The sequence below is a fragment of the Epinephelus fuscoguttatus genome, linkage group LG23 (genome assembly GCF_011397635.1).
Source record: "Epinephelus fuscoguttatus linkage group LG23, E.fuscoguttatus.final_Chr_v1".
NCBI lineage: Eukaryota > Metazoa > Chordata > Actinopteri > Perciformes > Serranidae > Epinephelus > Epinephelus fuscoguttatus.
Window position 1 is genome coordinate 19,893,905 of NC_064774.1, and position 142,655 is coordinate 20,036,559.

General features: G+C 41.0%; 9 protein-coding genes and 1 long non-coding RNA gene across 14 annotated transcripts; 5 read left to right on the forward strand and 5 right to left on the reverse strand.

The window, feature by feature from the left end:
• Window positions 1-3,023: 3,023 nt before the first annotated feature.
• Window positions 3,024-10,578, forward strand: LOC125883596 (uncharacterized). The gene is made up of 2 exons (XR_007448576.1): window positions 3,024-3,058; window positions 9,314-10,578. It is a non-coding gene; the product is annotated as an uncharacterized LOC125883596 (long non-coding RNA).
• LOC125883595 (eukaryotic translation initiation factor 5A-1) lies at window positions 3,601-11,527 on the forward strand. Of its 3 annotated transcripts, none has more exons than XM_049568012.1 (6): window positions 3,601-3,970; window positions 6,775-6,944; window positions 7,354-7,458; window positions 8,106-8,237; window positions 8,349-8,421; window positions 10,678-11,527. In XM_049568012.1, exons 2-5 carry the CDS (start codon window positions 6,777-6,779, stop codon window positions 8,409-8,411), a joined length of 468 nt encoding a protein of 155 aa, XP_049423969.1. In that variant the 5' UTR covers window positions 3,601-3,970; window positions 6,775-6,776; the 3' UTR covers window positions 8,412-8,421; window positions 10,678-11,527. The 3 variants fall into 3 exon arrangements, with proteins under 3 accessions (XP_049423969.1, XP_049423968.1, XP_049423967.1); XM_049568010.1 differs by having other exon boundaries at window positions 3,604-3,970; window positions 6,772-6,944; XM_049568011.1 differs by lacking the exon at window positions 10,678-11,527 and having other exon boundaries at window positions 3,603-3,970; window positions 6,772-6,944; window positions 8,349-10,578.
• On the reverse strand, window positions 11,526-15,615 carry gps2 (G protein pathway suppressor 2). Its single transcript, XM_049568009.1, has 11 exons — window positions 15,458-15,615; window positions 14,934-15,051; window positions 14,233-14,342; window positions 13,990-14,102; window positions 13,820-13,899; window positions 13,631-13,710; window positions 13,368-13,539; window positions 13,143-13,226; window positions 12,919-12,995; window positions 12,635-12,730; window positions 11,526-12,279 (listed from the first exon to the last, which is right to left on the reverse strand). Exons 2-11 carry the CDS (start codon window positions 15,025-15,027, stop codon window positions 12,187-12,189), a joined length of 999 nt encoding a protein of 332 aa, XP_049423966.1. The 5' UTR covers window positions 15,028-15,051; window positions 15,458-15,615; the 3' UTR covers window positions 11,526-12,186.
• A 2,670-nt stretch (window positions 15,616-18,285) lies between these two features.
• Window positions 18,286-21,422, reverse strand: gabarapa (GABA(A) receptor-associated protein a). The gene is made up of 4 exons (XM_049568517.1): window positions 21,179-21,422; window positions 19,658-19,736; window positions 19,437-19,555; window positions 18,286-19,295 (listed from the first exon to the last, which is right to left on the reverse strand). The coding sequence occupies exons 1-4, from the start codon at window positions 21,266-21,268 to the stop codon at window positions 19,215-19,217; spliced, it is 369 nt and encodes a 122-aa protein (XP_049424474.1). The 5' UTR covers window positions 21,269-21,422; the 3' UTR covers window positions 18,286-19,214.
• A 3,150-nt stretch (window positions 21,423-24,572) lies between these two features.
• On the reverse strand, window positions 24,573-38,439 carry ctdnep1a (CTD nuclear envelope phosphatase 1a). The gene is made up of 8 exons (XM_049569041.1): window positions 37,709-38,439; window positions 34,668-34,734; window positions 29,930-30,048; window positions 29,773-29,844; window positions 29,507-29,623; window positions 29,281-29,392; window positions 28,907-28,991; window positions 24,573-25,858 (listed from the first exon to the last, which is right to left on the reverse strand). Exons 1-8 carry the CDS (start codon window positions 37,811-37,813, stop codon window positions 25,798-25,800), a joined length of 738 nt encoding a protein of 245 aa, XP_049424998.1. The 5' UTR covers window positions 37,814-38,439; the 3' UTR covers window positions 24,573-25,797.
• A 1,520-nt stretch (window positions 38,440-39,959) lies between these two features.
• elp5 (elongator acetyltransferase complex subunit 5) lies at window positions 39,960-42,422 on the reverse strand. The gene is made up of 9 exons (XM_049568516.1): window positions 42,301-42,422; window positions 42,021-42,149; window positions 41,846-41,906; window positions 41,658-41,738; window positions 41,274-41,485; window positions 40,836-41,011; window positions 40,620-40,715; window positions 40,421-40,521; window positions 39,960-40,310 (listed from the first exon to the last, which is right to left on the reverse strand). Exons 2-9 carry the CDS (start codon window positions 42,073-42,075, stop codon window positions 40,202-40,204), a joined length of 891 nt encoding a protein of 296 aa, XP_049424473.1. The 5' UTR covers window positions 42,076-42,149; window positions 42,301-42,422; the 3' UTR covers window positions 39,960-40,201.
• Window positions 42,423-42,526: 104 nt separating this feature from the next.
• On the forward strand, window positions 42,527-47,058 carry phf23b (PHD finger protein 23b). Its single transcript, XM_049568515.1, has 5 exons — window positions 42,527-43,081; window positions 44,361-44,392; window positions 44,499-44,591; window positions 44,697-45,312; window positions 45,415-47,058. Exons 1-5 carry the CDS (start codon window positions 43,054-43,056, stop codon window positions 45,606-45,608), a joined length of 963 nt encoding a protein of 320 aa, XP_049424472.1. The 5' UTR covers window positions 42,527-43,053; the 3' UTR covers window positions 45,609-47,058.
• Window positions 47,059-57,105: 10,047 nt separating this feature from the next.
• On the forward strand, window positions 57,106-67,834 carry LOC125884054 (phospholipid scramblase 1-like). Of its 2 annotated transcripts, XM_049568795.1 has the most exons (8): window positions 57,106-57,461; window positions 58,022-58,119; window positions 60,749-61,044; window positions 62,097-62,139; window positions 62,346-62,566; window positions 64,271-64,432; window positions 65,465-65,626; window positions 65,725-67,834. In XM_049568795.1, exons 2-8 carry the CDS (start codon window positions 58,107-58,109, stop codon window positions 65,782-65,784), a joined length of 957 nt encoding a protein of 318 aa, XP_049424752.1. In that variant the 5' UTR covers window positions 57,106-57,461; window positions 58,022-58,106; the 3' UTR covers window positions 65,785-67,834. The 2 variants fall into 2 exon arrangements, with proteins under 2 accessions (XP_049424752.1, XP_049424753.1); XM_049568796.1 differs by lacking the exons at window positions 57,106-57,461; window positions 58,022-58,119 and adding an exon at window positions 60,334-60,484.
• A 1,790-nt stretch (window positions 67,835-69,624) lies between these two features.
• tnk1 (tyrosine kinase, non-receptor, 1) lies at window positions 69,625-83,436 on the reverse strand. Of its 2 annotated transcripts, none has more exons than XM_049568785.1 (14): window positions 83,128-83,436; window positions 79,845-80,019; window positions 78,244-78,314; window positions 77,943-78,134; window positions 76,720-76,872; window positions 76,355-76,632; window positions 76,135-76,261; window positions 75,808-75,954; window positions 75,572-75,666; window positions 72,785-73,003; window positions 72,286-72,350; window positions 70,815-71,308; window positions 70,638-70,733; window positions 69,625-70,291 (listed from the first exon to the last, which is right to left on the reverse strand). In XM_049568785.1, the coding sequence occupies exons 2-14, from the start codon at window positions 80,005-80,007 to the stop codon at window positions 70,118-70,120; spliced, it is 2,274 nt and encodes a 757-aa protein (XP_049424742.1). In that variant the 5' UTR covers window positions 80,008-80,019; window positions 83,128-83,436; the 3' UTR covers window positions 69,625-70,117. The 2 variants fall into 2 exon arrangements, with proteins under 2 accessions (XP_049424742.1, XP_049424741.1); XM_049568784.1 differs by having other exon boundaries at window positions 79,845-80,023; window positions 83,128-83,435.
• Window positions 83,437-90,625: 7,189 nt separating this feature from the next.
• Window positions 90,626-111,027, forward strand: trmt44 (tRNA methyltransferase 44 homolog). The gene is made up of 11 exons (XM_049568788.1): window positions 90,626-91,219; window positions 91,301-91,418; window positions 92,506-92,725; window positions 92,819-92,887; window positions 93,273-93,380; window positions 95,408-95,479; window positions 98,107-98,213; window positions 98,566-98,749; window positions 100,682-101,024; window positions 107,355-107,471; window positions 109,432-111,027. Exons 1-11 carry the CDS (start codon window positions 90,880-90,882, stop codon window positions 109,662-109,664), a joined length of 1,911 nt encoding a protein of 636 aa, XP_049424745.1. The 5' UTR covers window positions 90,626-90,879; the 3' UTR covers window positions 109,665-111,027.
• Window positions 111,028-142,655: the final 31,628 nt, after the last annotated feature.

Genomic DNA, 142,655 nt, shown 5'->3' on the forward strand with positions numbered 1-142,655 from the left:
AAGGAAAAGTCCACTAGCTGCCAGGCTAAGTTTTACAATGTAAAATACCATAGGCTTGTGCTAAAAACATTAGCATGTTGTATTTGTGGGGAAAATGTGTCCGGATAAAGACAAGTGTTTGTCTGTGAATGCTGCGAGTTAGAGTGACGCTGATTTGTGTACTTGTGTTTGAAATTGTCTCTATTAAGATATGTTTATTATGTGTTTTGGGTGTGTTTTGAATCAACCCAACTTTACAGCACTTCACAGAAACACCATCGCTGATTAGTGTTTTGGAGGTGTAACTGCAGAGTGACACAGATAGATGACTAGTATCTTTCAAGATATTACAAAGAATTAATCCAGTAAAGCTTCTGCTGGAAAGGATCAGGCTGAATATTGATCATAACTGTGATTTCTGTGGACTGGAGAAAGGACTGGATTTCTCCTTTATTTATTTTTTTTATTTTAATCTGTGTGCAAGAATGTTTTGGATTGATGTAGAAAATTTTCTAAAAAAAAAAGAAAAAAAGAAAGAAACTTAAGGTAAATGTTGAAATAATATGTTTGATGTAAAGCTATATTTTAGTCAAGATAAGATTGAAACCATGTTGTATATCATACAACTTTTTGTTATTTTTGGAAAATTCGATATTCATAAGAAATGAATTTCAACAATATAGCAGCATCTTATCTAATGTTAAGAACAAAAGACCCAAATATGATCTTTAGTTATTCAACAGTTATATTATTGTGCATAAAACATAAACTCTGGCATTATAATGTAAGATGAGATTTAATTTCGTGAGGGCGTATCCAGTAGATTGTCTTGTTTTTCTCTGTTCATTATTTTGCATCATTCAAGGGGATAAATGACAGGTGGACAGGTAGGACTGTGGAGCCTGATTTTATAACAGTGAGTGTTTTCTTTATAAAGATCCCTGCAGGTTGTGATGCTACTTAATAGGCTTATCATGCAGGAGCGTTTAAAGAGCATCTGAAACATTTTTTGTGGGTATTTGGCAGACATTTTATTGACCTTTTTATGAGTTTTTGCCAAAGAGATACCATAACCAATTGACCACGAACTTGTTGAATGGGTTCTTCTGACAAGTGTTTTTCTTGGCCAGTAGGGGGAGAGAAAGACTTGCTGCAACATGATGCATTGAGTGTGTCAGTGATGATGATGATGATGCATGGAGATAGATTTCATTTCAGTATTAGGTATGATGAGCTAACCTATTATTAGTGAGACAAACATGTACTTGTTATGTACAAAGTAATCCTAATATTGTCATAATGCTGTGTTACACTGCAGAGTAACGAGAGACCATACTCATCAGCTTGCCCCATTTCAGCTTGCAAATGCTGTTATGCTCTAAGGGCTACATCAACCTTTGTGAAGTTTCATTTGACACTGGATTAAGATAGCAATAACTGAATTTTCATTTTAGGTTTATATGCCTTTAACTGCAGCCCTGAGCACACATAGGTCATAGGACTCCAGTTTCACAGCACTAAATTTAACCCAGCAGCCCTGAGAACTGCCAAGTTCAACGAAACCATTCGCTGTGCACAGAAGCCATGCGCCTGTGGATAGAAAAAGACTGAGGGAATTACAGCCAGTGAGAGGAGCTGACGGGATGGCAGCACTGCCACTGTGGATTCAGAAAGTGCAGGGTATATTGTAAGGAAAAATACTTAGATCCTGCTTACTGACAGTCTGTTTAACAGAGGAAACTCTGTTAAACACACCCTGATGTAGCGTTGTACTTTCAGTCACTGCATCTGGGTGAGATATGTTTTACTTTACATGCAAGTAAAGGCACTAGAGTCACTATGCACCAGACATATAGCAGCAAAACTCAGCTTGCCACTTTTATTTTGGAAAGCAAACTAATATAAATAACTTTTTTAATCATTAGACTATATAAACCTTTAAGATATGTACGTAAAATACGTGGCTATTAACGCATACATTTGCCGTGGCGCCTACAGTGAGAGCTCCATGCGAGGTAAGTAACTCAGGAGAAGCCCAGTGGTCCATGCTGCACTAGAATGAAATGCCGCGCATGCGCAGAACATGCCAAATTGCCGAGGTTTATTTCATGTGCATTTTGGATGAGCAGCATCAAGCTGCTCTCAGTCAGCCAGGAGAGGACCGGAAAAGTTTTAAATGCACCTTCAATGTAAGAGTGTGTGAGCATGTCAGTAATGGGACGGAATAAATACTGGAAAGTTTATTTCACATTTTAGTTATTGGCATGATAAGCCTATAAATTGGCTGACAACACAGTATCAGTCAGGCTCTACTCTACATTCTGAATACACTGCACACATTTCATTGAAATACAGTGTCTAATGCAATTTATCTTCTCTATTCTTAAAATAGGTGTAGATTTCAGGGGGACACAGGGGACATGTCTCCGTCAGTATTTACAGTAGAACATGTGTATTTTCTCCAGGTGCTCCGGCTTCCTCCCACAGTCCAAAGACATTCAGGTTAATTGGTGACTCTAAATTACCCGTAGGTGTGAATGTGAGTGTGAATGGTTGTCTGTCTCCATGTGTGAGTACGGCACCATACTGCTTGGTGGAAACAGAGGTATAGCGAAAGACAATCATTCACACCCATGGGAAATTTAGAGTCACCAGTTGACCTAGCCTGCATGTGTTTGGACTGTGGCAGGAAGCTGGAGTACCCAGAGACAACCCACACTGAGACGGGGAGAAAATGCAGGCTCCGCACAGAGGGGCTGTGTTTGAACTGTTGTGAGGTGACAATGCTAACCATTGCACCACCATGCTGCCTGTATGTAATCGTTGTCCCACTTTAGCACAACAGATATTTAAGAGGACTAATTTTCAATCCTGCCACCTAAAAAGAGGCAATCAATGTCCGATGCTCGTCTTTTTAAGTTACATAACAAAGGTAGGAATTTTCTGTAGTGATTATCATTGTCACTAATCTTGAAACCTATTCTGGAGCCCTTCTGTGCGGAGTTTGCATGTCCTCCCCGTGTCAGAGTGGGTTTTCTCCGGGTACTCCGGCTTCCTCCCACAGTCCAAAGACATGCAGGTTAATTGGTGACTCTAAATTGTCCGTAGGTGTGAATGTGAGCGTGATTGTCTGTCTCTATGTGTCAGCCCTGTGATAGTCTGGTGACCTGTCCAGGGTGTACCCTGCCTCTCACCCAATGACAGCTGGGATAGGCTCCAGCACCTTGCGACCTCCAACAGGTCTTCAGAGATATGGTTCATGAAAAAGTCCCTCCAGAATTTCTTTAGTGTGAGAACAATGCCCGAGTGCAGTGTAACAAACCACTGACTTTGCAAGCTTACATTATGTGATGACAACCTGGTCTCCATGACAACGGCGCAAACTCCATCCTGGGATGAAAACCATGAGATGCAGCTGAAAGTGCAGGAAAAAGCTGGTAAGTTGACCTTGAGGTTTCTTCTCCTTCTCGTTCTTCTTCCTCTTATTATTATCATGTTTTTTTTATAATGACTCTACAGTAACACTGTCGTAAGGACTGTTGCTGATGGAGGGATTTTATTGTGACAGTATCAAGGGGAAGTGGTGTGTGTGTATTACAGTGAGGCTGTGACAGTGCTGAGGAGCTGGATGAGGGAGAGACAGAGAAGGTGGAGTGCAGGCTACAGACAGCTCTGACACAGCGGGGTCCAGGGCTCTGCTACTTCTCGGCCCGGCGGCTGACTCTAACGGTCCGTGTGCCTCCTCACGAGGTGACCCGCAACCTGGACTACAGAGCAGGGGGAGCAGAGAGGACACAGGAATGAAAGAGGAATAAAAGGAGACAGCCAAAGGGTACGAAAAAAAAAGGGAGCGACGTCGCAAACGAGCCACCAAGGAGGAGACAGACCCCGGCCAGACGAGCACGGATACAGGGAGGCAAAGAGGAGGAGGAGGACTCACAAGGGAAGAACGGCTGATACAGAAGAGGAGAGAAGAGCTATTATCACCAGGGTAAGTTCCTTATCAACACATCCAGTGGACGGGGCGTGTTTGCGCCTGAGCAGACGAGTTATCCTATGCACATGTGTGTGTGTGAAGCCGACATATTCCCTTTAAACGCCCCCATCAAGTCACACCAACGGCTGTTTCTGCTAAAGCACGACTTGCTAGCTAACTTCTCGCATCCTAACGGCTGCCTCTGTGACATGTTAGCTAAAGCGGGAAAATACTTTAATTGTTTAAACTTTAAAAATGTGGCAAGAGTTGGCTTAAATTGACATTTAAAGCGACTTGTGTTGCTTTCACACGCATGCCACTGGCTCCAACTCAACACACACTGTGGTTAAACTGGCCGTAGCCATCATGAGTATTAGCTTAGTCATTACTGTACACCAGCGGGCCAGGAGTCAATCAGTGTCCGTGTCTGTGGGCGTGTTACCGGACAGGCTGGGCTTCTAAAAATCACGGGGGCTCCTCGTTAATGTCACGACAGGCTTGAGTAGCTGTAAGGTGGACATTTTGCCTCTTTATGAGAAGGGCCGCGGCCCGAGTGCAGTCTGTCAGTGCGCACGGATGCTGCGGGGACACCGACCGTTGCACGTTACCGACGGCGGGCAGCGGCATGCTCTGCGCGCACTAGGCCGCAGCCACCCTCCGCTATCCTCCCCAACACTGCGGACAACTAACATGCCTCCATAAGGGGACACACCGCCACATTATTTAACACTATATGTTGAGTTTACAGCAGGAGAGGTGGTTAAAGGAGTCCGGGGATCCCTGGTTGAAATTTGATTTATGGGTCATGAGGGCGGATTAGCGGCTCCGGTTTAACGTTTCACCCGGTCAGAAGCCACTTTGACGTTAATTAAGCAGTGCAGCTCTTATCTTCTGTAGCATATATTTTTATTGAATTATTTTTTAAGTTAGTCGACAAACCTTTTGTCACCAACTGTCATGTATTGTACTCGTGACAGGCAGCTCATGGTGCCACATCCCAAAAAGTTTGGTGAATGACTCACAGTTTGCCACGTACATTGATGTCTGAAAAATTGCAGCTCCTCTTCTAACCTTTCATTTGTTTTAATTTATTTTATTTTTTTGTACAGTAGGGCTGTGCATGGTGCTGCTAACAGGTGCCATGTTTCTGTTGCTTAATTTAGCTCTGCCCGGTGCTGAGCGTTGAATGAAAGTGTCACTTCCTCTGCACCCACATGTTTTAACTGGTGCCACCAGCCAACTCCCCATTCACTGTACATGTTGTTCTGCTGAGAGACTGACACATATTCACCATATGGAACTGAGTGACAGTGGTCCTCAACCAGAGGTCACACCCCTCCACACTGGGGTCACTGAGGGAGTCACAGGGTCCCTAGAAAAATGGGGAGTAGTTTATTTTAATTATTAAATTCACTAGAAGTTATCCCAATGCCAGTAGGAGTCATAATAATGAGTACTCTGATCACAGGTTTCTCTTCCTCCACACTTGTCTCCATAACTGTGGCTGACTGTCACTATAGAAGTCTGGTCTTAATCATTTATAATGACAAAAATCTCTCCAAATGGAGGTCCCTGAAACACATGTGTATCAATTTAGTGGTCTTTGACATGAAGAGGGTTGAGAGTCAGTCATCTAATTTGTATAATACTTATGCTTGGATATATAAATATAGATCCAGTGTGTGCACCACGATTAGTTGAGTCTGACCTGAAAGTAAATAGTTATATCAGCCTGAATAAATAGTGTAAGAAGATAAAATCAAATATTACAATATGTTTGACAGTATTTTCAGTGTGGCTTTGCAATCAGATTTAATACACACAGCACAGTGTATATAAAACTGTCAAGTACTGAAAGCTGGTTTTGAACATCTGTGTCATATTTTTATCCTTTAATCAATTATATTTATTGTTTGAAATTATAATTTTGCAACATTTAATGTTTGAGAACTTTGGCCCCTTTTGTTTCGTGAAAAAACATGTTCATAGTTATCAAAAAACGGAATGGAAAACTGTTGTTTTGGTATCAAATCCACATTAGCATCAACAAATTCCAACCATTAATCCAGTCTTAGTAAAGGCATGAAGCACTCTTTTCACTCATAACATTGCATCACATGTGCACCTGGCCCTCACCCGCAAAATATCACTCATATGAAGATGTACAGACAAGGGAGAGACTCATAATGGTCAGAAAGGGACACAAAAGACCACAAAGAGAAGCAAAACGACTGATAAAAGACACAAAATCACTTCAAATAGACACAAAATTACCACAGAAAGACACAAAACGATTGATAAAAGACACAAAATTACTTTTAAGAGTCACAAAAGTTTAACAAAAAGACAAAGCAACAGGAAAAAGACACAAAATTATACTTGAGACACAAAATTACCACAAAGGGGCACAAAACGAGTGAAAAAAGAGACAAAATCACTTGAAATAGTCACAAAATTAGCACAAAGAGACACAAAATTACACCAAAGAGACACAAAACAACTGAACAAAGACAAAAAAGTTACATCAGAGAGATCCAAAATTATCACGTAGAGACAAAAAACCAAAAAGAGATGTTTAACGACTACAAAGAGATGCAAAACAACATCAAAAAAAGACAAACCACCTTAAAGTCTGTGTGTAGTGTGTAGGAGAGGTGAAGGGACCCTTTGCATATCTGTGTCCAGGGGTCTAATGTGTCATAATCCAAAATCAATACACCTCCTAGTCTTGATGGTAAATGTGCCTGCTATCATTTTGCTGAATCAGTTATGAACAGGTATTTTAACGCCTAGATCCTGTGTGTTGGCCTCCACAGCAGGCATGGCAGATGCAGAGCTGGACTTCCAGACAGGTGATGCCGGGGCATCCGCCACCTACCCCATGCAGTGCTCTGCTCTGCGTAAAAATGGCTTTGTTGTGCTGAAAGGCCGACCCTGCAAGATCGTTGAGATGTCCACCTCCAAGACTGGCAAGCACGGCCACGCTAAGGTCAGTAAATCTTTCTCTCTTTGATAAACATATAGTGCGTGTTTGAAACAAGTCTTACGTAAGGGTGACTGGAGGGAAAGTGTCAGTGAATGATCACTCTGCTACCCATTTATCTGTGGAATAAACACAAGTTCACAGTCATTAATATTAATGCACATTAATGGACACTTCCACTCTGTGCAACAACAATAATTTGTCCCTGCTGGGTTACAGTTATAAATTATGTTTAAATGTGATACACTTACTTATTCATAGCCAAATTCCATTTTAAAAGGTAACTCAAGTACCTGCTTCACACATTGGGCATTGAATATGTTACACCTTTTTCTCTAAAGTGGACATTTTGTGTAGGGATACACCTCATTTAGAAAGCTGGTTCATCCTCTCTGTGTGTTTTCTGCTTGTGCAGGTTCACCTGGTCGGGATCGACATCTTCTCTGGAAAGAAATATGAAGACATCTGTCCCTCCACCCACAACATGGACGTCCCCAACATCAAGAGAATGGATTACCAGGTGAGAGTATACTGTTAAAATACAGTGCTACCTGAGTCTGTCTCTCACTAGCACTCAGAACAAATGCTGTACTTGCTATGCAAAAGTCCACTTGGCAGATAACTAGGGCTGCCTCCTCTTAGTCAGTAAGATATTACGAGCTGATGAGTGAGTTTTGTAATGTTCCGCCTGAGGGGAGTGAATAGTCACGTATCAGATATCACAGTAATAAACACAAATATGCTTTAATAAGCATGAGACTTGCCGAGATAGTTCTACATGGCTGCTAGGGGACAGTTAACAGTTGTATGATTATTTGAGAAAGCCTCGTGATTATTAGTCATCTAAGGATTTCATTGAAAGAGAAACAAGTGGTGTAAATGTTAGAGGAACATGCTGGTAATTGTTTGAAATCACAGGGTATAAATTCTTAAACGACTGCTCGAAACACACGCGCATGAAGAGAGCATCATATGTGGGTTTAGCTTTGCCAAAATTGATCAGATCTCCACTGGCTGAACTTAGCTACTGTTTGTGCATGAATTAACCTTTATGTGCTACATTAAAAACGTATGAATCACAAGCATACCTCCACCTGTTAGTTCAGTAGTTCAGAGACGCCTGCCTGTATCTAATTGCTCTTTTCTGTTTGTCCTGTTTCTCCCCAGCTGATTGGGATCCAAGATGGCTACCTGTCCCTGCTCCAGGACAGCGGGGAGGTGAGAGAGGACCTGAAGATTCCCGAGGGAGACCTGGGCAAAGAGATAGAGAGCAAGCACGAAGCCGGAGAGGAGATCCTGGTCAGTGCTCTCATTTCTCCTCACACTCTTTCCTACTGTTCTGAAACACAGTAAAGTGAAGTAAGTAGGAAGACACATTTAACATAGAATCTAATCTGTGTGCTCTTTCAGATCACTGTTCTAAATGCAATGGATGAAGAAGCTGCAATTGGCATCAAAGCCTTGGGTAAATAAGCCACTGCAGGTAAATACAGAGCCACAGCTGTATCGACACGCAGCTGTCCTCTCACCCCCCCCCAACTACCGCCTGACCCCAGCCTGCCTGAAGAGGAGTGCGTGCTCGCGTGTGTGCGTGTGTGTGTGTGTGTGTGTGCTATGTAAAATTATGTATGCGTGCGTATGTTTGGGTGTTACACCACAAGCCACAAGCATGTGCCATGCCAGTGCAAGTGCGTGTGATGTCATGTACATGTACAGTTTCCTGTTCATCATTGGACCAAGGGGAAGGCAACTCCAGTCGACGAGATCTGACGCCGAGATTTGATGCTTAGATTTTTACCTCTGGTCAGTAGGCGGTTTGTTGATTATTAGCAAGGGGACGGGCTCCAGCTGCTCCACCCCTTCACCCCACCCTCAGCGCCATTTCACTGGAGTTGTATGATTGCATGTGAGCTACAAATTGATTGACTGATAGAAAAGATTTAATTTCTGTGCCTTCAGTTCCATTTTTGCTGACCTCTCCGGTTTAATTGGAACCTGCCATGTGAAATGACTTTTCTCTGATGCCCCCAATTCTCCAACTTGTCTCTCTTCTCCGACAGATTTAATTGGCTAAGTAGTATCACGCGAGATCATTTAACGCAAGCAACACAACACAAGGTCTGTGAGTTTCCTGGTCGCTAAACAAGTGCTACAAATGCATCACGTGTCGAAATAGAAATTTAATTATCTCTAATAAATCATCAGTTAGGGGGCGGCACGGTGGTGTGGTGCTTAGCACTCTCGCCTCACAGCAAGAGGGTTGCCGGTTCGATCCCGGGCGTGGGAGCCCTTCTGTGCGGAGTTTGCATGTTCTCCCCGTGTCAGGGGTTCTCTCCGGGCACTCCGGCTTCCTCCCACAGTCCAAAGACGTGCAGATTGGGGACTAGGTTAGTTGATAACTCTGAATTGTCCATAGGTGTGAATGTGAGCGTGAATGGTTGTTTGTCTCTGGCGACCTGTCAAGGGTGTACCCTGCCTCTCGCCCGATGTAGCTGGGATAGGCTCCAGCCCCCCCGCGACCCTCAAGAGGATGAAGCAGTTAGAAGATGAATGAATGAATGAAATCATCAGTTATAGGTCTGGGTCCGAACCAGACCCCTAGGAAAGCCAATCAGCCTTGCAGCAATGTTTCTCTAGTGGTCACTCGTGGTATTGCAGCCCAAAAACTATTTTCCCCATAGACCACCATTACAAAAGACACATCTTTAAAACTATTAATAGGACACCTCGAACTACACACAAGGGCAATTACGAATCTTTCTATTCTGAATTTTTGAGCCATGGTGGTTTCATATTTGTAAAACTACCCTGGAGACGAGAAAAACGATTTAAAAATCTGTGATGTCATCATAATGTAAAATCCATGAGCCAAGAAATACCACTGCACATATTCAGTGGGCCACATATTCCAGAAGTAAACCCGGAAGCTAGAAAACTTTTTTGGCGTACGTGCCAGGTGAGCAACTCCATTGGAATGAATAGGCGCCATCTTGGCATCCGATATCTAAACAAATCCACGGTCCAAACCCAGGGTCACCAAATCGCCTACTGCCTTTGGTATATAGAAACAATGACAACATAATTTAAAATGATATGCATATCCACTCTACTGGAAACATCCATGTTTTTCCACATTACTGCATAACATTTTTTTGTGTGTATATATTTGTTTAAACTGGACATATTTCTAATTGATGAAATGTAACTAATTTGAGGAGTGTACTGACGCCTGTAAGAAGAGCTACTGTGGATTTGCCTACCCCTTCATGTACTTCCTGTCTTATGTTAACACTATTACGAGCATGTGTATCATTTATACGTAGCACTATCAAATATAAATGAAAGCTTATGGTTCATATTGTATTTTTGAGGCAAAGTTGTATGGGGGTTTTTTTTGTTTTGTTTTCAGTGGGTTGCACTTCATTTTACAGCCTGATCTAGCCAGTTGCTTCCTGTAAAGAAACAGCTCGTAGCATTGTTGTAATTGTTGGGTCAAACTGTTTCATGCACTTTCTTTCCCGCACTCTTCTCTCCTGCAAACTGTGGGCTGTAGAATAAAGTGTCCAAATTGTCGGTTGTGCAATGTTCCCTCTGCAGAGGCTAGTTAAAACACTGTCTCATTAAAAAAGAATATTTCTCATGTGTTTATTTTATTTTTTTGTCTTGAACACCTTCCCCCTCTGACTTTTCTTTCCTCTTTCCTCTCATTCCTCCCCCCTCTTTGTAATTTCTGTTTCAGGGGCAAACGAGATGCACTGGACCTGGGGGAAAAAGGAGGGGATATTGCCTCGTCAATGCTATCCTCCCTCTTTTTTCTTTCTTTTCGTCTTTGTTTTTCATACTCTCTCTCCCTCACTCTGTTTTCTGACCCTCCTTTGGGTCCAATTAGAACTTTAATAAATAATTGGAAACGGTAAACAAACATTCTCTATGTACGTGCACACATCTGAGTCTGGGCGAACAGATGTAAATATAAAAAGGTCAGAGGTGTGGATGAAGGTCTAGCTAATGACTGAGTAGGGTTATGAATATTCAGTAGCTGCTCTATCAGGGAAAAGAAAAGTGGTGATGTCACAACGGTTTTGTTTTTTACATGTTCCCCTGTTATACGAAGGGCTTCAACTTTACATCTGCATTTTTCTGTTGAGGCTTGTTCAGTGTGTGTGCCACAGGGTTGAGTACTAGGTTTGGTGTTTTCTGTGTGGAGATCTGAACAAGCCCCCCTGCTGTCCTCAAAGTTGCTCATTAAACAAGGTTACCAACATGGCACACTATGATTCGTTTTCTGTCTTGAGGATTTGTCAAAAGGAAACAAAACTCTGCTTCAAACTCAAACAAATTCTGTTTAAAAAAAAATCCTTCTTCCACTCCTTCTAAAGCCCTTTGCAGAGGTCCTCAGAGCTGGCCTTCACACTGCTCATGAGTGGGATGTAATTTGGCATCCTCCTGGATTTTTTAACGATGATTCAGGAGGCAGATAACTTGTGGCAGTTTGGTATCCTTACTTTGTGTTCATACAGCAAATCCAAACTGTGCAGAATGTCTCCATGGCCAAAAAAATAAAAAAAATAAAGATGACACAAACTGTTGGGACGTTTGCTTGTCGTTTTATTTGGCAACATGAAAGCTTTAAAACAGCAGAGACTTCATTTGAGGTCACCGACCCTGATGGAAACCAGCAACACATGAAATGTTTCAGTTATAGTAGTGTTCATCAGTGTGCGTGTGATTTTAGCGGACACATGTTGATTTAATCCACCTACTCTAAATTTAACAAAGTGTTGCTGAAAGTTTACCTCTAATCTTTTGAGGGAGCAGAGTCACTAGAGACACTGATCCCTTTCACTGACGTCGTAATTCTGAATGTTAGTATACAAAGAATAAGCTCTGGTTTGTGCAGTCTTGCTTTGTACAAGATATTAACACTTGAGTGCACACGAGCACCTCCAGAACGGCTTTACAGCGTAGCTAAAATAATCTATTTTACAAATTAACATCATTTGAAGTATGTAAAAAGTCAAAGCTGGATGTTTACAGAAGCATGTAACCATGAGGACCACTGATCGCTCATTAACGTAAAAACAAGATACTGTACAGGAAATTAAAACACAAATCATGTGGCATCATCCAGACAAATTACTTTGTTTGTTTCTTAAGAAGAAGATCCAATACTCGTCTGAAAGGTTCCCCGAAATCTTGAGTGGAGCTGTGAAGTCTCACTGACGACAAAGGTGAAGGTGGCTGTGAGTTACTTGCCGTGGTGGTAGAACCTCTGCCCACTCTGGCTGTGGGGGAGGAAGCCGTGGCGAGGAGCGCCCTGGGGAGAGCTCTGGAATGGGGCCTGGTGATGGCAACACAGAACATGATGAAATTACTTGTATTTTTCACAATCAGTAGAGTGTACATCATGAACAGAAACACATGATGAAAAGGCTGACTTCAAGAGGAAGTGCAACCAAGTGTTGGAGGAGACTTTGACAGGTCAGCTGTAAACACAAGTAACATTTAAATAATTTAAATGCAACACTGAAGGAAGCAAAACTGTTGGGGGAGGCCTCAAGGTGGGACCAGAGGCAAAGCTTTCACTGCTTGCATTGTATCAGATCTGCATCCCTCAGCCCAGGTTTACAGGGTCCGATGAAGATGAATGAAAGGGTTTAATGAAAAGAGCAGCGTGTGTGTGATTTGGGATTCACCTTTGCAGTGGGAATCTGGACCGCCATTGACGGTGTGGGCAGCAGTCCTGGAGCAGAAGGATGTATGGCTGGTGGGTGCATCGGCCTCAAAGCACCCTGTCAGAACATCACCAAGAGAACCAACAAAAAAATGTAATCAGATAAGGTAGTGACGACCTAAACCTTTATGTTTATGTTCTCATTTGTAGGACTTCAGAATTGTAAATAAAAAAAAACACACCCCCTCTTTTTAGAAGTTTTTATTGAGTGTCTCAAAATTCTCAGTTAATATGACAATGTCTTACTGCATCAGTGAAGCCTGACTGTTGGTTGGCATGTTCCAGCTGCTTCTGAAGGGGTATCCCTGCTCCGGGAATGTAACCTGCACGAGACACAGGGGTTACCATTTATAATCAATCCTTTACATCAAATACAGAACCCATATTGAAGTGATTTCAACTTTTTATTTGGGTTGTACTTGACTGTAGTCATAAGAAGGGTCTAGCATTGAAACAGCAGACGAACTGACCAGGCTGGGAGGTGAAATGACTGTGGACAGGGTAGCCAGGCTGCTGGTGGGGGAGGTACTGCATGGCCTGAAATGCAGACGCACCTGTGGAAGAATGAAAGCAACTTTTGCCTTAACAGCCCATATCCAGATTACAAAACCTGAAGAGAAAGACCGTTTGCACTATACTACAGTAATGGCGATGACGTGTGATCCCTAGTGCTTAAACAGACATGTGTCCTTTACCTCTGATCTGAGAGCTGCTAGCAAAACTGACAGGTACTGATGGTCCAGGGGCGTAGGTGGAGGGATGCTGGGCCTGAGCGACCCCATAGGGCTCATGGACGCCCTGACCCCCGCTGAACTGTCCGTGCTCTGCTGAGCCTGAGCTGAACCCGGGTGTCTGATAGTGACGTGCCTAAAAAAGATAGCAGGAGACATGATCAGTGTATAGGGTCTGTGACAAGATATCTTAGACAGATGTTTGAGTGAAACAGCCCTTTACTCACTGGAATGACAGCAGCAGGGAACAGCTGTTTACTACGTTCTCCAAGTAGTGCACCAGGTCGACTGTGGCTGACTGGGCTACCTGAGAGAGGCAAAGAGACGGATCAGTTCACTACTACTAGTATCGAACAGACAATCTTCCAGATAGCCCAGGTGAGGTTAACCATATTGATACTTGAAAACTGCCTCACCTTGAATGCTGAGGAGGTGCTGCCCTGCGTGCATGGGCAGGCTGGGTTGGTAGCTGGCTGACGTCAGTGTTGTGATATCACTAGAAAGGAAAAACATGCTACTGAATATCAAAAATACGTAAGTAAACTTTTGGATTGAAAGTACTGTAAAGCAGCAGCATCCTCACAACCTCTGCTCCTTTCTGCGCCTCTTCTCCTCTTCATGAAGTACTTTCTTGAGCTGTAAGAAGAGCTGGTGTTTCTCCTCTTGGAGTACCTGAAGTTTTTCGCCCATCTTCATTACCTGAAGTTCAGATTGTGGTTAGGAATGTTAGTATAAGATAACAGATTGTCAAACATAATTTGTCCCAACCCAAGGTGTGACACCAAAGCACACACAGATTGCACGTAAAATGTTTTCATTTGTTTCCAACCTGTTCTTTGGTTTCCTCCAAAGACATCCTCTCCTCTATTTCTTTCGTCCTCTTCCTCTCTTCCTCCTCTTTCATCTTCTGCTCCATCATTTTATCCACCTCTTCCTCCTCTGAAAGGTTATAATCACGTTGTTAAGCAAAGGAAAACACAGTTAAATCCATACACACCCTGGACAGGTCACCACACTATCACAGGGTTGACACATGGAGACAGACAACCACTCACACTCACATTCACACCTATGGACAATTTAGAGTCACCAATTAACCTGCATGTCTTGATTGTGATTGTAGGAGGAAGCTGGAGTACCTGGAGAAAACCTGAGCATGCAAACTCCGCACAGAGGGGCTCCCACACCCCAGGGTTCGAACCAGAAACCCTCTTGCTGTGCGTCAAAAATGTCATCTGATAATCTAAATATTGTCCAGCCCTATGTGCACCAAGTCCAATTATGGTAACCATCATTTATAATTCATAACAAATCCATAGTATCCTAGTATCATATATCATAATCATAGTATTTCTGAGTGACTAGAGAAAGCTGCATATATGGGAGAATAATGAATAGAGCTGGGGATGTTGTAGAGCTGGAGGCACAATCTAAGAGTCCTTAGTCCTTGCACTAGGCCAGTTTTTAACACACACACACACACACACACACACACACACACACACACACACACACACAGTATCTGCCCACCTTGTCTCTTGCGCTCTCTCTCCCTCATGATGTGTTTGTGGAGGGCTCTGGCCATCGCGTTGGACAGCTTGGGTCTCTCCAGCAGGGCGGGCATGGTGACAGGCAGTGGAGGGGCCAGCTGGTGGAGATACAATCTTCAGTTTACCAGTTACGAAAATAACAAGATATATCCAGTGTATATGTAATGGTGTCGATTATCTTGGCCATATCTCACTTGAGGTGACAGACCAAGGATACAACGATAACGGTTAAAGGCCTAGCTGCTATTGCTAACAGCTAAGTTAGCATTGTTAGCTTTAGCTGCTGTTTACTCACAGTCTATTTCGGTATAATGCATCAACGAGTGTGGTATGTTACAAGACGAATGTGTGTGAACCTTAGACATGCAAACCAGCGGCAACAGTTTTATTTTTCAACAACTGGAGCTGACAAGCCGCTTAGCACTAGCGTACGCATTTATGCTAACTGTTCCAGTGAGCGTTAACAGTAACTGTGGCGGAGTGATAAACTACGAAATATCTTACTTTTGTTGCTGTGTGGGTCGTTTAATAAGAACCTAACCGTCTTCCGGTTGTCAATTTGAGGCGACTTGACTGTGTCTGGAGCAGCTATATAACATAAATCCAAAACTTAATACCCAAAATATAAACAGAGCGGTTTGCAGCCCGGATGCTAATGTTCGTTTCCGGTTCCAGGAAGGAGAACATCCGCTTTTTTCCCCCCATCGAATTGCATTGTGGGAATTGTAGTTTCTGCTGTGTTTTTGTCGGAAAGCTCAAACTTTGGTGCTCCCTGTCTTACTTGGACGCTTTAATTGTGTGGATACAATGTGCGAAACGTTTCAGAAACACAAAAGCAGGGTTTATTACCGACATTTACAGATCTTGACGTGGTCTTCTTCAAAAAATAATCTGGATACTCACTTCTTATTTTATCGAGTCATTCAGTTTAATGGGTAAATATCATATTTAAATATACAAGTGGTCTAACAGATTACTTTTCCCCCCAAAGTCTTACATTTTTTTATCAAAATGCTTAAATAACTATGTCAAAAAGGGGCCGCCCATTACAGGAGGATGTGAGGGCAGCAGTGAGGGAGATGAAAACCTGCAAGTTGATGGGAGTGAAGCAACAGGGAGCTAGGAAAAGATGGGAGAACGGGGTCAAGAGGAAAGAGACCTGGGTTGACATTGAGAAAGATGAGCCGCATCAAATTTCTTATCCAGCCAGTGTATGATGTCTCTAAGCGCATCAAATCTGCACACATGAGGCAAAGCAGAGTCACCAGCGTGCCCACTGTGCTCCCAGCAAGCAAGCCTTGAGTACATTCTCAGCTGCTACCCAAAGGCACTTGGAGAGGCACGGTACTGATGGAGGAGCACAAGTTGAGTGGGCAAGGCAGTTCCAATTCTCTGAGCAGGCCATTGCCTATTGGGAGTACTGGTCTGAGACTGTTAGCAGGCTGGATGCAGAGGGAGGTGTCCCCCAGTGGAGGTTGGATGCAGGGAATTCTCAGCCCTGTCTTTAGTCAGAGCCTTCAGCCATTTGAGTGTCGAGGGAGAGAGGAAAGAGAGAGTATCAACAAAGCAACAGAGAGGGCTTAAAGATGACTGTGGCTCACAAGAGGAGAGCAAGGGAGTCGAAAGTAGCCATCAATACTAGATGGGGTCTGATCAGTCCTGGCTGGGTCACCTGGAGGAGAGTGTATGATGTGAAGGACCTGATGATTCCAGGAACATCACTTAAGTTGTGTCCAGAGGCCTCAGTAGATGTATGAACACAGCGTTGAGCTTCCATCAGACTTTGAATCTAATCATGTTGGACACAAAGACATGCTGCAATGATACTGTATGTCCTCTTCATTCTGCCAAAGACATACTGTACATGTGCTTCTGATTTCTCTGACTTTTACCCACAGAAACAATCACACATACAAGTGGCTTTGCACAACTTAGAGAGGCACACATTATCTGGGCAAATACAGCAGCTGATATGATGATAAGACAACCAATGCAAACACAGGAACAAAAGCTGAACTACATCATAAATTCAGGGTGTTTCATGTTGCACAGAATGTAATGTTCTCTGAGACTATGTGATTTTGGGTGATATCAGTAAAACGGACTTGATTTATCATCTGCAATAAACTGGAGAATGCCTGGTCTATCTCATGGATTGGAAAACTTTACTATGAAAGAAGCATTTTTGGTCCAAAAACAAATTTGTCTGGAGCAACAAAACATATTTGAGCCTAGCTATGAAGGTAATATTAAAGGTTCAGTGTATAGAATTTAGAGGGATAAACTGGCAGAGATTGAATTGTTTTCTTTAGTAGATTATCTCCTAAAAATAAGAGTTGTTGTGTTTTAGTTACCTTAGAATGAGCCGTTTCTATTTATATAGTGAGCAGGCTGCAGTGCCGCGTTTCTACAGTAGCCCAGAATGGACAAACCAAGCACTGGCTCCTGACAGGGCCACTAAGCTTGAGTTGGCCACCATAGTAGTAATGTGATACTGCTGTATTCAGGGTTTTTACTGGTTTAAATCAATAGGTCCAGGGCACCCAGTAGCTCAGTGGGTAGAGCTGGCATCCCATGTACAAAGGCAATGTCATTGCCGTGGCGGCAGCAGGGTCAAATCCAGCCCAGCTTAATCTGTCCTGTTCAATAAAGGCACAAAGAAGTCCAAAAAAATAGTTAAAAAAAGATTCACTAGGTCTATACCTCTGTGGATAGTTCAGCTCCCTGTAAAAAAACACCTGAACAATGAAGACTGGAGAAATTTGAACCAGGACAGGTTTCAGCTGATTGCAATCTGTAATCCTCATTGGTAGATGCCACTAAATCTTTCACACTGCTCCTATTGGTCTATAAACATTACTCATTGGTCTAAATGAGCTGTTATTAAAATGTTTGGGGCACTCTTCGGCAACGTAGGCAGTGAAAGCAAACAAATCTGTCCAAGCACTAATATATTTTAATTTTTCCCTTTGAGATGTAGATGATGGAATCCTTAGTTAGCCAACTCAAGAGACTCAGAACTAGCCACCGCTTTTGTTCGGCAAATCTCAAGAGAAAAAGCACCAGGAAGGCCAAAGATGCACGACGCACATTTTAGTTGACAAAACTAAACTAACCAAACTTATATTTTTTGAAATAGGTGTGTAGGCTACAAATTTTTATAATTAAAGAATGTAAGGATCACAACAGCCTTAATGAATGAATGACAAATGTTTCTTGGTCAGTACCACAACTCTGCACTAACGATGAACTTCTCACAAGGGATAATTATATTTTTGTGATCCTGTAACAAATATAACCAAAGATATATTAAATAAAGACAAGAAACACAATTAGCTTTTCATCACATTTTATCATGTATGGTCATGAGTGGAGAGAAAGAGCCAGTAATGCAGCTGTATACAGAGTTCAAACCTTATTTTTTTTTTAAAAAAAGGAGACAAACTTAAAAAAAAAAGAGAAAATTGCACTCAGCTTTACAATACCTTTTTAGAAAGTAAGCCATCTAAAATTAACAATAACAACAACAACAATAATCATAGTAGCAGTCAACGTAATAGTCTTACCACTGAAAGCGGAGGATGATTGTTTAGTCTGAATTCTATTATGCTCCTTCCTAAGGTCAGATGCAGGGCAGCCAACTAGATCCTCGTTCACAGACTTCAGCGGCTGGTGAATTTCTTAAAACTCCCTAACCACTTGTATCTCGGGAAACAACTGCTGCAAAACAGTTATCCTTCACTCCGCCAGAGACAAATAACCTGCCTTCAGCTGGTAGATATTATTCATTTCCTAACCTAAAATCATAACACGCTTTACACTCCTACAAGCCAACAGAGTGGACGAACAATGAGCTAACTTCATTGTCGATAAGAGCTGATTTGAACTCACATACTACGCCTTTCTTCCCTTAACCCCGGGGTGACTATATTTACGGCCTAGCTCTAACATTATTTCGTTATGCTTACTCAGTTTTTCAGTAAGGTATGATCAATTACGACGCTAGAAAGAAAACTGGCCACGAGACCATTTAACCCAAGTCGCTACCGAAAAGAAAACCGGAGGCAAATACAATTCAGACTGCAGAATAATAAAGACAGAAATGGATGGGAGAGGGGGTAATGAATGGGTGGTGAAAGTGCATTTGACATATTTACTCTGGGAACTCTAGGCTGCTGAGCTGGATTTAATATTTAAATGAATGAATGGTGGAGGAGGTCTCAGAAAGGTGGGTAGTGGTTGGAGGGGGATGGTAGTGGGATCATATTTCCCTTTGGCTGCTCCCGTACACACTCTCATCACTGTAGGCAATGTAGAGGAAAAAGTCCTCTTCGTGATGCTCCTGAGGAAGACAGGAAAAAAGAAATTAGTGCGACATTAAAAATGTAGACGTGAGCTCACTTTAATATAAGTAAGGAAGAAAAACTACGCTGATTAAGACGTATTCAGAGAGCAGGTCAGTGAGGTAGAAAATGACTCTTGCCTGGTACAACAGTCCCATGGTAGCTGAGGTGGGTGGAATGACGTTGTTTACAAAGAAGAAGAGCGCATCCTCAGCTCGCAAGTGGATTCTTTTCCGGATGAGGAAGTAAAACTGGCCCACTGATAAAAGAGCATAAACAAGATTTATAGAATTTTAGATGCTACTGCACTGGGGTCTTTTAAATGTCATCAAGGAACTTTGCACAGTATAAAAATGCTTACCTGTCAGGTCGGAGGGGACAAGGTATTTCTTCTTGTCCAGATCTCCTATTCTGGCTTTGGGGGCTTTCTCCACAATTACCTGAATAAAAGGAAAAACAAGAGCCATTGTAAATGAATCGGGTACATTTTCCACTGAACAAAGGCTGCGTGTATCAAGCGAGAAGTAGTTTAATAGAGCATTTCACCTTTCTATGAAAAGGGATGTGAGAATACACAAAGTTCTCAGTCAAGCAGGGACGGAAATATTTTGAACCAGATGTTGCGTTTCATTTTAACAGTACCTTGAACTCGGCATTTTTTACTTGGCCAGTTAAAAAGACAATGGTATATTTATATGTTTAAAAGTCAAAAGTGAAACTACTTTTCAGTTCTATCTCTTCAGTCTAAAAATAGGATTACTACCAGATTACTACCTGCCCACACACCAGGCAGAGCATGTCACTGTAGAGCTTAAATAATTAAGATTAGTCAACGGACTGAACATCAACCAGCAACAATTTTAAGTATTAATTGGGTTTTATAAGCAATATTTCATTGGTTCCAGCTTCTCAAATGTGAATGCCTGTTGGTTTCTTTCACTTATATGACAGTAAATTAATATCTTTGAGTTTTGGACTATTGATTTTAAACTATTGATCACACAAAACAGGACAAGCATATGTCATCCTGGACTTTGGGAACTTGTGATGGGCTTGTTTATGCTATTCCTGACATTTTACATACCAAATTAGTGTTTAATTAACTGAGAAATAATTGGATGATGGTCATTAAAGCGTTAGTTGCATCAATACATCAAATTTATCACAATCTATGACTGACAACAGCTGGAAAATGAGAGGCTGTGACACTACATTGCTCTTGTACAGACAAATAGAGCTCGTCATACATGACAGAAACTCCCAACCCATGAATCTATTGTAAGTTTTGACCCAGTCAGTCATGTTGGATTAGTTTGAGTGTCAAAATGTCAATAGCTGTAGACTATAAAATCTATCTCCAGGAGCCAGGGCGACGTAAACAAGTCTCCTGTTTGTTGACACATACTATTTTAAGGTGCACTGCTGTTAGCGTTTCAACATACAGTCTGAAACTACACCCAGCTACCCGTTCAGACCTCTATCAGGCTGTATACTCAAACTGGTTTACACTGTAGTAACAGCTACGGTCGTTATATCCAGTGTGGCATTATGTTAGCTTGTATTTTCTTTGTTATTTAGTAGTATTGTGTTAAATAAATACACACGGAAGGATTATACGAAGCTATCAGGAGCTGGCCTGCTAGGTGCGGCCGTATTTCTTTCTGGTTAACCTCTAACGCTAGCTTTGCTAACTAATGTGTTGTTTGCTAACATAGCAGTCATCTATAGTGAAAGATAAGTAGAGTCAGGTGTAGTCACAGCTGAAACATATGATTATAAATATATATATTTTAGTGCGCACACTGAGTGACGTTAGCAAACGGCTAAAGAGCACCAGCATTACACTACGGCTCGCGCTGCCAAGCTAACGTTAGCTACTTACAGGTACCCTGTCCGGATACTTCTTCCTTATTTTCTCGCCTTCGGACCGCCTTTTCTCAAAAGGGTGCTCTTCTTTGTATTGAAACTTCATTGTTAAGAGAGATGACAGACGACAAGTCGGTCACTCCGAGGTTATCCGATAGCGGGCTTTGCTCAAGGAACTGCTCGAATCGCTGACACACACGACAAAAACAAACGATGCTAACTAGCCGTTAGCTCGTCCACAGCTGTTTTCCTAGTGCGACTGCGGCGGAGGGATACAATAACAACATGACGTTGCAGAGAGTGCAGCTCGCAGGGTGGGCTTTATGCCAAACTAGACCACGTTTGCAGTAATGGAAAAGTGATAATCGTTTTTTATCCAACTGAAATATAGACTCAATCTTCTTTGAGGGGGTTGTGGTCTATAATGGCGTTTACCGTGGGACTATTTTATTTTGATCAACCTCTGCGCGCAGAGACACAGGGCAGGGCTGTGAGGCGGCAGCTGTCCTTGTCATATGACCGAGGCCCAGCAGTTAGCAGCTACATAGAGAAATTAAAAAACATGCCATATTAAACACTGTCATTTTGGCTTTATATATTAACAGCGCTCTAAATCAGAGTCCTAAGACTTCATGAGGACCTTAGCAAAATGGGGAATATTTTAAATTAATATGCATTCACTCATTATGTGAGCTCAGTGCTTGAGAATGAATAAATTGGCTTTAAGTTTCGCAATTTCCGCTGTTGCCACAACATCAGTCCCAATAACATGTGGTCCCTGGGATCATGAGGATCTTCTGGAACAGAAAATAAAATGAATATTTGATTTGACATATAATATTTAGTAGTCAGAGTCACTGTTTGTCATTCATGTGCCCACGCTGCCTGCATACCTGTATACCATGCATGTGACTTGCAGCTCTGTGACTCACCCCATCTCCTCATGTGACATCTCCACCTCAGCTCTCCTCCTTGCTTTGACAGACAGATTGCATGAATCTGAAAAGTCCCTCATGTATTTACAGACTTCTCTTTAATAACAATGGAGACAGTTTTGAAAGTGAAACAGTTTTTCTGCTCGTCTAATAATTCTAGGTGATCTGGGTAAAGCTTTTGAGTCTGAATCATTTGTGGACGGGATGTTTTTCAGGTTCAAAATACAGATTTTAGAATATTAATAGTTACTGACAGCAGCTTCAGCTTAACATGAAAGCTCTTCAATAAAACCTGAGTCTTAGTATGAGGCTTATTTTTGGACTAAAGGTATGACAGATCTACATTCTAACTAGTCTAAGCCATTCCTGCTCCCTGCCAAATTATTTCCCCCCCACACAACTCATCACTGACAAACCTTGAGTAAAGCCCACTCCTTCCACCGCAAACCATAATGTGGATCCAACTCCCACAAGGCCTTCTCAACAGCGACAGCTCATCCCTGCCTTATCAGAGTTGTGGTCCAAATTACAGTAATCCATGTTTCTCCAACTCCATGTACAGTAACTCCTTGCTGCACCTACATATGAACTGCACGGTGCATCCAAGAAGCAGCAGCCTTCCCTCTCTACAGCACCCCCCAGCTTCAAGGAAGGTGTTAGGAACTCTCACAAAAGTAGTTACTCTTATCAATGACAGATGCATGTTTACTATTTCAAACTTTATCACCAGGAGGAGTTAGAGGTGTTGGAATACAACAGCTAAAGCCGTACACACTTTGCCCACCATGGTGCAGCTGCCTACCCCTGCATTAGAATAAAGAAAATTTAAAAACGCATGTCTAACGTTTAAATGTGGAGGAAAGAAATGGTTTCTACATATGACCACATGTCCTCACAACACTGACTGATCAGCTAATGTGCAATCACCGATATCCAAGTTGATAAACTAACCTGTCTGTTATGACTGAGAGGGATGAATGTCAAAAATGGTTGCGGCAATACCACAATAAAATCAAATTAAAAAAAAGTTATGCACACTTTGCAAACTGCTAAAAAAAGAAGCTAGAATTACAGTTACCTAGAAAAGCAGAATTATAAATGTGCACAGGTATCTTCACAGTGACATTTGCCTACATTTATCACAAAAGGTGAATGCACTCAGCTGCCAGTTTATTAGGTACACCACGCTAAAACAAATGCATTCTAATACAGCAGTCCTGCATTAAATCATACCTTCAAGTAGGTTTGTATGTTTGGTTTTTGTTAAAACTGTTTAGAGATGTGTTGATTCCACTGTATGATCATTTTGGAGATGAGTTTACAGTGCCTTTCCTCACTGATGTAAATGTCTGTACATACTGCTGTTGTCACAATAAAATAACTTGAAAAACATCAATGTTTGATACCATTTTTGATACCACGAAGAAAGACTGACACTGAGGGCATAACATTTAAAATGGTCATTAAAACATGACTATAACAAGGCTTCAGCATGACAGCAATGACTTTTCTTTTCTTCTTAAAACTTAACATTAAAAAAAAAAAAAAAACAATATTCTTCTTGTGGTAGTTCACATGTTCAAAAGACTCTTGTCACACATTCAAAATGCTATAAAGTGCAAGTTAAACAACAAAACTGCTCCACAAATGCAGCCATGCAACCGGAGTGAATGAGATGACAAGAAGGCAGCACAATAAGTGAGTGAGTGACAGGAGGAAGAACTGCAGCAGCGTGTGTTCATTCGCTGTTGGAGAGAAGAAACAGCAGGAAAGAAGAACTGAAACCCTTCAGATATTCACAGCTGATATGTATCAATAAATCAATACTTATGACAACACTGGTCAGTATAATGCAGCACAACTCAGCAGCACTATGGACGTCAGCCTCCGAAATGATCATACAGTTCAGTCAACCCATCTTTCAATATAATCTTGAACAATGAAAGGAGGATTTATTACATGCATTTTGTATTAGTTGGTATTAGTTTTAGCTAGCTGTACCTAATAAACTGGCAGATGAGTGTATATCAACACATACACACAAAAATGACAAACTTTGAAGTGCCGTATATGACACGATACAGGTCTTAAACACTGCAAATGTAGCCTTCATTTGGAGGCATTTCTGGTTTGATGCCTGAGTATTTGTGGATAAGCCCTTAAGTGCTATATTGTAGGCAGCTGGACTTGCTTGAGTTTCCTGAAGGCCTACGATATAGCACTTAAGATTACCAAGACCTGGATAACGGAGAATCTTCACCAACATTTTGGAAAAGTGGGAGTACTCAGTGGAAAAAAAATGCATTTCCCTGTCAGACCACATGATGGCAGCAGATATTAGCAAAACACAAATGGCACCAAGCAGAAACTGTGAATCCATTTGAGCTCTTTCTCACCCTGAAAAAAAGCTACCTACTGAACAAGCTGCAAAATATCATTCCTCCAGTATGAAAAGAAAACAAGCTGGATAATAACTGGTCGATACTGACAAGTGTTTTATTAGTAACACAGACCTGGAGACAGAGCCAATAAGAAGCCGGTGTGAGCCTTGACGAGACTGACATTGTTCAGAAGGCATTTAAAGACGGAGGGTCTAATAGTTGAACCCATACAGTAAGCGGAGCGGGTCGAAACTGAAAAGAGGAAGGCTGCAAAATTTTGAATCAAATACAAAACCAACTGCAACAAAAACAGAAGGGGGGAAAAAACTTTAAGTGCAATTTCCTATTCGATGAAATCAGGATGGCGTCAGATGGCGAAGGGGGAGAGCGAGATGTGGTGGTATGCAGAAGTCATATTATCACATATTATAATAGAGAAACAATCAGATATGGAAAGGCGGCACGGCAGTCCACATATCGTTACAAGCCATTCTTTTTTTCTCACAACTTTTCAGTCACGTCTAATCACTGAGTCCCATGAGGAGCTTCGGGGAAAGAGTGATGGTTATGGCTGAAAAAGAAAAATCTCAGGCTGCTCGGCTAGTTGTCCAGAAAAATGCCTGTGGATGGTATGTTCCAAGCAAAAGTCCATTGAGTACACCATGTAGGTTGATCCATTCGTGTTCAGGGAAAATAAACGTACCTCAGGAATCAGTGAATTACTGCTGGGGGGGATGAGGTTGATCTAAAAAGGGGCGGTTTTCTAGTTTCCCCTGCTCAGTTGCTCTGAGAGGTTAAGATAGTAAATTGATGAGTTGTCTGCTTAAGTGCAATGTCTGATGACGATGAAGAAGAAGAAGAAATAATAACGTAGAACTGTCTTTGTTGCTTTGCTGATCCTCCCCCCCCCCCGCCCCTCCCAATTGTCAAAAAAGTTTAAAAAGGGACTAACGAACACTCCGACTCACGTACACAAGCTCACCTCCATACGTACACAGTCAGTATCAGGAGCAATAAGGCAGAGAGGCTCCGTTTTGTTTTGGAAAAAAAAATACAAATAAAGAATCAAGAAGAAGGAGAAAAAAAAACCAAAAAAAACAAGCTGGCCCCTCCCACCCTCCTCAGTAGTTTCTGGGCTCTGGTGATCCCGTACTGTTCATCCCGTGTTAGGCCGTCACCCCAACCCTCATCTCCTCAGGACACGTCTGAGAGGCTCAGAGAGGGCTGGTGGGTCGTCTGTGTGGGAACGGAGGGCAGGGTGGAGGCCGGCAGAGAGGAAGAGGCTGGTCAACAAGCCCCGCCCCTCTTGATTCAGCCAATCACCAGAGTCGGTGCTGGTGGAGGTTTCGACTGAGGACGGAGCGGACATCAGCAGTGAACCTAGGAGAGAAAGAGAGAGGCAAATTAACTACTTGACACTGGGTGTTTCCATTAAAGGAACAGGTCAACAGTTAAGACATGCAGGTGTATGGTTTCTCTTTGACACCTCTGTGCTATAAGGGCCCCAACACACCAAGCTGACAGTCGGCAGTCAGTGAGCGTCTATGGCCACGAGAAGTGAAACACAAGTGAGGACAGCAAACATCAGCTTAAGTCAAGAGAACATGACATCAAAACAAACTTGTTATATTAAGTAAAGTTTTTTTTTGCCATTGAGTTCTGTAGCAGAATGGTGTGTGTTATTTTTTAGTTTTAACTGACTGAACTAGTGCCTTGAATCTGTGCTGCCACCTGCTGGAGTACAAAGTTATTTCCTCTCATGCAGGCACAGACAGCAACACAGATGCTAGTTGGCTGCTGGCTTTAGTCTTCGTGGTGTGTTCAAGTGCAGTTTCTTGGCCAAGACACAGGCAACATGAGGCAACACGACAGTTAGCCTTGTAGCCACGAGTTCTTCGATCTCGGTTTGGTGTGTCTGGGTCTTAAGTTTGAAGTTGGAGTAACATGTTCTTCTTAGCTTGACACAAAAGAATAGAAACAGGTTGCAACAGCCTGACTCTGTCCAAAGTGAATTATGCCTACTAGTACCTCTAAAGCTTACCATTTAACACTTTGTATCTCCTTTGTTTAGTAATATTGTGACTTTAGGACAGGTTACGTGCTATAGCATACTTGACAAATAACAGATAATGAATCCAACATTTGTTGGACCGAAACATTTTCACCCTACAGCTCCCTTGTTTGGTTCAATAGACGCACGACCATCTCCTTGTCTTGTGCTCCTGTTGTCTTCTCAGTAGAATAAGTTTCAAATCTTTTCCTCTACAATGAACTCTGATTTCATCAAATGTCTCTATTAAAGCAAAACAGTACAAGTATAGATACTCAACAAACAGCTGTTGTTCAGTTATAAATGCCGATCGGGATGATACAATATAACTTAACAAGCTGGCGGGAGGATTGTGTCTGGTTACCACGGAGATGACTGAATCCTTTTAAAGCGTGAATGGAAAATGCTGCAAGGCTCTTTAATTTCTGTCAAGCTGCGCTTTTCAAAAGTGTCAAGCACCCTGCCATAAATCAGGCTGTGGCAAGCATTACAGCGTGTCCTGTGCAGACACAGACGACAGAGGACTGAAGATGCTGCTGCTCTGTTAAGGTGCTGCTTTCACTACACGTCCTGTACAGACACGGTGTCAGAGGTGCTGGTCCAGACCTTTGAATCCGCCCGTTCCACTGAGCTTGAGGTGACCAGTTTGTCTGGCATGGTGTCATGAAACAGCTGTTTCTTGGTTAACATAAAAAACAACTAATGAGCACCATGGGAAACTCCATTATAGAGCTTAGATTCCCGACCCGGCCGTTATTTCCCGCCACTATCTTCGGGCTCGGACGGGTCTGGTTTACATCCAAAAACTGTGCACTCTCCTCATAATAGACCTCAGCTATGGAACCAACTACTTATCACACCTGAGGGGTGGAGCCACGGCCCCCCCTTGATGGTGCCACTGGCCGCGCATACGTGAGTTGTCAATGGTGGCAACGTGTGTGTCCGCTTCGTCGAGTGTACCAAGTGCAGCACGATGCTGGTATATGACAGCAAAAAGACGGGGACCTCGACACTTAAGAGACACATGACAAGGGTTTGCCATGGAAAGAAAGATGAGAGTCAGCCTTCAACGTCCACATCCGTATCGTTTAAAAAAAAAAAAAAAACAATGGCGGGTTTAAACTGGGCTCAGGCTCATAATTACAGTTAAAGGGCCGGGCCGGGCTCGGACAGAATATGCACGGGCTTGGGTGGGGTCGGGCTGGATTTTTTGGGACCGATCTAAGCTCTACTCCACTAGCGGGACTAACGCTGTTGTCAAGTGATACGGCGAAACCAATGAGAAGTAATAACAACAATGGCGAGCACTACACAAGATAGACAATGCTATTGAGGCTGTTCCAAAGATCGGGCTGTCACGATGCAATATCACGCAATTAACAGGCCAGCTGTAAGGGATGGCAAGCAATCAGCGTTCATGTTTTTTCTTTTTCTAAATGGAAGATGTGTATTTATACTGTGCTAAAAATGCTAGCAGCGTAGCAAGGCGATGAGCGACTATCCTGCACTGAGTGCTGTACAGTGGTCGTGTTAAGATAAGAAATATTTGGGTAAAATGCGGCTGTCACTGTGACTTTTCACCCAAACATCCAATCAAAGTAGAGAAGGGGCGGGACAAATAACACACAGACCAACCATTACATCATTGAACAACATCAAAACAGAGCAGAAATTAATACTGAGCACGTGTTTCTGCCTTCCATTCATCCACAGCAGGTAAGCTGACTCTACCTTGTGCCAACACTTTAACGGATATTCTGTATCATAGCGACCAGACGCAACCAAAGCGTCTCAGCTGAAAGAAGTGCTCCACCCCTTATTGCGCTTCATTGCTCTTCTGTGCTCTGCACTTAACAATGAAAAGTATTCAATCTGCTTTAATCCTTTATCATCTTTGCCTTTTTAAAAGCAACAAATACACCTAATAGTAGCCCAACAACAAATCTAATTTACAAAGCACTAAATTCAGGATGATGAAGTCATTTCCAAAAACAAAAAATTGCAGTAAAGCCATCACAGGGGAAATTCCTTCATGGCGACAGCCCTAGCTTCAGGCTAAATGCTGGAGGGCAGCTGACGATGTAGGGCAGTATAGGTGGGGCATCTTTAGTCATTAATCAGGCTGTGCACCACACAACATAAAAGGGGATGTGAATGGATTATTATACAACCAACATCAAGTACAGCTGTACTGAAATGCAATGAAAAAGTCGCTGCAGTTATGACAGGTGTTAATAACTTAAGTCATGTACACCAGTGGCAACCATTGTCTCTCTACCTCTTCCATCACCACAGAGTATTTCCACACAGTGTGCACAAGAGTTAAAGTGTTTGCATTGTCTCTTTTGCTTTCACGCCAACTTTATTATGCCTTTTACCTTAGTGCATCCAGCATAGGCAGCAAGTTAAGAAGTGCTGTGTCACTAGGGTCGCTGAACCAGGACTTGATGGGTATTGCATTGTCTGGAGGGCAGAGAAAAGCCAGTCAGTCGTGTCAGTGAAATGGACATGGTTGTGATTTTATGCTGCTCTGTTAAAGAGGCCACTGAGTGTTAGTGGAGCTGCAGATTTAATGTACTGTTACAGCAGTTACAATACAAGCCTTGTACTAAGAATAAACTGCTCGGTTATTTGTCCTCTTCCTGTGTCATCACAAGGTTTGTGTGTGTAGGGTCGACTTTTATGTTAAAGATACATGTGCACACAGCTAAATATACACCAATCTGGATAAGTTAAAGCCATAAAGTCTTACCTGGATGGCTACGATAAGCACCAGGCGAGTTGTCCAGGATGACAATACTGGACAGGTCATCGTGTACTACAGACAGGTCTTTAATATAACTACCTAGATCCAATGTACAATGCTGGCAAGAGAAACAACAAGACAAAAGTCACCATCAGAACAGACTTCAAAGGTCAGTGGGAGTTGTATAACCTTTAAGAAACACCCTATATAAACACAGCCTATAGTGCAGTACCTGTCTGTAGTATCTGCGTTTCAGGATGTTCCTGTTGTTGTCCAGCTTGTCTGCCACCGCTGAGCCATAGATCTCCATACTGGCTGTGAAAACCACCAGCTCATACCACTGGCTCACCTGTGCACACATGATATTGTAAGTAAAAAATTTACAGTAAGTGCTCTATAAGTCACGAGGGGTCATTATCCAAAACAAAGATAATTTTATGGCATCAGTAGTTTGAGAGTGCAGTACAATGGGGATTGATGGTAAAGATGACCGCTCACCACTTCTAAAAAGAAGTCGACATGCGGCCTTTTATGTACGAAGAATCTGACTGGGTGCTTGTCGATGACGACCTGCACGGAGACAGAAAGACACACGGTGTTTAGGCTCAAATGCACGTGCGTTCAAACTTGTACATATTTGGCCAAACACTCGTACTTTGAGGATGAAGTCTGGCGGCGTGCCAGGTCTCACTGTGGGTCTGAGGACCCCGTCATGGTGAGAGTGGATCAGCGTCTCGTCCAGGTCCAGAACCAGAATCTTCCTCTTTACTGCATCTGGAGTTCATCACACAGCATAGACACATGAGCTATTTTATCTCAGCACATTGACATGCACACAGGAAATCAGGTTACTGGGACAAATGAGGTTACACAAGGAATCACACAATGCTATTACATGCACTGTAATAACGACGGTTACTGGATCACTCCAAATCTGGATAACCAGGGCTCTAAATGGGACTGTGTATTACAATGTAGGCCGCTAGTTGTGTAAAGAACAGGCAGAATAGCCAGCTGAGAGTCACCTTAAGGGTTTTATTTGAAGAAACAGAAAACAGCATGACGACCAATTTATTACATTTTGTTCCTGAAATCTGGTGTGTACATCTGCTGAGATCAGGATAATCCTGATTTTTTTGGATCGAAGGTATCCCAATCCTACTAAAAACACACGCACTAAAAGTTTGATCCAGAACTGGATTATGTAATCTAATCCGATTTCAGAATCCTTTTCTTTTCTTTTGAACAAACCATTTTCAAGATCTGATCCAATCCTATCACATTACTTCTGAACAATTAGGCCCTTAAAACTTAGAGAGGTTACTTCATGTCAGTCTCACTTTTTTAAGGTTTATTTTAAGTACATCGTGATGGTGATGGGCAATTGCTCCTGGACCCATTTCCATTTTGCGGCTGGTTTACCTCTCTTTGGATTGATGATGGTACGTTCCATTTGCCAGCACACTTTACTTTTGGGGATAGGCTGAGCAATTAAAATACATGACGTATATCTACCCTGTCGGCTGTTGGGGCCCAGGACAACTAATTAAAATAAATTCACTTCATTTTTATAAGATAATACACCAAGAATAAATACTGCCTTTCAGGGAGTCCTGGACACGTGAATTAACAACAATTGTGACAACAAACCATAAAAACAGTTTTATGAGAGAGTTTTTGGAGCTCCCTGACAAGGCCCCAGATCAGAGACAAATTGGCATTGGCTTGGCGCTTGAAAATCGGTGCTTAAGTAGTATGTGTAAACCGCATCCCAGATATCTTGCACACAAAATATCTGAACCTGTCGGGGACTTTGTTGGCGAGCTACAGCCAATGAGAGCACGAGACACGAGTTGAGGACAGAGACAAGGACTGAGTACTGCTCCCTCTCCAAGGTGTGTGTGTGTGTGTGTGTGTGTGTGTGTTTAAGGGCACATTCACACCAGGATAGTCCGGGGGACTCGGTTCAATTGGGCAGGGAATGCTGAAAGATTTCACACCTTCACTTGGTCTGGTTCACTTTCACACTGCACTTTTGAAAGTGGACCAAATCGCCTGGACAACGTCACGCAACAGCTCGTTTGGGGGCGGAATTGCCCGAAACAACGACTGGCCAAGAAGAAAAAAAAAGCACGAGGAAGAAGAAAACCCGGTTCATCAATTAGCCAGGACTGAAAATGGAAATCCATTGTGGGTAACCACAACCAACTGCGATATATAGTTATCTGACCATATATCAATAAGCGCCTGCACCATCTCACTACTTCACGTCTGCCCATGAGATATTTTCCAACCTTTTCTTTTTTTTTAACCTCTGCTTCTCCCAGTTCGCGCTGATGGCCCAAAATGCACTGCACTTAACGTCACTTCCTCTCTTTGGTTCGCAGATTGTTGGTTTGCATTTCCCAATGTACGCAAACCGCACCAGGGTTCACTTACAAGAGAACTGAAACCCCCAGTTTTCAAGCAGACCAGGGTTGGCTCGTTTGGTCTGCACCAGAGTTCGAATGAGCATTCACACCACTCTAAACGAATCAGACTATCTGAGGAAGCGGACCAGGGTTCGTTTAAAGCGGACCAAATAGCGCCAGTGTGAATGCGTCCTTAGTGTCTACCCACCAACCCTGAGTTGTGGTTCAACCAGTGTATCGTATGACATACTCATCAGAGGTTCCTGCTGAACTTGCAGAACTTGTAGTGTGTGACCCCCCCTGTCGCTGGTCAGTCATGTAGTGTGAAAACCGCAATGACTTCAAGACCGCAGTCTCAAGACAGCAAGATGTGTGCTGTGAGAGTACAGAGTACAGCCATCTGACAACTAGTAACCTGTAAACTAGTAATATAATAATGATACCCATAATATGCACTAAGATACGACACAGCATTTTTTGGCCAGGAGGTGCAGATACCACCTCCTGAGGGCCTTTTCTGCCAACCTTATTCTGTTATGAGAGGTATTAGAAAGCAATGTGACACACAGACTTGGAGACCACTGGTGATACAGTTATAATTTTGTTCACTATGTTGTCAATACCAACAGAAATACCAGCCATTTACAGTTAAAGGAATTACTCATTCACTTGAAACTGGACCTGGATCTCTAGCCGAGGTCACTGTTGTGAGTGAGAGGCGAGGAAAGTGAAACTGAAATGCAATCCTTCCTTCAAGTCAAGAGAGTTCTTTTGAATGAGCTCTCTTCAGGTAGAAGGGAAATGCATTCGGAGCACACACACACACCAGCCCATGCTAAGTACTGCATTAAACATTTGTACTTCCTCTCCACTTCCACACCACACACACACACAGACACACACACACACACATCTTGTCATTGTTAGGGTCAGAGAGGGAAGCTAAATTTATTTGGTTTTTTTTGGTCACCATGCCACCGTGTTGGGTGGATCCTGACATAAACCTGCTGCAATAATTCACTGTTTTACTTAAATGCTTTTTTGGGACAATGATAGTTTACCTAGCACAGTGGCTAACTGACCTACAGCCAAATAAGGCAGTCTTTTAATTTTAGCATTCTGGTTAAAGGCCTTGAGAAACACTATGGTCCGTCTGCTGCCTTTTTACTAGTAAAGGCTTTCTGTGCAGTGTAAAAATGTCAAACATTATTTATGCAGTATTGATACACAGATCCTTGGTATTTCACACTGGCCTATGTATTATTAAACATGAATATTATTGATCTGTGATAACGGCAACTCCAGGGGCCAGATGCACGAACGATGTGAACGCACGAAAACCACGCGTACGCCTTTTCCCACACATAACCTGGTAAGAATGTGCAGTGAGAATGTGCGCACCTCACACACTCTTCAGACCAGACGTGCACACGGTTTTAGCTGAGAAAGCTGCAGGTGAGACGATGAGGACGAGTTTAAATGTAAGTTGAGAGACGGAAAACATTGCTTTAACATTGACACACGAGTGCTATGAATCATTGATCAGCCTTCTGACATTTCTCAATACACATGGTTAGGGTTTTACTGTGATGATGGTTTTCAGAAACGTGACAAATTTGTGGTACTGGTGCAACAAATATTTACAGCTGTGCTTAAAGACTGCTGCTCTGGCACGACTGGAGAACCACGCTGATGCAACACAGTCAGTGACATACTGTTGTTGAGGTATTTCTCATTGACAAATGAATGGTGGAGGGGCACAGGTATCAACACGCAAACAGATGATTAAGGCTGTTTCTACATCAATTCATGGCGAACACTGGGTGTGGAAATGAAGCTCGTGCCCATGTGCCCACTTTAACAAAGATTGAGATTTATAAAACAGAATTACACAGCACACAGCTTTATAAATGTGAGGAACAGAATGCGTAAGCTTTTGTTTTACTCGTGACTCTACACAAGAATTTTATGCAACTGGCCCCATGTGTTGAACCTTTCCTGTACTTCTGATACATGCTGATTGGGATGTGTGGTCCCCTGCACCTGATTGGGTCCACCTGCTGAGGCATGGCCCTTCCCTACTCTTGCTTCCTGTCTTCACAAACCTGGGTCCTGATTGGAGCCGCATCCTGTCTAGCTCTCCAATCTAGACGGTGCAGCTAGCAACTCAGAAGACTTTGATGCAGAATTTTTTCCTGGGTGCAGGGGTGCTGTTTTGAAGGTAAGGGTTTTATTTTCACTTTTGGTTTTGTTTCTGCAGGTAGTGCAGCACCCTTCCTTTGTTGCACTGACAGATATTAATCTCATCTACAGCTGTGCAACAGATGGACATTTCCTTTAAAGCACTGATGTTGTCTGAGGGACATTCAGGTGTGCTGTCAGCAAACCCATCCGTTATTCTTACTGCTTGTTTGTCTTTCAGTTGTAATGACGCAAGAACGTTGTCACACTCTACTGTTGTTGAACCAAACTTAAGGCCAGTGACTTACATGCAAAATCTTTCTTTGCATTCTAGTTAAAAGTCACAGCAGTGCACAATTACAGGCCAATGTAGCACAACAGGTTCACTGAAACAATAAAAAAAGAGAATACAGGCCAACTGATTCATCTCAATAAATATATACAGCCTATAAGCACGACACACAAATGACAACTTGTCTGAGTTTCCTCATATAGAGAAGGCATATTATAGAAGTCTAGAAATACTCATGATGTTCATTTGACGACGGTCCTGAGAACAAGGTCAGTGTGTGTCTGTGCACAAGGACGTTGGTATCTTGCTGATAACTTTTGTTTTCTGCACAATCCTTTCTTTCTTGACAGACTGGTTTGACTTGTACTTAAATTTCCAAGTTACAATTATGTTGTGATAGTGTCTGCCCTCTATCATTTTATCTAAAAAAAAAAGTAGTTAAAGAAGTTACACAGGGACCCAGAAATGTAGCTTTGCAGTCACATTATGACATCATATCATGTACTCACTGAGTCTGTTTCTGGAAATAGGTGACAGAGGCAAAGTGTCGTATCGCACCGTCTGATACTGGATTATCTGCAAAGGAACAAGGCGAATGAAACAGTCAGTCAATCCGTAACAGATCAGCACACTGTTAATACAAACCCTACACTGAGCTGTAATGAGGTAGCTGCACCATGGATGGTTTTCAAACGCGTCTGTTTTCTTTGTGCTTTGATTAAAGATGAAAAAGGGGGGACTACATGTTTGGCACCAAATACACTGAAGGCTCCAATCTTTTCATTTCCTACTGCACTCTAAAAGTGTCTGATTTCATCTCCAAGACAACAACATCTTGTGTGACTTTACACAGACGACCAGTATTAGTGTTTTAAGAATCCTCTGGGGCATAACGGCAAAGTGGTTTTGCGTCGTTTTAGTTGCTGCAATCCATAATCCAATTTCAGGGAAGCATCACGACTGAAACTTAGCTGAATGAGTTAGAGCAGAAGTATGGCTTTATCTCCCAAACTTTATATTTGAGAATTTAGACAATACATTCTTGGGGAATGTACATCCGAGATTTAGGAAGAGAACAGAGGAAGACACCAGGCTGAAACGAACTTGTGTCCACCCCATGACTCCTCCTCTCCAACTTCCTTGCTGCGCACCGCTCAGGATGACTACAGAGAGGACCCTCTCCAGTGCCACTCTTGCCCAGGGGCTCTGCACTTTCCTTCACAGGGCTATTTATATCCCCCCAGCTGTCGGTGGGTGTCAGTGGAGCATGGGGCGCACACACAGAGGGAGACTTGCAGGGTGACTTTGACTGAGCCTGGGCTGCTTGGTACCTAAGCCTTGGACAGGGCCTCCCTCTGTGTGCGCCCTCCCACTGCTGCCTGGCAGAGTAATGCTCGGGGGAAGCCTATTGGTGCGAGCAGCTGCTGAGCACCGCAGGGGGACCTCACCCTCGACTTGGCTCTCTGCACCTCCAAGAGCGTCCATCTGGACCCCAGGCCTGCAAACTCAGACTGAGTCCCCTACCTACAGACTAAGGCTAAATCTAACATTTCAAATATTCTTGCTCTGCTAACCTGACCAACAGCCGCCCCCCAAAAAATCTAACCTTCAATGTTCGATGATTTAAACGGGAGAAATGCAGCTAGTCCTTGCATTTGTGTGGCTGTACCTGAGATACTGGCAAGTGTAGTTAAGAAATAGCTCTTTAAACTTGAGCTAATGACAGAGAGGATAATTTCAATATTATTTGTTTTCTAATTAAGTTTACTATCATAGAAGACTACAAAAACCTGCAGATTTTCACAGCAAAGAAGCTGAAACCAGACACAAAAAATGACATTAATTATTATCTGATTATCAAGGTTTTTGCAGATTAATTTTCTGTAAATTAACTAATCAACTAATCATTTCAGTGACTATTAAAATTAGGAGTTTTGTGTTGTGTAGCCAACTGTTGAACCACTAACTCCACATCAGACTACACGCTGTCACTCACTCATGCAGGAGATAATAAGCAGAGCCATTACGCAACATTAATAAACAACCATCTCTGCATCTGTTGACACAGAGTGGCATGCGAGGGATTATTACCTGGTCCTAATATCTATAATCCAGTAGAGCTTTTATTGATCCATATGTTTGGATCGGATCACTTCTCGAAGGGAAACACCTTAAGTCCTACCTTACTCGCAGACAGCAGAGGAAACAAGGTGATTATTAGATTAATAAATTAGGTTATCATAACAAACTGGGGGATTCAACTTTAGCATCAATCCCTTGTTTTAAAAGTACTGAGCAGGTCAGGTGTTAACATCTAACCTCAAATCACCTGCTTCAGGATCACCTACATGATACACTACGTTCGCAGTCACTGGATCATGACATTGTTCCAGTGCATCACATATTGTAAACAACAGCGCTAAACTGTGAGTGAGAATGAGAGAAACGGAGGGAGGGAGAGAGAACAGTACACTCTCTGTGCTGACATAATCCCTCTCACTTCAGCCATAACATGGACTGGACTACTCACTCTCAGGGCCTGTTGACAACCCGCAAGTGTTGCTACCACACAATAAACCGCAGACAAACCTCGACCGGCGAGATGATTACAACACACGGGGCACTCCTCCAAGCTTTGTTGGGCTTGATACTGAGCTAGAGTCGAAGTCCACTCATGTTACACCACATATGCATGGCTATTAACGACTCGACAACACCTGTGCGTGCGTCTAAGTTATGGGGAGACGACTTCTGTCATCTTAAATGCCATGTTTATTGTGGAGGCATTTGAGAGCAATTGAAGGTGACTTGCAGACTTGTCCTGGCTGCTCCTCTGATTTAGTGTTTGGATGTAGATGAATGAGCCATTCATTCATAATATCACATCACAACCAGGTGCCTAGAGACCTTATTTAAGAGCGAAAACAATTAGTCTATTAATCAATTGCTGATAACTGATTGACTGTCATTTACCAATGACTGCACGTATGGTTTAAGTTACACAAATGTAAGAATTTGCTGTCTCTCTATCATTATTAAATGAATTTCCTTCTGAATAGCCTTTGGCTTTTGGAGACTTTCTGACATTTTATAGACGAATTGGACAATTAACTAATTGAAAATATAATCTAGAGTTATCAATAAGTTGCAGGTGGACATTTAGGTGCACTTTTAACATCCTGTGTGGTGCTTAAAGTACTCCTTGTGTTGCAAATGTGTTTTCACCATTCATTATCCTCTTCTGAATTAAGTTTCAGACACTCCTAGCACTCATTATGCTGAATGATCAAGCAATAAATTTGACACTGCTGTTATTGAGTGGGAGGTTGGTGCTACTCAGTCACATTTACATAATATTGGTAAATGGATGCACATAAGGAGACAGGAGATAACATCACAGGTGAGACACACAGGTAGTACAGCTCTCTGAGAGCTAACTGAGCATCCTTGAAGGTGTAACCTGGGAAGCATGGCAACCTAAAGACTTTGCTCACTTGTCACAGAAACACATCAGGATCAACTGCCATATATCTTTCAACCCCCTTCTCACCGTTCGTAGGTGCTTCCTGAGGATGTACATGATGAAGCCCCATATTCTCGACGTTACGCCGAGAAAAGTGCGGATGCCAAGTAAACACTGCCGGGTCTTCAGCATGTTGACGACCACGCAAAGACCCCACAGTAACTCAACTTCAATTCTGAGTTGGTAGCACTCTCTCGCCTCAAGTTGTCGGGATAATTACGGAGGGAACTTGCTTGCTAGTGGTAGTCAAAATCCGTCTTTAGCCACAGCCGCCAAACTAGCAATTCAAATTAACAAGAGGCCAAGCAAACGTGTGAGTACCTCGCTCTGCACACTTGTGGCACAATTAGCATCAAATAGAGTGCATTCGCATTGTTACTGTGGGAGACAAACGTGGACGTGGTCAAAAGAAAAGCTGCTGCACGACGGCTGCTGCTGTATGGACCTTAGCACGCAGCTCGTTGACAAGCTAGCTCCGGAGCTAGCTGTGTACCAACTACCGTTAGCTAGTAGCCGCCGAGCTACCGCTAGCTCGACAGGGTGACCACCTTGAACCTTGGACAAAAATACCCCAAAAAAGCTGTGGGGCCGCTCGTTGTCAGGCACCGGGTCAGCGCGACTTCACTCTGTGCGGCGTCCGAAGAGAGACAGCTTTGTAAAAGTTCCCCAAAGTCAAACCGGCCCGGTTAAAATCAGTTTGTAGTCCAGTGGAAATCCGGAATGAAACTGCGAGCCGCCATCGCCGCCTTGCCGTCACTTCCGCGAGGAATCCTGTGGTCGCGCGCAGCACGTCCACGTGGAAAGAAAATAAACAGACGTGAACGAGCAAACGTGTGAGCCTGATTCAAGTCTGTTTAAATTAGCCTGGTTAGCCTCTGTGATTTTTCAGACACTAGTTTATTGTTTGTAATGCAGTTTGATTTTTGCCTAGACATTTTTGTGTATAAAAACATGTTGCTTTACTTTAGCAGTCAATAATCCAATATATGTCACTGTGATTCAGGTGAAGTTTTAAGTTTTCAAGTTTTAAAACAATCATGGGCGTAGTTTTTTCTTTCAAAATTGGTGGGATGACACAATGGAAACAGGGATGGGGATTGGGGGGAGGGTGTCCTTCTTGGATAATTCAGGGCATCAAACATTTAATTTCCTGAGACACTTTAAATCTGAAAACTGTGCACCATTTTGCAACTGTTTCCAGGTTTAACTTCATGTTTCCTCAAAATGGTGAGCATCAGGCTTCAAGGTACTTTCTCTTATTTGGTGGGTGTGTCACTGGTGTACCCAATCAACAGAGGTGTGTATGTAAACCAAATTCTGGAATCAATTTATGGTGGACATGTCTTTAAATGTCAAAATAATAGACCTCTGCTGTTTAAATGGTGTTATTTGTTCTAAATACTGTGGAGGACATGGCCCCTGTGCACCCCCCAAAATCTACGCCTATGAAAAAATTCACTGGGCATGGGCGAATGTGTTTTATAGGCACTATATATGGGAATATTTAGCATGGGTAGCTTTTACTGCTGTCAGTGGACACATGGGCATGCCAACGGCAAGTTAATGCAAAAATCTTGCTGCCAAATTACTTCAGCTTATTAGGAAAATAATATTGATCCCCTCTGACACTTCCATGCAAATTGCACCATAGATTGTAATGTTATTTATTATGGGAAATGATTTCACTCGAAAATAATTATCATTTGATGCAAATAGACCCAGGGCATAAAGTAATTAATCTGTGTTAAAGTCACCCATTTAGGAATCCAATTTGTCAATATTAACCATGGAAGATTATTTAACTGTTAACATAATAAATCTCATGAATATTATTTCTGATCATGGATACATACATGGACATGATATGGACAGTAGTGAGCAGCACTTTTCCTTCTGACAATAAGATCTTTAGAAGCTCTGGGAAAGGAAATAGTATCCAGGATGCATGTTTTCCTTTATCACTTTAATTATCTTGTGACCCCGCTCATTTTTATTTTGCCCCGACGTCCAAGTTGGGAACCACTGCAATAAATCACTGTTCTAAGAGTCAGTTCGATGTCTGTGGAAATAAGATGGTGCATTACACAAACAATCAGGGTTGGAAATGATCTTTTTTGTCCACCTGCCACTGTGGCTTGTGAATTCCAAAATCTACCGATAGATATAAATCTAGCAGCCACTTGCATATTTTACCAGCATTTGGCTGGTGCTAATTTTCAACCCTGCGTACAACATTCTATTTTTTGAAAAGAGAGTGTGGTATCGACTAACAGTTGGATAAAATAAAAATAAATTTATTCAATGTGATTAAAAAAGGTGAAAAATAATATTAGGAAACACTCTTGAATAAAACAATTTTATAAACATAATACGGACTTCTTACAGAAATACTGGACATTATTTTTCATCTTCAAAGCTCCATGAGCTGCGGTGTTAAGGCTTTTAATCTGCACTACTGAAACAAGCTCAGTGTCTTGAAGGCAAGGAGGACATGAAATACGGATCCTTTGTGCTTGAACCCTACACATCTAGATCATCGTCAGGATCCTCCTGGTCATAGTCATCGTTGGCATCAGGCTCGTACAGAATTCGTCCTGAACCTGGGCCTGAGTGGAGCAGAGCAGTTTTCCTGTAGGAGCAAAAAGGGGACAGCGTTTTGGAGTTGTTTGTAAAAATTAACAAAACATATCAAACGAAATCACAAGAAAACTGTTGAAAAATATGACATATGTTCCTCACTTCTCTTTGCTGAAGACAAAGGGAAGTGCAAGTTTCTCTTTAGCCTCACGCTCTGTATCAGAGAGTCGAAGGTTAAAGGTCAAATTGGCTGTTGGGTCCGTCTATGGAAACACAAAAAGGACACTTTTCAGTCATGAGCCCTATCTTTAGCTGAATGCTCCCCGTATGGTGAAAAGGTGATAAACGTGATATACTGCACCTCCTGCTCCTCAGGGTCAGCCTGCTTGGGTCCAAATTGGCTGGGTTTGCCCTGTACTGTGACTGTAAGATCATCTTTAATGCTGAAAATCTCCTCCTAAGGACAAAAAAAATATATATATATATATATATATATATATATATATATATATATATATATATATCAGCTGTTTTAACAGTGAAGGAACACAATGATCCCAAATGAAACACTCCTTACATCTTGCATAACTTTTCCCGATTTTGAGCGCTTAGTTATCTTTGCCACAGCGTCATCTCCTTTTATCCCCGGTGCTACAATGATGACTGAAGTAGCCAAGTGGCATACACTTCCCACAGTGCCCCTCTGATGCATATCTGCATGGAGCAGGCAGATTACAGATCTCACAGCTCCCCCTAATGAAAACACAGAAAAATACCATTAAATAGTGGCAAAACTAGATGATCTTCAAGTTACACTTTGTTCTCAAATACATCAGCCATGGATGTTTATTTCACAATAGGATGGTGCACTTTTTTTTTTGGATAAATATTAATAGTATTAATATTAATATATCCTCAATTTCTCTTAGAAGATAATTAGACTCTCACAGCCTGGATGTCTTTTCTTCCGTCATCAAATACTACAAAAAAAAAGAAGATGATGATGATTTATCACCTTTTCTAAGTTGCTGAAGAGTCTTGCAGACAGCAGGGGGACTGAGGTGTCTCAAAATCCATGAAAGAGAGTCGATCACTAAGGTAGCTGGTTTGGGGTGTGATGCATGCTTGACCAGACGTGTAACTTCCTCCAAACAGAACTGGTGAACTGTGAAAGCTGGGTGATCGGTCCAGCCAAGGGGATCTGTGTAGGCATTGTGAAAGTGTAGCCTGAAACAGATGATTAACAGTCGGTTTGTTATAGGTTAAATAAACTGTCTAATAAAAAGGGCTGCAGCTGGATTGATAGTGCTTCTGATCATTTGGTATATATCAATATTAAAACAGGTGGCTATTAATTTACTGTTGATGGGCTAATTTTTTCAATACTAATCTTAGTTACCTCTGAGTAGGTGATCCTTTCAAACCATCTTTCAGCTCTTCCTCACTGATGTCAAAGCCAAGGACATGGACAGCTTCCTCCCTGAGTTCACAAGGCAAAGCAAGCTTTAAAATTGTGGTTGTTGTTAGTTTGTTTTAACAAATACATAACTTAGAAACATTACTAACCCATTGTACATACATACATACCTGCTCAGTGCAGCATTGATGAAGCTCTTCAGGAGGTGTCGACCCGAATAACTGACAGAATCTGACAATGCAAATATAAATTACATGACTTTATTGTATGCTAATACTTTGGTTCACACAGTTATGTTATTAGTCTCAGTTTGGACTTAAATTCTACAATACTTAAAGCATTTACCTTGTATTATGAGAAGCCCTCCAGCATCAATGCCTTGCAATAAGTCAGGCAACATGGTAGTGGGTTAACTGTCTAAGTAAACTGTAGTCCAGGTAGCTTCAGCTAGTTAGCATGTCTCTAACTCGCCACCTATTTAAACGTTAATACGATAATAAAACATCGTAGAGCAAAGTAATTCAACGGCTGAAGAACGAGGCCGCTAAAAATTAGACTGGTAACCGCCTAAAGTCACAGAAACTCATAATTTACTGAAAATGAAGCTTCCTCTGCCCATACTTACTTCAACATGTTTCGCTAGGTAGCATGTTTGGAGTGTATAGCTTCAAAAACGTCATATCCCAGAGTTCCTCACACTCTAATATCGATTATATGTGGGTAATGTAGTTCTGGAACATTTACGACCTGGCTCGTCTCAGGTTGAACGACGACACAGTAAACTACGCTACCCAGCATTCCCCGCGGGGAACACTGCGCTGGCAGCCTCAAGAGGTTTCTGCCGCGCAGGGAGAAGATCGTGCGGAATAAAGTCAAAACTCCAGTCGTTTTGTGTGCCTACAGTGAAGAAACGAAAAAAAAAACTTCATCGCAGAAGTTTACATTACGGATTTACGTTAACGACTACCCGCGTGAATCTATGGATTTTACGGTTTTGCTATATTTTAACACCGAGCGTTATATAAATGTAGTGACGAAGAAAACGGAGCTTTAAGTGCAGCACGTTAAGCGACGGAGGAATTAGTATTTTGCAGAGCTACTAACGTTAGTGAAGGGACAGTTCAGAGGCGGTTTGCCCGTGGCACGCTGTTGTAACGGATCCCCAGGGAGGGAATAACACAACTTCGACCCACAGTTTGAGTGCTTTTTGAGGAATAGTCTTTTCGGTGTTGCGCGCCCTTGTCTCGCTGCTGCTAAAGTTCCCCGGCGGTAAGGTGCAGCCACGCCGGGGGAAGGCACAGCGCGACGGCCGCTACTCTCCGGCTAGCTCGCCTGCTGCTTCTGTTCCTTGGATCGCGGCCTTGTCGGTGAGGCGACAATGCTTGACATAATGTCTGAGCACCAAGGTATGTTTCATCTGTATTCCTTAGCGGGCTATTAAAACACTGTTTCTGTGTAGTGCAAAACTGCTCTCTGTTGAAATCTGCCTGCTGTATTTTGCGGACATTAAGATGGCTAACGTTAACCTAACGCAAGTTATGTCCACCGTTAACGTTACGTTTGGTTGCGTATGCTGTATTAGTAACATCACTTGCTCTTGAGCAACTTTTAATTTGTCGTCAAAATGCCATGAAAGTTGTGTTAAAGTGAATATCTCGTGTTTTGTTCGCTTACCGTAGCTAACCCAATGTTAACGTTTGCACAGTGAAGTTAGCTTGCTGTTAAACGCGCCGATCCATGTAGCTTAACGTTAACAGCTAATAGCTGGATAGCTAACGTTGCCAAACCACTTCGCAGAAAACAATCTGTACCTTGACAGTTTTTACGTTAAATTAAATCACTTGTCAGCCATGAAAAACTAAGTTGAAACCGATTGAACGTTACACCGTGCTAACACCAAGCTAACACGGCTAATAAGCCTCCCACTTCTATTTCAAGAAAGCCAGGGTGATTAGCTAGCTAACCGAGTGGCTGCTTGTTAGCATAAGTTAACTCAGATGGAAATTCCCTGTTAACAATGTCGAGTTTAAATGCAACTTATTAAATATATATTTATGTAGGAGCTCACTCTAGTCGAAAGCCCGTTTGCCGTTATTGTTGCAAACGCCATAACGTGTTGTTAGCTACCCCTCTAAATGTCAGCTAACGTTAGCATGTAGCATCCAGACAATACAAAATGACAAGTTTAAAGCTTGGCATTGATCAAACTGAGCTTTGCTAGCCACCGTTTCACCAAACCAACCATTTGTTTTAGCGTTGATGTTAAACCGATGGGCGACTATTTATGGCAGATGGCGAAATAACCGGACTTTGTATAAAGTTCAGATGGTGATCAAGTGACACCGGTTGCGGTTTGTTGGCAGACCCAGTCATCTAGCGTTAACATCCGATGGCTGGTTTGCTTATTTTCCGCTCAAACGGCCATCAGTAAGCTCTGTCGGTCAATTTAACGTAACTAAACAAACACGGCTCTTAAATAAGCTCAACATACTCATCACTAATAACCCCGATTAAGTTATTGAGCCGTGTTAGCAGGCTAATGCTAGCGTTAGTCCACATGCGTCTCATCATACCCCTAGGTAACTGGGTACTGGTTATTCTGTTGAGCTATTTCTGTGAAAATATTAAGCAAATCAAGACTGGTTCACTTGTCACTTACTCATCTGTTTTGTCTGTCTCCACTAGATTCACTGTTATCGTGCAAAACGGAACCTTTGGTGAGTACTTTGCAATGTAAATATGAATACTCGTGAGTAGCTTTTGTCAGTGGAGCTTTTAATGTTAGCTTCAGTTTGTTAAACAAAGCCATGTGCTTTCTTGTAGCCCCCAGAGAGGAAAAAGAGGACAGTTGAGGACTTCAACAAGTTCTGCAGCTTTGTCCTGGCTTATGCTGGTTACATCCCCAGTCCTAAAGAGGTAAGCTGCTATGAATGTCACTGTCGATATTAGAAACTGCTGTTATCACATGCCTTACTCAGGCTGGGATGAAATACTGAAATGCTTTTTCCTCTTGTCTTGTAGGAAAGTTCATGGTCTCCAACATCATCCAGCTCTGCACACAGTTCAGGGTTATCAGCAGACGGAGGCGGCGGAGGCAGCAGCTCCACCGGCAACAACTGGGCAGATGGAAGCTCAGACATTCACACCATCCACACATTTGTCCGTAAGGCTCGAGCAAATAAGGGCAAGAACATTCGCCGCATGCACTCTGACAGCACTCTGCTGGACAAGATGCGCCTTAAAGACTCCCTGTACGAGAGCCAGGCCAGCACTAAGGCCGAGCGCAAGAAGGACAAAAAACTGAAAAAGCTGTCGCTGGGCTCTGCCATGACGGCGGCAGATAGCGGCAGCAGCGAGGGCGAGAAAAGAGCCCGCATCAAACGCAGCAAAAACTCAAAACAGCCAAAGCCTAAGAAGCTCAAAAGTTCGGCTGCTCAAAGCGAGACAGACTCTGAGGCACGGCATACGCACACAGAGGTACGACCTGCCAGAGAGGAGCTGTCGGAGCACGGGGGGTCCACCCCTGGCATGCAGGGCCTGGGGAAGATGCAGGCAGACGAGTCCATCAGGGAAGCAGAGATGAGCTCCAGTGAGGGTGAGACCTGGATCGCAGATGAAGACATCATGGTGGAGTCAGGTATGACATTTTGTCCTTCAAACTAGCTTTTTTGTCCTCTTCTTAGCATGCACCGATTGATTACTTATCAGCTCTGATGTTCTGTTCCCTTTATCAACGCAGGGGACGATTCATGGGACTTGATCACCTGTTACTGTGGGAAGCCATTCGCAGGACGGCCGATGATCGAGTGCAACCAGTGCGGCATATGGGTGCACTTGTCATGCGCGAAGATCAAGAAGTCCAACGTTCCTGACATCTTTTACTGCCACAAGTGCAGGGACGTGCGGCGGTCTGGACACAAAAAAGACCTGTAGACACGAAGAGGACGGAAGGGACCGAGGAGCAGCCGCCCTGTTTTACGCTGTCCTCTTGACACTTGTTTTTCTTTGATGCCTACAGCCAAAACAGCCTAAACTATCACCTGGATGGCAACTGTATTGTCAGTTTGTAGGATTTCTTTTTTGACAATCACAACCATTCTTATTTATCCTCACTGTTTCTTTTCTTCTTTTCTTTGGTTACTGTGAAGAACTGGACAGACGGTAACAGTGACAGCGGAGAACCATTTATTTGTTCGTAAATAATCCCTTCATTAATTGGCTTTATTGTTGTATACCGTGCTGGTAGCGTGCGCATAAACTCTCACACTTACTCTCATATTCACTTGTAAATTATTTCTTAACAAATCAGTAAAACTTTTCTTTAGTGTCTCAAGGAGTATTTTCAGTTTCCACCCAACTTCAAATCAATGCAAGTTTTAAACATTGACAAAATTTTAAAGCGGAAGAGATGGGAAACGTCGCCGCTGTTATTTGTTTAGAAGTATGTTATAATGCTAGACGGGCAGCTCATTTTTTATTTGTGATTGTATTCTGGAGATTTATTTTTGAGCTTGCGTTTTTGTTTCGGTCGTCAGTGATAATCACTGAACTTTAAACATGTAGAGATCTCACTCCTAGAATAAGTGATCTTTAAACTCCGTTGAATCTGTCAACATTTATTACTGCTACATTTCAAATTGCACACAGACTGTTCTTTCGGCAGTGCACTTTTTTTTTGGGGACATGATGAGCTGCGGCTGATTTAAATCTGTACTTGGCATGTCGCTGTGTACATTCATGATTAAGCGCTTACTGTTTCTCCCTGTCTGGCTTGGTAATCAATTATAGCCATTTACCATGAACAACATTTACATTGAAAGCTGTTAAATTTTGATGTTTCTGTTTCATGTGTGGTTTTAGTTTTTTCCATGTTTTAAAAACTCATCTGATACGAGGACGTTTCGTTGTTGTATGACGAATGGTTTGGCAGTGCTTTACAATATCAAAAGTGGCTCCGAGGCTCGTTTTATGAATGGTTGTAAAATATTTGTTTTTCTGTTTTCATGTTTATTTCTTAGCTTTCTGAGAAGCGGGATTAGGGATGCGCCCGCATCAGAGAATGGACATAAGATTGTCTCACATCGAGAACAAAGTTGTAGTGTACAGAAAATAAGTTGACACCGCGTAGGTTGCGGCGTTTTGTTTATGTTGTTTGGTTTTACCATGTGCTTTTTCTTTTTGTTGATGGGAGAGTCTTGGTAAGTCTCCAGTAGCAGTTGCACTCTCTCTACAACTTCAATTCTGTGTACATATCCTGTTCTTTGACAACTGTACATATGTGAAAGTGAAGAGAGAAAATACCCAAGCAAAATCTATATTTTCTGCAGTCTGATATTGTTTTCTTTAATTGTAGCTTGAAAAATAAAAGTCTTTGGGAACATAATGGTGGTATTTTGAATCAAAGACACACAAAAAAGACACAACAGTTATTTTGTCATATTTAATTACACATTTGCACACAGCAGTGTTTGTCATGTTCGCATCTGTGACCACTAGAGGGAGCAGGTCAACAGGTGTCTCACTTGTTAGTAAGGCAGTGAGTTAAATAAGGAATAAATACCACGGCATATGTCATACAAAGTTCATACATGGATTGGCTCTGAGACAATTTATGGAAGGAGGAGGAGGAGTTGCTCTTTAATGCCAGTTGTCTTCCCAGTAGATGTCAGGTTCATCCTGTAACACAAACACACACATGCTCAGTGTTTCACCGTACAAAAGCAGCGTCTTAAGGAATTATCAAGGCTATAAATCATCATTATTATCTGTATCAGTGACTCTACAGGAGCACGATAATGTCATTCAAAACCTGGGCATGCTGAAAATTGTAATTATGCAAATAATGGGGAAGTGATCCAAGAAAAGTCTGCTATTATAACATTTATCCACCGTCATGTATTAATGGTGTCTATCAGGCTCTCTTGAAATCATTGCATACATTTAAGATGAACATGATTATTGCTGGCCTCCATTGGCACCCAATAATGGTTGGCCCCCAGAAAACTTTCCCATTTTTACCCCCGTATGAACAGCCCTGGTACTTGTATGTATAAACGCTGTATCAGTTACTCTCAGTAGCCTCAAAATTAGCGACCATATTAGCAAGTTTTCTCTTGTAACTCACCTTTTGGTTTCGGGAACTGGACATCTGAAATCTGCCAATGGAGTCCAGAGGAGCGACCTTCCTCCTGTAGACACAGCAGCAGGAAATCACTTAATTTCTGTGACTGACTGAAAATTGACAATAGCTTATATACTTTTCCTTCCTGATACATGTTCACACGTTCAAAAATAACACTCTTATTTTATTTGAAAGTACAAAAATCCACGGAAGCAAGTTGAATTTGACTGAATTTAGATTGAATTTAGAAATAAAATATTGTGCCAGCCCTAATTTAGATGATGGTTGACATAAAACAATTTAAGTTACTTATGTTGTGAGTTAATTGCATTTAAATAACCCTGGTTAGTTCATTAGACACATTTTCAAAGCTTTATTTATTTGTTAATTTCACCTTGTATGACTAGAATATGGTTTCATACAAGTTTGAAGCCATTTAAGCTCTGATAAAAAAGTTTCTGTCATTGTCTCCTCACCTCTTTTCATTGGCTTTACGGTTGTACTGGTACTGGTTCTGGTTCTGGTTCTGGCCCTGGCGCTGCAGAGAAAGGTGCACTGTTGGGACGAGGAAAGTCTCTGAGTTAGAGTGGCGGCCACTCACACCCCTGTCCATCTCCCCAGCGTCACCCACAGAGAGGTCTCCCTGGTCTGAGCGGTCGGGCATTCGGGGGAAAAGCTCTTGGTCCAGCCAGATGACATCCTGAGGACAATAATCAGAGTATGAAAATACACATAAACTGTGCTTGGAGGTGTTTGAGTTCCCCAAAAGGTGATGAGGATGTTGTGTGTAAAGGCTTACTCTTTTGTTTCTGAATCTGCTCGGCAAAACAGCAGCAGACGTCTCCTCTGGCAACATGTAGAGAGCCAGGAAAGGTAGCACACACCTGCAGCAAAGCATCTGAGCAGAGAAACAGGGCCAGAGTCAGTAACAGTAAACACATGAGACTGAACTTTAAAAACAAGCAACACACTCACCTTAAATCTTGTGTTTTTTTCTGTGGGGTTCTGTCCTCAAAGCTGGTGATGGTTGCAGCTCTGCGTCTTCTGAGCTGCTGAACAGTGTGCAGGGTATTTGTAGCCATGCATGGAGGGTGGGTTTATATTATGGGATTGGCATCAGTGGCTGTTTAGGCTAAGTCAGTGTGTGTGTGTGTGTGTGTGTGTGTGTGTGTGTGTGTGTGTGTGTGTGAGTGAGTGACTTCAGACATGCCAATTACATCTGCCGCCTTGCCGCCTGGCATTGTCATCATTAGTGTCAAACCTCTACAGCTACTCTTAAGAGATCTTAAGTGCTGACAACATGCCTTGACACACGTACATACATACCGGCATACTGTGCACACGCAGTGTCCCACCCCTACGCCCTCTTCCATTTTCCTTGCGGCCGTTACAAGGGATGATGGGAGTGAGATAAGGCCATTGTTAAGGATGTTGTAGTTTGCTGTGTACTGGTTTGCCCTGGGGTGATACATTACCCTCAGGCTGGTCTCAGATGGTTTTGCTATTGAAAGTTTTGTTGTTGTTTGTTTCTGACCACAAGAACGTGTCTTCGATATCCTCCCATATGAGTTACAGACTCATGATGAATAAAAAAATGACATGATAAAATGCAATTTTATCAACATCTGTACACATGATCGTAACGCTATCATTTATACTTGGTAATAAGGTTGCTGTATCTTACTATATAATGACGAAAACACTGTCTGTGTGTGTGTTCGTCTGTGTCTTTGTTCCATGTTTTCCTCCTCACTGACTTGGTCAATCCATGTGAAATTTGGCACAGTGGTAGAGGGTCATGGGAGGATGCGAATGAAGCAATATTACATCGATTGGCCAAAGGGGTGCGCTATAGCAACCGATTGAAATTGCAAACTTTGAATGGGCATATCTCATGCCCCGTATGTCGTAGAGACATGAAACTTTGCACAGAGATGCCTCTCCTCATGAGGAACAAATCTGCCTCAAGAACCCATAACTTCCGGTTATACAGATTTTCCGCCATTTTGAATTTTTTGAAAAACCCTTAAAATCTATCTCTTCCTAGGAAGTTTGACCGATCTGCATGAAACTGGGTGAACATAATCTAGGGACCAATATCTAAAGTTCCCTCTTGGCAAAAGTTGGAAAACTTACTAAAACTGAGCTTCTATAAGGCAATGAAGATTGCGGAGGGCGTGGCTCATCACATAAAGGTGAATAACATCTCAAGGGTTTCACCGACCACCACGCAACTTTGTAGGCATATGACCACACATAATCTGAAGGGACCCCTCCATTATTGACCCCATCAAACAAAATGGGGGCACTAGAGAGCTAATTTCTTATCTAGGCCTAACCACCATATCGATTTTTACTAAACTTGGTAGATATGTGGAACAGGACGCCTCAAGGTGACTGGAGAAATTTAACTCTAATTGGCAACTGGGTGGCACTACAACAACAGAAAGATACTTAAAAATGGCTAAAATGTGACATATCGCTGTGGCTCCCCCTGTGGCCCAAAGTTGGGTTTTTGAAATTTTTGGTATGACTAAGTCATGGTATGGTATGCTGTACATAATCACGGAAACTGTCAGTGTGTCATTCTGTCAGTCAGTCATTCTGTCTGTCCCATGTTTTTCTATTCACTGACGTGGTCACTCTATGTTTCCCATGTGAACTACCAGTGCGCCCCACTTTTAAGTCAATACAATACAACATATAAACACTTTAACTATCTGTCTTTCAACGTGCTACCTCAACTACTAATGTACAGTTTTAGCCCACTAACTATCCCACTATTGGCAATGGTGCTACTGTACTTTCAATAAAGCAATCGTACTATCAAATTCACAAACACTGTGTCTGAATACATTGCTCTTCCTAATGGGTTCAGTTAACTATTTAATCTGCAATTTCCTATGACCTGTTTCCCAAACACACACCAGTGAGACTGTATGTGGGCAACTGTGCACTCAGTGGGCATGGACTAGTCTTGTTTATAAATATTGTCCTGTTACCTAAAGACACAAGTAATTGAACTCATCCTTACTCATTAGTTACTCTGTAACCTTGAAAGAAGCCTCTTAAAAGATAAATTAATCTACAAAAATGTCCAAAGTGATGACAAATGTCAGCCAAAAGTGACATATTTAAAAGCCCAAGGACTTGGGGGTGACTTTTGGCAGAAATGGTATTCATAACCATGTTTTCATTTCTTTATAATCACTTGAAAACAAGAATCATTGGGTTTTTGTTGCCTTAGAATGAGCCGTTTAGACCAGAACAAACAAATCAAAGAACATCAGTCAAATCAAAGAAAGGCTCTAGAAAGGCTGTTTGAATTTTCATGCCAGCCACTACAGTTGTCATACACGCCTGGCACACACAAGAAGTTCCAGCTTCGCAACCTTACCTCTACATGCCAGAAAATCCCACACACTAGACCAGGGGTCGGTAACCTTTACAATCATAAGAGCCATTTTTGGCCAAAAAGAAAAAATGTGTGTGTGTGGAGCCACAAAACATATTGGGCCTGATAAAGTAAGCTACAGTCTCAATTAGCCTATAACCAGATGGCACTTAAACTGCTCGCAACAAGGTCTGTGGAATATCTTGAGTAATCGGGTCATAATTTCTGCAAAGAGACACTGCTGTTGAGTTTTGCAAATGTATTTTTTTGGCCCTTTGAGCACCACAAGCCGAGTGCCATCTAGTTCCATTAAATTTGAGTGAAGACAGACATCTCTACAGTCGATATTTCCATCACTCTGCAACTCACACCAGCAATCTAGATTGATAAATAGCACTACAGGTTAAATGAAAAAACAGGTATTTTTGATCTTGGGGTGAACTGTCCCTTTAAACAATTAAGTAGAGTTGAGGTCAATTAATTGATCAGAACATCCAGTGCTCATGTCTGCATTGACTCAGTGTGTTTGGGTTTGGAGGGGAAGCACAGAGACAGAGAGATCAGAGATGGTATCAGGACCTCAGTGTGTGTGGTAATCTGGAAAACTTGATCATTCTGCTTCGCCCGACTTCACCAGCGGATCGCCACCCAATCCAGACCACACACAACACTCTCCACCCCTCCTCCGCCTGCCTGCCTACTGCCTCTGTCTCCAAAACAGAGAGGAGACAGTGTAGCAGGGAGGGATGGAGAGATTGGTAGAGGATGGGGTGTGTGTGGGGGGGTCCTACTCTGAGCGTATGCACATTTTGCACGTTTTCACTTTTCCTCTTTTCCCGCCCTGTCCTAATTATTTCTATTTTGGGACACTGAGGCCCACCAAACATAGAGCTAGTGCTGATAGATCAGGCGTGTATAAATAAACCAAGGCAAGGCTGGCAGCATGTCAGCAAGGGCAGAGGCCAGATAGGCTGCACTGATTACCTCCATTATCAGGGACAGGCCTCATTAGGAGCCTCTGGCTCTGTGTGTGTATGTGTGTGTGTGTGTGTGTGTGTGTGTCTGTTGTATTGTTACAATACAGGACTAAGTGTCCCGAGGATGTAGACTGAGGGAGAATCCTCCAAAATGTGGAGATTTTGTCTGCCTTAACTTCTGTAAGGGGTTAGTTTAAGGGCTTAGGCCTCAGTTTAGGGGTAGGATCTAGTTTACAGTATATTAGGTAAAGGTTAAGATGACTCCATACAAGATACTGAAAAGTGTTGGGGATTAAAATACACAAAAATGTGATGGGGCTTGTTTCCATTGTGGGTGCCAGTGCAATTTGTGTTCACAAGTTCCCGTAGGGACCCGTCGGGACCCTCTAGTGTGTGAATGTGTCTCCTATCTATAGGGTCCTATCTGAATTTCTGTCTTTGAGAGATATTATTTTGTAATATAACTGAATTTTCTATCCATATATATAAACTTTAAATATATTAAAATTATAAGGCATCTTTGAGTAAACTGCGAGTATCATTCAAGTAGGCTATCTCGTGGCCGGGCCGAGTGTCCTCTTTTCTGGAAATCAAAATATGGTCACCCTACTAAGTATGCTATGTTATCTGTACATAAACAGTACTATTTTCAACACAATGATGTTTTACATAGAGAAATGTAAAATAGTCTGGACCATACGTAAAGGGAAAGCTGACAGTTTGTGAGAAAATATTACTACATACAACTACAGCCAGCAGATTGTTAGCTTAGCTTAGCCTAGCATAAAGAGTGGAAACGATGGGAAACAGCTAGCCCTGCTCTCTCTAAAGCAGCACCTCTAAAGCTCACTAATTAACACAAATTTTGTCTGTATATTTCCTACAAAAACCAAGGTGTTCAAAAAGTTGTGGTTTTATTAGAGATATTTGCCAGACTATATCTTTGCCTGGTGCAGCAAATTCCTTTAGCTAAGCTAAGCGAACTGGCTGCTAGCTGCTAGCTGCTGTAGCTTCAGCTTAAGCGTACAAACATGAGAGTGGTGGGCTATTGATTTTCTAATCTAATTTAGTAAAAGAGGGAATACGCAATGTTAATCTCTTCCTCTAACTGTATTTAACTACAGTTTTTTGGAGACACCATTAATTGATAACAAACTGTAATTAAATAAGAAATAATTTATGTCATGCACACACACTTAAGCTTTAACTTTAGCATACCCAAATAGCTATTAGGCTACATGTTTTTCTTGTGTATTAAAATGCTTATCAGTAGTTCTCTAAATGATAAATAAGTGTACACAAAGTGCATTGTCTACTACGGTGACCAATAGTAGGCTACAAAAGAGTAGTAAAATAAAAGCTAATGGTCCGTCTTTGTCTTTGTGCATGGACATGATGTGTTTTGTGTGTGTGTGTGTGTGTGTGTGTGTGTGTGTGTGCTCAATCTCATACCCCGCCCCGGTCCAGTGCCCTATAAGTACCAGGCATTGCAGCGTGTGCCAAATATAGACTCCACAAAGACTGCTCCCTCCACAAATGTGAGCAACCTTAGTAATGATTAACACGGGACACAAAGATATATAAACAGAGGATTTGAGAGTTTGAATTGTCCAAAATTTGAATGTCAATTCAGCCATTCATGTTTGTGTTGTTCACAGAAAAAACTGACAGACAGACATATGAACTAACCAAAACAGATTATACAAGGTTGTTGTCAGTGGTAATAAATTAGGAAATGGATGGCATGGTGACTTTTCAACTTGTCATAGCAGGAAGCGCACAGATGTAAATAACAGCAACAACAATAAAGGCCAGCATGTTCAGAGCTGTGAAACTGAAATAGCTACATAAAATGCAGTCACCATTATTGTAATTTGTTACACCTGTGTAAATATATTTACTCGGGTAATTATTACCTGTATTCAGATTCAGATTCAGTTCATTTATTGGTCTCCTTGGAGCTAGGGGTCAGCATACACATACATACAATCACCATATAGTCACTAACATAAAATACACACATTACAACACATAGTCACCCAGTTACCTCAGTGCATCAAATTAAATACATAATACATACATCAGACACACTCCTCATTAATCAATTTAATCGACAACAGAATAAACGAGTTTTTGTACCTGTTATACCTACATCATGGTACTCTGCACCTTCTTCCTAAATGCAATAACTCATATTCAGAATTCAGTACATGGTCAGGATCAGACACAGTTTTACGGGCTTGTCTTATCACTGATTGTTCAAAAATGACTTGATGTCTGCGATACACAAAATACACACATTTACAACACTAAACAACTCATAAAATAGGCAAGGGTTCAAATCAATTTTAAACAAATGATAAAGGAGCAGGTAATGGGGGTGTAATTAATAATTAACTGTTTTTATTGGAACTATTGTATCAAACCAGGCAGTTGGTTGCATATACACTAGATATATCTACACAACAGTACATCGAGTAGTTAAAAATAGTGATGTCCCTCTACCTTGACCAGCTGCAACATTAAATTTCTGCTTTTCCAGTTATATATCTATCATAATAATAATACAATCAAACAATTGGTCATCACACTGACAGTTGCCGATAATAATACTTACTGTTATTGTAAATGAAAGACTGTTACTTGTAATGAAATTTTTTACACAAGTATTATAGTTTTACTGAAGAAAAAGACCTTTGATAGAATATATAATTAACCACTGTGTGTATTTGACAGCCATTTGTGAAAAAAGTCTACAAATCAATGACAAAAAAAGCATACTTTTTATTTTTGTTTCATAAGTTTTTTATAATCACTTGAATTAATTAATTGACTTTTGTCCAGTAACGTTACAGGGCAGAAGAACTTCAGACAGACAGTAATGTTGAAAGCTAACGTTAGCAACGGCTGATTATTTACATGATTTACACATAAAACTAACACGGAGCAACATTAGCATTTATTTAGAGTCCTGTTTCTGGCCACATAACAAATGTAAGTCCAATATTTACTGTCCTTTTCACGCTCTGTTTCATTTCTAAGATTTTTTTTTCAGGTCAACTAACAGTCAAGCATCTATGCTGCTAGCATAGATGCTTGACTCTCCTACAGTTAATTAACCATTAGCTTGTCACTAACTTTGTGTTAAAGATGCTAAAAACCTCCAAAATGAGGTGATAATTCTATGTTTAACTGTTAATGTTAGCCTTACCAGCTAAAACCATTCCACATTTCACAAAGTAATTTGATTCAGTGTTGATATAAAAATATGAGTAAGTTACAGCTTTAAGTTAATTGTCTGTTGGTTTATCAGTTAACTGTTACTAGCTAACTAGCTAACGGTACTAGCTAACACCCTTCCGCATTTGACCAACTGCTGATATAAAAATATTAAGTGCAGCTGTAATTTTATTCTAAATTTAAATTTGTTCTATCAATTTAATTCAGTGCACTTTAAAAAGTTTACTTATTGGTTTATTCAGGTTTAATGTGGTTTGCAATGTAACATTAGCCTTTTGGCTAACGTCAGTTAAACTTAAGTTGACTTTACTAGAGCTAGTTTGTTTAATTCAGCTAAACACAAGATACGTGTATTTTAGCTTGGTTAATTTTTTTTTTATCATAATTAACCTTTAGACAAGTGTAGTTAGTTCGTGGGATTTACTTAGTTGGAGTCAGTAATGTTAATTTTACTGGAAAGTAACAGAGTGCATTGACGTAACATTAACTACTAACATTACTACCAGTTACTGTTACGGGGTCATCCCTATGCTCCCAGGAAAAAGGTTCTATGTTTCCTGGGTTCTATGTTGCCCGCTCAACCAAGTGGGAAACATAGAACCCTTTTTGTGTAAGCGGGGAACATACAAGCTTTTTTGCAGGGTTAAGTGGGGAACATACAACCCAGGAAACATAGAACTCTGGGAACATAGATACGCTCCCGGATTTAAAGTACAAAATGCCAGCAGCATCTATAATATTTAGAAATATTTAATGATAGCTTTCCAACAGTATGTCATATAATTTTATGCATAATGAGTAGTATGATCTAACACTAATGTAACTTGTTTTAGTACATTGTGCAGATCATACTTAGCTGGAGTAGTTCTCTGTATTAACTTAATGTTTTTACGCTTTTGCGCCGGTGATAGCTGTGGCTGGAGGCATTATGTTTGTTTGTCCTGTTCTTTGAAATCTCAAGAACGCCTTGAGGGATTTTTTTTTTTTTTTCAAATTTGGCACAACTATCCAGTTGGACATAACGATTATTAGAATTTGGTGGTGGCAGATCAAATCACTGTGATCTTGTCTGTCTTATTCTTGTGAACGCGATATCTCAAGAACACTTAAGAAATTAGACTTGGACTTAACAATGAAGAGGTCAAGGTCTACATCACTGTGACGTCACGTTTCATATTTTGTCCAAAACCTAAAGAATGATGCACTAAATATGACAAAATTTCAGAAATGTCTAATAGGATAAAAGGATGAAGTGATGACATCCAAAAAGTCAAAGGTGAATTCAATTCAGTTTTATTTATAAAGCCCAATATCACACATCACAATTTATAAATTTGGCTAGTGATCAACTGAAGTGTGACATCATAATGTCCTGCAAAGACACTTTTCTGACCATTATTTAACATGATATCTCAGATATTGAATTGGTGACACTAATCTTAAAACTGCACTGATTGTATAGATCTTCTGTGCTGCTGGGGGGAAGATGTGTGTGAAGCATCCATGTTTTCAGACATGGATGTAAACATAGCTGCAACTTGACTGGTGCATACAAGCACAAGCATGTCATTACTGACGTATTTGCGCCCTCTGGTGGTTGTTGTTGACACCGTGTTGAGCAGACCCGCCCCCTCCCTCCTGCTGCTGCGTGCACTGATAATAACATGTTTCCATTTCCATGACACAAATCCTCCCATGTGAGAGCCGACGCCATGCTAGAAGAAGCAGAAACGGTGAACCCTTGCAAACATAGGTAAAACATAGTGTCCAGTCTCCTGCAGCTACATGATATGTTTGTGTTTATATTTGGCAGCACACGGAAGCCTTGCCAGTAAAGGTCGTATGAACCTAAAAAGGGGAGGAGAGTACAAAATAAGTATTGATGGGAGGGAGGAGTGACAGCAACAGCGCAGCAACGAGAAACAGCTCAGGAAGAAGACTAAAGAAAAGCGCCTGCTTGGCACCGTGTATGGGATTCATTTTCCACTGTCAAGTCGTTTGTTTTCACCGTCATTTTTTTAGTTGGGACTGAGAGGAAACAAGCAGCCAGAGAGGTGAGATTAATGCGTCATTTACGTGTTTCTCTTCCTAACATGTCAAGGATTAGAGGGGTTTTATCAGGCCTGCAGCAGACACTGTGGGGCAGAGAGATGGGGGGGGCTGTGAGAAGTTGTAGTGTTTTCAGAGAAATGTACTCCTGATGACTTTTGGGGGGATTTGTGTGTGTTTCAGTCCTGTCCTTACTAGATATTCAGCTTTATTGAGTGATTTCTGATAGTAATAGTAGCAAAATAAAAGCATGAAGAGAATCCAATGGAAAAATTAATGACCCGCCCCCCTTCCTTTTCAAAACACGTCACACCCACTTCTATATTTCATGTGTTAGCTCTCAAACATGATCCATCACGAACAAAAGAGCTGTTTGCTGCCTTTCAGTTTCCCCTGTATCACATGATTTATCTTACGACATGATGACAGGAGTCACTCAACGTGACTGTGTGAATGACTGAGACTGAATGTCGTCTCGCCTCTTTGTCATCACCACTTTCTGGTCTGTGCAACCCCCTCCCTTTGCATCACCCCCGTCCCTCCCTGTCCCCTCTCATTCCTCTAGTTTCCCATAGAGACCCGGGGAGTGGACTGGGAAGTGTGACCTCCTTTTACTCCGTGCCCAGAGAAGTTTCATCCAGCTCCTCGCCATGTCTGCTCCTGGTAAGTGGCTTGAAAAGTGGATAAATAACCAGCTCTGTGTCAGATTTGCATCTTTAGTTTGGCGTTTAGACATAAAAAGTAGCAGAATTAAGAGTTTTGATGGTGAGTTTTTCACTTTAAACACTTGCTTTCTCATTGACTTCTTCCATTATGTCACCTTTTGCTGCTGTTGTTGAAATGATTAGGCTCTCGCATGTCTCGCATGCAAGTTTCCATTAGATTTCCCTGCTCACTGAGCATTGTGAACTGAAAAGACACCAGGTCCAGCCCCCAGATTCCTTCATTGTCCTCGAGAAATGTTATCCTCCCAAAGGTGGTGAAATCTGAAAGAGATTCCCTGAATGCTTTCATGAAACCTGAGGTGAAAACTGATTTTTCTTTGGCACAGCGTACTCCTCCCTCTCGATGGAAAAGAGCAGTTCAAGATGTGAAAGGTACCGTTTGTGTGGGGCATGTCCGTCTGTGTACACAAGGACTGCCTTCCTGCACACCCACACACACGCTGGTTTAAAATTTGGGTTCTGTTTCCTGCAAGTAGAGAAAGGAATGTAGAAATGGGTGGAGCAACAACAAGCCCCAAGAGTTCACAGAACCAATTGCTCAGATCCTCTTTTTTGACTGAGATCGAAAGTCTCTCTCAATTGCATCCACATTTGTTTCGAGATTTAACATCTGTTCAGCTTTGAGAGTGTGTATCAGCACCCTCACGACCTTAAGCGAGGAAGGATCTCACTATGAAACGGTCCAACGACCTCTAAAACTCTTCAGCTGGTGGTTGTTGGACTGCACTGCCATGCCAACAAAAACCAGTTTGGTCAGCTCGGGACAAATGACACCAGCATATGGCACATGTGTCATCCTCCTTAACACAACACTAATGATACGGTGGTGACGTTATGACAGCTCATTCAAATAAACTCAACGAGCTTTGCATTTGAGTGCTTACAGCGACAAGTGACACACGCAGAGTGATGTGATTAAGAAAAAACACCCACCCTCTGGAAACAAGCTCACATTTACCCCACAGACAGAAAAAAATCTGGCTAAGAGAAAGAGAGTAGATGTATAATTATGAGTGTGAAACCTGTGGAAATGTCCGAGCTGTCCCCTCTCAGTGAACTTCCCTGGTGACACAACGGTGCAGACATCTGTTTGTGAGTGAACACATGACAGTCAGCGTTCCACCTTATTAGCTCGTCATCCTCATGCACTTCTCCGTCGCACCCACTTCCTTTAAATTGCCATTTAGGCTGTCTTCAATGTGATCCATGGATTGTTTGTTGCCTTTGAGTGTTGAGTGAGTAATTCAGTCTTCTCTAATTGCTTTGGACTCTTGAACCACAACATACAGTCTTCTGTTAGCTGTCAGAAGTTTAGAAGATGCTTCTGTTTAAGGAGATATTGGAGTGCAGACCTTTGAGTAAACAACATAGTGGTGGGAGGAAGTTTTGTTGTCATTATCAAGTCAGGCTTGATTGCTGATGCACTTCAGACAGACAAACAAGCAGAAATATAAGCATCCAGGCTGCCACTGAAACTGGAGTCACTGCTCTTTAGCCTGCTGAAAACTTTACTGATTAGCAGAGTTTGTTGTGGGCAGATAAGACTCTGCAGCTGTTGGATTCATGCCTAAATAAAGACTGATATCAGCTAATTTGACTGTTAAGAGTGTTTTCACACCCAATGTGTTGCGTTCGATTAAAAAAAACTAAAGTCTGTTGGCGCCTTCTTGTGGGCTTGTGTTAAAGCTGTAAACTTAACCATGGTGCAGACCAAACAACAGAACCAAGGCAGCTTGAAAGGTAGGTTTCTGTCTGCTTCCAAGCCGACCCTGGTGCAGTGTGTTTGTGGTGTGAAAGCAACCTAACCAACTAAAGGTAGCATGATAGCAGATGTGTGATTTTAGCATGATTTCCAAAGCTAAACTACAAATAAATCCACCTGTTGATTGTAAAATATGTGCAGGAAATGATCTTGTAATTGGTCTTTATAAGGCCATGTATGTCACCTATTTGCAAATCATTTAGTAACCATGGCAATACAGTCACCGCAGGTATTTATATTTAGACCCATCAGGGCTGTCACTGTATAGTATAGTCCAGTATTGGCTGTTTATTAGCTCCCTTGTTAGTGCCGCCAATCTCCTCTGAGGCTTGGGTAATAAGTAGCTTATTGGCTCTGCAGTCCCTCCCAGCGGGGGAAAAGTAGGATGATCTACAGCAAACACTCATGCTCTCTCACACACTCAACGAGCACAGAGCAGCTGCTATCAGACAGACACACACAGATCATGACTACCTCCGTGGTGCATTGATGACCTGGATGTTTGTTGCTGCATTATTTTAGTTTTTTATCTAATACGAAGGTAAGGTATTGAAACTGACACATTTGATCACGATTCCCAAGATAAGATGTTAAAACCAGGAAGCAGCTTTATGTTTTTCAAGTTTTTCTACATGTCTATATTTATTGTTTATTGTGTGGGTTATGTTTTGTATATTACATTATGTGTCCAGTTGTGCTTCCAGTTTAAATGTGGTTTTGTGCAATGAAGAAACTCAATGTGTGTAGCTCTTAATGAACAGTCTCATTAAAATGAGTTGAACTGTTGTTATTGTCTTTTCCCCAGGTTACCCAGGCCCTTACCACCAAACGCCCTACCCCATGCCTCAGCCCGGCGGCCACTCCGTAGCTCCTTATCCAGTCCCTGCGGGAGGGTATGGAGACCCCAGTCAAGCCCCTCCACCAGGCTTCAACATGGGCTACAATCCAGGCCAACCTCCTGTTGTGTATCAGCCCGGTCCCGTTGGCCCAGGCTCAGTTCCAGGGCCGGAGTATGGTGCCCCTCAAGGAGGGATCTCCCCGGCCCCGGCTCCAGCTGCGGTTGCTGTTGGGGTCCCACCGGGACTTGAGTACCTCACACAGGTAGGACAGAGAAATCAAAGAAAGGTCCGCACCTGCAGTCAGGCGATTTTTGCTGTTTAACCTGTTTTAAGATTTGTGTTAAGATTAGTGTCTTTATCTTTAGCTACAATGACTCATTCACACACACACACACACACACACACACACACACACACACACACCCACCCACCACTCCTTCACTTCTGGAATTTGTTCCCTTTTGTGTTTCTTAGCGTGCAGCTTTCTGACTCATAAACACTGACTCATGAAAATTAATGATAAGACGCCACGCTGCAGATCACTCGAGGGTGAACTGTGTCCTGTAAAGCTACGGAGAGCAAACTTTGAAATGCACCAATTGCTTACTCACACCCTAAGTTCCTCTGTTTCCATCTGTCACATGTGTTTACATAGAATAAAACGTTATGAGAAAATAGCCATAAAGTTTCGACAAAGATTCATGTAGCTGCATTTCTGCACTCCTGTCACAGTAAATGATTAACCATTTCTGTATTTGTGCTGCTTAGTTTATTGCACTTTGCTAGAACTGAATTGAAATCCGGTACAGAGGAGAAGTGTCCGCTTTGCATATGATAATCTGGCTTTGGTTTGTGAACTTGTAAATCTAGTTTTCCAGTTAAAACGATGCAGTATGATTCTGTGGTCACAGCTGTTTAACTTTAAAAGATCACATTAAACATTTTTCTCACAACAGTAAGTAGGTTTTCTTTGTGTACGCATTATAGGGACATTTACTTTTATTCAAATAGAGTTCAAACAAAGACGTTAACTTGCAGCAAATAACTCTGTGTTTACCCAGACAGAAAAAGGACCATTATTTGTGTAACAAGGATCCAACCCAACTCAGGAGTGACTCCACACAGCAGCTAGCTTTGAGATAGTCGATAGATGCTTTTATGATAATTCATGCAGTTGCTTTGCATTGCAAACAAATGAAAATTCCACTTTGCATTTGTAGCTTTTCCCCGTTCATACTTTCACATTGATGCATTTCACAATAGTAAATTGACTGTTTGTTTTCTGTCTCATGTTGCTTTCTGTTGTGGCTTTAGATTGACCAGATCCTCATTCATCAGAAAGTGGAACTCCTAGAAGGTAAGGCGTTGATCATCCAGTCATGTTTATACTTGCCACTTTGCAAACAGCACATAAACAGCATCAGGAGTTTGTCAGCTTGTGGTGCACCAGCGAGCATTGAACTTGTCAACATAAGTCATAATGATAAACAGACATCTGACCTTGAAAGTCTTTACTTATCTTTGTTATTCACCACATCCACCCGTTTCCTTCGTCCCGCCCAGCATTCATCGGGTTCGAGACCAATAACCAGTACGAGATAAAGAACAGCCTGGGCCAAAAGATCTACAAGGCCAAAGAGAAGAATGACTGCTGCACCAGGAACTGCTGCGGCTCGCTGCGCAGCTTCGACATGAAGATCAAGGACAACATGGACCGGGAGGTCATCCGTCTCATACGGCCTTTCCGCTGCGTCTCTTGCTGGTGTCCCTGCTGCCTGCAAGAGGTCTGTGCCTGGGTGTGGGTGTCAAAGGCAGTTTTTAATAGCCTCATATATTGATTTACCACCCCAACACTAATATTGTACTTGTTCAGTGGTGCACTCAGCTCCAAATCACCCTGAGTGCTCACCCTGCTCATTGATAAACACTCTGGTATCTGCGTTATATTTGTACTAAGTGAACCAAGATAACGTGTTCCATTATTAACGCTATTAATATTTGACCATTTGGATTGTCCGGAGAATGAGCTGTTATTTGCTGAAGCAGTTTATTCATAGTTTTACTGGTAATGACACTAGTGACAACAATTTGGAAATAAATTTAAAGTTAACAAAAAACAAAACAACTGACTGGCTTTGAGATATCTGTACAGGGTTACTAATCATTTTCCATTTCCAAATTTCACACTTTTCCAGACTCAAATTTCAAAACTTCTTGGTAAAAAAATTTGACCATATTTGACATCTTGGTAAAAGTAGCCAGCTCTCAGAAAACTATCTGTTCACACTCCTACGCAGAAAGTTGAGTAATGTTTCACCGTCATACATCTCTGCCCAAAGAGGAAGTAAACTAACCACTGCGACCTATGCTCTTATTATTCCCCTTAACATATTTAATAAGTAATATTATATTATTGTTCCCCGCATGACTTTTGTCTCTTTTATAAATAATTTTTTGCGGCATCTGTGTCCATGGAAACAACGTTGAATGCTGCCGTAAAGGTATGGTTTCCTTACGCAGAACTTTTCAGATAACTACATCACTGAATAACTCATACATTTCTAGAGAAGCTTAATATTTGGTTATTTGTGATGATTTGTATTCATTTAAAATTTTCTCTCAAACTGGTCACCAGTGTCTGGATTTGGTTCAGTTGTAAGGCACTAGGGGCAGAGCTGCTTTGCAGGTTGTGACATACAGGTGTAGAGGCTTTGATCCCATCAAGCCCACTGGTCCGCACTCTCTTACACAATGGTAAACATTTTTCTGAAAACTGTTGAGTCGGTGCGTCACTACTTCTTCTGTCGCAGTGGATATCTCATTATCTGGGCAGATACATCTAAAGCTATTTGCATGTCACTGAAAGTACGTGAGAAAACGAAACCATTAACAAAACTGAAATGATATGTGTCGTGCAGGTTTTCACTCTGAAGATAATTTCACTGATGAACCTCATATTAACATAAACAGAGGCCTCTGTCTTTCCTTCCGTCGCTTTGTGTTACTGTTGAGTGGTTCAGCGGTGCTTCAATGTCTTTGTGCACTCGTCTGCTCAGGCAGGGGATTGTTATGACTATGAATGGCCCTTTGTCTGTCCCAACTATCTCCTAGACTCCCCCGATTCTCTGCCATCCATCCATCCACCTCTGAGACCGCTCTCTTTCTGTGTAATCACATGGTTGGCAATCTGGCTACAGTATGCTCCCACTGGCGTGAACCCAAGCTGTTACACTCTCACATACTGCAGTCCTGTTTACTGGCCAGACAGGAGCCATGTGAGACGTATTACCTTTGTAATGTCGTGGCACAATGGAGCAGTCAGAGAATCACTTATCCTTTCTGCTGTCCCGTGTGACGTGTTTGACACGCCAAACCCCGTGATGATGTATTTATAGCTGTCAGCTGTCAGGGGAAGATTTTAGGCTTTCTGGGATAACTAATTTTGTGGCACATTAGTATGTGTATTTAATTACATATCTGATCCACAGATGGAGGTCCAGGCACCGCCGGGCACCACCATTGGCTATGTCAAACAGGACTGGCACCCTTTCGTGCCGAGGTTTTCCATCCAGGGAGCCAACAAGGAGACCCTGATGAAACTGGAGGGGCCCTGCTTTGCCTGCAACTGCTGTGGGGACGTCAACTTTGAGGTGAGGTTAGAAGAAGGTCTGCACCACTGTCTCATCTGTCCATTAGTCGGTTAGCTTAGCATGAATACTAGAAACAGGTAGTAACAGCTAGCCGACCTCTGTCCAAACATAACAAAATCTACCAATCAGCACCTCTAGCGCTCACTAATCTATACAAAAACAATAATGTAAGAACTTTTTTTATGTGAGGTTATGTGCAGGATTATTTCTTGGCCAGGAGCTACTGTCTGGAGTCTCCACTGGTTGCATGGCAGGCTCGCAGTAACAGGAATTTACAGCACTCAGTTAATTAAATGAACGAGATATTACATGTTAAAAGGGAACTACACCCATTTTTAAAATCCATACATGTTGTCCCTGTGGTCTAAGACATTCCAAAAATATTAGTAAACATGAACAACTCTCTCCCAAATCCAAACACTAGTGTGCTAAAACTCACATGTGTGATCTGAGCTAAAGTGCAGGCTGGTCTGAATGTTACCACATAGACGAACTGACGAAGACTGCAGAGTTGAGAACACAACAATAGAGTAAAGCTCATTTGGGTATAACAAAGAAAGCAAACATTCATTGTGTTCACAAAATTAGGCTCCATTGTCTGTGGGGCAGCCCCAGACTTTATACTTGATGACATCACAGGTTTGAGACTTACTTCTCTGGGTTCTGGCTTTGAGAGAGAGTAGCTCATGTTCACAAATATTGATTATATTTTCCTAGGCCATGGAAACAACATATTGGAACTCCGAATTTAGTTGGTGCTCGTGAGCTTTAGAGGCGTCGGTGAATATTGTTGCCTTTGGAGGGAGCCAGGCTAGCTGATTCCCCGTTTTCAGACTTAATGCTAAGCTAAGCTAATGTTTCAGTCTTCTCATCTAACCCTCAAGAAGAAAGCAAATGTCAAACTATTTCTTTCTGTAAATAAACAGTTCCAGTCCAAGTTTGGCCATTTTTTTCTGAAAAACCTCTACATGACAGCATCCCTGTGTTGTACTCTTGATAAAACATCTTACAAACGTTGTTCTCGCTCTGCAGCTGAAAGGCAAAGATGGTGACAAGCCCATTGGTCGCATCAGCAAGCAGTGGAGCGGCCTCTTGAAGGAAGTCTTCACAGACACCGACAACTTCGGCATCCAGTTCCCGCTGGACATGGATGTGAAAATGAAAGCTGTGCTCATGGGAGCCTGTTTCCTCATTGTAAGACCATGTTCTTAGTTTTTCCTCTTTGAATTTTTTGTTCACCTTCTGCCTAATCACACAATGAGTTAATTTCCTTCTTTGTGTCCACTCCGCAGGATTTCATGTTCTTCGAGAAGGTCGGGGAGGCCAACCAGCGCAGCACTGTGTTTTCATAACAGAGGAAGCAAGGAGGGGAAAACAACAGCATGAGAGCTAGTGCCAGTTATGTATTCTCTGTTCGTGTACTTTATATTTCCATTTGTTTTGTTTTTTTATCCTTCCTTTACCAAATTCCAGCCAAAGTGGTGCCAATTCCTGGATCCTTTTATACACACAGACTAAAATGAGCAAACAGAAACCAGCCACGGATTATTTTTGAAATCTATCCAAGCTCAGAGACTGATACTGGCTGCTACTCTGCCAGCCTTCTTTACACTCCACACCGTACCTCAGACTGAGATTTAATCCCTGCTAAAGAATGTCACCCTTACCCTTTGTGTCTTTCTCAGTACCCACACACAGAAATAAGAGCAGATATCAACATGTGTTTGAATGCTTTATGCTACACTGGCAATAACATTTCATATTTATATATTTTTATCTGCTATTACATCACATTATGAGGAAATCACAATTGGTTTAGCACAAGTGCAATACTTTCTTTTAGCCATGCATGCTAGCAGTTAGCAGATGCATGCAAACAAGCTAAACTAACATGATAAGCATTATTGCTTCTGATCACCTGCATGCTAGCATTGTCACTGTGAGCATTCGGACATTAGCACTTAGCTGACAACACTGATGTGCCTTCTTTTATGCAAGGTTATGTGCATGATTATTTATAGCTGGGAGCAGTTAATTAAATAAACCAGGTATAACATGTTAACGAATGAGCTTAGAGGTGCTGGTAGATTGTGTAAACTTAAAAAAGAGCCTGGCTAGCTGTTTATATGCTATGCTAAGATAAGCTAACCGCCTGCTGGCTGCAGCTTTGTGTTTATCCTACAGGCAGAGTGGTTTCAGTACTTTGTGTTTAGTGCTGTTCAGCAAATGTTAGCATACAAACAGATAAAGATGGTAAACAGTAAAACCTGCTGAACATATATGCGTGCAAGTCATTGTTAGCATACTGACATTAGCACTTAGCTCAACGCACTGTTGTGTCTGAGTGTGGCTGTTGTGACTTTCAACCTTGCAAACTGAAAGCTTCATATAAAACCACAGTGAACAGGCTGTCGTCGTTAAGCTTATATAAGGAAGTGTTGGTTGTGTCAGTGAAAGAAGTGGGAGCTACCTCTCAGCTGCCTTTCTTCTCCTCGAAGCCCTCTGTCTTAAACTCCAGTGTACATAACCTAACAAAACTGTAGCATAGGCTACAGTGTAAATGCTCTCATGCTCCCTCTGTGGTCTTACAGTTGCCGTGGAGACTGACGCCACCGCCAAACCTCGCCCTCCCATTTCTCCAGATACCACTGCCTTGAACATGTGCCAGTGTAATGACAGAGGAGGGAGATCATGTAGGTTAAAAGTAAGAATAATACGAGTAAAGGAGGAATAGAAAGAACATAAAAAGCAGAAGTTGAGGTCAGTGAACGTTAAAGTGAATGTTTGTCTGACCTCGCAGTGGTCGGAAAAGCTGACCAGTGGCGGGTTCAAGGAAACAATTTGAGTTTCTGTAGTTTGTAACCGAAAGAAACCTGAATGTGAAGTGTTGTCCGTTTGTATCTTATTTAATCGCTGTGCTGTCGATTGATTTAAAGAAACGGCAAGTTACTGTTCACAAATGTTGCTTGTTGTTGAACGCAACTCTCTGCACTGTATTTGATTATCATTCTCATTCTCACTGTTCACATGACTTAACATGGGTGTGCCTCCTGTGAGGCTTGGTTGCCACTAGTGCTCTCAAATGCAACTCTCTCTTACACTGTCAGTAACTAATATCTATGTGTCTATCAGCTTCTGTGCACCTCTGATAAGAGACAGTAGCCAAAGCATGTACAGTACATTTATTGCAATTATATGTTCATTGTGTAAGTTTAATGTTCTCAAAATGCTTTTTTTTTTAACAATCAGTAGTATCTGCAGCAGGCAGGATCTGTGTAATCAGTTTCCTGTGTTTCTATCAAACTATTTTGTACCCACTGTTGTTTGCCTTGTGATTGTGAATCACGTTTTTTACAGAAACAAATACCCTGTAGTTCAGAAATAAAACAAATGCCACACAAAGCCATTGTGACAGTGTTGATGTCTTGTGTTTTTAAGCTCCACCGATTGTCTAGGAACGTTTCTAGGAAGGCCCTCGGAAACCTTAACGCTAAACGTGGAACATCTGGTTTCACTTGGAAAAAATGATGTTTGCTTCGGAGGGAAATCCCGTCTCATGATCTGGAACACAATCAGCCAAAGTCCACTTCCACTAAAACCCATCTCCGCTTGAGTTACTATGTAACTTTATCAGTACAACGTGCACTTTACTGGGGTCAGTATCACCTTCTTTTATCTATCTTAACATCATATCCATGCCCTACTCCATATGCTACAGAAGGAGACAAACCCTCTCCTCCCTGGTCCTGTACTGAATATCCTACTGCTCCACCCTCTGGGAAAATGTGGGAAATACAATCATAGTATTCCTGAGAGCATGTCTGAACATGTCCACCCATGCCTCAATGCTCAAAATGTAATTAACCTCCCATAATATACAATTCTATGATTCCTACTATACAGGAACCATCAATTCAGTGGCTCAACAACAGGTTGTAAAAGCTGACCTGATAATCTGCATGCTAACTGCTCTGTAAATATTTGCACTGGCATGTTTATCTACACGGTGTCTGTTTTCTTAAGTTACAACCCATAAAAGACACAACAGGAAAATATGTTGTATAAAGTAAACATGGAAATGTCTTGGTTGATATCCCAGCAGAGTTTATCACCTTTCTCTCATAACAGAAAATACATTTAAGGCTCTCACAGCTTTGATCTCGCTATCTGGTCAATGTAAGGCTTTGTATTTCAATAAAGTCATACGATTTAGGACACTAACTCTTTCTGAAGACCAGCAGGCTCTTTAACACAACACAGTGTCTCTATTACATTTAAAGGTCCAGTGTGTAGGATTCGGGGATATATTGGAAATGAGAATCATTGTATTTTTGTTCACAATGGGCCATCTATATCTATATCTATAAAGGGAGCGGGTCCTCATCCATGCAGTCTGCCATGTTGCACTGTCATGTTTCTACAGAAGCCCAAAATGCACGTTTTCACATCAGCAAATGTAGTCAGCAGTCCCTCCGCAACAAGCATTGAGAAAACACCATTTTATTTTAGGTTACACCGCTTTATTCAGTGCTTTTACCAGTTTAAATCACCCGAGGTCTCATTTATCAACCTTGTGTACGCACAAAACGAGGTCTGAAAGAAGCGTACACCACTTCCCGCGCAAAAGTTGTGATCTATAAAAACAGACTTGATGAAAGAAACGTTGACCCATGCTGACGAATATTTTGGAAACAGAAATTAGTGAAGCAGAAGGTGTACTAGAAGCCTGATTGTAGATATTGTCGTATATCCTACGGTGCCATTTTTGGCTTAAGTCCGTATGAACATTTTTAGAATAGATCCTACGCATTGTTTTATAAATAAGACCCCTGATCTATTTTTTTTGGAGAGGAAGACACCTCTTCATGTAATTCTGCTCCCAGTGAAGGAATATTTCCCACATCTATATTCAAACAGGTGTGTAGGAGAGGGACAAGAACTAAACTTGCAGAAAAGACTGTCTAACTTGCTAAAATAAGGATTTTAATGTTGCTGCAACGTTTCGGTGACTTGACCTTTATCAGGCAGGGTTTCATCAAGGTTTGCCTGATGAAGGTTGAGTCACCGAAATTTTGCAGAAGCATTATCATTTTTAGAGTGCTTTAGAGTGCGGGAATCTTTTTTTTACAAATTCTGCTCCCAGGAAAAACCTCCTGAACAATGATTGCTGAAGAAATCCCGTCTGGGAGAAGTTTCAACTGGTTGCAGTTTGCAATCCTCACCACTAGATGCCACTAAATCCCCCTAAATCCATCATACTGGCCCTTTAAGAGTACAGTACAGTAATCATACACTTCTATAATGAACTAACTGAATAATCTGGTCATATTATCACAGCAACTCAGCATTAAGCCCAGATCGTTTTATTCAATAATACAATTTCTAAAACAATATGTACAAATTCATTTAGATACAAAAACTATTTGCAAAAGCACACATAATGTGCCGGACAGTTTCTCAATAAAAATACAAAAACATCAGTCAGAGATGTTTTGCTAGATTCCTGGTTCAGAATATTCCTTTTTACATTCATACACCTTCACTTTTCTGCCTTTATCGTACCCACTGGACTCCCTGTGTTCCCACATCAAGCTGGCCAATGAAAAAAGTCATACTGGGCAGCGTCCAGTGCCCTTAATTGTTGCTTGATGCACAAACGAAGGTAAAATCAGCGACAAAAATCCTTCAGACTCGTCTTTCTGTGCTCGCTGGTCGCTCCCGGTCGCCTGTGACGGCCCTCTCGTCCCGCGACCATCGGATCAGGTAGCGACTGGCCACCTGCAGGTTCCACTGGTATCTGGAGAGGATCCTCAGACAGTCCTCTCGGGAGCAGAGGCTCAGCGAGTACAGCTGCTCCAACTGATGGGACGCAAAACAACAATCAGTCAAAATACGGATTTTAAGATACATGGAAAAACAAAAAAAGAAGCTCTTCAAGCAGGTGTTCATCAGCATTCAAATGCTAAACACCTATTCTGAAATCACTGATGAAGGTACAGTATGTCCTGTAGTGCAACATGCTTTAGTGTTGAATCACAAGCTGCAGTTGTATGAAATGTGACTTGGTGCTAAATCTCCTTTTACTCAGTACATAACAATTCAAATATGACACATTCATTACTCAAAGCTTCACCATGAACAGATGTTAGATAAATGTACACTGTGCTGATGATGCCTCTCTTTCACAGTCAATTCTTGGTCTGACCTTGAGTTGCTGTTCAGCTCGCACTGGGTTCCACTCACTACGCTGCAGTGCAGTATGAACCTCTTCAGTGGTCACTCCATGAACTGCCTCCATAACCTGAGAAGAAGCCTGTATTTTAATCCTTTGAGCAAGTTTTCATAAAGCAAAAGCAAAAAAAGATATGAATCAGTCTCGTACCTGTGCAATGAGACCGTCTCTCGTGTTGTGCACTTGGGGTGACTTATCCCGACCTCTGGCTCGCTCCCTCTCTCTGTTGTCCGTGTAGTCGTCCAGCTGCGGAGTTGAGCGAGCCATGTGAGCCATTTTAGCCAAGTTGGAGCCTCCGGCGGCCTGCGGAGGTGGGTGCTGGGGTGGAGGTTGAGGTTGAGGCTGAGGCTGTGCCTGCGATGGAGGGGAAGGGACGACATGTGGAGGCCACGGAGTGCCCGGGACAGGGTGGATTGTGGGTCTCCTCTGGGGTTTCATCAAGCGTTTCAGGTTGGGGGGCGGCGGCCTCGGAGGAGGGGCGATACTGGCCTCGCTGAAGCGGCGTGGGTCCTGCTGCATCACCACACTGCGAGCTGCCATCACAGTGGGCATGGGTCTGCCCTGCTGATCCACTCTGACCGCCCCTACTGTGTGAGCCCGGGGCCGATGTCCACTCAAAACTGACTCCAGACTCCGAGACATACCTGAAGACACAGGAAGAGGCCTTTGAATGCAGCATTAAATATTATTACAGCGGTCTGCCATGTGACATTAGTGAGGAAATCATGGACAAGGTGACAGCATTGAAAAGAGGCAGTAAGTGAGCTTAGTTCAGAGTGTGTGTGGGCTCTTTTATCACCACCAGAGGGCAGACTGGTGAGAATGAATGCCTAGATAAACTGAGTCACTTCCTGGATGGATAAGATGATTTCTGTCTAATATTAGCATAAAAAACTGCAAGCATTGACGAACATTTTATAAAAGAATATGTGAAGAAATAAATGGACAAATGGCTTTATCAGTTGGATCATTTCTAGGGTCTGCAGAGTGACCCTCTACACTGCATGGTGAAGTTGGAGCAGGCTGGCGGCCATTTTTGTACCAGCACGTCCTCTAAAACATCTAAATCCACTTAAAATTAATCAAAATCAGCCTCCCGGGTGTTGAAATATGGCTACATTTGGTTTAAACAGCTATTTTGAAAATGTCCTAAATGGATTCAGCATCCCCAGTAACCCCCCAAACCACTCTAACACTGTTGAAATAAGCCGAGCAGTTGCTGAAATCTGGAAGGCTAGTGACTGATAATTCGGTTTTATCTGATTTGAGGTATAGTGACAAATTTAGGCCAAAGCAGGTGTAATTTCAAGATAGAAACATCAACTTGGGCTCAAAGCTTATCAACTTGGGAAGTTTTCTATGTACAAGTGAAGCAGTGATATTAAACACAAAGGGGGTGTTGTGTGTGATATTTTGAAATAAAGCAACCACTTTGTGGAAGCTAATGAGGGTGTAGACAAAAAAGAAAGGATTTAGTAGTGAGAATGTGATAGACCCATTAAAGATATGTAGAGATATGCTGAGTACAATATCATGATATTTAAAATCCAAGATAATATCTAGTCATATGATGTTAATCTATTCACTGCACTCTGCGGCTGCTTCTATTTTTAGTCCCTACCTGCCATTTTCTGCAGGTTGGAGCCCTCCTTGTCCCGGGCAGGGTGCGTCCTCCAGCCGCCTCCGCTGCACAGGTCAGAACAGTGCACACATTAGTATGACAGCCTCGGCTCACAAACTGTATTGACTGACAGCAGGTCAAAGTTCAGCGCTCCACTGTTGTTAGCATTCTGCAATAAATCTCAGTGACACAGGCACCTGAGAGAGGTTTATACAGTCCTCTTCTACATGATACAGGCAGAATCAAAGAAATAAGGGTAATAGTAATTTATAAAATCATAACTAACAATTCTTTCCTTGTTTTGTAGCGTTCTGTAATGTCAATAAATGAAGACAAAAGCTCCAAAGGCCACAAGGCAATCAAAAATCGTCCACCCTGAAACACTATATTATTGTTAATGGTGTATTTTTAGCTGCAGGTAATTCAAGTCTCTTTCTGTTCTGCGAAAATAAACACATGCAAAGACACAGAGAGGGAATGAATGAGTGGTGTCACTGACTCGTCCATGTTCTCAGGTGTTCCCCAGCAGCGCTCAGGTTTGATGTCTCCGTGCGCGGTGTGGTGCAGGCTGCCCTTCAGCGGGGGTGAGATGTAAGCAGTGGTAGAGGCGGGGTTGGCAGCGGCAGCAAGGGCAAGTGTCGGCATGATGAGGGTCGCAGGAAACCAGCCGACTGTCAGCGTCCTCTGGTTCTGGCCCCTCCATTCACTCAGCTCCAGTCTGCACAGTGTGAGAGAACAGTTCAATCAGAAACCAAAGAACTCTCTTTGTTTATAGTGACACTACCAGGGTGTAACGTCTGCTTAACAGCAGCATAATGGTCAGTGCTAAAACAGTGTCACAGTGACACACTTAGGGATGAGCCTCCATAACATGATAGACCTACCACACCAAGTAAAACCGTTTGTTTTCAGCTGGTTTGCTTATGGACTAAACTTTTCATTTTTAAGAGGATTAATGTGTTGTTTCCTCTTTTTAAAGTTACATATTCCAGTTTTACCTTACAGAAGCTGTGCACTTACTGACAGGATACAGATAATAGTGCTTCTTTGACTTTATTTCTCTAATCTTTACAGTTTTACTGTCTGTAAAGAACAAAGAAAGGGAAATATGAAACTCTAATTAACATCTGAACCAGCTACATTAAGCTTAGATTACATCAAATATTGTTCCCAAAGGTCAAGAATTAACTTCATGTTAATATATATAGAACGCAGTTTTCTTCATTGAATGCTTAACGCTTGGGATGAAAATCCTCTTTTGACTCTGTGTGTGTGTCTGTTCCATGTTTTTCTCCTCACTGACTTGGTCAATCCATGTGAAATTTGGCACAGTGGTAGAGGGTCATGGGAGGATGCGAATGAAGCAATATTACATTGATTGGCCAAAAGGGGGCGCTATAGCAACCGATTGAAAATGCAAACTTTGAATGGGCATATCTCATGCCCCGTATGTCGTAGAGACATGAAACTTTGCACAGAGATGCCTCTCCTCATGAGGAACAAGTTTACCTCAAGAACCCATAACTTCCTGTTATATAGATTTTCCGCCATTTTGAGTTTTTTGAAAAACCCTTAAAATCTATCTCTTCCTAGGAAGTTTGACCGATCTGCATGAAACTCGGTGAAAGAAAAGAGAGAAATTTAACTCTAATTGGCAACTGGGTGGCGCTATAACAACAGAAAAATGCTTAAAAATGGCTAAAATACGACCGATCGCTGTGGTTCCTCCTGTGGCCGAATGTTGGTTTTTTGTTTTTTGTTTTTTTCTAATTTTTGGTATGACTAAGTCATGGTATGGTATGCTGTACATAATCACAGAAACTGTCAGTGTGTCATTCTGTCAGTCAGTCATTCTGTCTGTCCCACGTTTTTCTACTCACTGACGTGGTCAATCTATGTGAAACTACACATAGGCATTGAGGATTGGCATAGGTAGAAGGTGACGAAGCTACAAATGGGTATGGACTAGTTTTACATTTATTTAGCATTAACAGACTTTAAAGGAAACGTTGGTTATTTTCAACCTGGACTCTGTTTTCCCATGGTTTTCTGTCAAAGTGACTCATAGAAACAACAGTTTTTTTTAAACTGGTCCACTACTGAGAGGGATGGCTGCAGCCGGCAGCTGTGAAACAGGCTGCAATGTAATCCCTAGGGGCAATTGTGCACCGTCAATTTACGTCCAATAACAGTGTTTGTTTTTGCCACTGACAGGCTCAGATTGTCTTGTGGAAAAGACCCTACAGAGAAATGAAATGTTTTTCACACCTTTCACTGATCCAGTCTGTTTGTTATTATGTGTAACCACATTTCACTCAAGGAGAAGCCTCGTTCTGACATATCATGCATTTTTCTGCATTTTCAAAATTAGTCATGACATTGGGAATCTTTTAAATAACACTGAGCTACACTTTCTGTACTCCAACACAACAAACTCTTCCCTTCACTCCTCTCCCAAACTCTCACTAACATTTCCGTTGTTGTTGTTTTTTGCAACAAGTCACCTCATGAGATTTCAAAATGAAACATTTCCTTGAATGAGTCACAATAACAAACAGCAAAAGCTAAGAAAACGTTTCATTTCGGCATCAGGTCCTTTCCGTAAGGTTGTCAGACACTTCTAAAGACAATCTGAGCCTGTCAGTGTCAAAAACAAGAACTTCCAATGGACATAAATTGCACATTAACCTGTATGGATTTCATTTGCAGCCTGTTTTTGTCGTCTCCATTAGTCACTTAGACACAAAAACAAAATAGCGCCCAGGTTATCTCATGGTAAATGTTGTATTCTTACACTGGTTTATTCTGTCAGTCTTACTGGCATTAAATTTTTTCAAGAGAACACTTAACACTTTGTGAATTTAATTTTTTCAGTTAGGGGTTTTAATGCATGACTTTATTTATTTAATGGCCCATAGATGCAAATTCACAGTGACGCAAAAACCTGTTTTAATGTTTGTTTGTTTTTTGGATTTAGGTGTGTTTCTTTTTGCTTGTGGTTTTGTGCACGTGTCTACATGAAAAAAAAAAATGAAAACAGTGACACAACAGATATTATCTTGACTGTGGGTCTCTTACGTAAGGATACACCGTGTGTGTCATAGCTGCTAGACTGGTTCAAACAAACAAACGAAGCAAGCCACGTTCAAGGGCTCCATGAGATCACAGCTGGAATGCGCTTTTCAGAGGCCGACTTAAGCCCCTGTTTCATCTTAACAAAGACCCATTGTGTTGGTCAGAGTTTTTGCTTTACTCTTTTAGCCCCACCCTCCTTTCTCTCACCCACCCATGGTCTACAAGGGTCACGAGGTCGTTGGCTGCAAGTGCAAGTTTCCTGGGTTCAGCGAAGTCTCTTGTTGCTTGGCCCTCCATTGGTTTAGCCTGCAGAGGAAAAACATAACAAAGATTACCTGAAATCAGTTCATTTCCACAGCATTTATAGGACCAGATTTGTCTGATAAAGCTTGATCAACAGTCCCTCCTCTGATTTCATGATTAAAAGCTTCACAAAATGTTGCAAACCTCTGCCACCATTGTGCAGATCTGGGCGAAGTTGGGTCTGTCAGCAGGATTGCAGGCCCAGCACTTCCTCATGACGGCGTACATTTCTTGAGGGCAATCTGGCGGTTTCTCCAGGCGCTCCCCCTCCCGCTCCACACGCCACAAGATCTGGATTGAAGAGAGTGAACATCAGTGACACAGTATGAGTCACGGAGCATATCGTAAAGGCAAACTGTGTCAGGGCGGGGACACACATTCCATAGGTGAGGACAAACATGCTGATTGGCATGGATACAAACACTGAAAGCGTAAGCGTGAAATGTTCACATGTAGCCAACAAGCATGTACCTGTCTGCCTGACAGGCCGAACCAGGGCTCCTCACAGTAGGTGAACATCTCCCACAGGGTGACGCCAAACATCCACACGTCTGAGGAATGGGAGAAGGAGCCCACACGCAGGCTCTCTGGAGCACACCTGGAGTAAAAACAGGAAGATGGACAACACAGAAAGTGAGAATTTTACTATTAATAACACCCTCCTCCAACTCAATGTCCCAACAGCCCTTACCATGCAAACGGGATCCTTCTGTGTGCTGACATCACATAGTGGTCCGCGTCCTGGCTCAGGCCTCTCATCAGGCCAAAGTCCCCGATCTTCACCATCTCCCTGGCCGCCAGCAGGACGTTTCTTGCTGCCAGGTCCCTGTGGATGAATCTCCTGGACTCAAGGTAGTCCATACCCGCTGCTATCTGGGTAGCAAAGAGCCAGAGGCGGACCAGAGGGTACTCATACTGACGTGAGCGCAGGATGTCGTACAGTGAGCCCAAGGGGGCCAGCTCTGTCACCTAGAGCAAGGAAAAATATGTCACTGCTCCTAAACACGTCCTGCTTCAAACAGATCCATATACTAGCTCGGTGTTTGAACATCTTACCATCTTGAGGGGCTGTGTGAGCACCACGCCATAAAGTCGGATGATGTTCGGGTGGTCCAGTGACTGCATGGTGGTCACCTCTTGGAGGAAGTCGGTCAGTGTGTCCGTCTGTTTGGACATACTGCTCCTTAGTGACTTCACTGCTACAGGCAACTGAGAAGAAAGGAAAGAAAGAGACACTGGCTCAAGACAGTTGGATTGCTTTCTCAGAGTCTAGCAGCTACACAGTACACACTGCATTTAGTTTTCCACTGTTACTTCGGTTATTCCATCATCCACCTACTGGGGACAGTAACTGCCTTACGTTGATCTTTGCTAACTGGAGACAGCTACCTAAAGCTACCAAGGTGTGAATTTGCATTTCCATAGACAGAGAAGGCATGACTTGCCTTACTCTACCTCTGATGGGCTTACCCTGACATTCTTACCCTAACCCAAACCAATCTCACTCTTCTTGCTTAAACCTAACCAATCCACCCAAACAAGGCGATACTTACTAGCCAATCAGAGGGAGAGTCTGGTGGGTAATTTCCTAGGAAACGCAAATTCGCAATAGAGAAAAAACAAGTGTATCCTCTTCCTCCCAAACAAGACAGTGTTTGGAAATGACCCTCTGTCATTCTTCACTATCCCCTTTCAGAAATGTGAGTGGTGGCTTATGGAGGAAACTTACACATGACTTTGAAGTCCAATATTCACTCTCCTTTTAGCTCTGATTGGGTCTCAACCAACTCCAGAGAAAAATATTTGGCTTTTGGTCACTAATTGTGTCTGTCTGCTGTTTGGCACTGAGGGCATAGTGTACAGTGGAGTTTTGTTTTTGTCGCTAATAGCTGCCTGTTACAGCTGAAAAAGAACACTGCTGAGCTGTTAAAGTGAAAACAGTAAAGTTGTGGGCAGTACGACCAAAACAATGAGCTGAAAGAGGCTAAAATGCTCCGCAGAGCCGAGGGGAACTGAAAAGTCTGGTGATAATTTTCTGTGGGTTGGTCACTACAAGTCTAATGTGCAGTAACATAAAACAAAAGCAGCTCACTTTGTCCCTAGACAAATGCTTTTGACTTTTACTTAAATGAGTATGCATGCAGCGATCAAAAACAGCATGTACAATGTAATTTACAGTACATGCTGATTGCTTTGGGGATGTTATACTGTCTAACTGTGTGTATACAGGGGATACGGCATCTATCAGACAATAATACAAAAAAAACCCTGTCCCTTACCACTCTCCCAGTGGGTGTGTGCCACTCTCCCCTCTTCACCACCCCAAAGGACCCAGAGCCCAGCTTCTCTCCCAGAACCAGCTCACTGTCCTGGATCAGACTAGGAAGAGCGCGGCTAACACCCTCCTGACCCTGAGGCGGGCCACCTCCGCTCCACTGGTCCCCTCCATCTGGACCTCGCCCGCTTAACACCTAAATGCATTAATAAATGAAGAAAAGAAAATGTATTACTCGCTGTCATGCCTGTTTACATGTAGTTCTCATACAATAGATATGACAGAGTTAACTTGATGTGTCAGACCTTGGGCATCCATGACCGTCCTCGTGAAGTTGTCTTGTAGCGTTTCAGAGCTTCCCATAATCTTCTTTGTGCTGGAGGGAAAAAATACATGTAATTATCCAACGTGAAATATCAGTCAGATTTTTACAGCCTTTACATCTACAGTAAATGGTACTGTTTTATAAAAATATATTGACCAACAATTTCCCTACTATCACTCCAACGTATCCTTCAGCACATTTCATAAGTCATTATTTCATTAAAAATGTACTAAAGGGGTCTTCATAAATAAAAGTGGTTTCATGGTTTGTGGTATTCCTGCATCAAACCCTAACTAATAATGGAAATGATTTTTGGTCGCTGTTTTACTTCATATTGACGTTCGAAAGTAGGCAGGACAGGAACTGAAATCTTGTTAATGAAGTTAGCAGCGGCTCACACTAATTTAGTTTACGAGATCAGTAATTAGTAATCATGCAGAACTCAATAACCTGAGCAACAGCCCTGTTTATATCTCAGTACACAGTATTACTTGTTCTCCTCTGTGGTGTTCACTCTGTTTTAATATTAAACAAGCTCAGTAACAGTGTTTGATTTCAGTTCAAACCTGATTCCTTTTGAGTTTACAGAGTATGATTTAAATTTTGTTTCATATTTATTCTCATTGATATCTATCCAAGATCTTCCTCATACGTCAGTGTTTTAGTTCATTTTAGGGGCTGCACAGTCAGTCAAAATACTAACAAAATCTCAGTATGGCAAAGTGCAATATCCAAAATGCAAGAGCTGCACTTCTTTGATACAAGTAAAATGTGTCACAACCATATTAAATGAAGCATTGTGGTGCTACAGGGATTCCCTGGCCTACAAATCATATTTCACATGTAAGGGAACATCCATGTTTGGTGGAAACCTCAGCAAAAATCCCATTGCCATTTTTATTTTTCATTTTTTTCACTGAAACTAAAATGCATAAATATCCATTCCCACAAAAATCGCAATGGCAAAAATAATGGCACCTTTTTTTTTTTTTTTTTTTTGCATATTATGCTGCCCTAGTTCATTTTGTAAAAAGAAATAAAATCAGTTCAATGAAGTAAAAATAAAACACCAGAAATAAGGTTAACGTTTTACCCTTATCATTTCAAGGGTTGATTGTAAAAAGAAATGTTACTGATGGTGAAAAGATAAATAAAATAGAGCTGCAATGACTGGTCGATCAATTGATTTTGAAATGTTGGACATGCTTTTTTGGTTTCATTACAAATGAGTAACACACCATTAATATGATTGATAATGCATAACAAAACAGCACTGTCTATGTGTTTTTACAATGAGCATGTGCTGACGACGGCCATGAGATGTCTCTGCAAGCTTCAGATCAAACGAGTAAGTGGACGTTATGATAGGATTGTTTTTTGGACCATTAATCCATCAATACTGTGAATGTTAACTGGGGACATTTAAAAGAGACAGAGAAACAGAAGACAATGCTTTTATATCAGAAGCTTTGATGAGCCAAACATCAGTTATTGATCAACAGATCAAAGCCTCCCTGTCTGAGAAGACAGATATGTATTGATTTGTACACGGCGTGGATGATCAAAGGAGACCAGGCTCACCAGGTTTGCTGATCCCTATCTGCTCCAGGTCGGACTCCTTGACGTAGTTGAAGTGCTCACTGCGGGTGATGTTGAGGCCATCTCTGACGCGCAGGTAGAACTTCTCCAACTGGACCTCAGCCAGGAGTTGGTACAGCCACTGAGTGTCCTGGTCCATCAGCATCACCCGGCCGACCTGCCTTCAGGGTCAAAGGTTACAGGACAGTTATAAGACCTCTTGTGTATTTTCTGTTTGTTTGTTCTTGTACTCCATACATCAAATCTTCTTAAATCTTTTATTTTTGGTCACTAAAACTTTCCAGTCTGAAGCCCTCAGACAAGACACATTTATGCACCTGTATCTGAGTCTTTTTTATCTCATTAAAGAGGCCGTTTACCCGTAACTTTGCTCCCACTTGGGCCTTGTTAGGTTACCATGGGGACCTAAAAAGCCCTTGGTGTGTGATGCCGGAGGGGAATTGTTCAGCTTTTAGCTTTGTGCCAACTTTTAAACAAGTTGTTTGTTGTTGTCCTGTGAGAGGAAATCTCAACTCATTTAGTCTTGGCTGATCACATCTACTACACCACACCTCGCTTTCTATAACCAGGAGAACATGAAAGAAGTGTCACTTGGTTGCAGTTAGACACACAAATGAGTAGAGGGCAAATGATGAAAGATGTTAGAAGAAGCATATAAATGAAGCTGCACAAAGAGGCACAGGTGGGTGAGGGAGCAGGAAACAAAAACAGGCATGAAAAATCGTCTTATCCTCAGATGCCAGATCAAGTGGGTCCAGTATCAGTGCTGTTTACTGGGTTGTGACTCACTTTGAACCTCAGAGGCAACAATCCTGCAGGGACGGTGTAAAACTGCGAGGTGGAAACATTAGCTCGTCTGTGGTTTGGGGGTACCAGTTAAACAGGATTCTGTTCACACAGTATTTATGTAACTGAAGTCGTGCTCTGTGTTGACAGCAGCATTGCAGCTTTTGTAGGGTTAACTGGTGCAAATGGCATCATTTGTATATCAATTACTCGCCCCATGTTACACTGAATTCGAAAAGAAAACCTTATTTTTCTCGCATGTCTTCATGGTGAGCGAAGAATCTAAAAACAGAGAAAATTCTGATGCAACTCGTGCAAGTGTCATTTATCCAGTGATTTGTTTAATACCTCCCAAACAGACAGCCCTTTCCGACGAGATACTGATTGCGAGGTGAAGCTTTTCTATGCTCTCTTCCAAGCCAGACTTCATTGACAAAACCAGTAATTTCACCTCACTGAACGCAGGAGCTGCTGGTCTACCGCTGCTTCAATCTGTAGTTTGTCTTCGTTCTTGTGTGACTTTGCTGAATCCAAACTAACTTTTCAAAACACCAAAGTCACACAATGACACAAACAAACACACTGATCGATGCAGAAGTAGACGAGGAGCTCCCATGTTCAGGAGGTAAAATTACTATTTTTCTTAATTGAGTCTGGCTTTGAAGTTTCACTTCCCGTTCATATGTCTGTTTGAGAAGTACTGAGCATACAACTAGATAAACAAGACTTGGATTATACTGCACAGGTTGTGTAAGAGTTTGTAAATGGATGATTTGATATAGTTTGCCATTGTTAAAAGTGGATATTGCTTCAATTAATTGGAAATTTTCTCACTTTTTGGATTCTTCGTTTGCTGTGGAGGTATTCAAGAAAAACAAAGTGCAAAACAGGGTGACTAATTGATACACAAACAGTAATTTGGGGAGTGAATTCCGATCATATTGACAGCATCCTGAGTCATGGGTGCAGTAATATTAATAATAAGAGTGATTACATTCACATTACTTCCTTATTGCTAAAAACCAAAGAGTTTAAACAGTAAATTCTTCTTTCATTAGCCTCTGCTCCTCATGTAACCAGAGGGCTGTACAGCCATAAATCCCCTGCTTATCAGCCCAGCAGGTATGAGTCAAGGAGGGCCTTCAGCATTCCCCTGTCAGCTACCTTGGGAAAAAATTAACATCTATGCTAAACAACAAGCAGAGCCACTTCTCCTGCAGTCAGCCGGCTCGTTCTCGCAGCCAACCGATGTTTCAAAAACCAGGCAAGTGCAAGAGGGTACTAGCCTGGGCCTGCATTAATTTCCAGGGCCAACTCCCAATTAATCTGCACCCAACTTGATTGAGCATGTGGTAAATTCTCCGCAGGTCACACATTCAAATTCAAAAGCCAAAGATGCACCCTGGTAAACAGAGAGACCTGTGTGATCATTCTATGTACAGAGTGATCAATCTTTAACCTGGCCAGCTACTGAAAAAAAAAACTCAGCCAAATGGCATGTGTGTGTAAGTGTCCAACTATTTAGTTAATAGCTTTATGTGGCTGAGGAGTCGCTGGTTAAACTGGCCTGACTTTTATCTTACAAGATATTATCTGCAACTACAAACGACTCGCAGCACTGTTTATCCAGCACAACTGCACCTCTGTTGGAGAGCCTTTGTTTACAATGGTGATGCATGCTTCGCCTGGGTGAACCCAAGAGGATATCAAGATCAACCTACAGTGTTACAGCTCTGACAGGGCTTTGGAGATGGTGCATAACTGCAGACACAGATATTATAATAGATCACACTTGTGTTTTAATCTGTAATTGTAGAAGTGATGGGTGTGCCTCTCCAAAAATTGCCCAAGATGCTGTGTGTTTTTCAAGCGCAGACAATATGAGTACAGCCAAGATCAGTAGTAGAAGTACTCAGATATTTTAAAGTCAAAGCAGCGATTCAATCCAAAAATACTCCCTGCATTCAAAACTTTACTTAAAATTATGTCATTCAAGGGCAAATGGCCCTTTTTAGTTATGTTTTTGTTATATTACTGGATTATTATCAGTGATGGATTACTGTGTGAGCAGAATTTTCATGTTGCAGCTGCTGAAGGTGATTTATGGTGGTAGTTTCATCCATAATAGTGCATCATAATTTATTAACTGATTACATTTTGTGTATAAAACCTGAGGAGTAACTAATAACTAGTTGTCGAACACATGTAGGAAGTACAAAGTACAATATTTCCCTCTGAAAGTAAATGTAAATACAGGCAATATGGTCATTGTGATATCTGCCTTCAATATTTATTCTAAAAATACCTTCAGACACATAATTTAATGGCCATTTCAGAATGGGCCTGCATTTGCTTATTTTATAACAACTTTTTGAAACCAGATAATAAAGCTATGTGACATTAAGTATTTCCCCAGACAGCTGTGTCCCCATTAACCCAGCTACAGACAGATATAAGTGATATAATGTCTTATTCTTACCGTTAATCAAAATATTAGAGTTTTCCGGTGCTTGACAGCTATTTCTCAATCACACCCGCCCCGAGACAAGTGATCCATGTTGGCATTGAAACCTCCAGCAGCGTCGACGGAGGGCTTTCCCACAAATCACAACTCTTCTCTGAATCCTAAACCACCTCGAAGTAGTTCACCATCTGATAGATCCAGGCAGGTTATCGCAAAAAGGTGCAGCCTGTGTTTTATGTTACATCTTTCTGTGACTCACTACTAGAAGCGCGTTCCGTCCCCACCTGTATGACTTCGCCTCTTCTCTCCGCCTCTCTGCAGTTTCTCCACTGACCACACCTCTTCCTGTCTTTCTCACCTGAGCCTTCAAAACAGCTCAAAGCTCCAGACAGCAGAACAAGAAATTACCTGCACGCGTAATAATGTAGCGTAATGACATAAATCATCAGCACAAACAGGTGGCTGATGTGTAATTTACCTTGGGGCAATGTGGTTTGACCAGACCGTGAAGTTAAACACACATTGTATGCATTTTTTTTTTTAATTATACCATCATAGAATCAAGTGAATTTAAGTTGAAGTTATTAAACTCAGTCAGCTACAACAGTTTGAGCTGCTGCAGCTACTTAGCTAAAACTTCTTTATTAGATTGCTTGCACATACCAGATTTAGCCTGTACTACTAGAGCTAAATGCTAGTTTATTACACTAAATGGAAGCTAGGCTACCTAGCTAAAGTTAGCTTATTTAGTAGCCTACACCAGATTTAACCCACAAACTGTTAGTTTATGGTTTATTACACCAAATGTAGGCTAGGCTACTTAGCTCAAGCTAAGTTAATTGGTAAGCTACCCTAGATTCAGCCCACTAAATGCCAGTTTATTACACCAAATGAAAATTAGGCTATCTAGCTACAACTGTTATTCAGTAGCCTACACTAGATTTAGCTGAGGCTACCTAGCTAAAACTAAATGCTAGTTAAATACACCAGAGTTAAGATAGGCTACCTTTCTAAAACTAGCGTATTGAGTGGCCAAACCCAGATTTAGCCACCTAAATGCTAGTTTATCACACCAAATGCAAATTAAGCTACCTAGCTAAAACTATGTCATTAGGTAGCCTACACCAGATTTAGCCTACTAACTGCTAGTTTATTGCACCAAATAGAAGCTATGCTACCTAGCTAAAAGTAGGTTAATTGGTAGCCTACACTAGATTTAGCCTAGGCTTCCTAGCTAAAACTAAATACTAGTTTAATACACCTGATTTAAGCTAGACTATCTAGCTAAAACTAGCTTATTGGCAACACCTTGCTAAAACATTTTATGTGTAGCCTACTTGAAAAGATAGGCTATTATAATTTCACTTCTGATTTTCTAAATACAACCAGACTGCAATAAATCTTCCCTTCATTAGGGCTATAATGTTTTCTTGCTTGAAATTTGTTTTGGTGTTTATTAAACCTAAATATCTATATATTTTGTAATGAGAGCAGAATACTTGCACTATGTCTTTACCGGCTACAACAGGTTGAGCCTGCTGTATACCTAGCCAAAACAAGTTTATTGGGTAGCCTACACCAGATTTGGCCTAATTACCTAAAACTAGATGTTAATTTATTACACCAAATGTAAGCTAGGCTACCTAGCTCAAATTCCTACCAGAATTAGCTTATCAGACTCAAACTAACCAGGCTACTTAGCTAAAGCTAGCTTACTGGGTAGCCTACACCAGATTTAGTCTAATCAGCTAAAACTAAACTAAATGCTAGTTTATTACACCAAATGTAAGATAGGCTACCTAGCTAAAATTAGCCTAATGGGTATCCAACCAGAATTAGCCTATCAGACAAAAAACTAACTATGCTACCTAGTTAACGCTAGGGTAGCCTACACCAGATTTAGCCTAATTAGCTAAAACTAAATGCTGGTTTATTACACCAAATGTAAGCTAGGCTACCTAGCTAAAACTAACTTATTTGGTATCCCATCAGAATTAGCCTATTAGACTAAAAGTAGCTAGGCTACATAGATAAAGCTAGTTTACTGGGTAGCCTGCACCAGATTTAGCCCACTAAATGCTAGTTCATTGCACCAAATGAAGGCTATGCTACCTAGCTAAGACTAGGTTCTTGGGTACACAATAACTTAGACCCAGCTAAAAGTGTTTTAGGTGTACAATAAGGTAGGCTATAGCTTCAGTTTTCATTTTGTATAATAATACATCAAGAATATGAAAAAGTTAAAAACCCCTCTCAGCTTGAGCTGTTTCTCCAGGAAATACAATCAAATCACAATATTAAACGAGTAATTTCCAAAGTATATACTATATTTTCATCCATGGACCCAAATAATACTTTGCATATTAAAGATAAATGGGAGATCGAATTTGGTGCAATTATCCCAATTGAAACTTGGACACAGGGGTGTGAGGAAGCACATTCAGTGACCAGTTCTAATATTTGGAGAGAGTTTAGGTGGAAAATTATAACAAGGTATTTCTGAACCCCACATATAATAGCTAAATGGAATCAAACAGGATCAGATAAATGTTGGAGGCAATGTGGACAGCACATAGGAAACCATACTCATATAATGTGGTCATGTCCAAAACTAGAGGATTATTGGAAGGAGGTTTTTGACGCTTTAAAAGAAATTTTTCATCGTGAAATACCTAAAGATCCCATGGTGGTTCTCCTAGGCATAATACCAGAAGGGGTTACTGGCCGAAATAATGTATATTTGTTACAAATCCTACTAGCCGCGGCCATTAAGTGTATCACATTTAGGTGGTTGAAAATTGAACCCCCTTCATATAATGATTGGATTTTGAAGGTATATGAAATCTATGAAATGGAAAAAATCACCTATGCTGTTCGACTTCAAAAAGAAAAATTTTTAAAGAGATGGATGCCTGTGTTGCCTCTGATATTGCAGTGATGTATTCCTGAGGTTTGATTTACGGATTCATGGATTTATGATTCACTCATTTTGGATATGGTATTTGGTATTTTTTTTTTTTTTTTTTTTTTTTTGTTTATTTACATCTTATTTATATTTATTTATCCTTACCACCCCCCCCTCCCCTTTTTTTATTATTTCTAGCATTATTAGCTCTGATTGTGGAGTTTCTTATCTGAGCTAGGAGATGGCATTGATTGTATTTGTGAAGTGAGGCATATTTCCGTTTTTCAAACTATTATAACAAGGACTGGATTAAGGGAGGAGGGTGGGGGAGAGAGGAAGAAAAAGAAAAAAAAAGGACATTTCAAATGAAAGGACTGATGAAGGGGAAAATGTGATGATTGTGGCAAGTTACTGGTGTATGTCTGTTGGTTGTTTAAATAAAAAATAAGTTAAAAAAAAAAAAAAAAAAGTGGAATTTGTGTTTTTTTCAATGGCAGTAGTCATTGTCATTGTTGATAAGTATTGTTTTTGCTCGTATTTCGATAATATTGTAGAATCTTTGCCCTTTATCTTTGTTTATAGATAGCTCTAAGCAGCTGGAACATCTGTCTGCCTCAGCAAAATGCAATAAAATTCACAGACATCAGCCTCTAAAATGACCATAAAGTTGAATCAACTCATCGCTGTAAAACAGTTTCAACAAAAACTGCAAATTATAGTCTCCATAAAAGAAGGATTTATTGCTGCATTAGACCGCATCAGCTGTAGCTAGGAGTAGCCTGGGCCTTGTAATGAAATGGTAATTAGGATGAGAACAAGTTATCCTCCAGCCTAATTTATTCATGATGTGTTGTGTTGTTTCCCTTAATTGATCAGTGGTCATCATCATCTCTTTCACTGCGCCCATGATGAACTAAAATTTCCAATAAGTCATGGCTGAGCTTCAAATCATTTCCATGAATAATGTGATTAATTCTCTCCATTGGCCAGGTTTGATGCTTATGTTTGGACTCAACAGAAACTTGCAAAGCTATGAGTCAAATGGTTTTCTGTTCCTGTCTTTCACTCCTCCATACTGACTGTTGCCAAGCAAGTTGGACAGGATTTTTTTAGCCTCCCACGTGACTGTTAATTTGAATGCAAACCAGGCAGCACTGTGAAGGACCTGCCTGCACTTTGCACTTCCTGGTACAGTATCTCCCCCGTCGTCGCTCCTCCCTACCTGTTCTCCTGAATTACTCAACACACACAATGGATTTCGGTAGAACTATCATTCAAAGGATGTTGCAAACAGGAGACCTCGTGCACTTCCAGTGAAAACAGATTAAAAGATACATGACAGTTGTTTTTTTTTAATCAGTAGTTTGCAAGATAATAATTTTTTGTAATGCTGAAACCAAGAGCTTACTAATACAAATAATGACCAGGTGATTAATGAAAGCATCCCAACTTAAGTAATCCATCCTCGACCCCCCAGACAGGTATTTAGACAACAACCTGTCATTTCCAGGATTTGATGAGCAGTTGTGTCTACAGGGCTAACAAGGAGTGTGTGGGACGGATGTTATGTTTACACTCCTTCTGCTGTCTTAAATCTCTGAGGCTGAAACTCCTCAGTGTCGCCTTACAGCATGGGAAGCACTCTTTGTTTTGTGCTGCTGGCAAAATGCACTATAACTTGTTTGAATTAAGCAGAGAGAAATATGACATATATCTGTTTTCTTGCTCATATATGTATGAGAGATATGGTATGAACCAATGCTGTGAATATTTGCAGTCTCACCAACCAGTTGGAAATCTTAACCGTGTGAAACAGATGAAAAAGAAACGAGATACGTGACATTTTGACAGAGGAACAAAGGGTGAACAATTTTTAGGCAAGGTGATTTATCTGTTTGCATTATTTGCCAAAAAGGTCAAGAGTCAGTTGTCACAGCGTTTGAAAGGAGAGAACGTGACAAGACAATGGCTTTAATATTTACATAAAGCTTATATAGAGACTGTTGTAGATTATAGCAGATGAGTTAACCCCTTAAACTTAACTGATTTTAGAGACATATGCCAGGGATGCTCAACATTCAGCCACGTTCAGAAAATGACAGGAGGTCAGGGGCCAGTTAATAAACAAACACTAATATTTATTAGTGAATATAACAAATGAATTGCCTGTTTTCAACCTTTTGAGGCAAATACAGTTGCAGCAGCCCGGCACAGGTCAGCTGTACACAGGGGTGTTTCTTGTGGACATTCAGAGTGTAGCCATGTCTTAATTGAATTTAATGTAATTTAATTTAATTCAAGTTAATTTAATTTAATTTAATACCATTTTATTTTATTTTATTTCATTTTAAATAAAAAATGCTCTATATAAAGGTATACTTCACTCACAAAACACCATTTGCAAATCAATCATGCCTTGAATTTATGAAGAAAACATATTGATTTATTTATTAATAGGGGGCCCATCTTAAACGACAGCAAAACTGTATCAAAGTATCAGTTTACAAACTCTCACACAATTCATACGGTATAATACAAGTCTCATTTTGCCGGTTGTATGTTCAAACACATGTATTTTGTTAACAAAAAAAACTCACTTCATATTGGAGTCTGACTTTTAGTGAGAGAGTACGGATAAGTTACACTTTCAGTTCAGTTTAAAATAGTAAGATTTTAGTGGAAATTAGTTTGTAAATTTATGTTTTGATAAAGCTTTGCGGTCGTTAAATGTGGTCCCCAATCAGTCAATAAATCAATATGCTCACCATTTTCTGTAGAGGCACTGGAGCAAAACAAAAGTATCTCAACAAGTTCAAGGTAACATCATGACTAATGTTTTTACAAATTATCATTTTGTGAGGAAGTATTCCTTTAATGCTTTTTTTAATGCACTTTGGCATCATATTTAATTTAAAAGGACAAAAAATGATGGTTTAAATTCCAGTGGAGATCCCAAAGTTTCAAAAGACATCAAATATGTCAGACTGAATTTTGGGGAACTCTGTATGAAATAATGCGCAGACATCAAGAATAAAAAGATTTTTAATGTGTAAACATTATTGAAGCTGATAAAGATGCTGTAATTCTCAAAGATTTTATGTCATGGGAGGGCAAATTTATTAAAATAGGATAAGATAAGATAAGATGAAACTTTATTGATCCACTGAAGGAAAATTTAAAGGAAGACAGGGCGCAGATGAGTGGAAAAAAGTATATTCTAATAACAAATAAAGCTATGTTAGAAAGCTTTATTTACACAGTACAAACTGGCTGTAGACAAATGTGATAAATGTAATGCAAACCCAACTGTGCACTTTCCAAATATTCCAAATCAAAGTGACAGTAGATATGCATTAACACATGCTTTTATACATTTTGATTTGTGTATGTATTCTATGACAACATGGAATTATGTGAATAATATTTTCTTTTAATTATGTTTAACCTATTTTCTATTTTGTTTTTTTCTAATGTCTGTTTATTGGTCTCTGCAAAACAGTGTAAATACAGTAAAGAAACATACCAACAGCAAAAAAAGAAACAAAACAAAATGGAGCATTGGTGGTGAGACGTCAAAGGAAAAAAAAAAAAATCACACATAAGTTATTCCACAAGTTACAGGGTGTTGACATATGATGACACGGTACAGTTAACCTGTTAAACCATCAACCATTCACTCAAATTCTTCAACCAAACTAGTGACCGGTTGCCAGATTTTCTTAAAGAGTCCCTCTCTGTTTGACAGGTTGAATCTAATTTTCTCTGAATGTAAAACATGACTGAATTCCTTCAGCCACATATCAAATGTTTGGAGTTGCGTAGATTTCCAAAATGGAAGCAACATTTTTTTGCTAGCAGTGTGGACAGAGAGAGGACCTGAGCTTCATACCTATCCTTCACTCTACCTGGTTTAACCACCCCAAATAGTGTAGTTAAAGGGCCAGGGGGAAACCCCTTCCTTAAGGCCTTAGCAAAAAAGTTTAAAAAATGATCCCAAAAAGTTTGCAACCTGCAAACAGAGATCCTTGATTTGAACATTTCACACAGAGGGGTGAAGCATCTTTGATTACTTTGTAGTCTTGTGGGTGAGATGTGCAATCTGTGAACAACTTTGAATTGTATCAAAGCATGCCTAGCACTACTGTGAATATTTTCCAATACTGTTTTTCTACTTTTGTCAGATTCTCTGAATTTAAATTTTGTTTAAACTTGTTTTATTGTAATTTAATTTTGCTTTACTCATCTATGCACTTTCATGTCTCTATACTTGTATGTGTAAACATATATATATATATATATATGTCTTTGTGCAACACTTTGGTGCAAAACCTCCTCCTTTTAAAATGCTATATAGACTAAGTGAAATAAATTTTAAATTTAATATAAGGGGGTGTTCTTCAACCTGAGTTTACATGTCACATAATTATTGATCACTGATATTTTTAATCATGATTACAATAGTAAAAGCCAGGTAGGGTTATTGAGAATATGTTTGTATATTTGTTTATTGGTTAAAATATATAGAACAGTAAATAATAGACTGTAAAATGTGACATATCGGCTTCTCATCTAATGTAGAGAAGGAGAAACAGCGCCCTCTATTGTATGACTGTAATAACTGATAGTGGTGCAACGTCATCATACAGCGACAATATTTTCTCTCTTTTCATAGGCTAATGTTGAAAACACAGCTTAATATGTGTTTTTTACGCTACGATATTCTTTAGGAAATAGTGACAATTTATTTTACATTTAAGTTTTATGTTCGAGTTCAAGTTTTCTTTATCTACACAATAAAAGACCCCGGAAGTCCTGTCACGGTTTGTAAACACATGGCTTGTAGTCGCGTCTGATGCTCAGTTATGCCCAAACTGTTTGATATAAAGTTTCCAGGAGACTGTCAGACTCTTCCTGAGGGTTTCTGGTCGGCTGTAGACGTGTGGATAAAGAAACCTCACGTTGTCAACAAGCGTCTCTGCGGGGTGAAGGAGACTGAGAGCAAAGATGTGGACAGAGAGGCTGTGCAGCTCCTGCTGGGTGATGATGCTGAAGTCACCCAGGATGTGTTGTCCTTCATGACAAGCAGGGTGTCACCGGCACAGACACACCAACAGGACAACCTGTGGTCCTCTAGTGTCAGGACATTTATTCCTAAAGTAAACAGTTATGGGACAAACCTGCAGAAAGAGGTGATACTCAAAGGTAAGAGTGGAGCAGAATGAAAGGCTTCACTAAGCTCTGTTCTCCTATAATATGGTTCTTAAATGTCTTTGTGTGTTACAGACTTTGGCAGACAGCAGGTGACCTTTGTTCCATTTGAAGAGGACGCAGGAGGACAGGTGTCCCTAAAGAGGGGCAACATTTATCAGCTGCAGCTCCTCCATCAGGACTGTGAGGGATGGTGAGTGGCTGAATGAGCATCACCCAAATAAGACAGGACAGATTTGCATTTTTGTCCGAATACCTTATTTTTTGATGAAAATAGCTTTTTTTCATGGGTTTTATTTGCTGATTTTTTTCCACTTTATTTATTAGTTTCCACATTGAAGAAAACTGTCCTTAGATCCTCGTACCGCAAGCCTTATAAATTCTGAATACCAAAAATTGCTGTAAGATTTGGATCAATTTCTCTTCCAAGTATTTTGGAAATGGCTTCAGAAATGGATTTTGTTTTTTTTTTTAATGCACAAATTTAGAGAGGATGGCAGAAGACATACCCGCACACAGCCACAAAAAAGGTTCACAGGCTGAGATCAGTGCCAAAAAATGTAAATTTATTCAGAACATATGTGCACAAAAAGTCAGCCATGTTGTTAATAAAACAGGTATTGCATACATACCCATGCAGAGTTGGCTGCCTGGCAACAGGCAAAGACGCAAAGCAAGTTAGCAGCATGTAGGCCAGATATAACAGCATCAGTGTTTCGGTGAGCAGTGACTGTTGATTAGAAATGTTCACATGTCTGATTGTTTAAAAACCAGGTCTGAGCCTGTGTTTGAAGGTGTCATACTGTGCTTTAGTGGCATGTTTCCGAACAAACTGTCATTAAAATTCTCTCAGGAAACTACAGTACATACAGAATTCAGCTGCTTGTCTTCTCACACACTCTCGCACTCATGACCACATCACTCCCGTCCTCCATGACCTCCACTGGCTCCCCATCCGCACTCTCAGGTCTGCTGATGACATCAGACGCTCCCCCTCACTCTCCACCTTCAAGAAATCCCTCAAAACACACCTCTTCAAAACTGCCTACAACCTCTTAATACTTAATATCTGTGTTTTTCTCCTCCACCTCTGCATTTCTTGTTCTCTGCAAAGCATCTTTGAGTAAATCCAGTGTGTTATTTTTATTAAACCAGTTGACACACAGCAGCCCCGGAGTTTACAGACAATAAAAAAGCTAGTATTATTATACAAGTGTTATAGAACAACAGTACAAGTTACACAAAAGTACAAATCTAGATGACTCTGCCTCCATCTGCAGGGCCTTGGAGCTGCACGTGTTGGCCTCAGATGCGTGGTTCTCTGATGGCGTTGCGTACCCAAAGCTGCCCTGGCTGTCCAGTGACCTGCTGCCTAAACTGGTGCGCTGGGCCACTGAGTGCAAGAGCAGTGAGTTCAGGAGCACCTTGTCCCTGCTGCCGGTGGAGAAGTACAGTGTCATGTACCAGCAGCTGAAGGAGAAGTACAAAGCCATGGTCAAGGTGAAGGCAGCTCAGCTGTTTTGTATGTAAACTGTAATGCTGTTAATAATTGTTGATCTTTATCACTGAGTATGTTTTCCTCACGCTCTGTAGGTTTGGCCTGAGGTTACAGATCCTGAGAAGTTTGTCTACGAGGATGTTGCCATTGCTACGTATCTGCTTGTGAGTTCAAACACGGTTGTTAATGTCGTTTTAATATCAGAATCATTGATTGATCAGTTAATTGGATATCTGAGCTGAAAAATTCATGGGCCATATTCCTTTTTGCACTCACTTCAAATGTGTATCACAGCTTCTAAGTGTACGAACATGTCCATAGTGTGTAGGTGAAGCTAATTTCTATCTGTCACATGTTGTCCGGTCACACAGCCAAAGCTGGGTCAATCAATTCGAGTGTGAAAAATGGCTCTGTCCCAGCAAATCAATGCATCTGTCATGCCAGAGGCAGGTGAAAGGGTGTCAGCAGCAGCTGCAGGTGTCACACTGCAGGTGATTGAAAGCTGTGGTGAACACACAGTAGCTCTGAGTGTCTCTTACTGTGCTGCAGGTGCTGTGGGCCGAGGAGAGAGCAGAGAAAGGTCTGAGTGCCAGACAGTCCTTTGTGGACCTGGGCTGTGGAAACGGCCTCCTGGTTCACATACTGGCCAATGAAGGGGTGAGTTAAGTGTTGGCTGACTGTGATAAACTAAAAGTATGTTACTGGCTGGTTAAAATTTAACTGGAAGCCCAGAAAAGCCACAGAAAACAACCATGATGTGATCTATCTGACGTAGATAGGTAGTTTCTGACCTAATAACCTCATAACAGTGGCTGTATTGGCCTAGTTTTGTATGAACTAAATGCACTTCCACATCTGACCCGCAGCTAAAACTGAACTGAGGACAGTCAGAAGCTGTGCCTTACATTATTAATGACCAGACAATCTTTTAATATTGTGCTTTTTAAAAGGGAATTTAATAATAATAGTAAAACATTTAATTTTTTTGATTTCAAGACACTCAAGGTCACCTTACAGGCAAAGATACAGAAAATAACAGCAGATTAAAGAAGCCAGTGAGATAAGGAATAAAGTCATATAAAAAATAGATAATAAAAAAAAAAAATAGTAATAACATTACAACAAATAAATATTCAGCAAAACAGAGGAGTGGAGAAGTGATGTGGAGGAAGGGCAGCCCTGCGGCTTTGGGGATAATGTTCAGCTTGGTCTTGTTATTTATTTATTTATTTTTAATCGCACATTATTTTATGTTGATGTATTTGCACTTTATTTTACCACCGTATGTAATTCTGCCTCTGTGCCTCCTATAGCATTTGATCCCTTTTTGATCTCAGGGTATTGTGCACGATTGTTAAATTCAGAAAAATGAGCCATAAATGTAGATGTTGATTTTATGTGGAATCCGACGTCGCAATCAAAGATATTAAAATGAACAAATAATGGAAAAAAAAACCTTAAAAAATAATTGCATGGTGAAATTATGAGAAATAATATGAAGTTTATTGTGAGAAAATTCCTCATTATTTTAATAATTATTTGAGTTATGTAGTCAATATTTGAGATAAGCAAGTCAGTTTGAGAAACTCATGATTTTGAGATATCTAGATATTATTTTGAGACTCTAAGTCATTATTTTGACAAAGTTTTTTATTATCTTGAGATACTAAGTCATAATTTGAAATCCAAAGTCATGATTTTGAACTACTAACCGATTATTTCAAGATGTGTAAGTCCTTATTTTGAGAAGCTTGTCGGAAATGAGCTTCCATAGCAGTGCAATCACTCAACTAAACCAAAAAAAAGCATATAAATTACAACATGAATAATTTGATTACCAAATATTTGAACTGAACTGAACAATATTTAATGATCTATAATATACGATAAGAAAAAGCAGCAGATCCTCCATTGTGAAGCTGGAATCAGCACATATAAAATGACTGAAACAGCTAATCGGCCATTCAGATAGTTGCTGATTTACTTTCTTTTGATCAACTAATCAATCAGTGGGATTATTGTTGCTGCTTGTTTGCCATCTGGATAAACAGGAAGGCGATCCAGGCACTCCAAAATCTAAGAGAAAATAAATCAACATGAAAAGAAACATTAAAAAGCCTTTATGTAGTGGCTAAATCATGAAGTTGGCATGTTGGCTTTTTATGATTTAGCCGCAGCAATAAAGGCTTTTTAATGTTTCCTTCCTTGCTGATATATTTGTTCTTATATTTCAAAGTGCCTTCCTGTTTATGCTGTTGTTGGAGCACGCGACACATTTTTGATCTGTGTTAACAGAGCGACCAGTCATCTCTTGTCCTCGTGGTGGACCATCTGTCTGACTGACTCACACTGCCATCCCAGAGCCACACTACAAGCCTAACTGGCAAAAAGAAGCACTCTAATAAGATGCATTCACCAGAACGTTTTTTTAATCAAAAGGAATAACAGATTTTTAACCTCTATCAAGTCCGTCTTGTAAAAACACGCCTCCTCAAAGAAGAGGTGTTTCAATTAGCTGAGTCCTCACCGGCAGCTTCATCAATGACACAGGCCATGTCCCTGAATAGAAAACATCCACAGCACAGTGTCGCCGTAACGTCCAATCACAAACTGTTGAAATTAGACATCGTGGTTGCTGATAGTCAGAGATTAGCAGCTGACCGTCACGCCATCTTGTGTTGCAGCATCCTGGAAAGGGCATCGATGTTCGGAAGAGGAAGATCTGGAACATGTACGGCCCCCAGACTGTGCTAGAGGTGAGCGAACCGAGCATGGAGAAGGCGTATTTATGGTCGCCATATTCAGGTTTTTAATTAGTGTTATTATCTTTTCACATATCACACGCTGTAGGTGTATTTTCAGCTGGCGGCGCCCCCTCACTGCTGCTGCTGCTGCTTTGTGCTTTGGCTCCAACTGTTGATTCCTCTGTTAGTTTGAGACACATTTCAGAACATCAGAAAGTCTCCTGAACTAAAGCACAAAACATAAATCGAACGTACATCGTCACATGATCCTCATCACCACATGACGTTTGCCTGTTTGTCACTCGTCCAAGTTGAGTTTTGAAGTCCAGTCTTGACCTTGGAGACAGTACAATGTAATGTCATAGTAATGGAGCAAACATCATGTGCTGATGAAGACCATGTGACACAATAGAAAGCTCCAGAACTGCTGTAATGGACCTGGAGGTGAGATTCGCTGCACTACATGCCCAATATGTTTAGTATCGTTCAACGTACATTTGTTTGAATAAACAGTGTGAAGCTTTCAAACCCACTGAGCTGTAATTACCGTGTCACTTCCTGAGGTTCTCGAAGGAAACTAAGAATTAAAGAACGTGACATCAGTGACAGCGTTCGACTCTAGCATTTAACTTTGGAGCCACTTCTGTTGAAGTTAGCGGGGCAGGCAAGTCTCTAACCCATCATATCTGTGCTGTTTGACCTTTGACTGGAAAATGCTTCCACCAGATTTAAAGGCACACGTTACGTGATTTTGACGTTTTTTACCTAAATATGCACGTGTGTTTTCCTTGTTATTGGTCTCCGAACAGATCATAGCTCTGACAGTCATTACACCACACTCTGGCTCCAGTGCAAAATTTGAGCAGTGTCAGAGATGTCATGTCCTTTCCTTTTTTTGTCATAATTTCCTTGAGAGTCGCAGTTGAAGACATGTAACCATGGCAACCCATGCCAACCTCAGTTCTACAGGCAATGTAAAAATAAATTTAAAGATATATCATTCTTTGCACAGAGAAATCGTATATATTTACACTAATATTGAAGCTATATTGACGCCACCGAGCTGTCTTGGTCGCTGTTTGTTGTGAACCTTGTCGTCTACTGCATTGCATTATGGGATATTTATGTTGGTGTAGTGTCAAGTGTTTGCATACTATGATATGTAAGTGGAAATAGTTGGTATTTTATGTGCTATTGGTTTCATACTAAGGTTTTGGACATGCTAAAATATATGATACTGTTTTTGCGTACTATATAGTATGTTAGTACAGAATTTCAGCCATTGTTTTTTCTAGGCCAGTATTTCAATTTTTAAAACTTGTTCTTTTTAAATTTTCGAACACTTGGGATTACATTTGAGTTGCAGAAAGAAAGATATACATTTTTAAATAGATAAATTTATGTATAAAAAAATACATGTTTACTTTCCTCAGTTGTTGTCTTTTAATAACACTCAAAATACTTTGAAAATGTTAAAATTTTTGTACCAAACTTTGGCCGGTGAAATTGAAATTATTTGTGCTGGTCTTTGATGATGTCACAGACGTCTGTTTATTGATTAGTTAATCGAAAGCAAATCAATCCACAACAATTTTGATGATCTATGAACAACTTTATATGAAGATAAATACTTCTCAAATGTGAAGACTTCCTGATTTTGGTGGTCTTATATGACACTTAATATCTTTGGGTTCAGAGCTGTTGTTCGGTCAAAACAACCATTTCCAAAACATCGCTTGGGCACTGGGAGCATTTTTTCCCTATTTTTTTTGACACTTATAGACCAAACAATTAATTGATTAATGGACCATGTATTTGTCAGAATAATCAATGATGAAAATAAATCGTCAGTCGCTGTCCTGGAATGAACCTTTAACTGTAAATTATTTGTGAAAGTCCATTTAAAAAAATGCATAATTCAAAAATCAGAACGAAAATGTGTCTTTTTTTTATTATTTAATGGTAATAAAACAGGAAGGAACAGGAACAGGCAGTGTTACACTTACGATTGCTGCGAGCTACAAAAAGAAAACACTCCCTGTGCACAAGGGGAACAACAACTCCTTGTAAACATACACACATTTGCAGGGAAACCTGCCCCAGAAACACAGCGCTCTCCTGTCCGCCTCCTGGACTCAGTCAGTCATTTAACAACAAGCTGCTGACTGCTTCCATTTCAGGTCATCTATTATTGACTGATTTTTTGGGAGCGGATGTGGCAGACCGATCCTTCAGGGCCCCCAGGGGTGCTGTACTCAGTCCCAAATCTTCATTTGGAGGCTTGCTCTAAACCTGACAGGCCTCAGTGCTCTTAACCTACATCATTTGTGATGTTGGCGATGGACCTGAGCCGAATATGAAATGTTTTATAGAAATTCTGGATTATGTTTGATCATCTAAGTGTCAGTGTTTTTGTAAGAAAGTGGTTAAATCCACACAACCAGCCAGGCCACAGACTAAATGAGTTCTCATAAATTTCACATTGACAGGTGTTATTTGATATATTAAAAGTTTGAGAGGGGAATAGGTTTTCCCTTTTCTAGTTAATTTCCATAAAGTGAATTAGAATCAAATCCCACTGGCATGCATCTTCGCCACTCTAAGGAGCTCTTGTGCTTTTCGGGTCTTTGCTATTTCAGGAAAAGGCAATTACTCCCAGCGAGAGCTTCTTATTCCCGGGTACGGACTGGCTGATTGGGAACCACTCGGACGAGCTCACACCGTGGATCCCCGTTATAGCTGCCAGGCGAGTCATCAGCAGACACAATCTCACTCAGCAGCTCAAGTGCCAGCTGATCTCTCCAATTTGGAATAGCATTATGCGCAGAAGGAGGATGTGTGAATATGTGTGTGTGTGTGTGTGTGTGTTAGTTCCTGTGTCAGTTTGTGTTTCCCAAGGCAACCACCTGATGGTGATGTTGAGCCTCAGTCTGAGATATCTGCTTTTCTCTAATGTGTCTACAGATGCTAATCTCTTTAATGGATTATTTCCTGTTTGTCGTACAGATTCAGAATCTTAAAAACAATTCAAAAGATTTATAACCTTAATTTTCTTTGGCACTGGTCAAGAATCTGTGTTTTCATCTCACTGACTGCAGGTCATCGTACTCCTGCCGGTATTTTGTCCTCCCCTGCTGTTTCTTTGACTTCTATGCAAAGTATCAGAGACGCCAGTGTAAGAAGTCTCAGTATAAAGAATACATCGACTTCATCACGGAGGTCAGCCAAGTCAGCGGCTTCAACACTGAGGAGGACTGCCTGAGGATACCGTCCACCAAACGGGTAGGTCCCAGTCAGAGCTGCAGCCAAAAGCTGATGTTGTTGACTTCCTGTGTTTTGCACAATCCTTAAACAGCTGTCATATTATGTAATTGACATCTTTTTAAATATTTTTTTTTAAAGCTATACTCCAAAACAAGTTACAAAGTCCAATTAAAGGTGCAGTTAGCAGTTCTGAACAAATACACTTTTTGTCAAACTCAGCAAATATCTCCTCACAGTCTGCCAGCTTTCTGTTCTGTTCAATATGATATTCATACGCAGCTCTGGCTCTAATATGAGAAGCAACAACATGGCTCGGACAGAGCCTCATAACACTATTCCAGCCAATCAGCAACAGTGCTCCACCTAGTCCCACTGTGCTGTGACTGACCAGTACCAGCCCTAACCATGATGTCTTTGCTCTAACCCTAATTGCTTCTGACTTCAACCCTACAACTGGAGGACACACCAGGCCAATGGTCGGCTGTCAGTCAATGTTGGGCCATTGGTGAGTGTCTCTGGCACTGGTTTTGTGGTGTGTCCTGCACTGTTGGCACTAGTCGGCCCTTGTTGGCCCTTGTCACCCCTTGTTGGCTGTTTTTCGGCCCATTCAGTATGTTGAATCCCCATTGGTCAAGAGGGCGTAGATAAGATTATAGTTTTGGGCGTTGAGCTCTTTAGAAGAAACGGTTCCTTATGGTTTGCGGTGTAGTTTGCTAGCACACGCGAAATACCTTTTTTTTTCTGGAAGCTGTCCTGACAGTCTTTCACTTTCCTTTCATGAATTACAAATACAGACTACCGCCACCTGCTGCTATGGACAGTTGTTTCCTCTTAAGCAGGTGCAGAATGGACGTGCTAGTTGGCTGTTGGCTGTAGTCTTTGTGGTGTGTTTAAGTGCAATTGTCGCCACTAGTTCTTTGACGTTGGCTTGTTGTGTTTGAGCCTTATCGTAATTTTAACAGTTGTCCAATAGGGCTGTCGGCTGTGTATTAACCTGACTTCTGCACAACACAACTGATGGTCCCAACCCCATTGATAAAGCAAGAAATTCCACTAATTAACCCTGATAAGGCACACCTGTGAAGTGGAAACCATTTCAGGTGACTACCTCTTGAAGCTCATGGAGAGAATGCCAAGAGTGTGCAAAGCAGTAATCAGAGCAAAGGGTGGCTATTTTGAAGAAACTAGAATATAAAACATGTTTTCAGTTATTTCACCTTTTTCTGTTAAGTACATAACTCCACATGTGTTCATTCATAGTTTTGATGCCTTCAGTGAGAATCTACAATGTAAATAGTCATGAAAATAAAGAAAACGAATTGAATGAGAAGGTGTGTCCAAACTTTTGGCCTGTACTGTACCTCACACCTGTGAAGTCGCAGGAGTTATTCTGACTTTTGTTGCATGCCATCTCTTTTTTTGTCTGATCTTTCCCATCTTTCTGTGACTTTCCAATGAAGCAGAGAACACGAACATATTTTCTTCCAAAAAACAGATCATTAGAATTCTCTCAAAAATTATCATAAACTGTATTCCTGCTCCTCAAACATGCACAGCTGTGCGTCCCGCCTTTTGTCCACCTGAGGCTCATTTAGTATAGACAGACAGAAATAAATCAAGTCCTTATTGTCCCCAGTGGGATGTTTCTTTCACAGCTGGCAGACATTAATTGCTTCAGTGCACATGGACACATAATAAGAACAAGCAAGTATTTATTGGACTTTAAATGTACAGCGATCAGTCATAATCACTTTGTACACAGAAGCAACAGCCGCCCAAACATCACTATGTATATCCAAAATAATTAGTGTTGGCATAGCGCTGTTTGTTTTGTCCACAGTAACACACATATTGAGGATTTGTATTCCTCCTTTTGAGTTTCGTTTATCCACTTTTGAGCCGCAGCACCCATGGGAGTCGTCCTGACATTCACCTCCTTTTTTCCTGCAGGTGTGTCTGGTGGGAAAATCAAGAAACTACCAGCTATCTGACGAGGCTGAGGCAGAGCAGCGAAGAGCTCATTACATCCAGAGCCGCCAGACTGCCCCTGGGGCCACAGTTCAAAGGTCGAACATCAGAAATGATGATGATTGTTGCCATGGGAACAAAGACACTGACAGGAACCCCGATGGCAGCTGGGGAGCAGGGTTCCAACCCAGAGACAGGGTTGAAACGGTTCGAAACTGCGCCGCTCTCCCCCGGGACTTTGTTGACGGCGTTGTTCTGCGGGTCGCCAATGTTCTTCTAGGATTGACTGGTGATGACGGGACCTCCAGTGACTGGAATCGAGGAGGTAAACCGCAACAAAACATCCGAGATAAACAAACAAATCACACAAGTCTCCCTGGACGTGAGCTGCTACTGTAGAGATGAAGAGGTTCTGATTAAATCTAAAGTAGGACGCATTATCTGTGAAGCCAAGTGTTGTTGTTGTGCACTTTGGGGATTTCTGAATTCATTACTTTGTAATATCTGTTGCAGGGCAGATATATGTATACAGTATATACTGTATATGTTCTCCAAATGAACAGAGAAGTATCTGTAGAAGCAGTGAAGTTTGAAGGGTCAAAGATTTGCTCGCTGGCAAACAAAATGAATACAATGATTGTCATGTTTCATTTATAACTTTTTAGGCCAATTATTTTCACTTTAAAGAACCAACATAATACTTATATTAAATAATTAAATGCATCTCTGTTTTTCTAGGTGTCTGTTTTACAATTCACAATTTATCCCGTTAGGTGTGATGAAGTTGAAGTGGTGAAAGCTGACATGGTAGCTGCTGATATCTGCTAAGCTAGCTATGTTAGCTTTAGCTTGTTTGTTTTTGCTTCTTTATTAGCGAAATTAGCCTTTGTCTCATTTAGTTATGTGGAATTACTATTATTACGCAATTACCAAGATTTTAGTTTATCAAAATTGATACATTTTATAAGTAGGTAGGCAAATATCAGTAAGTTTAGTTGCAGCTTTAGCTTTCGCTAAGGCTAACTGTGGCTTTCTCATCAATAGGTCAGTTTTGTAGCCGCTACAAATTTAAAAAGCTGTATGTTTTTATACATTTTGTGGCATAATATTTTTTATGTTGCAGCACATATGTCAAAAGCATAGATAGATAGATAGATAGATAACTAACTTTATTGTCCACCTAAGTGGAAATTTGTATTTGGCTTCTGTCAAAAACATAAGGATACATACAGACACATAACACAATACACCATTAAAAACGTACAATTTTACAATATATATGATACAATAGTGCAAATAGGCAGGTAGGACCAATAAGGGAGAGAGAGAGCACATACATATTTGGACAAATTACTCAAGATAAACATGGGGGATGGGGACGCCATCTTTGAGATCTGCGCTCTGTTATCTCTGTTACCAGAGTGTATGCACTCAGTCCATAAATGAGATCACAGTGATGAGATATGTGAGTGGAGGTAGTACATCAGATCTGTAATCCAGCCCTGCAAGCTCATATGGGTCTATGTTGTTAAACCTGTGTAGTTTGTCCAAATACCGTTGCTTGACCATCATAGCAGGCACAGGTATCAATATAAAAGACCACAATATAGCTTCTACGTCCAAAAATGCACACAGCGTGACGTCAGCATCATATTCCCTGTAGACGTTACCTGAACACGCTCTTAACAACATGGATGAATCACTTCTCACATTTCTCGTCACAGCCTTAAAATATATTTCCAAGCGCTTTGTGGCAGGTCGGCAGCCTCTGCAGCCTGAGCCTCTCGTCTGATCCCCACCTCCATCATCCCATCCAACCCCCCGCCTCCCTCGTCAACACCCTGTCCCCCTCTTGGCACCAGTCGGCAGGGCCTTCGTGACACACAGCAATGCCACTTTGAACTCCTGTATCTCACTCTGTGCCAGCCACTTCCTGCACCGCACGGTACAGAGTATGCCACACGCGCCGCGTCACACACATATGCACACCGCCGACGCATCACCTTTGTCAACGCCTCTGCACCACCACTCCCACACACACACACACACACACACACACATAGTATGAATGAGATAAGGAGGTGAGGACTGCTAAGATTAAACCACAAAATTCTCTGTCATGATATCAGTGCTGAAATTACTGGTAGAAAATATGAGGGAGAGTGAGTGAAGGGAGTCTGTAACCCTGTATAGAGATGACTGGATGAATAATGCACCACTGTCTATGATTTATGCATGAGTATGCATTTGTATTGAGGTATTCCTACCAGTAATCTGCTGTGTAAGAACAAAGGGTAAATTCAGGGTGAGCCAGCCTATATTGAAAAGATCCAGAGTCACTGAAAGGGCTTTGAGATTCAGTTATTGCATCTTCAAAGAGTATGAGTATATTATTCTATTCATTTCTGATATTTGAAGTGATACTTCAGTAGAGGTGTGGTTATATAGCATCCTGGCTTTAGTGTAAATCCACATTTTTTTTGAACATACTGTACTTATCAGTTGCTCCCGAGCGCCAAGTCTCTTTATTTCACATCTCAAATGCAGACATTTAGCTCATAAACTAAAAGGCAGAAAAAAAGGACAGCTTGTCGTCTTGTGAGTGTGTGGATCTGGTGTTGGATGTCTACATTTCTCCACATGTGATTGTGATAAATTGAAGCTTTAACACAACACAAGCAGTCATGAAATTACCTCTGACTGAAGGCTAAGAAAGCTGTGCTATTGTTTTAGAGATAGATAGATAGATAGATAGATAGATAGATAAACATCTGAGAGAGAGATTTTTCCTTTTTGTATTGATTGATCATCAAAAAATGTCAAGTATCAGATTTGGATTTATGTTATCTTTATTCAAATATTCTTTGTGCAGGTATTTCCTCATCAAAATCAGGAAACTTTTTAACTCCAGACTGCGTTTTATTGAGGAAACATTCAGTATTTGAAAGCACGACATTTGTACCCTGAAGACAAAATCCTGTCTCTCTCTCTGGTGTTTCGAATAGTTGACGTGTGAAATGTGCAAATGTGTGAAGCTGGCTACTGTAGCTTTACTAATTCATACATGCTGTTCTGCTGACTGGGCTCAGGTAGTTATGTAATCATGCTGAGAACAAAAGTCAGCGCACAGCTGTACATCCACCATGCATTACACTCTGCAGCACCAATCCTCAAATCAGTACAATGTGTTTTTTAGACTTTTTCTTTCCAAAGACAGGTGCAGTGAGTTAAAAAAAATCACTCAGTATCTCATGTAAATGTAAAGACACAGAAGCAGCTTGCATGAATCAGGAAATAAATAAGCAATTTAAATATGTCAACTTGGGCTTTGGAAAATTGCAACTTGCATCTTTCACTTTTTCACAACATTTTAAAGAACACCATTTGATAGAATAATCATAACCACATATGAGGTAATGAAGATAGCAGTCCTACATAATGCTGTTTCTATGAGTGTTTTTATTATTATGAGTGGGATGGTGCTATTTTGGCTTTTCACAAGATTTTACTTCACAAGAAAAGGGAAAGATATGAAAAAAGGTGTTTTTTGTTTTTTTGTCTCAGAAACGTGTTTTTTTTTCTCATCTTTCCCAACTTGTTAATCATCTTGTGACCCCTTTGGGTAATTCTGACTCACAGGCTAAGATAGTAAACTCTTTTTTTTTGTTTTTTTGTTTTTTTTTTTTTACATTTTTAGGTTTTGAGAGGCAATAATACTAAATCATGACAAAATCTTTATTAAAGGAATACGTCACCTGCGAAATGACCTTTAATATATCAATTTAATTGTTGGAAATTGTTGTTTTTCTTGCATGCCTCCGGTTAATGAAGAATCCAAAAACGGCAAACATTGCAGATTAATTGAAGTAAACGGGGACCACGTTTAACAACAGCAAAACTATACCTAAACACCTGTTAACAAACTCTCACAAAACTCATCCAGTATAATCCAAGGTTTATTTACCCAGTCGTATGCTCAGTACTTCCCAAACACACATTTCATTCATTTCTAAAGTTTGCTGTTTTTGGATTCTTCGCCCACTGTTGGCATGTGGGAAAAACAAGACTTTCCTCATGACTGAAGATGACACGGCATGATCATTTTGTGGGTGAAGTGTTCCTTAAAATAAGTTAGACTGTAAACTAAATTACAAGAAATAAAAAAAACAGCAAACCTGATAGACTGGGGAAGAAGATTCAGAGCGCTGGGGCCAACAGCAAATGCGCGAACACTTGTTTGCGGTTGGAGCAGGGGATGGACAAAGAGGCCGAGATTTGATCGAGAGGATGTCATCATGTAATTTGTGATATATTCCTTTAGATTACTCAAACTAAATAACATATTCTACATACTTTGGATTACTTTCGGAGTACTTAAAAATCGTCTTTGCCCAGGCCGTGCTTCTCCTCTGCCGCTGTCGCGTGGCGGGTGCACTGCACACACTTTTTTTAATCTGTTTAAGGGAAACGCATGCCTAATATGAATTTTTCACCTCGTCCTTGCAGCAAGCGAGCGTTACTCTCTGTTCACACTGAAACTGTTAAATATCCACTTCTGTTATGTCACAAACAAACCACATAGGCCAGGCTGTGCACTCCACTGGAGGCATAACCTCTTAAAATGTGGGTGAGCACTTGATGTCTTTTTACATTTGTACTTTTTGAACAGAGAGCACACATTTTATAGTATGATATTTACTGTAAATAACAGTATAGGTTGTTGATCTCCCTCCAGCCAGCTGCCACCTATTCAGGCTTGTGTAGTTATATAAGGAGGTCACTTGTAGATAACTCATTTCAGCTTTACAAATCAGCTGCTCCTCATTCATTGTGGCGCTTTTACGCAAGCAACAGGACTGAACAGAAACAGGGCGTTCGGGAAAAGTTAAGCACAAAAAGGCAGCACTGTGTCACGCTGCTGCCAGGTAAAGTACTGCCAGGTACATTTTATTATAAAATAAAATGCAATCAAACTGATTCTCGCGCCGCATTCAGTTAGGACACGATGTTAAGGCGAATAAAACAAAAACAAACAGTAACTTCTTCCAGTAATCTATTTTTAAAGACAGTGACTGTATTTGATGTACCACCAATTTAAACTGTTACTGTTATAGAACAAGTGTACTGTGGCACCGATGGTCAGCTCTAGCTAATAGCTAGCTGCTTCTCTGTAATGGTCCTTTCGACCATTTGACTCACCACTCAGCACTCTTAGCGCTGATTTCCTCCACTCAGCCTGATTCTGATTCAGGTTAAGCAGCAAAAACAATCATCAACGAAGAATCAATCACCGGTCATCTTTTGCACAGTGAATGTTCAGCTTTAAAAAAACAAAACAAATCCAACCGCACGTGACGCGGAGCCATTAATAACCATCTCTGTTGGTCTTAGTCTGCTCTGTCAATACTGCCCTTCTCCCATTAATCCCCATTAACATTGTAGGCAGTAAAGGGCAGCTCTAAACGGCGTATTGATATTATATTAAGGCCTGGAGCTCCCTGGCGTCTCGGCTGTAGGACGGCAGTCTGCCCAGTTTCACACTCGGCAGTGCAGGACTGCGTTTTGGCTGTGCGAGTGTCTGTGAATGTGGGAGTGTGTTGCATATTTCAGGGATTAACTCAGCAATATGGCCGGCTAAGTTTAGGATGTATTTGGGTGGACAATATGTTTTAGAAAAAGTAGAGTTAGTGTAAAATTAAATATTAGCACTTTATTTCTTTTCCCAAGTGAGCTTGGATCAGAGGCAAAGACAGTGAAATTCTCTCATATTCATTAAACTCAAAGCCAGCGGGGGCTGCCTGGAGCGCCTCCAGAGATTTTGTGTAAAAGTATGATGAAGATGGCATTATGATGTCTGCAGATTTAGGTCAAATGTTGTTATGAAACGGCACAAAGGAGCATTGGAAATCCTGCAGTGTGTCCCTCTCCAATATGTCAGAGGACAGAGGAGAAAGACTGTCATTTGTACAAAGCAAAGGTCAATCCTGATTGAATTCTCCTCTGGGGGTAAAAGGGCAAAAGCAGAAATACAGAAAATATCATGAAACGGAGCCCAAAGGCCGGGTGCTGCTCCGAGCACGTCATTTATCTGCTTACTATTCGCTTAACTCGCAGCTTTATGCATTTTAATATCCACCTTTCTACTTTTTTTTTTTGCTCTTTGGTATCTAAAATTATTGTCCCACTGGGGGAGTGACGGCAGTGACTCACGCTCTAAAAGGCTGGTGGGAGATCCAGCGGTGAAATGCATGCTGGTTGCTCTGACTGCTTGTTGGAGCAGCTTTAATTGAGCACACTTCACAGCGCAGGCTTACACTGCAAGACAGTTACTGAGGTGTTTTTATTCTCCCTCCCCTTCCTGTAAAATGTTCCATATTTAGCGTTGATCACCTTTTCACTCCTGGAGCACTTTCACTGAGACGATGTCATAGATCTGCCTCCCTCCAAACTACCGGTGACATCAACACAAGCTATTGGATGCTTCTTTTTTTTTACTCCGCAGTGGTGGATAAAAATGATTTCAGTGCATGCCTGAAGCAGCGTGTTAATATATTGATGAATGTAACATCGATAAACCTCCTCCCGCTCCTTTGTCACACTCTGTTTGTTGCTCTTTCATCCCTTTCTTTTCCTCTCCTCCCTCCCTCCTCCTCAGGCAGCCTCTCTGTGAGCGAGGTTGCCGGGTTGCTGGAGCAGGAAACCCTGCAGCTCCTGAAGAAGGAGTGTGGAGGCCTTCAGACACTGCTCAAGAACAACCACCAAGTCTTCAGAGGTAGGTGGACCACATGCTTTATATACATTTTCACAGTTAGTCTACATAAAAGCATTTTCATATGTGTGGTTAAAACCCCACTCCAGCCATTGCTACTTCCTCTTTTTCACTTAACGCTCTTTCTAAAACAGAAAATGGGGTTGTGGTTACTTTTTGGATGTAATCCATTACCATTGCAACCAGATAGCGGTTGTAGTTTAAGTGTCAAAGCGATAGCATGGATATTAGCATGGACCTCCACCCGCAAATGAACGGGGAGCTCTGGGCGTTGGCGGCACAGGGGCCAGCCAAACACCATTCATCTGCACACACTGCAACGACACAGTGCTGGTTAAAAATCGATAATGTTTCTCTTTACATAGCGTACTGTTGTCTGTAACTGTTAACTTACCTATGGATCCAAAAACTGAAGAAGCAATCACAGAACGAAAGCTCACTGTCTTTTTTTGCCTGTGACTCACACAACCCTACAACATATGTCAAAATACAAGGTAAGCTGATTAGCTCACGACTTTGCTGCTCAGACGCCAAGAGGCATGACAGTGCTGATGCTCGAGCTTGGAAGACGACACGTGAGCTGCAGCTTCTACTATCTTAAAACGACATTGTCCGTTTTAGCAGCAACCTTCTTTTTTAACACTTAGCACAAAATTAAGATATTTGAAATATATATATAAATATTTGGCAAACAGTGTGACTTCAGTGTGAGCTCAGCAAAATACGAAATTTTGCAAAATTGCTGGAATACACTCAAGTGGGGCTTTATCCCTTTGAAACCTAGAGCAACATCACTTTTCTTGCGCAGCTTTCAGACGCCTTTCTCAAGTATTTAAACCTTTGAACCTTGAACACATCGATGCGATTTCTTTCAAAAAATATGCGAAAAAAGGCAATGAGTAACTTGGTAGGATATATCCCACAAATTGCAAAACAATATATAATTTAATTAGAAAATTATTAAAAAAAAATAGGGAAAAAAGAAAACAAAAGTTAGGAGAAAACTATATTTATAATTATTTTTTATCACATTTTGAAATTATGTTAGAGCGTTATTGTAATTTTTAAGCACCTTTTCCATGTCATTTCGTTATTTATTTTTAAAAAATAAATAATAAAAAACTTTTTTTTTTTTTACTTCACTTAACTTTGCTTTCTTTCTTTTTTTTAAAACTAATTTTCCTGTTTTTAATTATTTGGGTAATTTCTTCTTTCTTTGCATGTTGCCTTCTTCCTGTGTTTTTAAAAGAAATCAAGCTACTTTGCTCAGGTTTCAAAGGGTTAAATGGGTACTAGGTTGTTTTTTTTTGGCAAGCTTTTAGCCACATGTCATGGTCAGCAGATGGAGTGTCTCCTTCAACCTCCCTCTTCCCCTGTCATCTTCCTACTGCAGCAATACTTAAGCCCATATCTGGCCCACGATAGGGTGCCAGGTGGCCCACCGACCATTTTCTAATACACAGTATCTGATACACAATGGGATTTTTTCCGTCTTTGAATTTAAATAAACTGCCAGAGTGCATACAGACCCATTAAAATAGACCTTGTTTATCAAAAAAAGAACCAGACGAGGATCCCCCGCACCCACCTACAGAGATCTGGGCTAAGCAAATCCTAGAAACACCCCTGTGTACACCTGACCTGTGTAGGGCTGCTGCGGCTGGATATCCCTCTTACCAAAGATGAGTGAAGACAGCAAATGTAGAAAGGTTGAAATAGTGGCCCCAGGCAAAGCACGTTGAGTATCCCTGCTCTACTGTCTCCCACTGCCCCACAGAAAAGTGAGATATTATCAAACACAGTTCTTCATATTTTGCACTGATGATTCAGCCTGTTTTTGTCTCTATAGTATGCAGAAAATAAACAGGTTGTTTCCTTCAGGATTCCCAAAATAAGTCCTCCACTTTGCTACTCTATAGAAACAGATTTATTTGTAACTTTTTTTTCATTCCTTCTCTTTCAGTGGAAGGAGGCAGGGTGTACATACGAGACTGGCGGGACAGGAAGTCCTCCAGGGCGGATACCCAGAGGAAGCCAGTTGCCCCCGGTGCCCTGAAAACCCGCCCCTGCTGGTTCTATGACCACCACCCTCAGCGCTGCCCCCTGCAGGCTGAACACTGTGGCTTCGCCCATGGACCTGACGACCTCCGACCCTCGACCAGGCCTCTGAAGAAGATGAAAAACAGTGCCTTTTGATTGGCTCATCCCTCCTGAACACTCATTTATTTAGTAGATTTTTAAATTGAGGAACTACTTTTCTAATTAACAGCATTCACTCTGTCTGTTGAACCTCCTGGAAAAGTCTCGACATCCAGACCTGCAGCCACAGACAGGAAGAAGCTCAGGCCAAAGCTGTGTGAGTTTTATTAATGCCATGTTTCATCATTTCTGGGAAATGAGGTTTTGAAATTTAACAGTGTCCTCTGTCTTCTGTGTGAGGCTGCCAGAGTGTGATGCTTCCTGGTGCAGCTTTGGGTTTCACAGTTGGAGTCCACCTACTCCTCTGGGTTCGTCTGCTATAATTTAACTTCAAGGGACTCTTTGTGTCTTTTCATTTGTTTAAGAGGTGGACTTTTGTTAAGCTCAGAGAATTGTACACTTAACGTGTATTAAAGAGGATGTCAAGCTCCATCTGATTATTTATTTAAAGATGATCAAATCTATCGTGGATTTCGTTTTTGTCGAGCACTTAACTTTTCCCTTCACTGCAGCAAAACTTTAAAAGCTTCCATATACTTCACTTAGACACGAGATTCACCTCAGACGGGTACTTTGAGGTTCACAGGCAGGGCGGTGGATAAAGACCAGGCAGCGTTTGAACAAAGTAAATGTTAGCAGTATGAATTATTTGTTGGCAGGAGTTGAGGGGTGAGCTGCATGTCGTCCCCTCTGGACGGGGGCTCACTGCTGTGTCTCTCTAACACAGTGTGCCATCACTCTGTGGCTCAAATGTCAAAAACAGTAAGGCCCACTCAGGGACTGCAGCGGGGTGATGGGAAGCATCTCCTCAGGGTTTGTTTGTTTTTGTGAGCAACAGCAATCAGACCATTGATGCAATAGAGCAGACTGTTTAAATCTATTGGATTTTGCAGTCCCATACAGATGGAAAATGTGAAGTGACAAAGACGACTGAATAATGTTAGCGTCTTTTTTTATTATCGCGGACCTGTCTCACAGGTAGTTTAACAGGGTGCTGTGTGCACTTTTCTGACATTAAATTATGGGATGTTTTGACTTATTATCTTATACTAAGTATCTCATAATTTGACTAAAAGGAACACTCAACTGATTTTCAACCAGCTTTATGTCACAACAGTGTGGTTAGTGTGTGTAAATGAATATGGTAAACTTCCCTCCATCTTACCAGCACTCAGATCCATGCTTATCTCTTAGCTCAAGTCTAACGGATGACGCGGTTTATCTGGCAAAGATTCTGGCATTGCTTACGCCTCACCTAAAATGTTTTAGAAACATGTTTTGGCATACTGTTTAACCCTTTAAAACTTGTGAAAATTGTCTTGAATTCTGTGAAAAACATGGAAAGTAGTCAACGTGCAACTTGAGAAGACGTTATTAAAAAGTACAGGAAAATTACTTAAAAATACCAATACCAATACCATACAAGAAAATTGCCTGAAAATTGGCAAAAAAATAAAAAGTAAAAAAAAAAAACAAAACCTAAAACTTGGCAAAAAAATAGTAAAAAATACAAGACAATTATCAGAAAATTAGCAAAAAAAAAAAAAAAAAGAGCCAGAAGAAAATTACCTGAAAATTGGCACACAAAAAAGTACAGAAAATACCTGAAAAGTGAAAAAAAAAATTGCAAAATTTTCTGGACATTTTCCCTGGCTTATTTTTGATTATTGTTGTCATTATGTTGTCATGTTTTTGTGGAAAAGCTGATTTGCCAAGGATTCAAAGGTTTAAATACCCAAGGAAAGTGATGCTGATCCAAGTTTGAAAGCGTTAATTGTAATTCAAGATCATTTGCTACCAGCTGTTATATCGTTTCCTGTGTCAAAATGGGCAAGCTCGCATTTTGTCACCCACTGGTGGGAGTGTTAATTGATCCCATACGGCGCAGTGCATTCTGGTAGTTGTAGGTTTTCCTGTCTCTTGAGCAAAAGCAAGTGACACAGTAACTTTTGTGTTTTCTCTGGTCATGTAGCACCAATGTCAAAGGTATTTGCATCTTTCTGCAGCATAGATAGCCCAGTTTTTTCATCAGAATTTTACTGAGTGTATTATATTTTTTATTTACTATCTCATAATTTTGACTAAGAAACACTTTGTTTTGACTTATTACGTTATACTTAGTATCTTACAAATTGATTCAGAAAGTCTAAATTTTGACTTATCTCGTAGCTGTAACTTACTATCTTATATTTTTTACTTAAAACATATATATTACAACATATAAATTTGGTATATTATCTTATACTTTTGACACAGTACCTCATCATTTTGATGAATTAAGACATAATTTTGACTTACTACCTCAGAACTGAAACTCTATATTTGGGTATCTTATAATTTTGACTTTAAAATATTGTTCATTGACTTATTATCTCACAAGATGACTAATTAACGAATAATTTTGGCAGATGTATTTTTTAATTAATGTCTATATTGTAGTATTTAAGAATTTTGACTTTGAATGTAATGATTTACAGTTATGATTCCCATTTACAGCTGACAGTTTCGTCATTTTGATTGATAAAGTCATTCGTTTGACTTCAAGTCCACAGTTATGACTCACAATCTCATAACTTTGTCTTTCACTTATAAAGTAAAGTTCTATCTGGTATCTTTAGTACCTCATAATTTAGTTGAACCTTTAAAAAGTGGCTGCATCCATATTGAAAATCACTGTAAGAGCAGTGAGTCCTGTCTCAGGCTGTAGTTTATCATGTGCACTGAATCCAGTCCTGTGTTTTCCTGTTCAGAGGATCGAAGTCTATATCATGGTTGAAAGGGACGCTCTAGGGTCAGTTACATATTATTAGACTGGATGTCCTCGTGTCACCTGCAGCTCATTGCCTGTGTCATTGAGTATTGATGCAGACGCACATGTATTACTCAGTCTGACCACAGCTTCAACACATGGAGAAGAAATAAGCTCCATAGAAAGCTAATAGTTTATCTTTCAGGACAATTTCCTGCTGATGAAAGGCCATTTAGACAGAAATGATGCTCCAGCTGTGATGGACATAAACTACAGTGCAGCTGAAAATGAGTGTTGTGGTTTGACAGGCAGCTCTCAGTCATAATGTGCACGGCTATGTGTGGGTTTTAATGACCTCCTCAAATCATTTCTCCCTCTCTCGACCTCCCCTCCACATGCCATTAAGCTTCCAGGAAGAAATCAATTCATGAAAATACTCCTGCCGCTCTAGGTCTGCAAAGATCATCCAGTGCAATCGACCTACTGCCCTACATTTAACTGCAGACGAGCGTGACGTGCCCGGGCAGCGGAGGTGTTCACCTGCATTATTCCCAGCTCCACACACTTGCAGCCACTCTCGCCGTGACCGTGTGACCCCGGCCCTTTCTGACTGCTGTTCAATAAGCCATAATTATGACTGTTTATGTCTGCCTTGCACCACTGCCCTGGAGACCAAAGGACAGCAAGAGCAAGCAAAATTACCCCTCACACCCCTCCATCACTCCATCCCTCCCCACACTGAGTGAGTCTCCCTCCCCTCTGCCCTGATGTAAACACTGCACAGCAGCTCTTCTGCTCACCCATCTGAAGAATGCATCGTTATGCCAAAAACAACGGATACAAACTAGAAAACACTTTTTATCTGCAAAACATATGGATAAAATTGTTTGTGTAACTGATGCAATAAGCCAAGTTTTGGTTATTTGCAACTCAATGACCAGAATAAATGGTGGCACTGTAAAGTCTGCAAACCACGGATATGTAACATTTGTACGTTATTAATTAGCATATATGCTACCAGTGCTGTAATTAATGAGCGGTGATGCTGTGGCACAAAACCACCTGGTTATGGTCAGGAGAAGATCATGTTACCTGCGTTTGGTGCCACAAACACAACTGGAATTGCAACTGATGTTTCCCTAAAAAACACCCACTTTTGGCAGGACTATAAAAGCTTTGTTGTTTGCTGGTCGCAAGCAGTGGTCTGCAGCTTGGCAGCAGCGTCCCATCTCACCTTTGAACGTTTATGCACCACGTGAATTTGTACAAATGTAAAAATCAGCGATTTACAGAACGTACAATGCCAATTTTTTCTTCTGGTGACTGGGCTGTAATTGGCAGATAAGAATATGTCTCGACATTTACCCCAGAAGAAAAACCCACAGTTGCAAAATTACGTCACTTTTAACTATCCCTAAAAATATATATGTAATGGTTTAAAAAAGAAAAACACACATTTACATAGTCAGTGGGCCCCACTGTTTATCCTTGCACTGCTATTGGATAGTAAATGTGTCGTAAGGTCCGGTCATCTGGCCATGAACTCACACAACCTGCAAACTTTTGTTTTACTGGACTGGATTTGTCGAGATTTAAGTAAGTAAAATGTCTTAAATATTTTTGCAGTGATTATTACAATGTCTAGAACATGAAGATATTTAGTTATTGTGCAACACATTTATCAAATTTGATTTACAGCTTGTTATGTCTGTGTTGCAATTTTACATACCTGAGTCAGAATGGTAGTAAAAATAGCATGTGCACCTGACACATGTTCACATATGGAAAAAATACCAGTAGAAATATAATACAATTTCCCCAAAAACTTAGTAAAATGTGAAAAATTAAGAACCCTTTATTTTCTGCATCAGAGGCCTCCTACCACATCTGAAAGGTTAATTATTTTTCTCATTTAATATTTGGGCTTTACAGGGTTAAAACTGGGTTTCATTTGGTTGAAAAAGAAAGTTCGTTAAATTTCAAGGTTGCATAACGTTATTATTGTAATGACTATTTCAACATCTAGTTAGAACCTTTTACACACTGAATTATAGTCATTAAAATGCTTTTGAAACAATGATTATATGTAACCATGATGTGAAAAATGTCCCGCTTTAACCCAATTTAGTCCAAACGTCTAAACATCTTTTAAACAATCAAACTTTAACCAGTCAAATTATTTTCAGCAGCTGAAGTAAATGTAGTGATCTTAGACTGTGATAGATACAGTACATAGTCTGCAATATGTAAATCTGAGCTTTGAAATAGTAGTTTGACAAAACCAACTCAAGATTCAGCTTCTAGCTTTTTGGAAGGCTTTCAACCATATCACATGGTAGGATAGGGATTCTTAAGCAGTTTGGACCACCCCTGAGGAAGTGCGCGGGACTTTGAAGCCAATTTAACATCGTGGGCAAACCATGGATGTATTAAGAGACCTGAATACAGCGTTGGAGGCTGGACCCTGTTCATCCTTATGAAAGTTGCTCAGTGGCGCATGAAGCCAAAAAATGCTCTATTTCTGCAGTATAAAAGTACCTGGACAATCAGTGCTGCTTTTGCATCATTCGGCCTGTAGAGCAGGCGTACCAGAGACTTCTGTTGACTGAGCAGAGTAATTCTGGTTTAGCACTCCGCTAACTTGAATGGGGATAAATGAATGGCTTATTAAGTCAACCTGGCACATGGTAGGTTCTTAAAGTAGTCCAGGAAGGGCTGCCACACCTTGTAGTTTTTTAATAGAGCCCTGACTGTGATATCTCAGCTCTTCTAGCTTTAAGTGTGCCATCACCTCTCTGACTCAACGGGCACGCAAAGGTGGAGCCCTGTCCTTCCACTTCAGGAGAATTAGTCAGCAAGCCAGAAGGGACTCAAAAGCCATGGAGTTTGATTGGCTACTTGGAAGGGACAAGCCTTCTGGAGCTACTCCAAACTCAGTTGCAGGGTGCTGGGTGGTGCATTACAACCATACATGTGTGAAAGAGTTTCAAATATAGATGACCAAAATGGGGCAATCGAATGACAGGAGAAAAACGTGGGGTGTAGGGTAACGGGAGCAGCATGACACCTCTGACAGGTGGGGTCAACCTCAGGGTACAGTCTGGTAAGTCTGCTTCTGCGGAGACGTAAACGGTGGAACACTTTCTCTCAGGTCTTATCAGGTAACCTCTTACCAATTCTTCTTCCCAAGCACCCTTCAGATCGTTAAGAGAGGGGCTAGAGATATTTTGAGTCAGGCATAAAATGATTTAATCTTGCAGCTCTTCTTCACTTTCAAAATCACACCGAATGGATTAAATCCTGATAATAAAATGATCCAATTTGTGGAGGTTTTGGCGCTCAAAAAAAGTATCCACTGATTGACAGACACCTCTTCCCCAGTGTTTGTCTATGGGAAAAAGTCTGTTTGAGCCCAATGGTGTCACAGAGAACTCGGGAGTTGTAATGCCGCTGTTTGGCCACTCCGAAAACTGGCTTCAAAGCCTGCCACACTTCCTGGTCCAAACCATCTAACTACAACTTCCGGGTCAGTCACATGGTGCCACTGGACCCAAATTATTTTTTTCCCATGAACATACATTGGGAAAGAGACGCCTGTAAATCAGTGGATACCTTTTTTTTGCACTATCGGGATTTGGTCCATTTGGTCTGATAACGTTTTGAAAGTCTAGAGCAGCCAAGCAATTAAATCATTTTATCCCCTATGCATGACCCACCCTACTCTCCCTCTGATTGGCTAGTTTAGGCAAGAGGAGTGAGATTGGCAAAGGTTAGGGTAAGAATGTCAGGCTAAGCCAATCAAGGCCAGGTCATGCCTTCGCTATCCTAGGAGGTGCAAATTTGCGAACTTCAAGCGAAAGTTAGCCACTTGGCTGGTGAAGTCTCTAGTGCACTTGCTCTGTGGGCCCAATGATGCAGAAGATCTGTGTAAATTTACACTCAGGAAGTTTAGCTTTTTTGGCTGCATGTGCCTCTGAGCTACTTTTATAGAAATGAACAAGGCCCTGCATCAAACACTGTATCCAGTTCTCTTCATGCATTCTCGGTTGGGACCCCCTGAACAGGCGCCCAGAATAATCTAAGGGGTCACGAGGTGATTTAGCAGATAGGAAAACACAAGAAAAAACATTCCTGCAACACAAGTTCAGCTTATTTGTTCCTGACTTTTCCCAAATCTTTGCTGTTTCCTGTCCGAGAAGGGAATGTGATCATTTGGCTGAACCGCTCATATGTGATGACGAGGGGTCGTGATTAGGTAATGCTGGCATATAAAGGCTGAGAACCAGTAACTTAGGAGACAGTTGAACTCCACAACACAACATGAATTCCTCTGTGTGCAGTTTAATCGGTTTCCAGATATCAGGATCATGTTGCTGCTCCAGTGGAAAACTATTCAAACTATGTAAACAAACAGCTTCCTTTAAAAGTGTCCAACACAGTGTCTGACACTAAACAGAGGCTTTGGTTGTTTATTCTGCAGACAGTGTTTCACATGTAAGTGATTTCTCGCCATAACTAAAGAGGAAAATATTTTCTCTTCTTGGTTCCTACTGGTCCGTCCCCATGCAGAGTTTGAACGACGTCCATCAGCTCCTCAAATTTCCAGAAGAATAAATTAGAGATGGTGAAAGCAACAGAAAAGACAGAGGGGAACACATTAGCAGACTAAATTACTCCCCATGCCTGAAATCTAGGTCAGGGAGAAGTGGCTGCATCTCTGTGCCTAAGCCAACAACTTTCCCTGTGTTTCCTTCATGTTTTATTCAGCGTGGCACCATAGGGCCTGTGACGTACAGAAGTCTCTCTCAGCAAAGCGAGCTGCGTAGGACTTCCACGCTGACAGCTGTCACTGCGATGAAATCTTTTTGCTGTTGCTGCCTTACAATATCTTTGTCTTCTGTTTTATTTTGTTTGTGAGTTTTCTGTAGAGGGGGGTTGTTTCAGTAGGCTACAACAGTCATTTCACGTCCCACTTACTGTTCAGCTTGCTTCTTCAGGTTGCGGCCAACAGTAACGTTACACATGGTGTATTTGTTCACATAAAAACGATGGATGAAATGGTAGTACTTTGTCGATTTCCTACTTCTCTTAATCCTTCATTTAAATATCTGCATGTTTATGTATTTATTCTCCTTTATTTTATTATTTCTCTTTGTCTGATGGAGCTACACGTTGGATGGAGCACCTTTAACTTATTGAATAATTATGCAGTTGCTTTTGGCTTGATGATGTGAGAAGTATTAATGTATCTAATACTCGTATGAACTTTTTCAAACTTTGTTCTTTCAAGTTGAAAAAACGCCCCTGGGGGGATTTTCCAACCACAGAAAAGTCCACAACACATCTTAAATCCTCTCCCACTTGATAAGTCGAGGATGATATTCGCATCCAGGCACTCGATCGATATCTCAGAGCTGACAAGCTGATGGTCACAGCAGATAAAACACATCCAGTCTTTATTGTGTACCTGTGACTCAGAGTGCTGTACTGCTCTTGCAGGACACTCCCCCATCCATCGACCTTCATCATCACCTCAGACCTGGGTGACACTCCGAGATAAGGGTGTTAGGCTCTCCAGCTGTCATAACTGGTGCTCACTCATTGTGTCATTGCATGGGCCGAGAGAGAAGAGTGAGACGAGGGGAGGGTTTGTTTGTTTCCTTTTGACATTTCACCATTCAACACGCACTTCAAAAAGCTGGCAGTGGAGATGGAGCGTGGATGGTGCTTCTTCTCAACACGGAGCTGGAAATACACAATACACACATGGGTCGTGCCATGGCATCCACCCAACTCACTCACATTTACATGGAGTTAAAATTAGAACACAGTTTATGCGCTCCTGCGACTCTAAAGCTGTCGTATACTCGCTGATTTATCTCACTTATTAAACCTGCACTGAGAGATATATTTTGCAACAGATTCCTGGGGAACATAAAACCATAACTTTTACTCACACATTGATCCACAGCATCAAAATACACCCTTTTTGCTTGTTGAAACATCCACTCGGGAGCCAATCCGCTGAATTAATATTTGATGAGATGTTAATTTAATACTGTGTTCTGCACAAAATGCGATGCCTCACTGAGTGTGAATTCCCACTCTCCCTGTCCTTTCCTTTTCCTCCAGTGCTAATCAGATTAAAATATGGATTTCCTTTTTTCATGCACTATTCAAATTACCGCCTGTCCCCAGCAACGGTGGTGTCTGAGGACATGAAAACACTGAGTGAAGAGGTCACATGTTTACATGACAAATTTTCATAAATAAAATGCTCCATGTGAACATGAATAATGAGAAACATGATTTCTGTTTTTGTGTTTTGGTGAATTTTTGTGACTTTTGAGTTTTGCAAATGGCTGTTTTTGTGAATTCCATTGTGTTTTGTGAACTGCTGTTTGTGTTTGGTAAATTGCTTTTATGTTTTTGCAATTTGCAAAACTGCAAATTGCAGTTGTGTTTTGTGATCTGCTTACAGTATGAGTTTTTGTGAGTTGCTTGTGTGTTATGTGAATTGCTATAATGGTTTTGCAAATTTCTGCTGTGTTTTGCAAATTGCTGTTGTGTTTTGTGAGCTGCTGTGATGTTTTTGCAACTTGCAAATTTGCAATTTGCTGTTGTATATTGTGAACTGCTTATAAGCTTTTATGAGCTGCTGTTGTGTTTTGTGAGCTGCTGTTGTGTTTTTGTGAGCTGCTGTTGTGTGTTTGTGAGCTGCTGTTGTGTTTTGTGAGCTGCTGTTGTGTTTTTGTGAGCTGCTGTTGTGTGTTTGTGAGCTGCTGTTGTGTGTTTGTGAGCTGCTGCTGTGTTTTTGTGAGCTGCTGTTGTGTGTTTGTGAGCTGCTGTTGTGTTTTATGAGCTGCTGTTGTGTTTTTGTGAGTTAATGTTGTGTTTTGTGAGTTGCTGTTGTGTTTTGTGAGCTGCTGTTGTGTTTTTGTGAGTTAATGTTGTGTTTTGTGAGTTGCTGTTGTGTTTTGTGAGTTGCTGTTGTGTTTTGTGAGCTGCTGTTGTGTTTTGTGAGCTGCTGTTGTGTTTTTGTGAGCTGCTGTTGTGTTTTGTGAGTTGCTGTTGTGTGTTTGTGAGCTGCTGTTGTGTTTTGTGAGTTGCTGTTGTGTGTTTGTGAGCTGCTGCTGTGTTTTTGTGAGCTGCTGTTGTGTTTTGTGAGTTGCTGTTGTGTTTTGTGAGTTGCTGTTGTGGTTTTGTGAGTTGCTGTTGTGTTTTGTGAGCTGCTGTTGTGTGTTTGTGAGCTGCTGTTGTGTTTTGTGAGTTGCTGTTGTGTTTTGTGAGCTGCTGTTGTGTGTTTGTGAGCTGCTGTTGTGTGTTTGTGAGCTGCTGTTGTGTTTTGTGAGTTGCTGTTGTGTTTTTGTGAGTTGCTGTTGTGTTTTGTGAGCTGCTGTTGTGTTTTTGTGAGTTGCTGTTGTGTTTTTGTGAGCTGCTGTTGTGTTTTTGTGAGTTGCTGTTGTGTTTCTGCAAATTGCTGTTGTGTTTTGTGAGCTGCTGTTGTGTTTTGTGAGTTGCTGTTTTGTTTTTGCAATTTGCTGTTGTAGGAGAATGAAAAAAAAGTCTACACAAATCTATACAAAACAAAAAAAAAGATGTTAAGAACATGAAAAATGTAACACAAAAAAAGTACAGATTTACATAAGCTCTTGTACTTTTCTAAAGGTATTACAGAATTTGACTTTGTTTAAATGTAAAAACATTTCCTATTGCATTGAATACCAAATTAGCGACAGTGATGAAATTGAATTAGTGTTGGAAATTTACAATTTAAAAGTTGTTAAAATGTTTTGTAGAAAAATAGACCCAGTTGTGAGAATCAGTTGACACAAACACATTCTTCAAACTCTCCATACTATCAACTACGTCACACTTAATGACCAAAAAAGCAAATGATCTTTTGGTGAGGATGAATCAGCACCTTGTCGCACAATCACCTTTTCTAATCAATGGCATCAGCAGCTTACAGGGATGCACCGTGTTGTATTGCTGTTGTGGGAAGCAAGCACATTCAATTTTGGTTTTATGATGCAATATTACACAATCTGTTTTGCTGTTAGTGTGACACCTCGCCTTCAGCTGATCATTATGTGAAGGACGTTACACTGCTGTGAGCATCCAGCTCCCATGAGCTAAATGACACGCCTTCGCTAAATTGCAACAGTGAAAAAAAAAATGTGTCTGTCCAGCATGAGAGTGGCTCGGCAGCACTGATGTGAGGTGAAAATGGGGGTTACTGTAGAGGCAGGAACTGGGAGGGGGTGTCGTTACCATGGGCGACGGGCTGAGGTGACCCAGATGGCACAAAAGCAGCTGAGGCTATTGGACCATTGAGCTTTTACACTTAGAAAAAGAAACTTACACTGCATTTCCCAGAAGTCTCTTGTCAAATCGTGGTCACACCCCTGATTAAACACATACTGGAAGTTAGTGTTGTGTGATGGATGGACATATTCCCGCATTTAAACTGTGCATGAAAAATATAAAAGCATCCCTGTTTACCTTTAATCAAACACAGCCTCTCCAAACACAGAGCTGTGTTAGCTGCATGTGTTTTTTCTGGAGCCAATAAGGAAAAGTTAAACAGTTCAACAGATGCATGTAGCTGCACAGGGAGGGTAAACAGTGTCAAAACACAGACGTGACTGCTGCTGTGCTGTTTGTTTAAGGAAAGATAGCCGCTGGAGCCCACATTTGATATAGATTTGTCCTATTTGTGCTGCAGCAGAATAAAATTAAAGTTTTACAAAGCAGTAATAACCTCACAAGGATTAGTTTCACAAGTTTGGAAATACATGTTTTCGTCCTCTCTCTCATGTCTTTAAGTATGTTGCTGGAGCCAGGAGGCAATCAGCTCAGTCCCTGTCTACACGTATATAAATGTTTTGGTGAGCAGATATTTCCTCGACATTTTGGCCTCTCATTCACATAAGAGCAGTGTTTTAAGTCACTAAAGCAGTGATTTTTTTTTTAACCCTTTGAAGCCTGGAGTGACATCACTTTTCTCATGCTGCTTTCAGATGCCTTTTGCAATTGTTGAAATAGTTGAACATTGAGCAAAATGGTGCCATTTCTTTCAAAAACATGGGAAAAATGCAGTGAGTAACTTGGTAAGAAATGTCCCACAAACTGCAAAAAATTAATAGATTTATACAATTATTTCCAAATAGATTGTGAAAAAAGCTAAGGAAAAATTATATTAACAATGATTTTTATTAAATAATTAAAATTATATTACATTATTATTTTTTTAGCATTTTTTTGCGGGGCATTTTTTTATACTAATTTTCTTGTTTTTAATTTTCTTTTTACTGATTTCTTGCAAATTTTTGGGGGGTCATTTCTTTTTCCTTGATCATTGTCTTCTTCCCATGTGCTTTTAAAGAAATCAAGCCAATTTGCATGCGCATGCTTCAAAGCGTTAAAAACACCTTCTAAGGTGCAGATTTTTAAAAACTCATTACTGTTTATCAATGTGGACATGTAAAACGGAGCATTTGGGAAACAATGATGTTGTTGCCTGTTGTTGCTTTGTCTAATAAGCAACAACAACAACAATTGTGGACCCTCAGTTTTGTTACCACTGCTTGGTCTACTGACTACCTTACACAGAGGGCCTGTTCCAATACCCTCCCTTGGCCCTACCCCTTCATTTGCGGGTTCCCGCGAGAGGTAGTGGTGTCCCAATTCCTTTTTGCGTGTAGGGGTAGGGGGCATTATGAAGGGTAGTGGGTATGAAACTAGCCCTTCGGAGCGAGGGATTTCAGATGCTGACTTGCCAGCAAGGGGTAGAGGTCGCCATGGCTACTACCGAGCAAGAGACGGGGAAAATAATTCATACATAGCTAACGTTACCATCGTCAGGTTGCTTGTTAGCTAGCTAGCTCACACTATCTGGCATCTGGCATCTGTCCTGTTCTGCAAAATTGTCGGATTTTTCACATTACGATAACACGCTAGCTAGTATAAATATGCTGCCTTGTAATGTTAGCTAGCTAGGTAGCTAGCAGAAGTCTCCTGTCGTCTGTTGTTCATCAAACAAAGCATGATGAATACAGAAAACGTGATCGGTAGGATGAACTCAACTGGAGACTCCATTGTAGATGCCGGTTGGTAATGGAGATGGATCACAGCTTCCTGTTTAAAATAGTTACGTATGCGTGAATGTAACTAACGCAGTGACGTAGTGAGTGGTGTCCCAGTTCCTAGGGAAAAAGTTCAACCCCTGTCCTTAGTTGCTTCATTTCAAGGGCCAAGGGGTAGTGGGCAATGGCTAGGGGTAGTGGACAAGGGGGGGTATTGGGATTGGGCCTTAATCTGTGTATTGCCGCACCACTTCACAGATAATTGGAGGCGAGTGCTACGCCCAAAGTTTTTGCTCCACCTCAGCGTCTGCGCTTCAAAACCTGCCGGGCCCAGTCAAACCAGTAGATGGTGGGACACTTTCCATAGTAAATGGTAAAATGGATGGACTTGCACTTGTATAGCGCTAGTGTTCCACTAGAAGCGCTTTTTACACTACAAACCACATTCACCCATTCACATACTGTACAGGTGGCCGAGGCTACTGTGCAGGATACATAGCTTTAACACACTCACACACCCATGGAACAGCCATTGAGAGCAATGTGGGATACTTTGAGATGCAGACTGGAGGAACCAGGGATTGAACTGATGGTCAACCTTCCCATGACAGTGGGATTGTTGTTGATGAGGAGTGGAAAACTTTTGAATGTCCAGAGCATCACTCATGTTTAAGTGAGCTCCTTCATCCTTATTTCAAAGGGTAATCAGTGGTGATGAGATCTCCGGTAGGTGTTTTGAAAAAGGTTACGTTACCCTGTTCGTCGACGAAAGTTTGGGGTCCATTTGGCATTCTAGTGTGGATGGAGATATTTTGTAAAATGGAGGCTGTTTCCCAGAGCTTGTCTGATGGATAAACTTTAGTTTGTTGAGAAATAGTCCAACCACAAACTGTGATTTTTACTTTTTTGTTTGAGATTGGATTAAACAAATTAGATTAACTTGTTTTAGATGTGTTGGTAGGCGTATTTGTGGATAGAGCCAGGCCAGCTGTCTCCCAAAGCTTATCTAAGCTAACAGTTTCCTCTCTTACCCTTGCCAGAAAAGTGAATAAGCATTTCCCAAAACGTCATACTATTCCGTTACATTTCCTTCTATAGCAGTAAACCCTGCTGATGAACATACAAGTCTTATTGCTGTTAGTTTCTTAGGTTATGTTTTTTTAAATTACATTCATTTTGTTTTACTTTGAAACTCATGTCTCCTCTCGTTTCACATTGCATCACTTCCTGTCCCTGTGTGTTTTCCCTCCCTTTTGATGACTTCACCTGTGTCTGATTGTCGGCCCTGCCCTGATTAGCCTCACCTGTGTCTCCTTATCCTTCCCCTCACCACAGTATTTAGTGTGTCTTGTTTCTCTCAGTGCCAGTTTGTCTTAGCTCCTTGTGCATCGATTGTTCCATACTTCTGTTTTCTTGTTATTTAGATTTACCCTGTTGATTGACTCTGCCTTTGCCTCATCCCATATACATATACAACATGTAACTTTGATATAAGGCATTCAATCTAGAGCATGTACTCCAGTGATTAAAGATTTAACTGTCACATTATTGGTGGCATAAGGTTTTTATCTTGCTACTGTACAATTAAATCCGACTGGCTCATACTGACATATGTAGGCTGCACTTAATCTTTGTACTATGCAGAGCTCTTACCCTCTGCTGAAAAATATGGGCCTAAAATATTTAGTCCCGCAGTCTTTGAGAGTGTTATGTGTCATAATCATGTTACTGTAAGAAACACGGCCATGTTATGATGTTAAACACGTGTGGCAGTGGCAATCACAAAATAATCAAATGCCAAAACACGCAAATAACAGATTTGAAGGACTTTGTGTTTGGACTTAACCACGATTGAATCCCTCCCCGCCTCATCTCTAATGAGATTCTCTAAATCTTTAACATGACCACAAGCACCAAAAGCCACATATAGCAGAAGCTTCCATTATTTAAACCAGCCTGCATGTCCACAATCAAAAAATGGCATCCGCTTTAAAATGGCTCTCCTCAATCTAATCGCGCTTTGACAGGAATGTTTGTTAGCCTCTTCTTGGCTTTTAAAGACTCTCTCCGCCTCCCCAGAGAGGCTAAGAGTGGGCGACGGCGGCTGAAAATAGCCCTCGTCGAGAAAGGATGAATCAACGCTGCACCTTATGCTTAATTAAAGATTAACGAGAAATTGCTCGCTGGTGTGGAGGTTTCTCAAAGCCTCACTTTACTTCTCTGATTAGGGTTACGTAACACTTGTTAATACTGCATGGACTACGCTAAAAAAGTAATGACATCAGCCAGTGTGGCAGAATCAATCCTGCCACGACAGGCCGCAAAATTTTGAAGCTGTGGGTTGCCGATGCATTGATTAATTGGCTGCTCGCAGCTGCTAAATCACTTAAATCATACTAATTTGTGCAAAATGTATCTGAATTAATGATGAGCTCCCCATGAAAAGGTTCAAGCAGTGAGCCTCAATTTGTCTTCTCTCTGTTTGAAGCACTGACAGATGGTTTTTGTGATTCAGAGTGCTGAAGCCCTGCCCCTACTGCACTGAATGGCCCCAGGAGCTCACTGGTTTATATGCTTTAAAGAAAATATAAATCACACTGTATTTATTTTAACTAATTTTCCATATTTTCAGAAAAGTAACAAAGGCCATAATGATATCTTTTCTTTTTGGACAGCCTCACACACTGACAAACCTTTTTCTGTTTTACAAAGTAAGCCAAACTTCTCAAAATGATTTATTTAGTCTTGGCACGTAGCTCTGCAATAACTTTCCCTAAATGAAACAACCCAAAACACAAAACTATTATTTAAATCAGAATAAATAAACAAGTGTATTCTATGCCAAACTTACTGTTTTTGTAATCTGCTGTTTCAAAACATTTCTCTGCAAAATGTTTTCCCAAAATATTGAAGTTAGATAACAGCTCGATTTAATTGTGTGGTGCTTTCAGGGCTGTTTTGTCTTTTGGGAGTCGCCGTCTTCTTTTCACAGCAAAATCTACTGTAAGACTTAAATCAGTGTTCTGTAAAGTCGTACTCAGATGGGAACCAAGTTTTCCTAACTTCCCTAAACTTCTACTATATAGAATATACATATATATTCAATTTAAAATGAACTAAAAAGCATTTAAAAACCCAAACAACAATAACGACAAATCAATAAAAAAAAACATCCAAAACAAACATTAAAACAACTAAAATGCAAGACCACGTATAAAACAAACAATGATCCTAAACAACAGCAACAACCAAAACAAACAACAAAGACCGAATGTATAATAACAAACAGAAAAACAACCAAAACACTCAACAACAAACAAAAAACAAACAACCAAAACAGACACCAGCAACAACCAAAAAACCAACAACAAAACAAATAACCAACACAAACAACAGCAACAACCCAAAACAAACAACTACAAATGAGCAACAAACATAACATCAACATAAACAAACAACAAGAGACGTAACAGAAACCAAATTACACAACAAACAAAACATCCAAAACAAACAACTACAAAACAAACTCACAGTTATTAACATAGCAACAACCAAAAAAACAACAGTAAATAACCAACACAAACAACAGCAATTACCCAAAACAAACAATTACAGCTGAGCAACAAACACAACAACCTTAACACACAACTACAAACAAACGACAGATATAACAGCAACCCAAACACACAACCAACATCCAAAACAAATAACAACAAACATAGCAACAACCAAAACACAACAACAAACTAAACAAACAAACAACACAAACAGATCAAACCAAAACAAACAACTACAAATTGACAACAACAATCATACCAACGACCTTAACACATTAAGACAACCAAAAGCAAACACCGGCAACAACCAAAAGAAACAACTATGACCAAACAACAACAAACATAGCAACATCTGAAACACAACAACAAACAAAACAAACAACTAACTCAAACAGCTCAAACAAAACAAACAACTACAAATTAACAACAACAATCACACCAACGACCTTAACTCATGAAAACAACCAAAAGCAAACACCAGCCCAACCAAAACAAACAACCAAATATACAATGACAAATATAAAAACAACCAAAACGCATGACAACAAACAAAACACACAACCAAACGACCAGTAAGAACCAAAAAGCATGACTAAAATGAACAACAAATATACCAACAACCACAACGTGACAAAAACCAAAACAAACAACCCCAAAAAAACAAACAAGCAACAACCAAAAACCGACAACTAACAAAAAACACAAAACAAAATGAACACCCACATCAACTAAAACAAAAATCTACAAATGTACACCACAGGACAACAATCAAAACAACAACACAACAAACCAACAAGAAAAAACAATCCTTCGTTCATATCATCTTTTCAAGATGATTGATGGTTTTCTTCGCCTCAGCAGAAGGTGAAAGATGAACCTGTTATCCTGTGGTGATGCAGATCAGCAGGAACAACTCTGATGTTCTGAAATATTAATTAAATTTTACTGACTGTAGTAAGAAATTATATCATCACCTCTTCACCCAGAGTGGACTAAATCACACTCTAATTTATGAACACAGCCAGTGGGAGTGGTTGTAGAGCAAGGAACGACACACACACACAATCACCCGTGCACACACACACACACACACACTTGGGAACTGCCTGGTACAAATACAGTCTTGTACTTCTGGCAGCTGAGCCGTGAAGCTCGCCCACTGGTGCCTTGACTGTAGTGTTTTTGGAAAAGGGAAGCAGACTTCCTCTGTGCAATGCAAGCCAGTGATTTCAGTAGTCTTCATGTTTCCACTGTCCGACCCTGTTGTCTACACCTAACTTACCGATCCAAGCTACCACTATGCAGCCTTAAAATCTGCATAAATATCCAATGACCCTGTGCCCCTTCTGTGTCAGTGAGTGTAAGGTGGCTGTCCTGACCCAGAATGTGCAGTGACTACTTTACTGCTCGGCTCTCCGTGACTCATGCGACTTATTATGCATGAGTCACTACACTGCAGTCCGCACCTTTAAGGCCATCCGAGCCTGGAAAATGCCTTGAAGGATGGTCGAAGAAGCAGATGTTTTTAGATACAGCCTGTTCTCGGGGAGTCTTGTCCTGAAGGCAGATGGGCCAGGGTTAAGGCTAGACGAGGATGAGTAAGTGCCGCACTACTGTGAGATGCCCAGGCAGGACAAACTGCCTCCACTGGGGGTTCGACTTTGGATCTGTATGTATGTGTGTGTGCAGGGAGAGAGGAGAAAATAGGCAGAGCTAGAAAAGAGTGAGTCAGTGCTTACACTGTGTGTATTTATTATGGCAAAGGGCACAGGGAGACAGCTGGTGAGATGATAGATCTCATAATATATTCACTGGCGGGGAAGAAAATGTAGAAATGCAGCCTTACACTGCCGTAACTGTTAATTTCTACAAACTGGAAAACCCACAAAGGCCTGTAATTATGTAAAGCTTATTCATGGATAATCTGGAAATCATACTTCAATAATCTTACGCCGTATTTGATAATTAATGGTGAAAAGAGGCAGGAATTATGGGACAGGACAGGAATTAATTTGACAATAATCCTGGTCCCAAATGACTGTTAGCGTCTTGGCAACGTTTGCTACATCTGTCAAGCTATCTGCACATGTAACGTTACAGCTGGAAGTTCTGATATGATTTTGAAAAAACTGGCCCTTCATTTCAGAGAGTAGTAGAAGAGCAGCTTCTCATTATAGCTGATGACCATCGATTTTGTCACTTAAAATGACACCTGTCGTTAGCAGATTACATCAGTTATAGCTAGCTGGCAAATTGGGCTAATGTAAGCTGCACGAGTTTGTGTAGAAGAAGTCGACGTAGCCACCATTATGTCACCCACTGGCTTGTGGACTACCATTTTATTCTCTCCTACGCTGCAACTCGATCCATGGTGCCATTCAGAGATTTGCCCATCTCTAGGTGTGTGTGGGAAAACTCCCTGTAGGCCGCATAGAGTGAGGCTAACTTGTTAGCTAGCTCAGAACGGACTGACCATATGTCCGCTTTGGTTTCCTCGCGGGGAGATGAGATGACTTTTGTGATCTCTTGGCACAGGCTGGCTATTTCAGATTTAATGTCACTAAGCACAGCCTCACCAGACGATTGCAGCTCGGCTCTGAGTATGTTGAGGGAGATAACTGGTGATTTGTCGTCCGCCATTTTGAGATTTTCAGATGAAAGCAGCAATACAGGAATTAGCGTTTTAATCTTCTTTCTGTGGCGTGTCCCTTTATTCAGTTTGAGTTTCTCCTTTTCTTCCGTGGACAAAATTGGACTTTCTCGGAAGTGAAGTGTAGCTAACTAAGCAAAATTAAAATGGAGCCGTCGTAAGTCATGTCTACTCCATACAGCCGGAACCAGGAGTTTGTGGACTACCATTTTAAAGCCTTGAATTTGGTATCAATGCTTGAATGTATCCACTGAAGGAGATTTTCCCCTACATTCAACCTACTGCACTGTGATTGGCTAGTACTAACCCTAACCTCTTTGCCCTAACTGCCTTCAAATAATGCATCAATGTGACTAGCAAATCTAAGCAGTAGGGCGGGATAAATCAAAACACTCTCCTTTGTTGGATACATTCTGGTATTTGCCCTTGAATTTATCATTCAGGCCATTGCCATCTTAGTTTTTTGGAGCCAGAGGTGACCATTTTTGGATGAGATTGTGGAGCTGGTAAGGATACGCATTGCTACGCTTCTATCCTGATCAACAGGCTGCCTTTGTAGCTACCTGTCAATTGCAAGGTAGCCATGCCATATCACCTATTTTACTCTAAATTGGGCCATAATTTTAAAAAGGACCATCGTGCTGAATTGGAGAAGACTTACAACTAGTGACTGAGACCATAAAGTCATTAGGAAAAGTTAGGGTCATTTTCTCATAGACGTCTATACATTCAGACTTTTTCACCTCCTGCTGGTCATTAGGCAAATTGCAGGTTTAAAGTGCTTCTACATTGGCTTCACTTTTCAGACCCAGAGGCTACGTCCATGTCTTTTTTATGTTCTGTAGTTGACTTGAAAGAGTTGGTTTCCAGCTTTAAAATCAAGAACTGTAAAATATTAAATATGCACTTGATGGCAACATACACAATATTTTGCTAAAAGACTGAAGCTAAAGCTGCATGTGGCAGGCGAAAAGTCAGCATCAGCACCAGCTAATGATTCGTAGACATAAAGAAACTGTGCTCTGCACTGCAAGAGAAGAACAGTGCTCTGGGATTATAAGTATGCTAAAGAAAAATCAGACTGCCTTTTTACTCTTACATAACCCTGTGACTGAGGCTGCTTAACTTATATACTTGGACAAGTAAAACCAAGGTTAGATTTATGTTGCCATTTATGATTTATTGTTTGTATTAAAGTTTAATTTTTAACATTACAAGAGAAAGGGCTTTTAGAGTTTTCCACTAACCAGCATGATGCTATCCTGGATACCAAGTTCAACTGGGGCTGTAAACATCCCTTAAATCCAGTAGAGCAGGATAAAGCTACTAACATTTGCCTACACTGATGAATTATGTATGGCTGATAATGACTGGACAAATACTGTTCAGGGAGGGTTTTAGCAAATGCTCAATTCTTATGTGGCACTTTGTAAACATCTTTTATATTCTGAATGACTTTAACAAAGCATAGACTTGTAAAACCCTGCCAAACCCCACTGTATGCTGGGAAATTCACCAGGAAGCTGTGGCCACTTTCAGCTTTTCTCAGGACATGTGCGATTTTCATCCAACAGCAGCAATGAATAACAATGAACATTTATCCATTTAGTAAAAATGCACACCATGAAATCCGTCTGTGTCACACTGTAATGGTATAATGGTGTAATTGCAGAGGGTCATTAACGTGTGGGCTTTTGTTATGGATGACAGTGATAGGCTTGTTATTGGACAGAGTGATGGATAATTTACAAGCTGTACTATACACTACATAGTAGTCTCTGTACCCAAAGCAGAGTGCCATTACTCCACTTGTACTGAAGGAAATATGTGTCTTCTGCTCTGCTTAGTGTCTTAGTGCATGTTGGATCTTAAAATAATCACACTGAATGTGGCATAACCATTAAGTTATATTGGGTGGTTCAAGAATAGTATCCTCTACAGCAAATCTGACAAGTGGAAAAAAATGCCAGAAATTATGCAAATGGGTACATATTAAAATATAGGCATTAAAAACTCATCAAAACTAATAATCATATTAAGTTCCTCTCCAAAATAAAAAAAATTAACTCCATTAAGTAGCTTCCAGAAGTGATTTAATAAAATAGCACCTCAAATCCACCAGTGTTTAATTTCTGCTTAACACAAGTGATATGTCTGATTAAAATGAGGAATTATTATTTAAACCAGGAACCAAAGAATAAATTCACACAACTCAGAATCTTGAGTGTTTTATGTTGTGTTAACAACACATTTCACTCAGTTAGTCAACTTTCTAGTTTTTTTCCGGAGCTTTTAACCAGATCTTGTGGCCTTCATCAGCACAAGTTTGCTTAGTTTCCTCGAGAAAGCTCATTTTTCATCAAGCAACCCATGGACCCTCTGTCCGGCTGTCCAGATGGAGGGCAGACTACCAGACTGCATAAATGACTATGATTTGCACAGTTTATGGCTGTTCGAATCAATCAGATTGGAAAATACACCAACAAATACCGCTTAAATCCCCAAAATAGTAGGATGTAAAGAGAAAAATTTAAAAAAAAAAAAGAGTTATTGAGAAACAGCAGCAGATGTGGATCAAAAACAGTCAGTTTCAGTGTAATGTCAAATGCTAACGTTAAGGTGTTGTGTTAAACATGGATGCTGGATGCAATCACAATGTGCTGTGACAACTTTTCCATGTTTTTAGCCACGGCCTAGATTTTGAACTGCATTTCCCCAGACCTCTAGGAATGGTTGACCTAGCAGGTAGAAAACAGTAGCTAAAGTTAGCTAATGCCACATGGTAACGTTAGCCTGACAGCGGTGTGTCCATGTCATGGTGGTGAAAGTCTGAGTATAGCCAGTGGGAAGGGTGGTGGATGGCTTGACCAAACACTGACTTGCACCTAGGAGAGCAGTGTTCGCATCCCATAAGATTATAAAGCCAAACCCTGTTCTATTTGCCTAAATCCAACCACGTGTTTTTGTCTCCTAAACCCAGCCACATGTGTTAGCTGTTGAATGAAAGAAAACATCAATTTGCTTTGTTGTACTAAGTGCATTTATTTTGAAAGAGACTGTATGCGAATGTAAATTTCCTGTGAAAACTGAAGTGTATTTTGAAAGAAGACAATGCATGTAACAGGCAGAACTTGACACGGTGTCCCAGATCGTCAAGAACCAACGCACCCAGGGTACCTTTGAAGATATATCAGGACGTGGAAGGCCCATGACCAAACGTCAATATGTGAAGAGGGCGAAGTGAGAATGTGTTGTTATAGTCCAATAGACTGTTGTGCATTTACAGTGAGTGCCCCAGGAATGACGTTTTTCTATAGTCTGACACAGAAGTTGGTGTCGCCCTGGTTCCCTCATCAAAAGCCAATTAGATTTTTCCATTGGATTTTGGATTATTGCAGAAAATAACCTTTGTGTTAAACAAACATTTATGATACTTGCACATTTTGTTCAGCAAGATAATCTTTACATATAAACACCACTTTCATGATTTTTGAAGCCTTAATGCAATCGCCAGAAGTAAATGTTAATGTTAGGCTATAGATGAACTACACCATGGTCACGTGAGGTAAAGGTCACCACAACAACAAGGCTACAAAACTGCGTTTGATGTGATGACATTCTGTAGTCTCATTTCGCCACTTGTTAGCAACCGCCTTTTTTAAAGCTTCAAAGTTATCAAGTGGGGTATTTACTGACGTAGTATGTTGTAGAACAAAACGTGAAAGTCTCTTCGGCTTGTGTTAACCCAAGACCTTGTTTCAGACATCTAACCAAACTCTATCCAAGAAAACCATTGACTTCAAGACAAGAGAAGCAGGAGTAGCAAAATGCTAACAGGGTTTTAGGACTCATTCTTGGAACACTCTATTGGCTCGCCATGTAATATTAGGAGGTCTGGAAAGGGAGGTCATTTGTAAAGACGATCGTGTCCTTACTGGGTAAATCAGTCAAGTCAAGTAACTTTTCCTTGTTCTGTATGGATCACATCCAACTTGAGTGTCAATTTCTGACAATAGTCACATTCCTCTGTTTCCAATTCACACAGTACAGGGATTTATCACTTCCTGCCCTCCATATGAATTTCACGTTATAATAGTCACGTGATTGCAAACATGCTGCTAAATAATCTCTATGACAGGTGATGATGAAGACCCTGAGATGGGTTTGAAAACTCATAAAAAAGCTAGCAAGAGGATGTTGAATCAACATTTTGTCAACGTAAATGATGTTCTTGACATTCCACTGATATACCAACTTCAATAGAAGCCTTAAAAGCATTATTGTACTTGGGTTATGTACTACAACAGTTACAGTACTATCAATTGCCGTGGCACATTAATCTTGGAGAGCAGTCGTGATCTCTGCACATCATTTCTAAACGGCTGTGCTGTTCATTACACCCTCCATGTTAAAGTAATGTTTTCTTCATCAGTGTGCCTGCACGCTTTATGAGACTCCCTCATAGTTTGCTACAGAGGCTATAATGCTCCATCACGTGCCTGCTGGCCCGCTCTGTCTGCCCACTGGAGCCCCGGCTGGCTTCAAAGCGCTCCTGTCGCCTAATGATAATGAATGCAGTGTGTCTGCTCGATGTGCTTAGTGGCTCACTGTCAATCTGTTCCACTCAGACTCAGGTTACAGTCTGCTCTTGCACTGCTCTCCCCGCCGCCGCTGCCAAGAAAGACAGTTTTCCTGCTCCGTTTGCCCGCTGGACGCTCTGAGTGTGTGGTCATGAACCCTCTCGAATAACAATGTGTTTGTGACCCTGTGGTGCGAATCAAAGCAATGCTCTTTAAATCCAATGCAGATCGTCAGCAGTTTGACACAATGCCGCGCTATTCCTCCTCGTATCTCTTGCAAAGGCATCCGGCAAGCCTGTGTAATATATTTCAAAGCTTCAAAAAGAAAGTCTTTGACTGTACAAAAGGATTGATGAAGAAATCAATAAATAGGCAGGGCAGAACCCACTGGGTCATTAATAAAACACTAAAGGAGTCCTTTCAGATGTGGCTTTATGTGATCTGTCCTCATTGGGTCAAAGCAATCTATTTATGCTTCTTCCTCACCCCTGCTATCTCTCCATCCACTCCTTTAGGTCTCCAGATAAAAGAGGGCTCATTGTGAACAAAGCAAAGGGTTTGACAGAGCTTTGGACACCTGCAGCGGACCAAACCACTCTGTTTGCTCAGGTTCGATAAAGCACTGGCTATCTGAGAGTGGGAGAGACCATTCGGTTTTGGCAGAGATGAATGAGGGTCATGAGAAATTTATCATGATGCACACATGTCATGAGTGACATTTACGCCTTTGAATGCTGTCAAAATGCTCCTCCAGCTGCAGATGCCATAAAAAGAATATCACTGTGCTTCCTTTGATAAGTAATTTTAAAAAAAGGCAGCAGATAATAGAGGCTTCATAATCTCCTCGGATGGCCATAACAACCCCCATGTAAATGATATTTACATCCAAGTCGAGAGCATGTGCTGCCAGAGATGGTGCGATAGCTTCTCAGACTGGGGGTGTTGCTATGGGAACGTGACTCATCGCAGGCCCTTCCTGCTTTACCTGTGGCAGCTGCACAGTACTCATGAAAGCTATTCCCTGCTCCTTTTGTTTGCCAACCGGCAGTGCCGGGCCTCAATTTTCAATAACATATCATATCAGATGTCTGGGAAAACACAATGACATACAGCTGCTAAAAAGGCTTTTGTAGCCAGTCGTTTCTTTTCTGATTCACAGGAGAATCACTTTTATACACTTTTTATAGAGTTTGAGCCAAAACAGAGTGAGGCTGTGGTTGAGTCACATGAGACCCTGATTGTGTGAGGAACAACATGCATGTGATCGCTGTATGTATCAGTGCTCATTTGCATGAGCACTGCATCTCTTAGAATCATATGAGATCTCTTTGACTGTGATGTGTTATCTGGGTTACAGATGCATTTGGAGATAATAGAGGCTTTAATGCATTATGATATATAACTAAAAACTGTATATCCTTTTAATGAACTTAATACAGTTTATCAGTTTCACCCAAATGTAGTGCAGATTTTAACTAAATTTCCTGATAATCAACAAAAAGGAAATGCAAATATATGAATTCTTCTATCTGCTGCTGCTGTGCGAATATTGTGAGTTGGATCATCGAGATAAGCACAAAGATTTTAATAATACCTAGTTTAGATACTGGATGCTAAGATGGCATCTAATTTTTTTAACTGAATTGCTTCCGGGTTTCCTTCCAAGGTATGCGTCCCACTTGGCTCACAGATTTTTAAATTGCTTTTCTTGCCTCCAGGAAAGTTTTACAAATTTAAAACATCCGCGGATCAATTCATAGTAGAGCCATAATTGACCGTGTTTGCAGTTGGATGAGTCTTGTCAACAGCTTTACGGATTATTCTTTTATAATGGTGGTCTATGGGGAAAATGCTTTTTGGATCCCAGGGGATTTTTTTTGCTGCAATACCACATGTAGCCACTAGGAAAAAATTTCTTCAAGGCTGAGCTGGTTTCCTGGGGCCCTGGATAAGCAGCAGAAGATGGCACTCATTCTCCAGTCAGGTGCTTCAAACGAAGGGAAGCATTGGATGTATAATTACCAAGAACACACTGAAAAGAAATAGAATAGAGAAGAGTTTTGATCAACTAATATTACAGCCATCTGCTCCTGGAAGAGTTCTTGTAACAGCGCTGTGCATCATCCAGTTACGATGACAAGAGCTTGCAGTGACTTAAAGGCTCATTTATGCTCCCTTTACGTACGAAAATGTATACGTCCATTTCAAACGATGTTATCGTCACTGCCCACATACTTCCATGCGTCCTTTACGTTGGCATGGATGTTAACCAATATATCCACCAGGAGGCAGCCCAGCGTCAAAAGTTTATGACAACAACAAACTCAGAAACAAACATGGCGACTGTGGAGGAGATATTGATAATGTACCTCTTGCATAAAAGACAAAAACAGAGGCAGCATTGTAGGAGGCAGTGGTTGGTGAGGCCGTTAAATACATTGCGACTGGGGGACGGAGAATTCTTTTCTCTAGTACTGCTGATGAGAGAAATTGAATTGTTATTTCTTCTTTGTGTGTCATTAGAGCTATGTATCAGGTAGTGACAGCAACACTGCCCCCACGGTTCCTGGTGGTACTGCTCCGTTTGGCCTGTATCCGTAAGCTTTATGGAAACGTGCAGAAATACGGATGAAATGAACGCAGAGCACGGATGGAAGACTCCGTCCGTATCCGGATCCGTATTTAACGTTGAGCATAAATGGGTCTTAATACGACATAAACATTTGCTGAACCTGTTTCCATTGCACTTAGTCACATTTACCTTTTCTTGATACGCCAACTTTTCCACCTCCCCCGAGCATAAAAACTTATTTGCGATATTTTGAGATTTATTCGAAATTTATGCTATTAAGACTAAGGTTTCTCTGAAATTGAAAATGTGCATAAAAACAAGTGGATAGAAATTCATCTACTGTGCAGCAGTGAGTATTTTAAAGTCCATCTTCTTCTTCTTCTTCTTCTTCTAACCACTTCATCCTCTTGAGGGTCGTGGGGGGGCTGGAGCCTATCCCAGCTGACATTGGGCGAGAGGCAGGGTACACCCTGGACAGGTCGCCAGACTATGTATTTTAAAGTCAGAACGCATTTTGCATTGTAAAAGCTATGAATACAATGGGAGTGAATGGGCTGCCATAGACTTTAATACCATACTGAACTGATAATAACTCGTAAACTATACATGTCATCATAACGAGCTTAAGCACAGTTGATTGGTGTGTAATAGAGAACATTTTGAAATTGAAATGTAGTTTGTACTGTATACGGTTGTTGGGTTATAAATACAATAAGAGTGAATGAGCTGCCATAGACTTCGTGCATCATACAATAACATTAACTGAAAAAATGTAGATGTCACTTTAGTGTTATGTAGACTTGATCAGGGTACAATTATTTTGACATAGAGTTTGTACAACACACAGTTGCTAAAATATAAATATAATGATAGGCCTGTTTTAAAAACATAATAATTAATATTTTATATAATAATTGTGTATAAGAAAATTCATGTCATCCATCTTTAAGTAGGCAACATAACTCACCTTAGATATAAGATCAGCAGGTTTTAATGTCATAGTTTTATTTGCCAGTGCTTTTGAACTGTGCAACATGTAACACACACACACACACACACACACACACACACACGCTCACTGTAAGTGTGTGGCAGATGTTTGAGCCCAGTTTTGTTTCCGTGTGGTGCTTCAGGTATGTTGTCATACACTGAGGAGTGTGGAGGAGGCCCATCTGTCACACCACTACTAACCCCGTAAACAAAATCCTCAGCTGTCATTCACAACAGGCCCACGTCTTCTTTTATACCCTCACTGGTTTCTTCTCAGCCGGCTGGGAAAATATATCTGCTATAAAAACAAAACGCAGCTCAGGCAGTATGCAGGAAATGTCTGTTTTAGGAATATGTGCTTTATTACAATGTGTAACATGGGAGCTGTGGTACATTACATCAGGTGGGCTTGTTTTCAAGATGGATTGTTTACTGCTGGAGATTGTTTTCACTAACCTTAAGATCAAGTATTGAGCTGTACATGATGGATTGTTGGAGTATGAGTCTGAGCACGGCACGTTTTAAAGGTTAATGACTTCTGACTTGGTTTCTAACCCTATTTGTATCTCCATCCTTATATGGACTCAATATGAGCTGACCTGGGTCAACACGAACAAGATCTCAAATAATTGGCTCCACAAAAGTTACATTTATACAACAATCTAGACGGACGTAATGGTGTCCTTAATAGCATGAGTAAAACCTATTTATAAAACTAAACATCTGCGCAGTATTTAAAGTTGCTGACGTATTGTTTTCTTTAAAGCGCAGGAACAACATTTAATTTTGTGCCATGACAACATTCACAGTTAGTATAAAGAGATCAGGTGTTTGCAAACCTGCACACTGACGAAGCTATTTATATTCACACCTGGAGGCAGCTGAGCAGAGACAAGCTGACAGAGTGCGAGCTGAATTAGGACCGTACTGGTGGTTTTGAATGTTTTAGCTCATTTTCCAAAGCATTACTAATAGATTTATGAATTGATATCCTAACTTCTTGGCAGCTAGTGGGTAATTAACTTCAATATGAAAAACAACTTGCAGAGAAATGAAACTTGCTTGAAAAAGATAATGTATTGCATTCAGTTACCTTTATTATGGAACAAAGTTGTGTTTTTCAAGTACTGTAATGTAGGTGCAGGCAGAAAGTGTCCCAGGGAACATCACGTAGGGGGATTTAAGGTCATCTAGCGGTACGTGCTTAGAGATTGCAACCAGCTGATACTTCTCCCAGGTTGAATTTCTACTGCTTTTTACTGGGAGCCGAATTATCCGCAGAGGTCTCTTCCTCTCCAAAACAAACAGATCTGATGATTGAAAACAGTAAAAACACTGACTGAAGGAGTTTCATGTTACAATTCAGTGTTTCTCTGATGCTGTTTGGCACATTGCAGATGGGCTGCTAGCCCAGCATCTGCTAATCTGTGCTCACCTTTTTCTGATTCAGATGTTAAGGACGTTTTTTCACCAGGAGTTGAATCATCCGTGGAGGATGAGGACAGTAAAAACACTGAATAAAGCAGCTTCGCCTTAAAAGAATCAATTGGTGGTGTTTGTCCATTCTGGGCTACTGTAAAAACATAGCAGTTCGACATGGCAGTCTGCGGAGATGAGGACCCGCTCCCTATGTAGCTATCAAAGGCTAATTCTAAGGCAAGAAAAACACACGCAGCGGATACGTAGCATTCAGTTCTATGGACGTGCACAATCAGTGCTCCAGACAGATGCAGCATAATGCTCATGCTAACCTGTAGTTAAAAGCAAGTTTATCTCTGGCCAAAAAACATCACTAGGTTGGTCCTTTTGTCAATACTTTACTTCCTCTGTCACACCCAGAACCCATTTGTTCATACTGAAGACCTGAGTCTTAAAAAACACATCACCAGGTGAAATCGAAATGGGAGGCAGAGGTGAATATTAATCTGTCGGAAGATGAGTGGCAAGCAGCAAACCTCCACTAGCTCTAAAAGATGGAGAGAAATTGTCAGGAAGAATTTAATCTGATTTTTTTGTATCACACCATATACAAAATACAAACAATTTGGTAAACAACACCACTGTGTTGGATGGACATTGTAGAGGAGCTATATTCTATGGGAAGACAGACCTTCCACCTGTAAGGACGAAAGCAAGGACACAACAGAGAAAAGAGGTGTCATCTAGTCAGCTGGTCTGATGACATGTATCAAAAGTTGTAAACTGAAAGCAGTGGCATCTCGCCCACCCACAGTTTTTTTTTCAGTATTTTTTTATCCAGTATTGTTTCATTTTTCTTTTCCATTAACTCTACATTTGTTTTGTGCACCTTTGTTTTTTGGAAATACTATGAATAACATTGTCACCCAGTTTCACCCAATTTCAATAGTAACTTAACTTATAAATGCAGGGAGAAGTCGAACTAAATAAAGATGACTAAATGCTCATTTTGATGGATTATCTAAGTAATTATAAGATGGGGAATTGATTTAAAATTCACTGACAATTTTTTTGGAAAATAATTGATGATAACACAGTCAGTAGTAAATGGGCTAAAATATGCAAAATAACTTGCGTAATCTATGAATAATTCAGTGGCACGTGATAAAGAGTAGTAGGATCTGTGCACTGCTTGAGTCTTTATTACACAAAGCTGTCCAAAGGAATCATGTTTCCCACGACTGTATCGTGTGCTGCCACTCTGAGACAAGACACACAAACCATCGAGTTACCTAATGCATGACCTGAGACACCCCCTCCCCCTCCTGGCCTCAGGCTGTGCTCTGACTCTCGGGACACTGTGGAGGCAGTGAATTTAAAACGGTGCGTCGCAGGTACAAGCTCCAAATGACATTCCAGGTACCTGGAGGGCCGCGGGGGGGATTTCGTTACTGTGCTAAGATCACACTTTTTTTCCCTGAACATCCAAGGCACTTGTCGTGCTGCCTGAAGGTGATGGGGATGTTGGCTTGTATGGAGGGCAGACGCTGTTACGTAAGATCATTGGTTAGAATGGAAAGTTGAAAGCTTTCAGAGCAATCTTTGTTATAAGGCTGAGGTCGTGAGGTGCACACAAAGATCCATTTTGCTCTCAGTGTGCTCTGTTCCAGTCTCGCTCTCCCTGCAGAAACACCACATTTATTGTGTTGCTCTGTTTGTGCACCGCGCTGTCCTCCTGATTTAATTTAATCTAACAACCTAAACCCTGCAACAAATGATCATTTTCATTATTGATTAATTAGTTATATTTATTTAATTTTACCCGTATTTAACCAGGTAAGTCCCGTTGAGATCAACTGCCTCAAAACAAAGTTACAGCCAAACAACCACACAATAAAAACATAAAAGATATTCAGTAACATGCAGAAATATTAGAACAGCTACGCACATTGACAATAACCAACCTATTACTTCATCCTTGTACTTATGAGGGCTTTTAAGTCAGGCAGAAAGATTGTGAAGAAATTCACACAGTTTCAACTTTTTTTGAAGGTTATTTTAAGTGAGAGGAGCAGAGCACATGAAAGCTTTCTTTCCCAGCTCAGTCCGAGCACCAGGAACAGACAAGAAAACTCTGACTGTAGCTACTACTGTAGCTCAAAGTATGGTTTTATAAATTAATAAATACCAGTGACTGGGTCTACGACTGGTCACAGAAGCTCTGGAACTAAGCGTACAGTGATGAGTGATAAATCTCAGTGCACTATGACATGCAGTATCTAACAAGATGCATTCATGTACAACAGATCACAATAATACAGAACCGGTAAAAATGTAGCAGCAACCAGCCTTTTTCTTGCCTCAAAGGAGAAACAGGACTTGCTTTTTGAGAAGATTATCAACCTGAGGACGAAAGAGACTCGTCAAGCCAAATACCGAGATATTTGTAACAAGTGACAACCTCTAACTTCTTTCCCTACCATCAGGAGTGATCACAGGCTTCTTCCTAGCATTTGAGAAATGCATAACCTGAGCTTTATGAGCATTTAAACCCAACTTGAGTTGTGAGAGCTGAATCTGGATAACGTTAAAGGCAGCATGCAATTTGGCCACAGCCTCTGTGATGGATGAGCCAGCACAATATATCACTGTGTCATCAGCATAAAAAAGTTGGTTGCTTTTACTGTTAGTCAGTGTTTTGTTAGGTTTAACAAGTACAAAACATTTTCAAATAGCTTGTTATGGCTGACCAAAAGACTAAAGACCATTTATATTCTGTTTACAATAATAGAGGGCAGAGAAAAGCAGGAAATCAAAGTTAATCGAATATCAAGATATTTTGCAACTCGCGAATATTCACCCTTTAAGGTTTTGCTCACTAACTTGAGAGGACAGCTAATGGCTAATGTGGTTTACAGTAAAGTACAACCAAGAGCAGAAATCAAGTGGTGTTAACATGTATACAAGGAGTCTCCATGCTCTGAACCAGCGTAAACCAAGACAGCAACACTCTTTATTATTTTTCATACTGTCACGGCAGCACATTACCACATTTTCCCTCCTTCTGTTGTTTATTTTCCACAATAAAAAACTTCTCCCTCAACAAATAAGTCAAAATAATGATAAGTTGCAGTCCTAATGTTAATTGTTGGGGCATCATACAGTCACATAAAGGGCATTTCTTCCTAATTGTACCTATACTGAGCATGTGGCTCGTCTTATCTCTAAAGGATCTCCTTCCTCACTATCCCTCTTTGTGCTTGAGACTGACTCTGACTCATAATCAATTGCAATTTGTTGTATTTTGTCCAAACTTAGAGCTGGAGATCAGCCTCCTCCCTGCTTTGTCATTACCACATAAACCAGCTTTATTTTATTTCTGGATGTAGAGACAAAGACGTGGAGTTGGCCGGTCCGTGGTTGATAATCAGCCGATATCTTGAGGCATTTGAATTCATTTGCTAGACTGTTACAGGTCCTTGAAGTGTTTTAGAGGAAACCTAAAACTGCAGTGGCTGATTACTCAACGCACATAAAAGCATCCTCTAAAAGCAATCTCATTTGCGGTTTTGGAGCTGTGTTCAGTGCTTCGCTCTGATACCTCAGGTTAGGTAATACACCGGCGCTGAGAGTTATATTGGAGGTGACACCACATCAGGCCTATAAATAGCTTTGCACTTTATCGCCCAGGAGCCCAGCTGTAGCTTTCTCCCAGGCATTTGATCACTTGTTTGTAGGAGACTGACATCACCCACTGACGCTTTGTCTCTCTGACTCTCTGACTCCAGAAAGCACACGCTGACACTTGCACACCTTCACTAACGTACTGCTGAAATATAGTAGCCTACGTGAGACAGACACTCATCAGCTGCTGTAATTATGATGCTTTTAACTTCACAGGTAGTTCGCCTCAGGGTATCCCTAAACTGAATTTAATGATGACTCACCTAATGACTTTAAATACTCAACTATCATTGCCATGAGCAAAGCAGGCCCCCAAGCAGAGTGAATTCTCTGATACTGTACCACTATTACATAAATAAAACAGTGCACTTAATTGGATCGGATGGGGATCCAGGCACAAGCCCATAAGCCTCATAACAAGTGGGAGTATGAGGCAATGAAAACGAGAAAAGATATACAAAACCCCTGCAGGCTGTGTCTGACCCAGTGAGTCACTGTCTACTCCGGCTTCTCCAGAATTGGGCATGACTCAGTAACGAGCACAAACATTTCTGAAGTGCACTTGTGTTGCCTGCTGCAGCGTGTTACTCCAGTTTGGATTTTAATACTCACTGTTTTATGCCATGAATTAAAATGAACAGTGGTTTTCATGTCCTAGAGCTAATCTGTTTTTATAGCACAGTCCTTTTTCTTTTTGAT

Bases quoted from the DNA above. Each gene is read 5' to 3' on its own strand.
- gps2 (XM_049568009.1), bottom strand. From the start codon at position 15,027: ATGCCCGCCCTGCTGGAGAGACCCAAGCTGTCCAACGCGATGGCCAGA. The intron at 14,343-14,933 runs GTGGGCAGATAC...ATAACCTTTCAG, and splicing joins GAGAGAGCGCAAGAGACAAG to AGGAGGAAGAGGTGGATAAA. The intron at 13,900-13,989 runs GTTGTGAGGATG...TTTCCTTTCTAG, and splicing joins AGGCGCAGAAAGGAGCAGAG to TGATATCACAACACTGACGT.
- phf23b (XM_049568515.1), top strand. From the start codon at position 43,054: ATGCTTGACATAATGTCTGAGCACCAAG. The intron at 44,393-44,498 runs GTGAGTACTTTG...GCTTTCTTGTAG, and splicing joins CGTGCAAAACGGAACCTTTG to CCCCCAGAGAGGAAAAAGAG. The intron at 44,592-44,696 runs GTAAGCTGCTAT...CTTGTCTTGTAG, and splicing joins ACATCCCCAGTCCTAAAGAG to GAAAGTTCATGGTCTCCAAC.
- elp5 (XM_049568516.1), bottom strand. From the start codon at position 42,075: ATGTTGCCTGACTTATTGCAAGGCATTGATGCTGGAGGGCTTCTCATA. The intron at 41,907-42,020 runs GTAAATGCTTTA...TTGCATTGTCAG, and splicing joins AGGGCTTCTCATAATACAAG to ATTCTGTCAGTTATTCGGGT. The intron at 41,486-41,657 runs GTAACTAAGATT...CATCTGTTTCAG, and splicing joins AAAGGATCACCTACTCAGAG to GCTACACTTTCACAATGCCT.
- gabarapa (XM_049568517.1), bottom strand. From the start codon at position 21,268: ATGAAGTTTCAATACAAAGAAGAGCACCCTTTTGAGAAAAGGCGGTCC. The intron at 19,737-21,178 runs GTAAGTAGCTAA...CCTTTTATTCAG, and splicing joins AGTATCCGGACAGGGTACCT to GTAATTGTGGAGAAAGCCCC. The intron at 19,556-19,657 runs GTAAGCATTTTT...CTCTTTTATCAG, and splicing joins TGTCCCCTCCGACCTGACAG to TGGGCCAGTTTTACTTCCTC.
- LOC125883595 (XM_049568012.1), top strand. From the start codon at position 6,777: ATGGCAGATGCAGAGCTGGACTTCCAGACAGGTGATGCCGGGGCATCC. The intron at 6,945-7,353 runs GTCAGTAAATCT...CTGCTTGTGCAG, and splicing joins GCAAGCACGGCCACGCTAAG to GTTCACCTGGTCGGGATCGA. The intron at 8,238-8,348 runs GTCAGTGCTCTC...GTGCTCTTTCAG, and splicing joins AAGCCGGAGAGGAGATCCTG to ATCACTGTTCTAAATGCAAT.
- tnk1 (XM_049568785.1), bottom strand. From the start codon at position 80,007: ATGCTGATGGACCAGGACACTCAGTGGCTGTACCAACTCCTGGCTGAG. The intron at 75,955-76,134 runs GTACATGCTTGT...TCTTCAATCCAG, and splicing joins TCGGCCTGTCAGGCAGACAG to ATCTTGTGGCGTGTGGAGCG. The intron at 73,004-75,571 runs GTGGGTGAGAGA...CACACTGTGCAG, and splicing joins GTGACCCTTGTAGACCATGG to ACTGGAGCTGAGTGAATGGA.
- trmt44 (XM_049568788.1), top strand. From the start codon at position 90,880: ATGCCCAAACTGTTTGATATAAAGTTTCCAGGAGACTGTCAGACTCTT. The intron at 91,220-91,300 runs GTAAGAGTGGAG...TGTGTGTTACAG, and splicing joins GAAAGAGGTGATACTCAAAG to ACTTTGGCAGACAGCAGGTG. The intron at 92,888-93,272 runs GTGAGTTCAAAC...ACTGTGCTGCAG, and splicing joins CCATTGCTACGTATCTGCTT to GTGCTGTGGGCCGAGGAGAG.
- ctdnep1a (XM_049569041.1), bottom strand. From the start codon at position 37,813: ATGCTGAAGACCCGGCAGTGTTTACTTGGCATCCGCACTTTTCTCGGC. The intron at 34,735-37,708 runs GTGAGAAGGGGG...GTTCCTTTGCAG, and splicing joins TCAGGAAGCACCTACGAACG to ATAATCCAGTATCAGACGGT. The intron at 30,049-34,667 runs GTGAGTACATGA...GATGAACTCCAG, and splicing joins TATTTCCAGAAACAGACTCA to ATGCAGTAAAGAGGAAGATT.
- LOC125884054 (XM_049568795.1), top strand. The intron at 61,045-62,096 runs GTAGGACAGAGA...TTGTGGCTTTAG, and splicing joins GACTTGAGTACCTCACACAG to ATTGACCAGATCCTCATTCA. The intron at 64,433-65,464 runs GTGAGGTTAGAA...CTCGCTCTGCAG, and splicing joins GTGGGGACGTCAACTTTGAG to CTGAAAGGCAAAGATGGTGA.